We start from the raw sequence: 144,179 nt of genomic DNA, 5'->3' as shown, positions 1-144,179 counted from the left end.
TTTGAACTGCTTTAGTACTTCGAATTTATCATGTTCGAAGGGAGTCCCGGAATGATGGGGATATTCTATATGCATCTTGTTAAGGTCGATTACCAGGTGTTCAATCCATATGAATGATTTTTATCTCTATGTATGGGATGTTTATTTATGAAAAGAATGAAAATCTTGTGGTCTATTAAAATTATGAAATGATTATTTATGATAAACTAATGAACTCACCAACCTTTTGGTTGACACTTTAAAGCATGTTTAATCTCAGGTGTTAAAGAAATCTTCCGCTGTGCATTTGCTCATTTAGAGATATTACTTGGAGTTATTCATGACATATTTCAAAAGACGTTGCATTCGAGTCGTTGAGTTCATCAGGATTATTATTAAGTCAATTATAGTTGGATATATTATGAAATGGTATGCATGTCGTCAACTTTCGATGTAAAGAAAGATTGTCTTTTAAAAACGAATGCAATGTTTGTAAAATGTATCATATAGAGGTCAAATACCTCGCGATGTAACCAAATGTAATGTATTCGTCCAGATGGATTAGGACGGGTCTTTTCAGTTGGTATCAGAGCGGTGGTCTTAGCGAACTAGGTCTTGCATTAGAGTGTCTAACTGATAGTTGTTTAGATGCACCAGTGGGTCTGGATTTCGACCGTGTCTGCATGTCAAAAGTTTTGCTTATCATTTAGTGTCAAAAATTATTTACTCATCATCCTTAAAGTCTAGATACGTCTTACTACCTCTATTGCATAGATAGTGTATAGATAAATTCATATCTTAGTGTATCTGTTATTGTTACCTTTGCCTGACAGCTTTCGTAGATTCCTCCGTAACTTATGGGATTTTAGTATTATATATGCATATGTAAATTATGTATTGCAGGGTACTAATCTATATCCTATAATCTGTTTCTTATCGAAAATCCTTCATCTGATCGTACGAGATGAATCCCTCAACTAGTTCGAGTCCTCAGATTCCGATAGATATTTCGATAGTTATTCCGACAGCTATTTCGACATGGATATTCACCTAAGCTCCAAAAGCAGTGTAAATGAAATGGATCAACCAACTAGTCATCTTCAATTCTGGATGAATTGAGGATGGGTTCGTAGTTGACTTAACCGATGGAGACGAGAAGAAGGCGATCCCTTCCACCCACCAACCTGCACTCTTGGCGAAAAACCCAAAACACTTACCGGCGAACCTGTTCGAAACACCATTTTCTCTCTCATTTCTAGAGTATCTCGCCAATATCATAAATCAGATTCTAAACCTTATTCATTTGCTCGTTTCTACCGAAAATCATCCCGTAGTAATAAGTTAACGAGCTTCGCGCCCGAGTTATAGCCTTGAAAAATATGGTGCAAAACGTACCAGCTTCCGCAATATCACCGGCACCAACATCAATACCAGTACCACCAACAACCATATCCGCATCACACGCCTCAACATCATAATCTATACCTCAAGCATAATCATCGTTATACATGACGTTCTACATCATTTATCTTCGTTCGACATGGCAATTATGTAATCTCTAATGTTTTAGAGATTATATATTCTTGTTCTAACAGTAAATCAAATGAGTTTAATATCATATTGACTCATTAAATCCATGATTACATCTGAAGAAAATATATATGTATATATGTTTTCATAAAGGTTGTAATTAAAAATTATTTTGTACAAACTGTTAATGGTGAAAATATTTTAACGGGTAGGTAATACCCAAGAAATATTTAGATTTCACATTAATAAGTTACATTGTACATTCTTCGAATCTGATTCAACAGTCATTTACTATCCTACTTACATCTACAGATATACGAATCCATTCACCACAGAGTAACCATTTTCACTCAATTTCATATTTGGATTTTGACTTATCAGAATCCAACAAGTGGCATAATGAAGAAAACATTGGACAAGATAAAATTTGTTAGAAACAAACAAATTAACTATGAGAAAATTTTTATTAAGAATCCACGCTAACGAAATCCTAGCTAACTGTTCCTAGTTAACTGTTAAATCATTATTACATTTTATTTATCGCAATTTATTTATCGTAATTTTAATTCTTGCAATTTTATTTATCGTCATTTAAATTTCTGTTATTTATTTTACGCACTTTATTTATCGTCATTTAAATACTGTTATTTACGCATTTTAAATATCGGGACACGTATACAATGTTTTGACATATCATATCGACGCATCTATATATATTATTTGGAATAACCATAGACACTCTATATGCGGTAATGCTGGAGTTAGCTATACAGGGTTGAGGTTGATTCTACAATAATATATATACTTTGAGTTATGATCGAGTCTGAGACATGTATACAATGGGTCACGATACGCATTAATTAATTCGAATATTATATATGAATTATTGAATTACTAACTGTGGACTACTAACTGTGGATTACCAACATTGGACAATTAAAATAAATTAAAATATTGATTATAACATATGAAACTAAACATCTCTTCAAGGTTGCCACTTGATTTCATCTTAAACCTCATTTGTATCTTGAAGATTACAATCTGCATTCAAACCTTTCATGATTCTTGAAAACACCTCAATCTAGAGGATGAACCAACCGCACTTCATCTACGGAAGAAAAGATTTATGCATATAGTTATGCACCTGAAAATACTCGGAACCTGAATAAATGTTAACACGTATCTGTGCTAGCTCCTTTGGCGTTGTTATTATCGAAAATAACTTTGCAATCCCTTTTCAAAATATAAAATTTTGTCACAGCTCCAGCAAGACAACTTTGACTTTTCATTCAAATAAACGTTATTATAACTTGATATATAAGTTGCCTTTCGTCATCGATACCGGGAAACCGTTTATATCCCACCACATTAGCTGTAAACTTATCAGCAATTTCATCGATCTTTGATTTTCTGAAAAAATCATTTTATTCATTGAAACCTTATCATATACTCATCCGCATCTTGTAACAAGAATTTCCATACCAATTACCGAGAATTAGCAATCAGTATCTTGAATCTCGCAGCATTACTACATCAACAGTTATATGTATACCTATACCATTTATCCCTTGAAATTTTGATCTTTCATTCTGAAATTCTAAAAAAATCCCCAGTCTGCGAATCAATACTCGGAATGCTGGAAAAAAAAAACTGAATGAAGCAACAAAAACTGTAAACGATCTTAACAGGCAAAAGTTTGATGATAAAGAATAATGTGTTGGCAAAGCTCAGAAAAGTTAGAACTGGAAAACGGATTGAGCAAACCATGAAGGAGGCTGTGGACAAATCACAAAGACTAAACCTGCCTTCAAAGAATTTAAATGATTCAGTATCTGCTGAAATCATTAACGAATACCTTGGGCCTGACTCTACACTTTTTCGGACAATCGTCATCATCATCTATCGATATTAGAAATTCTAAGATATCATCGTATCTTTTATTATAAATATCCTCGATATTTTTGAAGATATTTTCATAACTATTCTTATCTGAAATCATTTATCTCTTCACGATATCTGTGTTATATCAGAAAGGAAACTGTTTTAGTTTTTAAATTCTGAAAATTCGAATTTAAAATATGAATGTTTTTGAAGTAGTGTTGGGAACTGAAGCATGAGTTAGTATAATATAATGACACTTGATCAACGTGATTATATTACAGTAAGTCATGCTGAGTTTCTAATGGGACGTGATGATTCACATATCATAACATCATCATGTGCCATGTTACATAACTCTTTCATTCTGCTTAACTTCTGAACATATCAAGAAAGTATGTTCTTGATAGTTTTATTCTCAGTGATTCAGGTAATTTGACAAATCAAATCGTGCGATTACGTTCTTTCTTGTTTAGAACATTAAGTTCATTCGAAACTCCATACTTACGAATTCTAGACCGTTACTCGCTTTACTAGAGGTTGAGAAGAGAATAAAAAGGCAAAGAGCTCCAAATTATAAGAGAAAATATAAAGCCCAATAACAACACGGAGGTTACATAAAGACATGATATAATTAAGAATAGTATCACCCCAAGGTAATAGTAGAAGTAAACAGAATTTTCTAGTGGAAGATTGAAAAGAAGGATGACACAAATGATAATTAGGAAAATATCAAGGATTAGAACCGGATTAAACATTTTCATAATCTTTTGGATGTATGAACTAAGAAAGAAAGTATAGGGATGGTGAGAATAATGGAACGGAAGAGTTTAATTTATAAAGGAAAAATCAGACGTAACAATCGAGACAGATGACCGCATTTAATTAAAGAGATCCTAATTCCATTAAATCCCGAAGAATTCGATCTTATAGATTTCGAAGATTTTCTTTAATTCCTTGAATTCCGGAATTCACCATGACTACGTCAAAAGTTAAATCTCTATCTCAATCTTTTGTGACAGCTTTACTTGTACGCTTCACATAATCGAATCATTTTGTCTATATTAATCAATAATGATAAAACTCTATTTATCAACTCATATTCGCCATGAAAACATTTTTTATTGTTAGCCAGGATGACCTCGATCAAATTTCGGGACGAAATTTCTTTAACGGGTAGGTACTGTGATGACCCGGAAATTTCTGAACAAATTTAAAATTTATCTTTATATGATTCTGAAACGATAAACAAACTCTGTAATGTTGAGTTTGAAAATTTTGAACTATTTACATGGAAAACATTTTACCTTTGACTATTTCCGACGATTCACGAACAATCGTGTGTAAATAAAAACATAAATATATTTATATAAATATAAATATAAGAATATATATAATATTTTGAATAAATAAGATACCCTTTAATTAATTAGAGTTAAAAATATAAAAGAATAAAAAGAATAAGTAAGTACAATTAAAATGAATATATATATATATATATATATATATATATATATATATATATATATATATATATATATATATATATATATAAACATGTACATGATATTATTATGAATCTATATGTATATATATGAATCCTGTACACAATTAATATTATATGTATGTTGTAATATATATAATATATATTAAATATTCAAATATGTTATTATATAATAAAAGTATTACATAATTAATAGTATGTAATATTATTATATTAAATTTAATTTACAAGTTAAAATATCATTATTACTTTCATCATTATTATTAGTATTAATATTAATACTAGTAATGCTAATATTATTATTATTATTATCATGATTAGAATTATAATTTTAAGGATTTAATTATCAAAATGAAGATATTAAATATAAATATTTTTATAAGAATGATAAAAATTATAAATTAGTTGTAATCTAAATATTATTAGTTATTCTTATCGTTAAAAGTATCAATATTATTAACAAATATCATCTTTCTTGTTATTTGTATTATTAATTATTATTATTAGTAATATTATTATTTCTATTAATAAAAGTAATATTATAATAATTAGCATTATTATTATCATTAATAATAATATTATTATCATTTTAATTCTATTATTAACATTTTCATTTATTATTACTTTTATTATTAGGATTATTATTATTAAAATAATTATTAATTATAAATAATAATTACACAAAAATTAAGCCGACATGAACCAAAATCTGTTTTGGGTCGTTTTCTACTTTTGAAAATTTCTTGTTCACGAATTGAGACTGTCGAACAGTTGGTGTTATAAAATAGCTAATTAATTATTCCATCACTTAATTGAATTATCAATTTTGTTTTTCAAAAAAAAAAAAAGAAGAAGAAGACCGATACCTCTGCTTTCTTATTTTTTTTTCTTTCCAAAACTTGAAATTAAATGATTTGTCAAAATGTGGAATTGCAGAGTTATTAGGATTCACCTATTAAAACTATCTGCAATTTTTCAAACTCTAATTCACAAAATCAAGGATGAATTTTTGAGTCAAACATTTATTCAAAAAAAAGTCAAGCTAGTGTTCTTGGATCAAATTCGAGATACCTGTTGCAATTATGGCTTAATTGATGATTTTCAAAGATTCTAGGTGTGTTTTGAAACATAACTTGTGTTATAACATTTGTCCATAACATTCGAAAAAGCAAAATCACATTAATTTTTTTTTTCTTATCAGCGACTGCAGTAGCAGTCTTGTTTATCTATTTTTTTTTGTTTTCAATTAATTCAAGAGTTTATAGAGTTCGATTATACTTGGGTTGAAAGTCTTAAAAATGTTTTTATAATTGAATCAAGAATTGAGTTGTTCTTCGTGTTTTTCAATCAGCTGCTGCTTAATTTTGTTTCTTTTATTTTTCTGTTGATGCAAAAACACACACAACAGGTCGTTTCTGTTTTACTTTCACATCGTAAACCAAATTTTTTACCCGCTATTTTGATTAACAATTGGTCTTGGTCGATTTGATTTAGAAGAGGAAGAAGAAGAATAACATGTAAATATAAACGAGTTATATGTTTCTCAATTGGGATTTAATCAAAAATTAGCAATTGGTCTAGTGGTTAAGGGGTATGTTGGGTGGACGAGAGGTTTCGAGTACGAGCCCGGGCGTGGGCTGCAAATTTTTTTAAAGCTTGTGAGGTAGTTTTTCAATTTTTAAAATTATTATTATTATTATTATTAATTATTATTAATTATTATTATTATTATTATTATTATTATTATTATTATTATTATTATTATTATTATTATTATTATTATTATTATTATTATTATTATTATTATTATTATTATTATTATTATTATTGTTATTGTCATTGCTATTATTAGTAATTAAAAATTGAATATATATATATATATATATATATATATATATACTAAGATTAATAATATAATTGTTATTATTACTAACATTATTATCATTATCATTACTACTATTATCACTAAATATTATTATTATTATTATTATTATTATTATTATCATTATTATTAATTTTATTAGACCATTATTAATATAAGTATTACTATTATTATTATTATGTTTAGGATGGCAAATTTATGTTAAAGAAACTTTAGTCATTAGTTTAGGAATTAAACACGAAAATTTTGATTATTATAACTATGAATATAAAAGTTTTAATGATATTGTTAAAGTTATAATCATAGAAATCTTGAACATAAATATTATTATGAAAATGATTAAGTTAAAATTTTAATTACATTATGATTGAAAGAAATTATTAAAATTATTATTATAATACAACATAGTATTAAAATCATTATTAAAGTCATTGTTATTTCTATTAACCTTATTATTATCACTTTTATTATTAAATATATAGTATCATTATTAATTCTAATATTAGTAATATCATAATTATTAGTAATATCATAATTAGTATTAATTTTTTCATTATTATTATTAGTATTATTAATATATCAAATAAATATTTTTCTATATAAAAATATATTTATGACTTAACACTTAACTATAATAACATTTTTGTAATGAATATTAATTATTCATTTAAAACATATAAAAATAAATATCTAATTAAGTTATCAATATATATATATTAATAAAATAACAATTAATAATAAGAGATATATAAATTTGTACGATTACAAATATATGTGTTAATATATATATATATATATATATATATATATATATATATATATATATATAAATGATATAGGTTCGTGAATCTGAGGCCAACCCAGCATTTTTTAGTGTCGTCATATGTATTTTTACTACAAAATACAGTATTGTGAGTTTCATTACTCCATTTTTAAATGCTTTTTCAATATATATTTTTGAGACTGAGAATACATGTACTGCTGTTATAAATTTTTTACGAAATAGACATAAGTAATTGAAACTACATTCTATGGTTGAATTATCGAAATCGAATATGCCCCTTTTTAGTCTGGTAATCTAAGAATTAGGGAACTGGCCCCTAATTGATGCGATTCCTAAAGATAGATCTATGGGCACTAACAAGCCCCAGTCAGAGAATTTGAACTGCTTTAGTACTTCGAATTTATCATGTCCGAAGGGAGTCCCGGAATGATGGGGATATTCTATATGCATCTTGTTAAGGTCGATTACCAGGTGTTCAATCCATATGAATGATTTTTATCTCTATGTATGGGATGTTTATATATGAAAAGAATGAAATCTTGTGGTCTATTAAAATTATGAAATGATTATTTATGATAAACTAATGAACTCACCAACCTTTTGGTTGACACTTTAAAGCATGTTTATTCTCAGGTGTTAAAAAAATCTTCCGCTGTGCATTTGCTCATTTAGAGATATTACTTGGAGTCATTAATGACATATTTCAAAAGACGTTGCATTCGAGTCGTTGAGTTCATCAGGATTATTATTAAGTCAATTATAGTTGGATATATTATGAAATGGTATGCATGTCGTCAACTTTCATTGTAAAGAAAGATTGTCTTTTAAAAACGAATGCAATGTTTGTAAAATGTATCATATAGAGGTCAAATACCTCGCGATGTAACCAAATGTAATGTATTCGTCCAGATGGATTAGGACGGGTCTTTTCACAGTTTTGGTTAATGAACTAAACGACAAAGTTAAGTATGATGATTAACCAAAGAATATGTTTTGATGATGACACATACATATGCATAAGTGATGACTGACATCTTAACATAAAACATGCAAGATCACTAATCCATACTTTATCTTACAAATGACTAAGTCAAACATAGCTTAAAAGAATAGAATTAAAAGTTCAGCAACATACACGGTCAAAGACACGGTCGACCGCATAGCCAGCCGCAGAACCCCAAACTGAATTGCAACGCAGTTTTGTGAAAATAAGTTGCACGTTCGCTACCACGGTCAACCGCAGTACGACTGCAGTTTTCTCTGTTACCAATTTTGACCAAATAAAGTTTGACTAGTTCTCGACATCTATAATTCATGAAACCTTTTTCAACACGCTTATTATAGATGCCTTCTCCATACTCAATTGAGTTTTGATCGTAAAAACACTAATCGTGGTTAATTACGCCTAATGACATCTTAATGACAAATTAACCAAGATTAGGCATAACACATAAGTGTTAATCAACAACTTGTGATCTTAATTCTTATCTAGATATCCTTAGTATGATCATCAAGTACCAACACACTTAGCCAATGTCACTAGAACAATAATTACTATTAAAGATGACTTAGTGATTAATTAAGGGAAATGCTTTCAAGTGTAACTAGTAAAGACTTGTAATCCTAAAATACACTTAGATACATTTAGGATGGTCACCAAGTCCCAACTAGAGATTGCTCTTCCCTTGTGCATGTGTTGGACATTAATGTGTGCTTACACATTAATCATGCAATATGTTATATTGCATGTAAGCTTGCTAAAAGCTTAAATTACAAGTTGTGCAAATATCTATATGATTGATCTTAGAGTAACTATCTCTTACTATGTGTGAGTATTACTTGCTACTTGCCAATATGCTTAATACTCATAAATTTATCAACTTGATTAATATGTTTGCTATGTGCTTACTAGTTAGGATTCAAGTAACTAACCTACTCCAACAAATTAAGTGTAAAATGGTTCACAATGAAATTATAGTCAATTGTCTATTTGGTCTAGTCTAAGTAACTAAGTGTGATTGCTTATTCAAGTATGACTTAACTTTGATGTCTCTACATACTTGATGATTATCTTAGAAAGACATCATTCAATTAATCTTTACCTAAACTTAAATGGAACATGACTTGTGATTATTTGAAACTAGGAAGTTAATGACATAGTGACTAGTCTTTAGAATTGAACCAAAGGCATTAATGTGACTAACTAAGTCTTGACCAAACTGAGATTTCCCAAAATACCCATCAAGACACTTCTTCAAGAATGTTGGGTTTACCACTTTTGGAATGTTAAGTCACTTTCACACAATAAGACCAAATCTCACACACTTAATGCATATAGTACTAGCATAGGATATTTGGTTTCTTTTGCAGGTGCTAGAAGGAGTAAAGGTGCCAAAATGTGGTGTTCAAATTTGAGTCAAACGGCTATATAACGGATACCAAATTTGGACTGGAGCACGCACGGTCGAACCACGGTCGACCGTACTGGCAACCGTGTGTCAACGGCTATTTTTTGAATCCCACTATAAAAGGCAAACATTAAAGGGCATTTGAAGCTGACCCTCTTGCATATTTCAAAGGCTTATTTTCAGAGATCACAAGGGCTCTAATTACTACTCAAATGTGATCAAGCAAGAGAAGATTCTATAATCTTATAGATATAGAATTTGGTTGTTGTAAACTTACTAACCAAAATCATTAATCTTATGAGTTTACTTAGTGTAATGTATGTCCTATTATTGTCTTAGGATCATCATTGCAAAGTGTATAAGTCTTGTAACTTCAATTAGTGGAAGCATAGGCTAGCTTAGTGATCAACTTCCTTAAAGGGACTTAGGGAGTTGATTAATCTTATTTGAAGATTAATACTTGTCCAAGGTGAAGACAAGTTGATCTAGATTGGACTTGATCTTTCAAAGGGATAGAAAGATTAGGTTTGTTGTCTACCAAAGAAGTTGAAGACTTGTAAATCGGATCTCCACCGAGTTTGGAGAAAAGTGCTGAGTGAAGCAACAAATCCCGATTAGTGTAATCGGGGAGTGGATTAAGGTGGATTAGTTAACATCCACCCGAACCACTATAAATCTTTGTGTCTATGTTCTTTACATTACTTTATTCATCATTTTGAACATATACACTACACACATCAAGTTTGAGTTGAATCGGTTGATTATAATTAATCGAATTAGGTGATTAATCGAAAAAGTGGTAAAAACATATTAAGTAACTATTCACCCTCCCCCCTCTAGTTACTTACAGTTTCCATTTTAGATAGTTTCTATAAGTTTCTATATTAGGAAAGTTTCTATTTTTGGAAAATTTCCTTATTTAGAAAGTCAACTCAAAAAGTCAATAACTAAAAGTCAACCTAAAAGGTCAACACTCAACTCAAAACTCATTTTCAAAAAGTCAACGGTCAACTCAAAAGTCAACAATCAACGTTGAAAGTCAACACGACCTAAAAGTGATCTTTAAAACTCATACACACACATTTAATAATGATGTTGCTATAGTATAGGTCCCGGTAGTCGATAAACTTAACTAAAATACAAAACTTCAAATTTTATAAAAATGATAACTGCCCACTGGGCCATTGCTTAGAGTTTCTTTTTACAACAAAGACTCTACAGAAAAATCTACAAAGATTAACACGACTTGAGCAACTCGCAATGATTGAGACGATTTTGACATTTTAAGTTTCTGTTTTTCAGCTTTTAAGAAAAATGTACAAGTGCGCTTAGGTGACCTACCTTGACAATTTTTAAAACGACACTCGGAACTCGGTTTGACAAACAAGAAGAACCAAAATCTTCTTCTTGCTATCAAGATACTACATGATTTATTTGACGATTTTTACAACCTTTAAATGACCATGGTAATCGACACGATTTCGACGTTTCAAAGAAATTTCTATCAGCTTTTCAGAAAATATTAAAATGTGACCAAACAGCCACTCTTGGCGATTTTTAGAAAATTCATAAAAGCTCGGTTTGACAAACGGCATGAGCCGAACTCTTAACATTACAGCAAAGAAGTAACATGATTTGTTTTAAATCCTGAATCGAAGCTAATCAACAGGAAATTCAGTTCCCGTTTCGACATTTTACCAAAAACGCATAAATTTAATTTGATCGTAAGTTGAAAACCGTGTAACGAAATATTAAGTAGTTTATATGAAAATTCATCTACTTGAAACAAGGAATCTAAATATCTGCTTTAATTAATCTAAAAAATTCGTTTACAAATTTTCACTGGTTAATTAAATACGAATTTTAATTAAAGTTAACAACTTTAACGATTTTACCCATACAATAATTATATAATCGAGCACTAGTACATCTATTCTAATAATTATATCAGCCAAACTATGTGTTGCCATTTTGTTTGCTCTATTTCCCTTACATTAGGCAAAACCACTGTCGTTTCCTACTGTTCCTAATCTTTATGTTAGTGGAAAACACGTGTTCTAAGCTTATTTCTCTCTTTTAGCACACTCGTTCACCACCTCCTACCAACCATTCTATTTTCTCCAACCTTCTAACTGCTTCACCTTCTATTTTTCTGATTTGTTGAGCACAACCAGAATTAGTGCCTTAATGGTTTCGCTGGGTCATGTCACAGTCTTAACAACACAATAAAAAAGTTGGGTTCTTACCGTCCTGTTTGTTTATCTTTTTTGTAACCACGTAACTTTTATGTTTTCCTCTATGCGATTGTTGTGTTCGATTATTGTTTAATTTGAGGGTTTCTGATTTTGTTGCAAAGATTGCGAATTAACCCCAGTTTCTTTCGATTTCGTTGGAGCACCTTATTTGATCCTAGGGAAAAAAAAATTCGGTGGTTTCGATTAAACCTTATGGTTTTCGATTTTTGGGCCTTTTTATCTCTGCAATTATCATCTAACCTTTTATGTTCAGGTGATAGATTTCTGTCTGTGGTGGCAATGATTTGGGTTTTGGAAGACAAACTTTCGAATTATCTGAAACCGTCGTCACTACCGTCGTAAGTTTTATCCCGTTGTAATCCTAATGATCGGGTATTTATCGATTTTGGGCTGCCTAATAATGATGGTATGTGAAGAACTTTTTTGTTTAAAATTGCTTTGGTGTACAGATGTTTAATTTTATAGTTTAATTTGTGTTACAAATTGTGTATTATATAAGTATAGTTTACTCTGTATGTTGATAATAGAGGTTTTTTATATATGTTTGTTATGTAAATTAATATATGTAAAAATTATGGCAAATTAATTAGGGTTCACTAACAGCATCAACAAAACAACTATAATAACGTTATACTGATTTACATAAATTAACATTTTGTGTATTTATCGTAAGATGGAACAACTGTTAGCCATAACTGATTTGAAGGTGAATGACAACAACTAAGTGTTGGAGGTGAAGATGTACCGCATATAGATTACTCAACCTTTGTACTAATTCACTTCAGCGCTCTGTTGCATACTGCTCGACCGCTATGTAAGTCTGTAACACTAATTAGAACTATCAAAACTGTGGAGTAAAGATATATATAGTTGGAGGATGGTTAGTTGTAGAGTAGTAGACATAGTATTCAACAACCTTAAAAAAAACAAGAATAGATCAAGTCTGGAAGGCCTTCTGGATTCGAGTTTCCTGTGATGTGGTTTGGACATTTGGGCGCTATGTAACTATGTTTATGGTGATTGTTATATATATGGTTCAGCTTTGTTTATGTTTCATCTTTTGACTTTCATTGATTTTATAATGATTTGTTTATTACATTGTTAGACACTTGACTGTTAATCACATAATTGTGATTCCTTTACTCTTGATTGTGCCAAGAGCTTTGTTGTTGAGTTTCAATAATAAATATTTTGATCCTATATTTCTGCACTTACAACAATATTTATTTCTATATTTTCAGTTAATTTTTGCTTTATAACTATCCCTAACTAGCGATCAGCTCATATTTGAGGACGATAAATCGTTTTGTGACTTTTTTGGAGGTGTTTGCAATAGGGTTTTTTTGGCCTGAGGTGTTCATAATGTGTTTAGTTCTTACGTTTTCATCATATTTTTTTCATTGTTATATGATCTTCTCCGTATTATTTGTCAACATGATGTTGATTGTGCAGGCAACTGCTAATAATGAATATTTAGGAAGTTGTTCCTAATCGTATTCAATCCCATCAATTGCTGGTAAGTTTTTTGCTGCTACAGCTAACTAGAATAGAGTCAACAACCTAACGGATACAAATCAACGGCTAGATTGCAGCAACGCGCAATCCGGACCTCTTCCTAGTTGATAACAATAAGACATAAATTTCATAAATTTAATGAGATAAATTATTAGGTTTAAGTTTCTTACGATTTGAGCAATAGAAAATTACAATCGGAAACAACCGGGTTCGAGTACGCGATATTTAACAATCAACAACCTTAGATCTTGTGTAATACTTGAAAATTTTTGATGATCATGAAAAACGCTGCCCGAGAGGCCGATGGGAGCATTTGGGAGAGTAAGAGGAAGGTTTTAAAATTATGTAGGCAAATTAGGGTTAATTTAGGTTTATTAATATAAATTATATTCAAATAATAAAAACAAAGGAGATGAGGACGTGGGTCAGCCAGCCCACAAAATTTGTCCATGATTTTTTTTTTTTTTTTTTTTTTTTGGTATTAAACCTTAAAAGGACTAGTAATTTAATTAAATATTTTGCTGGTTTTTCCTTAGGGGTTCGGCCAATTTGGCTTAGATGGGGCGAGAAATATTCAAATGAAACCAACTTTTAAGTTGAAATCCAAGGAATCAATCAGAGTGCGACACTTGGCGCGATAATCACATGTGATTGAAAAAAAAATTTCAAAACAATTTTTTCAAAAAAAAAAAATTTTCGAAATTTTTTTTTGCCGAAATTTTTTTTATCGAATTTTTTTTTCCAATCACATGTGATTGATTTGACATGCAGTAAATCACATGTGATTCTGAATGTCAATCACATGTGATTGTAAAACTCAATCACATGTTATTCTGCATGTCAAATCCAATCACATGTGATTGAATTTTTTTTATAAATAAAATGACGAATTTCAGTAACTTTGTGCTAAAACTTTTAAACACCAAGTTTTTGATTAAAATTTGATCAAATCACCGAAATAAAGTCTGAAATTTTGAATATATGATCACGAAACGCTAACAAACTTGATCAAATCACCCAATTAAAGTCTGTTTTCGGTTGAATTTTTTTAAAAAAAAATTTGAATTTTTTTTACTCACATGTGATTGTGTTTTACAATCACATGTGATTGAATTTGAAATGCTAAATTTAAAAAAAATTAAAAATTTTTGTTTTCGAAAAAAATTTAAATTTTTTTTCAAAAAAAAAAATTTAAAATTTTTTTTTAAAAATTATTAAAAAAAATTTTTTGAAATTTTTTTTGAAATTTTTTTCAATCACATTTGATTGTCGCGCCACATGTCGCGCTCTGATTGGTCGGTTGAATTTCAAGCAAATTATTAAATTCAAGAGATTACAACTCTAGATGGGGTCCTCCCATCATTTATATATATATATATATATATATATATATATATATATATATATATATATATATATTTTAACTCTAGGTTGGCCCAAATGATTAGACGTAGCTCGATTCGTGAAAAAACACTACACGATTAAAAACACGGAAAGAACGCGCAATCGCGAAAAATAAAATGTAGAAATATTTTATATCTTCATATGACATTGATATATCATAGATAAATTATTCGGATTTGAAAATCACGAAAATCTAATCGTTGGTTTGAAAACCAAAACAATTCACCGGATAGAAATCCAAGAAACGTAGAAACGTACAAATCCAAATATGAACACATATAAATATATGACACATAAGGAAAATATTATTATTCAAATAATAATATAAGTCATAGAAATGACGCGGCACGAAAGTAAACAGAAGTTAAATATAAACGATAAAGAATAACGAAAAAAGTAGGGTCGTTACAGCACCCACCCGTTAAAGAAATTTTGTCCCAAAATTTGAGGAGTGACCATCAACAGTACCGAATTTGAAGAAAAGGAGCGTATCAATGTCCTAAGGGACTCCTGTCCTCAGAAGTTAATACTTACCTTGGGAGGTGTTCCGGCGTATAATAATAAGAATATGTATACGACTCTATTTAAGCTTCTTGATCTTAAGATCAACAAATTGATTTCGTTTCTCGCTAACATGAATATGTCATCTGAATATATTTCCACAAAAAGGATGATGATGTTTTTAGCCATACAGGCATTTTCAGTAAGCCGGATGCATGAAATGCATCATGAATATTACTAAGCTCATCTAAAACATTTAGCGTTTATGTCGCAATACAAGGCTGACAAATAGAGTGGAATACATGGTGATCACAACCTATGCAGTTTGATGTCCGGATAGTCTTAGCTACGGATGTTACTAACCCTTTAATTCGGAAGGTAACCATACACATAAAGAACCCGATATTTAAGAAGCGTCTGATGTGAATAAATGAATCAGAATTCTAGCTGAAAGTCACTAATCAGGCTTACATGCAGTGCAAGCCATAAATATTTAAAGTGTCTTTAGAACGGTCTGAGCGATCAGTGAAAGATATCATTCAATTTATCATACTACACGTGAACTTATCCATGAAAGAAATGAAAGCACATTTGCAGAATGTACTACATGATTTCAGTTACAGGTTGATATGAAGGTGAAAAATTGACTGGAATAACATATAGTTGCAGCCAATCGAGAGGAGATATATATAGTGTAATCAAATCAGTGTTATAGATGTTTAAGGCCATGTTTGTTTTCCACTTAATTGATCTAATACAATGGAACTTAATATAAAAAGCTACTAAAGGGTGTTTGTTTTTTACTTAATAAATAAGACACGTCTTAATTTAAAAAATCAAAAGAATTGTGAATTTCCATTTAAGTCCTCAGTTTTTAATAAATGCTATTTTAACTATCCACTTATAAGGTTAATTTTGTAAATTTAATTATTCAGGCGTTTTTTCAGCCAAAAAACAAAGAATAATTATTTATTCGTCAATTAATTTTTTCAGACGTCATATATATATTCAGACAAAAGGACTTAATAATAATAAAAAAACAAACGGGGCCTAAAGCAATTCCTTCAAAGAGGAAAACGAGAATCATAGATTTTTAAAGTAATTTACATTACATTTTCGAAAGGAAAAAGCACGAAATGGGATCTCTCAACAAGTGTGAACTCCTCGCAAGACGTGCGAGTCGATCTAGGATTCATCCTTATTCTTAAGTTTATGTGCGGTTGAGAAGAAACATGAATCATTGGTTATAAAGAATAGTTGACTCCGGGTGAGAAGAATCTCCAAAATGATTTCTTGTACCTTAAAATATTGAATCATGGAATTTATGCTTACGAGGGTGTTGCGATTAGCCCTGAAATATCGAGAGTAGAAACTTCTCAAACGGCCTGGTGTAATATCTATCCGTGATACCAAATATAACTTAGTTGAGGACAACAATTGGGTAGAAACCCACCTAGTGCCCTTCCTACAAACAGGGTGACCACTGAGCGTATCTCAGAAAACTGCTTTGTCGGCCCGCGTTTCGACCACGTCTAATCCTAAAAAGGAAAATGTGATGAGCGCAAAGACTTATCAACCACTTTTTTTGGATCGCCATCCAAGGTGGCGTAACAGTTTTTAAGCGTGATCTTAATGGAAAGTTTCATCCTTAAACGGAGGATGAGGAGGACTGTGATCCATACATGGTGTAGATTAATACGAAAATCTTTAATATAATCAACCAAAGAAGTTTTGAAAATCCTTTAAACGTTTTATGTGACAACATAAACGGAATGAAGTTCTTAGTAAATTTAGAAGTATGTACAATGTGTACCATTTTTCATAAAACAATTTGACTTAATTTAAACAACTCAATAAATGAGTGGCATTAAAATAATTTGAAAGTATAATTTAGTATGTACTAACCAAAATAGGTAAAGGTAAATTTGTTTATTTAATTTTATATATACATATATGATTTTATAAATCACATAAGTGATAGAAACTTTTATTACTTCCATTTGTCCATAATTGTTGTGAGGACCGCACAAATAAACGTGTAAATTTTTTGATAAACATAGTATTCATATTCCAGAGGTTACAAGTTAAAGTAAGATCGAGTGAAGGACTTGAATCGTCATGCGACATTTGATCAACAAATGTTACGAGGTAATAAAAACCAACTAATTAAATGTGGTTTTGACTATTATCAGGACATAAGTCCTTGGGCCAAAACTGTTCACATGCAAAGATGTTGCTAACGAGTGAGGTATGAAGGATAGAGCATGAGGATGAGAAGCGAATCACTTATTGACTTTGCAAAATGCCAAACAGGTTATGACTAATATTAAAGTCGAAAGACTGATGGTGTTAATATCACCAAATGAGAATATCCTGGAATAAGTCAAAACTTAGAGTTACGTAAGAAAGAGTATCGTTCCAACAGGCGTGGCAATTAGGATCCTTGGGTAACTTAACATTTTGAATGGTTTTAGTGATAGTGGATGTCCGGGAACTCTTTATGATGTGGCCATAAGTGCCTTTATTATACATACACATGAATCGCTTGATTTTGACGGTTGTAAAGGTTTCGTGATAATCTGGTTATGAATAATACGACCTGCGCATAGACATTTATAAGGACACTCTAAAGCAGTGGATTTTGACCATATGATGATCACTGGAAATCAAATTATTAAATTCTCATTAAATCTGAGATTAATGCCAGGATGATATGAGTTTCTTCGATGAGTAAGGGTTATGTAGAGACATGAAGTCAATTGTCATTGTTATTACCATTAATATATAATTATTTAATGATAAAACCTAATGCGTAAATGGATCTATCGTGACGAATAAAGCCTCGCTGCTCTTATGTACCAAAGAGTATAAGGTTGACTCACTAAAGTGAGTGTCCGAATGGTAGGGTTACGTCATGTAACCGATGATCTCAAATTTTATCCATATGGAAGTTTGTGTGAGAAGATAAATATTCAGCACACAACGTTGTAAATGAAAAGATGCAAGTCCCAACATGAGATTAGGCAACGCGAACTCACGGGACTGTATAACGATTGATCGGTGCTGATAATGCTAAAAACGAACATATATTTCATAGCATTATCCCTCAAGAAAGACAAGCTTTTAGTTGCAATTGTCCTATTTACAAGTGATATTCGTTTAAATAATAAAAAGTGAAGACAAAAGATAGATTCGACGAATTGAAGACGCAAACGACCAAAAAGCACAAAAGTATAAAATACAATCAAAGAGGTTCCAATTATTGATAAGAAACGTCTCAAAATTACAAGAGTACAAGATTCAAAACGCAAAGTACAAGATATTAAATTGTACGCAAGGACATTCGAAAATCCGGAACCAGGACCAGAGTCAACTCTCAACGCTCGACGCAACGGACTAAAAATTACAAGTTAACTATGTATATAAATATAATATAATATATAATTAATTATATAAATTATATATATATATTATATTTATATATTAAAACCGTCGGCAAAGAAGATCCAAAAAGGGATGAGCTGTAAAAGCAAACTCCGCGACTTGTGGAGTTTGAAGGGCAAAAATACCGCGACTCACGGAGCCCCAAATTCTGAAAATGACTATAAAAGCTCGCGCATTCTGAACGTTTTATATATCCTTTAATCTCTCTATCTAAACGTATATATATATATATATATATATATATATATATATATATATATATATATATATATATATATATATTTAATTTTAATTTTAGTTCTAATAATAAGGGTATGTTAGCGAATGTTGTAAGTGTGTAAGTCGAAATTCTGTCCGTGTAACGCTACACTATTTTTAATCATTGTAAGTTATGTTCAACCTTTTTAATTTAATGTCTCGTAGCTAAGTTATTATTATGCTTATTTAAGACGAAGTAATCATGATGTTGGGCTAATTACTAAAATTGGGTAATTGGGCTTTGTACCATAATTGGGGTTTGGACAAAAGAACGACACTTGTAAAAATTAGACTATGGGCTATTAATGGGCTTTATATTTGTTTAACTAAATGATAGTTTGTTAATTTTAATATAAAGATTTACAATTGGACGTACCCATAAATAACCATATACACTCGATCGGACACGATGGGAGGGGTATTTATATGTACAAATAATCGTTCATTTAACCTGACACGGGAATGGATTAATAGTCACTAGAATTATTAAAACAGGAGTGAAATTATGTACAAGGACACTTGGCATAATTGATAATAAAGTATTAAAACCTTGGGTTACACGCAGTCGATAACCTGGTGTAATTATTAAACAAAGTATTAAAACCTTGTTACAGTTTAAGTCCCCAATTAGTTGGAATATTTAACTTCGGGTATAAGGATAATTTGACGAGGATACTCGCACTTTATATTTATGACTGATGGACTGTTATGGACAAAAACCAGACGGACATATTGAATAATCCAGGACAAAGGACAATTAACCCATGGGCATAAAACTAAAATCAACACGTCAAACATCATGATTACGGAAGTTTAAATAAGCATAATTCTTTTATTTCATATTTAATTTCCTTTATTTTATATTTAATTGCACTTTTAATTATCGCACTTTTATTTATTGTTATTGTATTTAATTACACTTTTAATTATCGTACTTTTTAATTATTGCAATTTTATTTTATCGCACTTTTATTTATCATAATTTCATTATCGTTATTTACTTTACGCTTTAAATTAAGTCTTTTATTTATTTAATATTTTACATTAGGTTTTAACTGCGACTAAAGTTTTAAAAATCGACAAACCGGTCATTAAACGGTAAAAACCCCCCTTTTATAATAATAATATTATTTATATATATTTGTATTTTTATAAATTAAACTAATATAGCGTTAAGCTTTGTTTAAAGATTTTCCCTGTGTAACGAACCGGACTTACTAAAAACTACACTACTGTACGATTAGGTACACTGCCTATAAGTGTTGTAGCAAGGTTTAAGTATATCCATTCTATAAATAAATAAATATCTTGTGTAAAATGGTATCGTATTTAATAGTTTTTCCTAGTAAAATATAAGCTATTTCATATACACCTCGCATAACATCAAGTATTTTTGGCGCCGCTGCCGGGGAACGCCGAAGCGAAACGCCACACACATAAAAATTTTTTTATTAAGTTTTAATTAGTTTTTGTAAAATATATACTTTTTAAATAAAAAAAATATAAAAAATTAAAAACCGAATAAAAAAATAAATATATAAATTTATTTTTAAGATTTTTAAGATTATAAAGTATTTTATTTCTATTTTAGTTTTTAAAATATAACTTTTATTTAATTTATATAAATACTTTAATTAAATTAAAAACAGAAAAGAAAAAAATATATAAAAAAAACTGAAACTATCGAATTTATACCTGCACCTCATTTGAATTTTCAAACCCCGCGACTCGCGGAGTTTTTCTGGTACGTGCCACCGCGACTCGCGGAGCCACCCTGACACGAACAGAAACCCTATTCTGCATTAATTACGGTGTAATAATAATTATTATTATTATTTTATTAAAAACCCTAATTCGGTTTTTAGTTTTTAATTAGTTAATTTAAGTTATTATTTTGTTTAATTAGTTTAATTAGTTTAATTAATTTACAAAATTAATAGTTTTATAATATAAATAATATAAAAATAATGTTTTTATAAAAATTGTACTTTTTACAACTTTTAGTATATTTTTATATTTTGTCTTTTTTTTAATTGTTTTAGCGTAATTTGTTGTATTTTTCGCTCGTAATTAGTTTTAAGTCATAGTTTTTGCCTTAGTTTTTTTTTTTTTTTATTTCTAAATTTTTAGGCTTTGCCGTAAAATCTCTTAAGTGCTTTCTCTTTAGACTAAGATCTAGGTGCTTTAGAATTTTGCGACGCCTTTTTAAGTTTTAGTACCTTTTTAAGATATTGCCATTTGGGATATGGTTTTACTTGTAAGCTTTAATATTTTTAGACGCAACTTTTAATTTTTAGTTTTTAGTTCCTTTTTAAGTTTCAACGCGCTACTTTCTTATTTATTTTTTTTTCAACGCCTTTTACCTATGTATCAATTATCACTCCAATTAGTAATCTCAATTTGTAATTTTAATTTTAAGTTAGTGATAATAATAAGGTTGGGTTAGTCGAGTGTTTTAAAGTTTTATAAGTCGTTCTTTTTCTTTCTTATTTCTCCAAATTTAATCCCGACGCGCTCTTTTTCTTTCTTATTTCTCGCCATTCTAGTTTTTAGGACTTAGAATTTTCTCTATTTCTTATCTAAAACTTCTTAAAATTACGAAAATTTATTTTAAGTGGTTAAATTGATAGACATCAAAATTTTATGGTTCGTAGTAATAGTTGGATTTGTACGTAGACCGGGTTATTGGAGCCAAACAGTACTCAATTATATTGAGACCAAACGAATCCTGCCCCTCTGCTGCATCTTTTGGCTATTCGAAACGTGGGCAAAATCAGAAAAGTCTATTAATTGGATAATTTATATAATTTTTCTTTCCTTTTAAAAACTAATAGGATATTCAGTGAATGCACCGAGCAAGACGTTCACCACCTTTTGTACGTTCACCACCTGTAACTCGATCAAGACATCTAGCAAATATTGTCGCCGTTGATTTTTCTTTAGAATCGTCATCCAGTCGACCAAGTACTCCAATTCAAATATCCGATAATCCAATTTTTGAACCCGATCTCACAATTGAGAATTCGGAGAATATTCAGGGACGATTCATAGATTCTGAACCATTAATTTTTCCTCCGGAACCACCAATCATTCAAACAGAGATTGTTGAGGAACGAACCATTAAATCGGAATCCTCTAGTGATTCAGATTCAACAAATTCAATCATGGAGAATCTGGAACCTTTAAGTATGGAAGACCGAATGAGAGCTAAACTCACTGGCCAAGGTCACGCAATTAGTCATCCAGACATTAATGCGCCAGATTATGAAATCAAAGGACAAATTCTACACATGGTGACTAATCAATGCCAATTTAGTGGTGCGCCGGAGGAAGATCCAAATGAACATCTTCGTACCTTTAATAGGATCTGTACACTATTTAAAATAAGAGAAGTTGAGGATGAACAGATATATCTCATGTTATTTCCCTGGACTTTAAAGGGAGAAGCCAAAGATTGGTTGGAATCGTTACCTGAATGGGCGATTGATACATGGGACGTTTTAGTTGAAAAATTTCTTAAACAATTCTTTCCAGCATCTAAAGCCGTAAGACTTCAAGAAGAAATTGTTACGTTCACACAAAAATCGAATGAAACTCTATATGAGGCGTGGACAAGATTTGGAAAGTTATTAAGAGGATGTCCGCAACATGGTTTAGACACTTGTCAAATAGTACAAATATTCTACCAAGGATGCGACATCACTACAAGGAAAGACATCGATATAGCAGCTGGTGGTTCTATTATGAAGAAAACCGAAACTGATGCTTATAAAATTATTGATAACACTGCTTCCCACTCACATGAGTGGCACCAAGAAAAAGATATCGTTAGATCATCTAAAGCAGCTAGAGCCGATTCTAGCCATGACTTAGATTCCATTTCCGCAAAGATAGACGCTTTCGAGAGACGAATGAAAAAGATGACTAAAGATATTCACTCAATACGAATTAGTTGTGAGCAGTGTGGAGGACCACACTTGACAAAAGATTGTCTCAGTATTGAACTAACAATGGAACAAAGAGAGAATATTTCATACATAATCCAAAGGCCTGGAAATAATTATCAGAATAATTATCAACCGCCAAGACCGATTTACAATCAAAACCAGAATTATAATCGAAATGTTCCATACAAAAACCAACAAGGTCCTAGTAATCAACAAGTATCCAATAATACTTACAATCAACAAAGAACTAATTTTCAAAACAAACCACCACAACCCGATGATAAAAAGCAGAATTTAGAAGATATGATGACGAAGCTAGTTGAAACTCAAACGCAGTTTTTCACATCTCAGAAACAAACCAATGAACAAAATGCTCAAGCATTTAGAAATCAACAAGCTTCTATTCAAAATCTGGAACAAGAAGTAAGTAACCTAGCAAGGTTAATAGGAGAAAGAAAACCGGGAAGTCTACCTAGTGATACAAATGCTAACCCCCGGAATGAAACAGCTAAAGCCATTACCACAAGAAGGTGTACAACACTTAACCCACCTGAAATACCTGTAATTTCTGATGAAGCTATTCCTACTCCACAAGAACCACAATCTGAACAAGATAAGGAAAAAGAACCGGTAGTTGAAAAGGTTAATGAAGATAACACAGTTAAGGCTAAACCTTATGTTAAACCATACCAACCACCACTTCCTTACCCGAGTAAAATGAAAAAAGAGAGACTTGAAGCCGAGCAATCCAAATTCTTGGATATATTTAAACAGATAAATGTAAATCTTCCTTTTATTGATGTAATTTCAGGAATGCCTAGATATGCTAAATTTCTGAAAGATCTAATCTCGAATAGAAAGAAAATGGAAGAACTCTCGGCTGTTACTATGAATGCTAATTGTTCTGCAGTGTTGTTGAATAAGATACCAGAAAAATTATCTGATCCAGGAAATTTCACAATTCCATGTTTTCTGGGTAGTCTTAGTTCAATAGAAGCATTGGCAGACTTAGGTGCTAGTTTAAATTTAATGCCGTATTCACTATACACTAAACTAGACCTTGGAGAATTGAAACCAACACGAATAAGCATACAACTAGTCGATAGATCAATAAAATATCCTAGAGGGATAATGGAGAACATGCTAGTTAAAGTTGGTACTTTAGTATTTCCAGTAGATTTTGTTGTTCTGGACATGGAAGAAGATTCTCAAGTTCCTCTCATATTAGGAAGACCATTCTTAAACACGGCTAAAGCAATGATAGACGTGTTTGGTAAGAAACTGACCCTAAGTATAGAGGACGAGAGTGTTACCTTTTCAGTTGATAGAGCAATACAACAACCACAATTTGCAGATGATACATGTTATTATATTCAAACTATAGAATCACATGCAGAATTATTAGAAGAATTTCCAGAATTACAAGGAACAGGAGAATGTTCTTTAGGAGAAGGAACTGAACCAATTGATGAAACTGAAATGTTAGCTACACTAATAGCTAATGGATATGAACCAACAACAGAAGAGATTTAAATGCTAAAAGAAGAAGACATATATCGATACAAATCATCGATAGAAGAACCACCGACATTAGAGTTAAAGCCACTTCCAAACCATTTGGAATACGCTTATTTACATGGTGAATCTGAATTACCTGTAATAATATCGTCTTCTCTTACTAAAAATGAAAAATCTCAACTCATTTCTGTGTTGAAAGCTCATACAGCTATTGCATGGAAAATTCATGATATTAAAGGAATAAGTCCTTCGTATTGCACACATAAAATCCTTATGGAAGAAGGTCATAAAATGTATGTGCAACGCCAACGAAGACTAAATCCTAATATGCAAGATGTTGTTAAGAAAGAAATTATTAAACTGCTTGATGCAGGTTTAATTTATCCAATTTCTGATAGTTCATGGGTAAGCCCAGTTCAATGCGTACCTAAGAAGGGTGGCATGACTGTCATTACAAATGAAAAAAATGAGCTTATTCCTACTAGGACTGTAACAGGATGGCGTGTGTGTATTGATTATAGAAAATTAAATGACGCCACCAGAAAAGATCACTTTCCCTTACCTTTTATTGATCAAATGTTGGAAAGATTAGCCGGAAACAGTTACTATTGTTTTCTTGATGGTTTTTTCGGATAATTTCAAATTTCAATAGCACCCGAAGATCAAGAGAAAATCACATTCACGTGCCCTTATGGTACTTTTGCTTACAAACGCATGCCATTTGGACTTTGCAACGCCCCTGCAACCTTTCAAAGGTGCATGATGGCAATTTTTCACGACATGATAGAAGAATGCATGGAAGTTTTCATGGATGACTTTTCAGTCTTCGGTGATACATTTGAATCATGTCTAGTTAATCTTGAACGAATGCTTATTAGATGCGAACAATCAAATCTAGTACTTAATTGGGAGAAATGCCATTTCATGGTTAAAGAAGGCATCGATCTTGGTCATAAAATTTCAAAGGAAGGAATTGAAGTGGATAGAGCTAAAGTAGATGTAATTACTAAATTTCCACATTCCACCAATGTTAGAGGAGTTAGGAGTTTTCTAGGGCATGCCGGTTTTTACCGACGTTTCATAAAAGATTTTTCTAAAATTGCCACTCCTATGAATAAACTCCTAGAAAAGGATGCTCCATTCATCTTTTCAGATGAATGTATCAAATATTTTAATATTCTTAAAGAGAAATTCACTAATGCGCCGATCATGATAACTCCAAATTGGAATCTACCATTTGAACTTATGTGCGATGCAAGTGATTTTTCAATGGGAGCCGTTTTAGGACAAAGGATTGAAAAAAGATTTCAACCTATATATTATGCTAGTAAGACGTTACAAGGAGCACAAACAAATTACACAACTACTGAAAAAGAACTCCTTGCTATTGTCTTTGCTTTTGACAAATTTTGTTCATATTTCGTTCTAGCTAAAACGGTGGTCTATACCGACTATTCTGCTCTTAGATACCTATTTTTGAAACAAGATACTAAACCAAGATTAATTCGTTGGATCTTACTCTTACAAGAGTTCGATATTGAAATCCGAGATAAAAGAGGAGCAGAAAATCTCGCCGCTGATCATCTTTCTCGTCTTGAAAATCCTGAATTAGAAGTTCTAAATGAATCGGCCATACAAGACAACTTTCCTGATGAATATCTATTGAAGATAGATTATAATGAAAACCATGGTTTGCAGACTATGCAAACTACTTAGTATGTGGATTCCTTGAAAAAGGATTGTCGTACCAAAAATGAAAGAAATTCTTTAGTGATATAAAACACTATTTCTGGGAAGATTCACATTTGTTTAAAAGTTGTCCTGATGGAATAATACGCCGATGTGTATTCGGAGATGAAGCTAGTAAAATCTTAAACCATTGTCACACAGGACCAACAGGAGGGCATTATGGGCCTCAACTAACAGCAAGAAAAGTTTATGATGCTGGATTCTATTGGCCTAAAATTTTCAAAGACGCACACCTTCTTTGCAAATCCTGTGATGCATGTCAAAGGGCCGGAAAAATAAGTCAACGTGATGAAATGCTACAAAATGTCATTCAAGTATGTGAAGTATTTGACATTTGGGGTATTGACTTTATGGGTCCATTTCCAAAATCGCATAATAATCTATATATTCTCGTTGCTATTGATTATGTATCTAAATGGGCGGAAGCACAAGCTCTCCCAAAGAGTTGTAGTCAACTTTTTAAAACGTCTTTTTGCAAGGTTTGGAACACCAAAAGCTTTAATAAGTGATCGGGGAACTCATTTATGTAATAATCAACTTGAGAAAGTTCTTAAAAGATATGGAGTAACTCATAAAATCTCCACCGCATATCATCCACAAACAAGTGGACAAGTTGAAAATACCAACCGAGCTTTAAAACGTATTCTAGAAAAAACCGTAGGATCAAATCCGAAGGAATGGTCCATTAAATTGGAGGATGCACTCTGGGCTTTTAGAACAGCCTACAAAACTCCAATTGGAACCACACCTTTTAAACTCATTTACGGAAAAGCATGTCATCTTCCGGTAGAAATTGAACACAAAGCATTTTGGGCTTTGAAGACATGTAATCTTGATTTACATGAAGCTGGACGTCTACGATTAAGTCAACTAAACGAATTAGAAGAATTAAGACATGAAGCATATGAAAATTCGTTAATCTATAAAGAAAGAACAAAGAAATGGCATGATAAAAGAATCAAAAGTTCAAAAGAATTTAAAGAAGGAGACAGAGTTCTTCTTTTCAATTCACGATTCAAGCTATTTCCTCGAAAATTGAAATCAAGATGGTCTGGACCATTCATAGTCAAAAGAGTTTTCCCATATGGAACAGTAGAATTAATAAATTCAAATGGGATTGAATTTAAGGTTAATGGTCACAGAGTTAAACATTACATAGATAGTCCAATGGAAGTTGACAACGAAGTTAATCACAATTTCGATACCACAGCTAACTAAGTGTGGGGAGAATCAAGTCTTTAAAGGATAATATGTATTTCTGTTAGAGTTAGATTTTCTGTTTTCGTGTAGTTCTCGAAAATGGAACCCGAATGGTCTTTCCCTAGCAGACCCTAAAGAACTAGTCTTCTCCCCCCATTCTGAATTTTTATTTTTTTTAGGTTTTTACGAAATGAAGACTTCCTGTGAACTAAACCATGGTCTAATGCTACATGCTTTGATCACTAAACGTAATAATGACACACTTCCAAGTGAATTGGTATCAGTAATTAGAGAAAAATTGGACGGAGTAAGAAAAGAATCCAGATGCAAAAATAATAAGTTACAATTTGGTAAAGGAAAATCAAAATCCGCAGCGAAAAGAAGAGCACGACACCTTGAAAAATGTCACAAATGCGGAAAATGGTCACACGAAGGTAAATGTTCAAATAATCAAACCTATTCAAACACCAAATTTGTTACTTTATGCAGAGATGGACCGTTCATATGTTTAGAAGAAAAAACATTAAATGCTCGAGGTTACACCTATGTAGCCATGGAAAATCAATTAGTCCGACTATCTTATGAGTGGGCTAGAGCATATCACTAAGAAATCTATTTCACAGGTAAGTTTGTATAGTTTTTATTTTTATTTTTATTTTTAACCTTTTGATAATAAACGCTAATTTGTTCGCTATAAAGTATTAAATTGGTATTCGATAAAATTAGGTCTTGCGACCGAAATTATTGATATCATTCAAAAATTTATTACATCACTGCGAAATTTACCGTTTATTCTTAAGGTATAAATATCTTTAATCAATCAAACCAAAATATTTCAAAAATTCGTCATGAGTTAAATTAGGTCATGGAACCGAAATTACTTTACCGAAAAGAGGGGCGCATATTTTTGATAATATTTGATTGATTAAAGTGGGATAAAAGACTAAAAAGATTTTTAATTTGATTTTTACTTTGTTTTTAAAATTAATATTAAAATAATATTGTAAACTTGTTTAAATCAATATATTTAAAATTGTAAATATCTGAAAAATTAATATTTTTAATATAAGTTTGTATGTATAAAAACAAAAATATAATTTAAGTTTGGTGTAAATTTTTAATATGAATTTTTAAATTTTATGCATTTTAAATTTAAGTTTGGTGTGAATTTAAAAACAAAAATTTACTTTATTTCGTAAGTTAAAAATATGATTTTTAAAATTCGTCGTAAGTTGAAGACTAGGTCTTTGAACCGAAATTGTTTTACCCGAGGGAGGGACGAGAATTTTTATTATCATTATTTTTAATCTTATTGATTTAAAGTATGCCAAAAACATTAAAAAACCCAAAAATCTTTGCTTTTAAAACCGCGCTTTAAATAGACAAATTTTAAAATTTTGTCGAGGGACGGACTAGGACATCGATCCGAAACGACCTCGTTCTAAATAACAAGGAAAACAAATTTTTAAAATTAGTTAATATTTGTTTTATAAGTTAAAGATTTAGAAAAAATAAAAAAATAAAAAAAATAAGCTCCGCGACTCGCGGAGTTTGAAGGGAAACACCACCGCGACTCGCGGAGGTTGCGAAATCCAGAAAAAAATAAAAGGGATCGAACAGACCAGTTTCTTCCCAACCAAACTCAAATACTGCGAAAAACACACACGAAAACACACATAAATTCGCAATTTTTGGCCATTTTTCATCAAATCTTTCACAAAATCATGTTGAGAAGGATGCTATCAAGGAATTACTCAAGGAAAATGACCGAAAGGGGTGAATCTTCATCCCAAGCTCGCACTGCTCCTCCTGAGAATGCGGAACAACAGGATGTTGATAACTATTACAAACAAGATATACCTCATCCAGTTATGACATTTTCAGATATGCACGTGGAAGATTTGCACCCGAACTTGAGATTAGAGAGACATTGGATAAATTATCCAAAATACCAAAGGAGCTTGCACACTCTTCATTCTAAAGCTGTTGAAGTACCTAAGGTAATAGAATGGGAACCGTTAGAAGCCGTAGGATTGGGCGAACAGATTAGAGAATTACTTACACAGAGGTATGGTAATTCTACTTTTAACAATTGGGTACGATTATTCAACATGCGTAGACCTGTTTATAAAGTATGGTGTGAAGAATTATTGTGTAGTATAGAAATAAATGATCGGGTAGCTAGTTTAACCGATCGAACTTTTATTAGATTTTTGTTAGGAGGTTCGATGCGCCGCATGTCTCTACTAGACATGGCTCAGGCCTTACGTATATATACGCCTGAGGAGCTAGCATCTGCCGATTGTCGAGGGTTGATATTAAATGGTAGGAAGACTGATGAAAATTTTGATACGCATGGTGTATGGAGTCAAATGACTAGCCATCACCGATTTAAAGGGGGAAATTACTCTTATTTAGATATAGATAGAGCTGAGTTAAGGGTAATTCACAGGTTTCTAGCAAACTCAATTACACAGCGAAGTAAAAATAAGGAAAAGGTAAATGAGCAAGATTTATTTTACCACATGTGTATTCGAGACCCACAAAGCGCTGTAAGTATACCTTATTGTGTGGGTTATTATTTATCAGCTATGGTTAGGGGGATGAGACCGCACAGTATAATAGGAGGTGGTATATTTATTACATTAATTGCTGAGTATTTCGATGTGGATATAAGTCGGGGGGGATTATTAATCGAAGAACCAGAACCCCACGATACAATTGGTTTAAATGTATATCATGGTGCTAAGGTTTTGAAGAGGCTAAATAATGCCGCAGTACAATATAATGGAAGACATCTACAGGTTGAAAGAGATCAACAGCCAGGTAATGTGGGAGGGGGAAATGAAATGACAGAAATGCAAAGGTTTATAGCTTCACAAGAATATGAAAATGCTAGACATCGAGCATTTGAAGATTGGCAAGTTCATCAAAACCACATCATAGCTCATTGCCAACATATAGGTAGAAACTATATTCCTACTCTAAAGCCCGTATTTCCTCCCTGGTCTATAGAGATCCAACCACCGTATCCTACTTATAACCCAGCTGAAGCATTCTATAACACATATGGTTATGCATGGAACCCCTACTGGTATCAGTATCAACCCTAGTTTATTTAGTTTTATTTATTTTATTTTTGTAATGTTACTACATTTAGCACTTATGTTGATATTGTAATAGTTTTTATAATTTTCTAACTTTTATTATTAGATTTTAATAATTTTTGAATGTGGGGTAATATACCAAACTTCAAAAATATGTATATATGTTTGCAGTTTATCTTATGGACACAACATGGTAAAACAACGCATTTTCAAAGACTGGCATTAAGTTCAGCAAAAGCAACTAATTTTGACGACAAGATGAAAAATAAATGTGATGTAACAACAAGATGGAATGAACAAATGATATGCACCATTTATCATTCAACACAAACAACAATATGTTTGGAAACTTTGGTAAAATTTAATCATTTTTTCTGCGCTAATCACCCTCAATAATTTAAATTGTTACTGATTTCTTGCAAATAAGGGCATTGCAAGATCTTAAGTGTGGGAAGGGGTTAAATTCTTTGGAATTTTAAAATTTTTTAATTTAAACACTTGGTTACCATTAATGCAGTTGTTGTATTAGAATCTAGTGCTCTCTGATAATAAAGAACAGCCCTAGTCTTATATACTGACTGTCCAATTCTAGTAAAATTTTTCAAAATTTTCAACTAAATGAATTTAAAATCATGTTTATACATATTTATGAACGATTTAAACTAGGTGTTAATACCGAAATTATTGTTACCTTGGAAAGGACATAAATTGAGAAACAAACCAAAATGTTAGAATTCATTTAAAATGGAATAGAGGACAATAAAAAGGAAAATGAAAAGCCAAGTGTGGGAAAATTTACCAAGTTATTTAAAACATAAGTCACATATTTCTGTAACAAATAATTGAAGATACTTTTGCTTTGGACTAAACTAAACAGTTTTACCCAATTTACTGTAATATATTTGAAAGAAAAGATGGATCTACACGATGAATTAATTCCATCATTAAAAGGAAGTAAAGTCTTTCGAAAAAGAAACGCGCTTCTTGATTTAGGTCATGAAGTTGTCGTCCAGACCAGCTGTAGGTTGATGAAAAACCTAGAAAAGTCATCTCTAAAATCAGCAGGAAATCCACGGACCTCAGCATAAAATAGGGTCGCCAAGTGGTCAGACCTATCCTAACCATGAGAGGATCTGTCTCGTAAAATGGGGAGGGCGCCATGCAAATTAGCTTGATAAGACTAGTGAATCAGACCTCCAAAAAGGATAATCTCCTTAAAGATTTAAAATCAGCATTTAAGCCTGATATTACTCAATCTTTGAGATTGACTTTAAAGATTGAGAATTACAAATTCATGGAATTCGATGATATCTAAACTCGAGCTTGAACGAGAAAATATTTTGATCAAAAATAAAACCGATTTGTTTTCTGAAAACCCATTTTCAATGCGTTCATTACCATTGAACGTAAAATCCTAGGAATTCACCTGGAATTCATTAGGTCACCTAAACCAAATCGGGTGTCAATCGTAAGAACGGTGGTTGCATAGCATGGTCAAAGACAGGACCTTGTGCCAGACCGAAAAATTATAAGGGTGAGCTTTACTATTGCTCCTACAAAGGATAGTAATTGTGTCCGACACATTATAGACCATAATTAAAAGCATGTCAGGGGACATTGCCTTAACAGTTGCTTGTTCAACGCTTTCCTTTACAACCGGACGGTAGTTTACCGAAAGGTAATATACGGAGCAAGTATACTGGACGTGTTGCTTTCCCAATACAAGGTTAGCAAGTGGGTGACACAAAACCACAAGATCAAATGTTTTCATAAAGATCCAATTTCCTTAATGGATCTGAATTTTTATAGTCATGTGGGACTGTAAACCACATCGTTACTACCATTGTTTATACTGCCGTATAGAAATCACTGATGTACAAAGTGTGAAGAATAAAGAAGTGATTCTAGTATTTCAAGACTATATTGCTTGAAGACAAGCAACGCTCAAGTGTGGGAATATTTGATAATGCTAAAAACGAACATATATTTCATAGCATTATTCCTCAAGAAAGACAAGCTTTTAGTTGCAATTGTCCTATTTACAAGTGATATTCGTTTAAATAATAAAAGGTGAAGACAAAAGATAGATTCGACGAATTGAAGACGCAAACGACCAAAAAGCTCAAAAGTATAAAATACAATCAAAGAGGTTCCAATTATTGATAAGAAACGTCTCGAAATTACAAGAGTACAAGATTCAAAACACAAAGTACAAGATATTAAATTGTACGTAAGGACATTCGAAAATCCGGAATCGGGACCAGAGTCAACTCTCAACGTTCGACGCAACGGACTAAAAATTACAAGTTAACTATGTATATAAATATAATATAATATATAATTAATTATATAAATTATATATATATATATATTATATTTATATATTAAAACCGTCGGCAAAGAAGATCCAAAAAGGGATGAGCTGTAAAAGTAAACTCCGCGACTTGCGGAGTTTGAAGGGCAAAAATACCGCGACTCGTGGAGCCCCAAATTCTGAAAATGCCTATAAAAGCTCGCGCATTCTGAACGTTTTATATATCCTTTAATCTCTCTATCTAAACGTATATATATATATATATATATATATATATATATATATATATATATATATATATATGTATATATATATATATATATATATATATATATATATATATATATATATATATATATATATATATATATATATATTTTAATTTTAATTTTAATTTTAATTATAATAATAAGGGTATGTTAGCGAATGTTGTAAGGGTGTAAGTCGAAATTCTGTCCTTGTAACGCTACGCTATTTTTAATCATTGTAAGTTATGTTCAACCTTTTTAATTTAATGTCTCGTAGCTAAGTTATTATTATGCTTATTTAATACGAAGTAATCATGATGTTGGGCTAATTACTAAAATTGGGTAATTGGGCTTTGTACCATAATTGGGGTTTGGACAAAAGAACGACACTTGTGGAAATTAGACTATGGGCTATTAATGGGCTTTATATTTGTTTAACTAAATGATAGTTTGTTAATTTTAATATAAAGATTTACAATTGAACGTACCCATAAATAACCATATACACTCGATCGGACACGATGGGAGGGGTATTTATATGTACGAATAATCGTTCATTTAACCGGACACGGGAATGGATTAATAGTCACTAGAATTATTAAAACAGGGGTGAAATTATGTACAAGGACACTTGGCATAATTGATAACAAAGTATTAAAACCTTGGGTTACACGCAGTCGATAACCTGGTGTAATTATTAAACAAAGTATTAAAACCTTGTTACAGTTTAAGTCCCCAATTAGTTGGAATATTTAACTTCGGGTATAAGGATAATTTGATGAGGATACTCGCACTTTATATTTATGACTGATGGACTGTTATGGATAAAAACCAGACGGACATATTGAATAATCCAGGACAAAGGACAATTAACCCATGGGCATAAAACTAAAATCAACACGTCAAACATCATGATTACGGAAGTTTAAATAAGCATAATTCTTTTATTTCATATTTAATTTCCTTTATTTTATATTTAATTGCACTTTTAATTATCGCACTTTTATTTATTGTTATTGTATTTAATTGCACTTTTAATTATCGTACTTTTTAATTATTTCAATTTTATTTTATCGCACTTTTATTTATCGCAATTTCATTATCGTTATTTACTTTACGCTTTAAATTAAGTCTTTTATTTATTTAATATTTTACATTAAGTTTTAACTGCGACTAAAGTTTTAAAAATCGACAAACCGGTCATTAAACGGTAAAAACCCCCCTTTTATAATAATAATATTACTTATATATATATATTTGTATTTTTATAAATTAAACTAATATAGCGTTAAGCTTTGTTTAAAGATTTTCCCTGTGGAACGAACCTGACTTACTAAAAACTACACTAATGTACGATTAGGTACACTGCCTATAAGTGTTGTAGCAAGGTTTAAGTATATCTATTCTATAAATAAATAAATATCTTGTGTAAAATTGTATCGTATTTAATAGTTTTTCCTAGTAAAATATAAGCTATTTCATATACACCTCGCATAACATCAGGTGCAGCTAAGGCTTTTAGCACAAAGGTAAAATGAAGTATCATAATATCTTTAAGAAGTGATTCATGACTCAAAGGTCACGACTTATCATATATGCACAACAAATTGTGCGATGCTTAACCTTAGGTAGCATAATGAAAATTATATCAACGCTACCCTTGATCATGTTGAGTGTGTGAAGAATCACATGGTACCAATGTAAAGGTAGAAATATATATATATAAACTTCAGCCATTTCTGACCCAAGAAGGGGATACATCAAAATATTTTTGAACTCCTTTATTTGTTATAGTAGTTTTCTGATGTAATTAGGATGAATTTAGTTCATGCCACAGCCCGCAGGCAAACGGAAAAACTTCAGATGATGTATCTGATGTTATGCGAGGTGTATATAAAATAGCTTTATATTTTAGCAGGAAATACTATTAAATACGATACAATTTTACACAAGATATTTATTTATTTAGAGAATGGATATACTTAAACCTTGCTACAACACTTATAGGCAGTGTACCTAATCGTACAGTAGTGTAGTTTTTAGTAAGTCCGGTTCATTCCATAGGGAAAATCTTTAAACAAAGCTTAATGCTATATTAGTTTACTTTTATAAAAATACAAATATATATAAGTAATATTATTATTATAAAGGGGGGTTTTTACCGTTTAATGACCGGTTTGTCGATTTTAAAACTTTACTCGTAGTTAAAACCAAATGTAAAATAATAAATAAATACAAGACTTAATTTGAAGCGTAAAGTAAATAACGATAATGAAATTGCGAATAATAAAAGTGCGATAAAATAAACTTGCGATAATTAAAAAGTACGATAATTAAAAGTGCAATTAAATACAATAACAATAAAAATGCGATAATTAGAAGTGCAATTAAATATAAAATAAAGGAAATTAAATATGAAATAAAAGAATTATGCTTATTTAAACTTCCGTAACTATGATGTTTGACGTGTTGATTTTAGTTTTATGCCCATGGGTTAATTGTCCTTTGTCCTGGATTATTTAATATGTCCGTCTGGTTTTTGTCCATAACAGTCCATCAGTCATAAATATAAAGTGCGAGTGTCCTCGTCAAATTATCCTTATACCCGAAGTTAAATATTCCAACTAATTGGGGATTTAAACTGTAACAAGGTTTTATTACTTTGTTTAATAATTACACCAGAATGTCGACTGAGTGTAACCCAAGGTTTTAATACTTTGTTATCAATTATGCCAAGTGTCCTTGTACATAATTTCACCCCTGTTTTAATAATTCTAGTGGCTATTAATCCATTCCCGTGTCCGGTTAAATGAACGATTATTTGTACATATAAATACCCCGCCCATCGTGTCCGATCGAGTGTATATGGTAATTTATAGGGACGCCCAATTGTAAATCTTTATATTAACATTAACAAACTATCATTTAGTTAAACAAATATAAAGCCCATTAATAGCCCATAGTCTAATTTCCGCAAGTGTCGTTCTTTTGTCCAAACCCCAATTATGGTACAAAGCCCAATTACCTAATTTTAGTAATTAGCCTAACATCATGATTATTTCGGATTAAATAAGCATAATAATAACTTAGCTACGAGACATTAATATAAAAAGGTTGAACATAACTTACAATGATTAAAAATAGCATAGCGTTACACGGACAGAATTTTGACTTACACCCTTACAACATTCGCTAACATACCCTTATTATTAGAATTAAAATTAAAATTAAAATTAAAATATAAATTATAAATATATATTACGTATAGATAGATGGATGGATATATATTATGTGTTTTTTGCGATCAGAATTCGTTTGCTTTTATAGGGAGTTTCAGTTTTTGGGGCTCCGCGACTTGCGGCAATTTTTGCCTTCAAACTCCGCGACTCGCGGAGTTTGTAATTACAGCTCACTCCATTTTGGCTCTTTGTTTACCGACGGTTTATTTTATAAATATAATATATATATAATTAATATAATTAATTATATATTATATTATATTTATATACATAGTTAACTTGTAATTTTTAGTCCGTTGCGTCGAGCGTTGAGAGTTGACTCTGGTCCCGGTTCCGGATTTTCGAACGTCCTAGCGTACAATTTAATATCGTGTACTTTACGTTTTGAATTTTGTACTCTTGTAATTTCGAGACGTTTCTTATCAATAATTGGAACCTCTTTGATTGTCTTTTGTACTTTTGAGCTTTTTGGTCGTTTGCGTCTTCAATTCGTCGAATCTGTCTTTTGTCTTCACCTTTTATTATTTAAACGAATATCACTTTTAAATAGAACAATTGCAACTAAAAGCTTGTCTTTCTTGAGGAATAATGCTATGAAATATATGTTCGTTTTTAGCATTATCAAATATTCCCACACTTGAGCGTTGCTTGTCCTCAAGCAATATCGTCTTGAAAATACTAGAATCACTTCTTTATTCTTCACACTTTGTACATCAGTGATTTCTTTACGGCGGTATAAACAATGGTAGTAACGTTGTGGTTTACAGTCCCACATGACTATAAAAATTTAGATCCATTAAGGAAATTGGATCTTTATGAAAACATTTGATCTTTTGAAAATTAAATCTAGTTTTTACCCTAGATAAGTTTTCCGGAATAACCCTTCACCGGTATTTGCAAATTCTTTTTGTGGGTTTGGTGGGTTTCATATTTGAAAATTTTAGCTCAAAACTTATGGTTTTGTGTCACCCACTTGCTAACCTTGTATTTGGAAAGCAACACGTCCAGTTTACTTGTCCCGTATATTACCTTTCGGTAAACTACCGTCCGGTTGTAAAGGAAAGCGTTGAACAAGCAACTGTTAAGGCAATGTGTAGTGACCCGAACTTTTCCATGTTTATATATATTAATTGAGATTGATATTTACATGATTAAATGTTTCCAACATGTTAAGTAATCAAACTTGTTAAGACTTGATTAATTGAAATATGTTTCATATAGACAATTGACCACCCAAGTTGACCGGCGATTCACGAACGTTAAAACTTGTAAAAACGACATGACGATATATATATGGATATACATATGGTTAACATGAGATTATGATAAGTAAGTATCTCCATAAGTATATTAACAATGAGTTATATACATATAAACAAGACTACTAACTTAAGGATTTCGAAACGAGACATATATGTAACGATTATCGTTGTAACGACATTTAAATGTATATATATCATATTAAGATATATTAATATATCATAATATCATGATAATATAATAATTTAACATCTCATTAGATATAATAAACAATGGGTTAACAACATTAATTGAGATCGTTAACTTAAAGGTTTCAAAACAACACTTACATGTAACGACTAACGATGACTTAATGACTCAGTTAAAATGTATATACATGTAGTGTATTTAGATGTATTAAAATACTTTTGGAAGACTTCAAGACATATATCAAAACACTCATACTTAACGAAAATGGTTACAGTTACTTTTCCATTCTTTTCTTTCATCAAGAATTCTAGTCGTATTCTTACCCGTATTATACACAACTTCAAAACGTACTTACTATGAGTATATACCAATAGGAACTAGCATGGGATTCCACTCTTGATTATGTCATGTATGACTAATAAATTTTAACTTCTACCATGAGCTAGTCAACTAACTAGAACTCCTTTTAACCCCACTCACCACTCACCAATTACCACTCATCATTCACTCCATTTCACTTCCAATTCTCTTTCTAATTCTCTCTCAACACACACACACACACTATTATGAACGTATTTTTCCAGTAGTTAATCATCATATTCATCAAAAATCACTTCAAGAATCAAGCTATAATCATCATAGGAAGAACACTTCAAGAACACTTCAAAAATCCCTTCAAGTTTACTAATTTACTTCCAAGCTTTCTAATCCATTCCAAGTAATCATCTAAGATCAAGAAACTTTTGTTATATACAGTAGGTTATCTTTATTATTCAAGGTAATATTCATATTCAAACTTTGATACAATTTCTATAACTATAAACTATCTTAATTCGAGTAAAAATCTTACTTGAACTTGTTTTTGTGTCATGATCCTACTTCAAGAACTTTCAAGCCATCCAAGATCCTTTGAAGCTAGATCATTTCTTGTCACTTCCAGTAGGTTTACCTACTAAACTTTAGGTAGTAATGATGTTCATAACATCATTCGATTCATATATATAAAACTATCTTATTCGAAGGTTTAAACTCGTAATCACTAGAACATAGTTTAGTTAATTCTAAACTTGTTCGCAAACAAAAGTTAATCCTTCTAACTTGACTTTTAAAATTAACTACACACATGTTCTATATCTATATGATATGCTAACTTAATGATTTAAAACCTGGAAACACGAAAAACACCGTAAAACCGGATTTACGCCGTCGTAGTAACACCGCGGGCTGTTTTGGGTTAGTTAATTAAAAACTATGATAAACTTTGATTTAAAAGTTGTTATTATGAGAAAATGATTTTTATTATGAACATGAAACTATATCCAAAAATTATGGTTAAACTCAAAGTGGAAGTATGTTTTCTAAAATGGTCATCTAGACGTCGTTCTTTCGACTGAAATGACTACCTTTACAAAAACGACTTGTAACTTATTTTTCCGACTATAAACCTATACTTTTCTGTTTAGATTCATAAAATAGAGTTCAATATGAAACCATAGCAATTTGATTCACTCAAAACGGATTTAAAATGAAGAAGTTATGGGTAAAACAAGATTGGATAATTTTTCTCATTTTAGCTACGTGAAAATTGGTAACAAATCTATTCCAACCATAACTTAATCAACTTGTATTGTATATTATGTAATCTTGAGATACCATAGACACGTATACAATGTTTCGACCTATCATGTCGACACATCTATATATATTTCGGAACAACCATAGACACTCTATATGTGAATGTTGGAGTTAGCTATACAGGGTTGAGGTTGATTCCAAAATATATATAGTTTGAGTTGTGATCAATACTGAGATACGTATACACTGGGTCGTGGATTGATTCAAGATAATATTTATCAATTTATTTCTGTACATCTAACTGTGGACAACTAGTTGTAGGTTACTAACGAGGACAGCTGACTTAATAAACTTAAAACATCAAAATGTATTAAAAGTGTTGTAAATATATTTTAAACATACTTTGATATATATGTATATATTGTTATAGGTTCATGAATCAACCAGTGGCCAAGTCATACTTCCCTACGAAGTAAAAATCTGTGAAAGTGAGCTATAGTCCCACTTTTAAAATCTAATATTTTTGGGATGAGAATACATGCAGGTTTTATAAATGATTTACAAAATAGACACAAGTGCGTGAAACTACATTCTATGGTTGAATTATCGAAATCGAATATGCCCCTTTTTATTAAGTCTGGTAATCTAAGAATTAGGGAACAAACACCCTAATTGACGCGAATCCTAAAGATAGATCTATTGGGCCTAACAAACCCCATCCAAAGTACCGGATGCTTTAGTACTTCGAAATTTATATCATATCCGAAGGGTGTCCCGGAATGATGGGGATATTCTTATATATATGCATCTTGTTAATGTCGGTTATCAGGTGTTCACCATATGAATGATTTTTATCTCTATGTATGGGATGTGTATTGAAATATGAAATCTTGTGGTCTATTGTTACGATTTGATATATATAGGTTAAACCTATAACTCACCAACATTTTTGTTGACGTTTAAAGCATGTTTATTCTCAGGTGAATACTAAGAGCTTCCGCTGTTGCATACTAAAATAAGGACAAGATTTGGAGTCCATGTTTGTATGATATTGTGTAAAAACTGCATTCAAGAAACTGATTTCGATGTAACATATTTGTATTGTAAACCATTATGTAATGGTCGTGTGTAAACAGGATATTTTAGATTATCATTATTTGATAATCTACGTAAAGCTTTTTAAACCTTTATTTATGAAATAAAGGTTATGGTTTGTTTTAAAAATGAATGCAGTCTTTGAAAAACGTCTCATATAGAGGTCAAAACCTCGCAACGAAATCAATTAATATGGAACGTTTTTAATCAATAAGAACGGGACATTTCAGTTGGTATCCGAGCGTTGGTCTTAGACAACCAGAATTTTGCATTAGTGTGTCTTATCGAGTTTGTTAGGATGCATTAGTGAGTCTGGACTTCGACCGTGTTTACTTGAAAAATGATTGCTTAACATTTTTGTTGGAAACTATATATTTTTAACATATGAATATTATGTGATATATTAATCTCTTAACGTGTTTGATATTATGTGATAGATGTCTACCTCTAGAACAAGTCCCATTGACTCACCTAATAATAATGAAGAGTCAAATGTAAATTGGAATGATTCGTGGACTGATTCACAAGTTCCCGAAGAGGAACCGAAAGAAGAGTCGGAACCGGAAGAAGAATCGGAACCGGAAGAAGAATCGGAACAGGAAGAAGAAATAGAACCGGTGGGGGAAATAATAAAACGGTTAAGTAAAAGAGAATCCTCAACCAACCGACCAAGGTTAATTATGGTCAATGGTGTTTCCGCCAAGGAAGCAAAATATTGGGAGGATTACCAATTCTCCGATGAATCGGATTCCGACGAGAATTTCGATGATGTAATAGAAATTACCCCAACTGAATTTAAAAAGGCAAAAGAAAATAATAAGGGAAAGGGCATAAAAATAGAGAAATCTAATTCCAACCCCGATGAACTTTATATGTATCGTCAACCCCCGAAGTCCTTAAGTTGTAACAATGACCCGGGAACCTCTAAACCACCAGGTTTTTCTAAACCAATGTGGACAACGACGGCTCGTATTAGGGAAACATCATATATCCCTAGAAACTTGGCAAAACGAACCAAAACCGAACAAGAAGAAACGAGCGAGTCGGAATAAGATAGTTGTATTCGTGTGGTGTAATATATGTAATATAGTGTGCTTATGCTTTATGATATATGTAAAAATTGCTTGTATTAATAAGTATTTTTTTATGAATCTAACTCTTGTCTATTTTATAGTATAAAAACACAAAATGGATAGACAACCCAATATTTTAAGAGACCTACCCGGAGACATGATTGATGAAATCTTGTCTAGAGTCGGTCAGAATTCCTCGACACAACTATTTAAGGCGAGATCAGTTTGTAAGACATTCGAAGAACGTTCCAAGAATGCCTTGGTTTATAAAAGGCTTTCGTTCGAAAGATGGGGGATATCACATTGGGAAATCCATAAGTTACGATGTGTTTACTTTGACGCATATATTGAGGGGAACTCAAATGCTATTTTACGCAACGGGTTAAGAAATTATTTTGACTCAGTATATCCGAATATAGGACTTCGTGATTTAGAAAAAGCGGCTAACATGCAACATAAAGAAGCATGTTATGCTTACAGGTTAGTAATGTTCGCTTCTCACCAAAGTGAGAACAAGAACATCGGGCTACAACTATTAAACAAAACATTCCCACAAGTGACGGAGTCGGTAATTGGGGTAAGAAATGAGGTTTTTAGGTTATTACGAGACTGTTGGTCATTACGTAACCCTCGTCCCTTTGACGACATTACAACACGCTGTCTTATCAACGGCCATAACGGTTATGTTCCACAAGACCAAGGATGGGAAGTAGTCCTAGTAAAACCAGAATGCATGACTTGTTTCTGGACGTATGAATTATGTGTCTTTATTGCCTTTGCTGAACGACTTGTGTACTAGCTAGAATTATCTTCACAACTATCTTGTATCAAAGTTATTGTGTGCTATATTTCATGCTTTATGTAAAATAAGCAGTATTGTAAGTTTGTAAAATATTGTATAAAAGTTTGAACGCGAAATATTATTACAATCAGTTTTTCATATAGAATTGTAGTAGTTGAATTGTATATTAGCTACTAAGTATGAACTTAACGGGTAGGTTCTACCCGAATTTAAACTTATAAAACGCTAATATGAAGAAAAAGCTTTTATAAATGAGTTCATATTATGCTACGAAATACTATTAACTACTCTTAATATTCTGTATGATTAACTTTTTCCATTTGACTATTTTGAAGGAAATGGCACCGACTACTCGACACACCGTGAATATGAATGAAGAGGAATTCCGTACTTTTCTAGCTTCAAACATAGCCGCAGTACAGGCTGCGCTACATACCAACAATAACCTTGGATCTGGCAGTACAGGAAATCGTGTAGGATGCACCTACAAAGAATTCACCGCCTGCAAACCTTTGGAATTTGATGGAACCGAAGGACCGATCGGATTGAAACGGTGGACCGAGAAGGTCGAATCGGTGTTTGCCATAAGTAAGTGTACTGAAGAGGACAAAGTGAAGTACGCTACGCATACCTTCACAGGTTCTGCGTTAACATGGTGGAATACCTATCTAGAGCAAGTGGGACAAGATGATGCGTACGCACTACCGTGGTCAGCATTCAAGCACTTGATGAACGAGAAGTACCGTCCCAGAACCGAGGTCAATAAGCTCAAGATAGAACTTAGAGGGTTACGAACCCAAGGATTTGATATTACCACGTACGAAAGACGATTCACAGAATTGTGCCTATTGTGTCCGGGAGCATTCGAAGATGAGGAAGAGAAGATCGACGCGTTTGTGAAAGGATTACCGGAAAGAATCCAAGAAGATATAAGTTCACACGAGCCCGCCTCCATACAACAGGCATGTAGAATGGCTCACAAACTAGTGAACCAGATTGAAGAAAGAATTAAAGAACAGACTGCTGAAGAGGCCAATGTGAAGCAAGTCAAAAGAAAGTGGGAGGAAAACGGTGATAAGAATCACCAATACAACAACAACAGCAATTACAACAATAATCGCAACAATTATCCCAACAATCGCAACATCAATCACAACTACAACAAACGGCCCAACAACAACAACAACAACAACAACAACAACAACAACAGCAACTACAACAATCATCCCAACAACAATAATAACCGCAACAACAACAACAATCAGAAGCAGCTATGCCAAAGGTGTGAAAAGTATCACTCGGGGTTCTGCACCAAATTTTGCAACAAGTGTAAAAGAAATGGTCATAGCGCGGAGAAGTGTGAGGTCTACGGACCAGGGGTTAATAGAACGAAAGGAACAAATGGTGTCGGAACGAGTAATGGCGGAGCAAGTAGTGTCGGAGCAAGTTATGCCAATGTAGTTTGTTATAAATGTGGAAAACCGGGCCACATTATTAGAAATTGCCCGAACCAGGAGAACACGAATGGACAAGGCCGCGGAAGAGTTTTCAATATTAATGCGGCAGAGGCACAGGAAGACCCGGAGCTTGTTACGGGTACGTTTCTTATTGACAATAAATCTGCTTACGTTTTATTTGATTCGGGTGCGGATAGAAGCTATATGAGCAGATATTTTTGTGCTAAATTAAGTTGTCCATTGACGCCTTTGGATAGTAAATTTTTACTCAAATTAGCAAATGGTAAATTAATTTCAGCAGATAATATATGTCGGAATCGAGAAATTAAACTGGTTAGCGAAACATTTAAGATTGACTTGATACCAGTAGAGTTAGGGAGTTTTGATGTGATAATCGGTATGGACTGGTTGAAAGAAGTGAAAGCAGAGATCGTTTGTTACAAAAATGCAATTCGCATTATACGAGAAAAAGGAAAACCCTTAATGGTGTACGGAAAAAAGGGCAACACGAAGCTACATCTTATTAGTAATTTGAAGGCACAAAAACTAATAAGAAAAGGTTGCTATGCTGTTCTAGCACACGTCGAGAAAGTACAAACTGAAGAAAAGAGCATCAATGATGTTCCCGTCGCAAAAGAATTTCCCGATGTATTTCCGAAAGAATTACCGGGATTAAGCCTACATCGATCCGTTGAATTTCAAATAGATCATGTACCAGGAGCTGCACCAATAGCTCGTGCTCCTTACAGACTCGCACCCAGCGAGATGAAAGAACTACAAAGCCAATTACAAGAACTTTTAGAGCGTGGTTTCATTCGACCAAGCACATCACCGTGGGGAGCTCCTGTTTTGTTTGTCAAGAAGAAAGATGGTACATTCAGGTTGTGTATCGACTACCGAGAGTTGAACAAACTTACCATCAAGAACTGCTACCCACTACCGAGAATCGACGACTTATTTGATCAACTACAAGGCTCGTCTGTTTATTCAAAGATTGACTTACGTTCCGGGTATCATCAAATGCGGGTGAAAGAAGATGATATTCCAAAGACTGCTTTCAGAACACGTTACGGTCATTACGAGTTTATGGTCATGCCGTTTGGTTTAACTAATGCACCAGCTGTGTTCATGGACCTTATGAACCGAGTGTGTGGACCATACCTTGACAAGTTTGTCATTGTTTTCATTGATGACATACTTATTTACTCAAAGAATGACCAAGAACACGGTGCACATTTGAGAAAGGTGTTAGAAGTATTGAGGAAGGAAGAATTGTACGCTAAGTTTTCAAAGTGTACATTTTGATTGGAAGAAGTTCAATTCCTCGGTCACATAGTGAAAAAAGAAGGTATTAAGGTGGATCCGGCAAAGATAGAAACTGTTGAAAAGTGGGAAACCCCGAAAACTCCGAAACACATACGCCAGTTTTTAGGACTAGCTGGTTACTACAGAAGGTTCATCCAAGACTTTTCCAGAATAGCAAAACCCTTGACTGCATTAACGCATAAAGGAAAGAAATTTGAATGGAATGATGAACACGAGAAAGCGTTTCAGTTATTGAAGAAAAAGCTAACTACGGCACCTATATTGTCATTGCCTGAAGGGAATGATGATTTTGTGATTTATTGTGACGCATCAAAGCAAGGTCTCGGTTGTGTATTAATGCAACGAACGAAGGTGATTGCTTATGCGTCTAGACAATTGAAGATTCATGAACAAAATTATACGACGCATGATTTGGAATTAGGCGCGGTTGTTTTTGCATTAAAGACTTGGAGGCACTACTTATATGGGGTCAAAAGTATTATATATACTGACCATAAAAGTCTTCAACACATATTTAATCAGAAACAACTGAATATGAGGCAGCGTAGGTGGATTGAATTATTGAATGATTACGACTTTGAGATTCGTTACCACCCGGGGAAGGCAAATGTGGTAGCCGATGCCTTGAGCAGGAAGGACAGAGAACCCATTCGAGTAAAATCTATGAATATAATGGTTCATAATAACCTTACTACTCAAAAAAAAGGAGGCGCAACAAGGAGTTTTAAAAGAGGGAAATTTAAAGGATGAAATACCCAAAGGATCGGAGAAGCATCTTAATATTCGGGAAGACGGAACCCGGTATAGGGCTGAAAGGATTTGGGTACCAAAATTTGGAGATATGAGAGAAATGGTACTTAGAGAAGCTCATAAAACCAGATACTCAATACATCCTGGAACGGGGAAGATGTACAAGGATCTCAAGAAACATTTTTGGTGGCCGGGTATGAAAGCCGATGTTGCTAAATTTCCAAGGACTGCAAGTGGTTTTGATACTATTTGGGTAATAGTTGATCGTCTCACCAAATCAGCACATTTCTTGCCAATAAGAGAAGATGATAAGATGGAGAAGTTAGCACGACTGTATTTGAAGGAAGTCGTCTCCAGACATGGAATACCAATCTCTATTATCTCTGATAGGGATGGCAGATTTATTTCAAGATTTTGGCAGACATTACAGCAAGCATTAGGAACTCGTCTAGACATGAGTACTGCCTATCATCCACAAACTGATGGGCAGAGCGAAAGGACGATACAAACGCTTGAAGACATGCTACGAGCATGTGTTATTGATTTCGGAAACAGTTGGGATCGACATCTACCATTAGCAGAATTTTCCTACAACAACAGCTACCATTGAGATGGCGCCGTTTGAAGCACTTTATGGTAGAAAGTGCAGGTCTCCGATTCGTTGGAGTGAAGTGGGGGATAGAAAGATTACGGGTCCGGAGATTATACAAGAAACTACCGAGAAGATCATCCAAATTCAACAACGGTTGAAAACCGCCCAAAGTTGATAAAAGAGCTACGCTGACATTAAAAGAAAAGATATCGAATTTGAAATTGGAGAGATGGTCATGCTTAAAGTTGCACCTTGGAAAGGCGTTGTTCGATTTGGTAAACAAGGGAAATTAAATCCAAGGTATATTGGACCATTCAAGATTATTGATCGTGTCGGACCAGTAGCTTACCGACTTGAGTTACCTCAACAACTCGCGTCTGTACATAACACTTTCCACGTCTCGAATTTGAAGAAATGTTTTGCTAAAGAAGATCTCACTATTCCGTTAGATGAAATCCAAATCAACGAAAAACTCCAATTCATCGAAGAACCCGTCGAAATAATGGATCGTGAGGTTAAAAGACTTAAGCAAAACAAGATACCAATTGTTAAGGTTCGATGGAATGCTCGTAGAGGACCCGAGTTCACCTGGGAGCGTGAAGATCAGATGAAGAAGAAATACCCGCATCTATTTCCAGAAGATTCGTCAACACCTTCAACAGCTTAAAATTTCGGGACGAAATTTATTTAACGGGTAGGTACTGTAGTGACCCGAACTTTTCCATGTTTATATATATTAATTGAGATTGATATTTACATGATTAAATGTTTCCAACATGTTAAGCAATCAAACTTGTTAAGACTTGATTAATTGAAATATGTTTCATATAGACAATTGACCACCCAAGTTGACCGGCGATTCACGAACGTTAAAACTTGTAAAAACGACATGACGATATATATATGGATATACATATGGTTAACATGAGATTATGATAAGTAAGTATCTCCATAAGTATATTAAAAATTAGTTATATACATATAAACAAGACTATAACTTAAGGATTTCGAAACGAGACATATATGTAACGATTATCGTTGTAACGACATTTAAATGTATATATATCATATTAAGATATATTAATATATCATAATATCATGATAATATAATAATTTAACATCTCATTAGATATAATAAACAATGGGTTAACAACATTAATTGAGATCGTTAACTTAAAGGTTTCAAAACAACACTTACATGTAACGACTAACGATGACTTAACGACTCAGTTAAAATGTATATACATGTAGTGTATTTAGATGTATTAAAATACTTTTGGAAGACTTCAAGACATATATCAAAACACTCATACTTAACGAAAATGGTTACAGTTACTTTTCCATTCTTTTCTTTCATCAAGAATTCTAGTCGTATTCTTACCCGTATGACTAATCAATTATAAGTTCTACCATGAGCTAGTCAACTAACTAGAACTCCTTTTAACCCCACTCACCACTCACCAATTACCACTCATCATTCACTCCATTTCACTTCCAATTCTCTTTCTAATTCTCTCTCACGTATTTTTTCAGTAGTTAATCATCATCTTCATCAAAAATTACTTCAAGAATCAAGCTATAATCATCATAGGAAGAACACTTCAAGAACACTTTAAAAATCCCTTCAAGTTTACTAATTTACTTCCAAGCTTTCTAATCCATTCCAAGTAATCATCTAAGATCAAGAAACCTTTGTTATATACAGTAGGTTATCTTTCTTATTCAAGGTAATATTCATATTCAAACTTTGATTCAATTTCTATAACTATAAACTATCTTAATTCGAGTAAAAATCTTACTTGAACTTGTTTTTGTGTCATGATCCTACTTCAAGAACTTTCAAGCCATCCAAGATCCTTTGAAGCTAGATAATTTCTTGTCACTTCCAGTAGGTTTACCTACTAAACTTGAGGTAGTAATGATGTTCATAACATCATTCGATTCATATATATAAAACTATCTTATTCAAAGGTTTAAACTCGTAATCACTAGAACATAGTTTAGTTAATTCTAAACTTGTTCGCAAACAAAAGTTAATCCTTCTAACTTGACTTTTAAAATTAACTACACACATGTTCTATATCTATATGATATGCTAAGTTAATGATTTAAAACCTGGAAACACGAAAAACACCGTAAAACCGGATTTACACAGTCGTAGTAACACCGCGGGCTGTTTTGGGTTAGTTAATTAAAAACTATGATAAACTTTGATTTAAAAGTTGTTATTCTGAGAAAATGATTTTTATTATGAACATGAAACTATTTCCAAAAATTATGGTTAAACTCAAAGTGGAAGTATGTTTTCTAAAATGGTCATCTAGACGTCGTTCTTTCGACTGAAATGACTACCTTTACAAAAACGACTTGTAACTTATTTTTCCGTCTATAAACCTATACTTTTCTGTTTAGATTCATAAAATAGAGTTCAATATGAAACCATAGCAATTTGATTCACTCAAAACGGATTTAAAATGAAGAAGTTATGGGTAAAACAAGATTGGATAATTTTTCTCATTTTAGCTACGTGAAAATTGGTAACAAATCTATTCCAACCATAACTTAATCAACTTATATTGTATATTATGTAATCTTGAGATACCATAGACACGTATACAATGTTTCGACCTATCATGTCGACACATCTATATATATTTCGGAACAACCATAGACCCTCTATATGTGAATGTTGGAGTTAGCTATACAGGGTTGAGGTTGATTCCAAAATATATATAGTTTGAGTTGTGATCAATACTGAGATACGTATACACTGGGTCGTGGATTGATTCAAGATAATATTTATCAATTTATTTCTGTACATCTAACTGTGGACAACTAGTTGTAGGTTACTAACGAGGACAGCTGACTTAATAAACTTAAAACATCAAAATGTATTAAAAGTGTTGTAAATATATTTTAAACATACTTTGATATATATGTATATATTGTTATAGGTTCGTGAATCAACCAGTGGCCAAGTCTTACTTCTCGACGAAGTAAAAATCTGTGAAAGTGAGTTATAGTCCCACTTTTAAAATCTAATATTTTTGGGATGAGAATACATGCAGGTTTTATAAATGATTTACAAAATAGACACAAGTGCGTGAAACTACATTCTATGGTTGAATTATCGAAATCGAATATGCCCCTTTTTATTAAGTCTGGTAATCTAAGAATTAGGGAACAGACACCCTAATTGACGCGAATCCTAAAGATAGATCTATTGGGCCTAACAAACCCCATCCAAAGTACCGGATGCTTTAGTACTTCGAAATTTATATCATATCCGAAGGGTGTCCCGGAATGATGGGGATATTCTTATATATATGCATCTTGTTAATGTCGGTTACCAGGTGTTCACCATATGAATGATTTTTATCTCTATGTATGGGATGTGTATTGAAATATGAAATCTTGTGGTCTATTGTTACGATTTGATATATATAGGTTAAACCTATAACTCACCAACATTTTTGTTGACGTTTAAAGCATGTTTATTCTCAGGTGAATACTAAGAGCTTCCGCTGTTGCATACTAAAATAAGGACAAGATTTGGAGTCCATATTTGTATGATATTGTGTAAAAACTGCATTCAAGAAACTGATTTCGATGTAACATATATGTATTGTAAACCATTATGTAATGGTCGTGTGTAAACAGGATATTTTAGATTATCATTATTTGATAATCTACGTAAAGCTTTTTAAACCTTTATTTATGAAATAAAGGTTATGGTTTGTTTTAAAAATGAATGCAGTCTTTGAAAAACGTCTCATATAGAGGTCAAAACCTCGCAACGAAATCAATTAATATGGAACGTTTTTAATCAATAAGAACGGGACATTTCACAATGTCCCCTGACATGCTTTTAATTATGGTCTATAACGTGTTGGATGCAATTACTATCCTTGGTAGGAGCAATAGTAAAGCTCACCCTTATAATTTTCCGGTCTGGCACAAGGTCCTGTCTTTGACCATGCTATGCAACCACCGTTCTTACGGTTGACACCCGATTTGGTTCAGGTGACCTAATGAATTCCAGGTGAATTCCTAGGATTTTACGTTCAATGGTAATGAACGCATTGAAAATGGTTTTTCAGAAAACAAATCGGTTTGTAATTTTGATCAAAATATTTTCTCGTTCAAGCTCGAGTTTAGATATCATTGAATTCCATGAGTTTGAATTCTCAATCTTTAAGGTCAATCTCAAGGATTGAGTAATATCAGTCTTAAAAGCTGATTTTTGATCTTTTAAGGAGATTATCCTTTCTGGGGATTTGATTCATTAGTCTTATCCAGCTAATTTGCATGGTGCCCCTCATTTTACGAGATAAATCCTTCTCATGGTTAGGATAAATCTGACCACTTGGCGACCCTGTTTAATGCCGAGGTCCGTGGATTTCCTGCTGATTTTAGTGATGACTTTTCTAGGTTTTTCGTCAACCTACAGCTAGTCTAGACGACAACTTCCTGACCTAAATCAAGAAGCGCGTTTCTTTTTCGGAAGACTTTACTTCCTTTTAATGATGGAATTGATTCATCGTGTAGATCCATCTTTCTTACAGTAAATCAGGTAAAACTTTTTAGTTTAGTCCAAAGCAAAAGTATTTTCAGTTATTTGTACAGAAATATGTGACATATGTTTAAAATATCTTGGTAAATTTTCCCACACTTGGCTTTTATTTTCCTTTTTATTGTCCTCTATTCCATTTTAAATGAATTTTAACATTTTTGTTTGTTTCTCAATTTATGTCCTTTCCGAGGTAACAATAATTTCGGTGTTAAAACCTAGTTTTATCGTTCATAAATATGTATAAACATGATTTTGAGTTCATTTAGTTGAAAATTTTGAAAAATTTTACTAGAATTGGGTAGTCAGTATATAAGACTAGGGCTGTTCTTTTTTATCAGAGAGCACTAGATTCTAATACAACTACTACTTTACTAGTATTTCTAATGGTAACCAAGTGTATAAAGTAAAAATTTTAAAATCCGAAAGAATTTAACCCCTTCCCACACTTAAGATCTTGCAATGCCCTTATTTGCAAGAAATCAGTAACAATTAAAATTATTGAGGGTGATTTGTGTGAAAATGATTAAATTTTACCAAAGTTTCCAAACATATTTGTGTTTGCTTGCTGAATGATAAATGGTGCATATCATTTGTTCATTCCGTCTTGTTGTTATTTCACATATATTTTGCATCTTTTCGTCAAAAATTAGTTGCTTTTGCTGAACTAAATGCCAGTCTTTGAAAATGCGTTGTTTTACCCTGTTGTTTACATAAGATAAACTACAAACATATATACATATTTTTGAAGTTTGGTATATTACCCCACATTCAACAATTATTAAAATCTAATAATAAAAGTTAGAAAATTATAAAAACTATTACAATATTAACATAAGTATTAAATGTATCAACATTACAAATTATAAAATAAATAAAAACTAAGTAGACTAGGGATGATACTGATACCAGTAGGGGTTCCATGCATAACCATAGGTGCTATAAAATGCTTCGGCTGGGTTATACGTAGGATACGGTGGTTGAATCTCTATAGACCAGGGAGGGAATATGGGCGATGGAGTAGGAATATAGTTTCTACCTATATGTTGGCAATAAGCTATGATTTGGTTTTGATGAACTTTCCAATCTTCAAATGCTCTATGTCTAGCATTTTCATACTCTTGTGAAGCTATAAACCTTTGCATTTCTGCCATTTCATTTCCCCTCCTACATTACCTTGCTGTTGGTTTCTCTCAACCTGTGGATGTCTACCATGGTATTGTACTGCGGCGTTATTTCGCCTCTTCAAAACTTTCGCACCATGGTATACATTTAAACCTATTGTATCGCGGGGTTCTGGTTCTTCGACTAATAATCCCTCCGACTTATATCCACACCGAGATATTCAGCAATCAAAGTAATAAATATAGCACCTCCTATTATGCTATGCGGTCTCATCCCCCTAACCATAGCTGATAAATAATAACCCACACAATAAGGTATACTTACAGCGCTTTGTGGGTCTCGAATACACATATGGTAAAACAAATCCTGTTCATTTACCTTTTCCTTGTTCTTACCTCTTTGTGTAATCGAATTAGCTAAAAACCTATGAATTACTCTTAACTCTGCTCTATCTATATCCAAATAAGAGTAATTCCCCCCTTCAAATCGGTGATGGCTAGTCATCTGACTCCATACACCATGCGTATCAAAATTTTCGTCTATCTTTCTACCATTTAGTATCAACCCTCTACAATCGGCAGATGCTAACTCCTCAAGCGTATATATACGTAAAGCCTGAGCCATGTCTAGTAAAGACATGTGGCGCATCGAACCTCCTAACAAAAATCTAATAAAAGATCGATCGGTTAAACTAGCTACCCGATCATTTAATTCTATACTATACAACAATTCTTCACACCATACTTTATATACAGGTCTACGCATGGTGAATAAACGTACCCAGTCGTTAAAAGTAGAATTACCATACCTCTGTGCAAGTAATTCCCTAATTGGCCCGGCTAATTCTACAGCTTCTAATGGTCCCCATTCTATGACCCTAGGTACCTCAACAACTTTAGAATGAAGAGTATGCAAACCCCTTTGGTATTTTGGATAATCTATCCAAAGTCTGTCAAATCTCAGGTTCGGGTGCAAATCTTCCAAGTGCATATCAGAAAATGTCATGACTGGATGAGGTATATCTTGTTTGTAGTAGTTATCCACCTCCTGTTGTTCCGCATTCTCAGCAGGAGCATTGCGAGTTTGGGATGAAGATTCACCCCTTTCAGTCTGCAAAACACATCAAACACAATTTTTGTGCATCCAAATATGCATTAGTGTCAGCAAAATCATCAATCAAAATAATTACAATGACATGATCAATTTATATCAAACTTAAGCTCATTTTCATATTTTCATCAAATCTACACTTTTTCAAATAAGCATATATGAAAATGTTCGCCAAGTTCATAAGCATTCAACTCAAATAACATGTCAAAATAATCATTACTAGCAATTAAACAAGTTTCAAATGACATTATCTCTCAAAAATCAAGTTCATGAATTTTAGACTTGAAAAAGTCCACTTTAATTCTCAAAATCATGTTTAGGCTCAAAGTTTGGATCATTTAACTACCTAAACATGTTACACTACTTAATTTAGCAACAATTCATGACAAAAATTGGCCATAACCTGTTTATATCAAAAAGCCCCAAATTTGCTCAAGAACACAAACCCTAGATTACTCAAAATTTGAAGTTTAAGGTTTCTAATCATGTTAAATAGCATCAATCTAGGTTATACAAGCATAATACATAAACAATTGAAGCATAATTACACTAAAAAGCATCAAAATCGAATTGGGTATAAAATTGCTCAAGAACACTAATTTTCGGATTAAATGGTGTTTAGGTGTAGAAATTTACCGTTTTTCTTGAGTAATTCCTTGATAGCATCCTTCTTAACATGATTTTAGTAAAAGATTTGATGATTAACGGTTAAAAATTGTGATTTTGGGGGTGTTTTCTCGGGTTTTTCGGGTTTATTTTCGCTGTATGTGTGGTGTGGGTTGGGGACTAATCAGTTCTGCCCCTTTTATTTTTTTCGGTATTTTTGGAACTCCGCGAGTCGTGGTGTTTTATGCTTACAAACTCCTCGAGTCGCGGTGTTTTTTTTTAATAAGCCTTAATTTATAAAACATATATAAAATAAATTTAAAATTTTGTTTTCCTTTGTTTTAGGACGAGGTCGTTTCGGATCGATGTCCTAGTCCGTCCTTCGACAAAATTTTAAAATTTGTCTTTTTGTAGCGATTGTTTTAAAAGCTAAGATTTTTTGGTTTTTTTAATGTTTTTGGAATACTTTAATTCAATAAGATTAAAAATAATGATAATAAAAGTTCTCGTCCCTCCCTTGGGTAAAGCAATTTCGGTTCAACGACCTAGTCTTCAACTTACGACGAATTTTAAAAATCATATTTTTAACTTAATGAGATAAAGTAAATTTTTGTTTTTAAATTCACACCAACTTAAATTAAAAATACATAAAATTCAAAATTAATATTAAAAATTCATACCAAACTTAAATTTAAAAATTCATAAAAATAAAATTCACACCAAACTTAATTTAAATTTTTATATTATAAATTCACACCAAACTTATATTAATTTTTCGAATATTTACAATTTTAAATATATTGATTTTACAAAGTGTACAATATTAATTTAAAATTTATATATTAATTTTAAAAACATGGTAAAAATAAAATTAAAAATCTTTTTGGCTTTTTATCCCACTTTAATCAATCAAATATTATCAAAAATATACGTCCCTCTTTTCGATAAAGTAATTTCGGTTCCAAGACCTAATTTAACTCATGACGAATTTTTGAAATATTTTGGGTTGATTGATTAAAGATATTTATACCTTAAGAATAAACGTTAAATTTCGCAGTGATGTAATAAATTTTTGAATGATATCAATAATTTCGGTCGCAAAATCTAATTTTATTCAATACCAATTTAATACTTTATAGCGAACAAATTAGCGTTTATTATCAAAAGGTTAAAAAAAAAATAAAAAAAAAATAAAAACTGTACAAACATACCTGTGAAATAGATTTCTTAGTTATATGATCTATCCCATTCATAAGATAGTCGGTTTAATTGGTTTTCCATGGCTACATAGGCGTAACCTCGAGCATTCAGTGTTTTTTCTTCTAAACATATGAACGGTCCGTCTCTGCATAAAGTAACAAATTCGGTGTTTGAATAGGTTTGATTATTTGAACATTTACCTTCATGTGAACATTGACAAATTCGGTGCTCTTCTTTTCGCTGCAGATTTTGATTTTCCTTTACCAAATTGTGACTTATTATCTTCGCATCTGGATTCTTTTCTTACTCCGTCCAATCTTTCTCTGATTACTGATACTATTTCACTTGGTAGTGTGTCATTATTACGTTTAGTGATCAAAGCGTGTAGCATTAGACCATGGTTTAGTTCACAGGCAGTCTTCATTTCCTAAAAAAATAAAAATTCAGAATGGGGGGTGAAGACTAGTTCTTTAGGGTCTGCTAGGGAAAGACCATTCGGGTTCTATTTTCGAGAACTACACGAAAACAGACAAACTAACTCTAACAGAAATACATATTATCCTTTAAAGACTTGATTCTCCCCACACTTAGTTAGCTGTGGTGTCAAAATTGTGATTAACTTCGTTGTCGACTTCCATCGGACTATCTATGTAGTGTTTAACTCTGTGACCATTAACTTTAAATTCAATCCCATTTGAATTTATCAATTCTACTGTTCCGTATGGAAAAACTCTTTTAACTATGAATGGTCCAGATCATCTTGATTTCAATTTTCCAGGAAATAGCTTGAATCGTGAATTGAAAAGAAGAACTATGTCTCCTTCTTTAAATTCTTTTAAACTTCTGATTCTTTTATCATGCCATTTCTTCGTTCTTTCTTATAGATTAACGAATTTTCGTATGCTTCATGTCTCAATTCTTCTAATTCATTTAGTTGACTTAACCGTAGACGTCCAGCTTCATGTAAATCAAGATTACATGTCTTCAAAGCCCAAAATACTTTGTGTTTAATTTCTACTGGAAGATGACATGCTTTTTCATAAACAAGTCTAAAAGGTGTGGTTCCAATTGGAGTTTTGTAGGCTGTTCTAAAAGCCCAGAGTGCATCCTCCAATTTAATGGACCATTCCTTCGGATTTGATCCTACGGTTTTCTCTAGAATACGTTTTAAAGCTCGGTTGGTATTTTTAACTTGTCCACTTGTTTGTGGATGATATGCGGTGGAGATTTTATGAGTTACTCCATATATTTTGAGAACTTTCTCAAGTTGATTATTACAGAAATGAGTTCTTCGATCACTTATTAAAGCTTTCGGTGTTCCAAACCTTGCTGATAATGCTAAAAACGAACATATATTTCATAGCATTATTCCTCAAGAAAGACAAGCTTTTAGTTGCAATTGTTCTATTTACAAGTGATATTCGTTTAAATAATAAAAGGTGAAGACAAAAGACAGATTCGACGATTTGAAGACGCAAACGACCAAAAAGCTCAAAAGAACAAAAGACAATCAAAAAGGTTCCAATTATTGATAAGAAACGTCTCGAAATCACAAGAGTACAAGATTCAAAACGCAAAGTACAAGATATTAAATTGTACGCGAGGACGTTCGAAAATCCGGAACCGGGACTAGAGTCAACTCTTAACGCTCGACGCAACGGACTAAAAATTACAAGTTAACTATGTATATAAATATAATATAATATATAATTAATTATATTAATTATATATATATTATATATATATATTAAAAACTGTCGGCAGCCAGAAACTCCAAGGGTGTGAATTGAAAATACCTCTCCGCGACTCGCGGAGTTTGAAGGGCTTTTTGCCGCGAGTCGCGGAGCCCCAAATTTCACTTCTGGCTATAAAGCCAACCGAATTCTGATCTTATTTTCTCAATCCTTTTTCTCTTCCTCTTCAACGTAAATATATTTATATTTATAATTTATATTTTAATTTTAATTATAATTCTAATAATAAGGGTATGTTAGCGAATGTTGTAAGGGTGTAAGTCGAAATTCTGTCCGTGTAACGCTACGCTATTTTTAATCATTGTAAGTTATGTTCAACCTTTTTATATTAATGTCTCGTAGCTAAGTTATTATTATGCTTATTTAAAACGAAGTAATCATGATGTTGGGCTAATTACTAAAATTGGGTAATTGGGCTTTGTACCATAATTGGGGTTTGGATAAAAGAACGACACTTGTGGAAACTAGGCTATGGGCTATTAATGGGCTTTATATTTGTTTAACTAAATGAAAGTTTGTTAATGTTAATATAAAGATTTACAATTGGGCGTCCCTATAAATTACCATATACACTCGATCGGACACGATGGGCGGGGTATTTATATGTACGAATAATCGTTCATTTAACCGGACACGGGAATGGATTAATAGCCACTAGAATAATTAAAACAGGGGTGAAATTACATTCAAGGGTAATTGGTGTAATTGTTAACAAAGTAGTAAAACCTTGGTTTACACGCAGTCGATAACCTGGTGTATTCATTAAACAAAGTATTAAAACCTTGTTACAATTCGAATCCCCAATTAGTTGGAATATTTATCTTCGGGTATAATAATAATTTGACAAGGACACTTGCAATTTATATTTATGACTGATGGACTGTTATGGACAAAAACCAGACGGACATATTGAATAATCCAGGACAAAGGACAATTAACCCATGGGCATAAAACTAAAATCAACACGTCAAACATCATGATTACGGAAGTTTAAATAAGCATAATTCTTTTATTTTATATTTAATTTCCTTTATTTTATATTTAATTGCACTTCTAATTATCGCACTTTTATTTATTGTTATTTTATTTTATCGCACTTTTAATTATCGTACTTTTTAATTATCGCAATTTTATTTTCTCGCATTTTTATTATTCGCAATTTCATTATCGTTATTTACTTTACGCTTTAATTTAAAGTCTTGTATTTATTTTATATTTTATATCGCATTTTTATTATTCGCAATTTCATTATCGTTATTTACTTTACGCTTTAATTTAAAGTCTTGTATTTATTTTATATTTTACATTAGGTTTTAACTGCGACTAAAGTTTTAAAATCGACAAACCGGTCATTAAACGGTAAAAACCCCCTTTATAATAATAATATTACTTATATATATATATTTGTATTTTTATAAAAGTAAACTAATATAGCGTTGAGCTTTGTTTAAAGATTTCCCTGTGGAACGAACCGGACTTACTAAAAACTACACTACTGTACGATTAGGTACACTGCCTATAAGTGTTGTAGCAAGGTTTAAGTATATCCATTCTATAAATAAATAAATATCTTGTGTAAAATTGTATCGTATTTAATAGTATTTCCTGCTAAAATTATAAACTATTTTATATACACCTCGTTCGACATCAAGTATTTTTGGCGCCGCTGCCGGGGAATACATCTTAAAAACCGGAAGCGCAACGCTAATAAAAAAAAAAAAGATTTTTATCTACTTTTATTAAAAGTCGTTTTTGTAAAATTACGTTTTAAAAATTCGAAAAATATAAAAAGAAAAAAAACAAAAATATTAGTATTTTTAGGATTTTGTTAAATATTTAAGTTTTATAAGTTTCTTTATTTTTATTTTAGTTTATAAAAATATAAGTTTTAATTTTAATATCTTTTATTTAATTAAAAAACAGAAAACAAAAAAAATAATAAAAAAAAAAAAAAACAAAGAAAAACGCGTAAAAGTGAAACCTGTCAGCTCAAATTCTGAACCCCGCGACTTGCGGGGTTTTCTTCTCTTTTTGCCGCGACTCGCGGAGGTCTTCTGACACACGGACAAAAACCCTAATCACGGGTTATTTTTAATTATTATTATTATTAAAACCTAATTATTATTATTATTATTATTAATTTTAATTTTACTTTTACTTTTTATTTAATTTGTTGTATTTTAGTTTAATTAATTTTATTAAATTGTAAAATTAATAGTTTTATAAAATAAATAATATAAAAATAATATTTTTATAAAAATTGTACTTTTTACAACTTTTTGTATATTTTTATATTTTGTACCTTTTTAATCGTTGTAGCGTAATATTTGTATTTTTTTAGCTCATATTTAATTTTAAACTTAGTTTTTGCTATAGTTATTTTTACTCCTATATTTTTAGGCTTTGCCGTAGAATTCCTTAAGTGCTTTTTCTTTAGACTAAGATTTAGGTGCTTTAGAATTTTGCGACGCCTTTTTAAGTTTTAGTTTCTTTTTAAGATATTTCCAATTGAGATTTAGTTTTTCCTTGTAAGCTTTAATATTTTTAGACCTTTTACTATGTATCAATTATCATTCCAATTAGTAATATCAATTTGCGATTATAATTTTAAGTTAGTTGTAGTAATAAGGTTAAATTAGTTAAGTATTTTTAAGTTTTTATAAGTTTCTTTTATTTTTCCGTCACCTTTTATTTTTCAACCATTTTTCTTTTTCGACCTTTTTCGACGAACTCTTTTTCTCTCTTATTTCTCGCTATTCTAGTTTTAGGACTTAGAATTTTTTTTCTACTTCTTATCTAAATTTCTAAAAATTACGAAAATTTATTTTAAGTGGTTAAATTGATAGACATCAAAATTTTCTGGTTCGTAGTAATAGTTGGATTTGTATGTGGACCGGGTTATTGGAGCCAAACAGTCCTCAATTATATTGAGACCAAACGAATCCTGCCCCTCTGCTGCATCTTTTGGCTATTCGAAACGTGGGCAAAATCAGAAAAGTCTATTGATTGGATAACTTATTATAATTTTTCTTTCCTTTTTAAAACTAATAGAATATTCAGTGAATGCACCGAGCAAGACGTTCATCACCTTTTGTACGTTCACCACCTGTAACTCGATCAAGACATCGTTTAACAAATATAACCGCCGTTGATTTTTCTTTAGAATCGTCATCCAGTCGACCAAGTACTTCAGTTCAAATTTCCAATAATCCATTTTTTGAACCAAACCTCACAATTGAGAATCCAGAAAATATTCAGGAACGGTTCATAGATCCTGAACCATTAAACTTTCCTCCGGAACCACCAATCATTCAAACAGAGATTGTTGAGGAACGAACTATTAAATCAGAATCATCTATTGATACCAAGTCAACAAATTCAATTATGGAGAATCTGGAACCTTTAAGTATGGAAGACCGAATGAGAGCTAAACGCACTGGCCAAGGTCACGCAATTACTCATCCAGAAGTTAATGCTCCAGATTATGAAATTAAAGGACAAATCCTACACATGGTAACTAACCAATGCCAATTCAGTGGTGCACCGAATGAAGATCCTAACGAACACCTTCGTACGTTTAAAAGAATTTGTACACTATTCAAAATCCGAGAAGTGGAAGATGAGCAGATCTATCTCATGTTGTTTCCCTGGACTTTAAAGGGAGAAGCCAAAGATTGGTTAGAATCGTTACCTGAAGGGGCGATTGACACATGGGATGTTTTAGTTGAAAAATTTCTTAAACAATTCTTTCCGGCATCTAAAGCCGTGAGACTTCAAGGAGAAATTGTTACGTTCGCGCAAAAGCCAAATGAAACATTATATGAGGCGTGGACAAGATTCGGAAGGATGTTGAGAGGATGTCCTCAACACGGTTTAGACACTTACCAAATAGTACAAATATTCTACCAAGGTGTCAACGTTGCTACACGAAAAGACATCGACATAACAGCTGGTGGTTCCATTATGAAGAAAACCGCAACTGAAGCTTACAAAATTATTGATAACACAGCCTCCCACTCGCATGAGTGGCACCAAGAAAAAGATATTTTTCGTTCATCTAAAGTGGCTAGAGCCGATTCTAGCCATGACTTTGATTCCGTTTCCGCAAAAATAGATGCTTTCGAAAGACGAATGGAAAAGATGAATAAAGATATTCACGCAATACGAATCAGTTGTGAGCTATGCGGTGGACCACACTTATTGAAAGATTGTCACATTGAACCAACATTGGAACAACGAGAGAATGTTTCCTATATGAACCAAAGGCCTGGAAATAATTATCAAAATAATTATCAACCGCCAAAGCTAAACTTCAATCGAAATCAAAACATTCTTTACAATCCAAAAGGACCCGAAAATAACTGGTATAACCAACAAGGTCCGAATAACCAACCAACTCAAAACAACACTTTCAATCAACAAAGACCTGGCTTATATAAACCACAACAACAAACCGAAGAGAAAAAGTCAAATATGGAAGACGTGGTATTCAAGCTAGTTGAATCTCAAACACAATTTATTGAAACTCAAACCCAAACGAACGAGAGGTTTGATCAGTCATTAAGAACTCAACAAGCTTCCATTTTGAATCTAGAAAAACACGTAGGTACTCTTGCTAGCATGATGAGTGAGAGGGAACAAGGAAAGCTACCGAGTAATACTGAAGTAAATACTCGGAATGAGAATGTTAATATGGTTTCAACGAATTCTGAAAAACCAGCACCAGAAGATGGGAAGGTTTTAGATGAGAGTAACAATGAAGAAGTTACACCACCACCACCCGAGTATGTAAAGCCAGTGGTGGCACCATACAAACCACCCATCCCGTTTCCAAGAAAAGGAGTTGAGTATGAGCAAGTGATAGGTAATAAAGATTGTGATACCTCTGGAAAGAAGAAGAAGAAAAAGAATAAGAAAGTGCAAGAAACAAAAGCCGTAAATATAAACCCGGTGAAGACAGTTCCACCAAAACCTCCACCTAGGGTAGGTGATCCGGGTGAATTTATTGTTCCTTGTCTACTTAGTGATTGTGTCATGTATGATGCACTAGCAGATTTAGGTGCAAGTGTAAGTGTTATGCCTCTTTCCTTATATAAAAGATTAGGTGTAGGTAAGTTAAGTCCAACGGATATGAGTGTTCGACTCTTTGATCAAACCATTAAGCACCCAGTTGGAATTGCTGACAACCTACCCGTTCAAGTAGGCAATTTAACCTTTCTAGTCGAATTCATTGTCATTGACATAGAAGAGGACCCAAACATTCCTCTAATTTTAGGTCGACCATTCTTTGCGTCCACCGGGGCGTTATTTGATGTAGGAAATGGAAGAATGACACTTAGTAGTGGTGACAAATCGATCACCTCTATGATTCGAAAGACTAAATCTCCACCAACCAAAACCGTTGAACCAGCAAAAACGATTGGTAAGAACCATGTTGTTTTACCAACTCCAACGGTAATACTTAGCAATAATGAAACGCCTAAGTGTGGGGAAAATGAAGTAACACCTAATGATGACATGATAACAAAGAACCCCGTTGTTGATACGAAATTAAATGATCCCGTAATTAATAGTTCAATGAAGAAACTTATTAAACGGATTCGCGATGCTAAAACCAAGGGGAACTTTAAGTTATGTAACCGTTTAGTATCCAATCTATCACCTAAAGAAAAGGAGAAACTAGTTGAAATTGTGGATATTACACAGGAATCCGACCAATGGCTTAAAGAAAAAGTCACGGATATGCAAGTTGATTATGGACCAAGAGAAATTGACGATGAAGTTAATCACAATTTCAACACCACAGCTACCTAAGTGTGGGGAGATTCAAATGTTCTAAAAAGAAGACGATGTTATCTAGAATTAGTTATTCTGTTCTCGTGTAGTTCCGAGAATGGAATCCGATTGGTCTTTTCCGCTAGCAGACACTAAAGAACTAGTTTTCTCCCTCCATTCTGAATTTTTGTTTTGTAGGTTTTATATAAAATTAATATTTTTTTTTTAATTTAAGTTTTGTGTGAATTTTAAAAACAAAATTTACTTTAATTCATTAAGTTGAAAAAAATGATTTCTAAAATTCGTCGTGAGTTGAAGACTAGGTCATTAAGCCGAAATTACTTTACCCGAGGGCGGGGCGACAAATTTTGTTATCATTATTTTTAATTTTATTGATTTAAAGTATGCCAAAAATATTATACTTTATAAATTTTTGAATGTGGGGTAATAAACCAAACTTCAAAAATATGTATATATGTTTGCAGTTTATCTTATGTATACAACAGGGTAAAACAACGCATTTTCAAAGACTGGCATTAAGTTCAGCAAAAGCAAGTAATTTTGACGACAAGATGCAAAATATATGTGAAATAACAACAAGACGGAATGAACAAATGATGTGCACCATTTATCATTCAGCAAACAAACGCCAATATATTTGGAAACTTTGGTAAAAATTTAATCATTTTCACACAAATCACCCTCAATAATTTAAATTGTTACTGATTTCTTGCAAATGAGGGCATTGCAAGAGCTTAAGTGTGGGAAGGGGTTAAATTCTTTCGGATTTTAAAAATTTTTATTAAACACTTGGTTACCATTAAAATACTAGTAAAGCAGTAGTTGTATTAGAATCTAGTGCTCTCTGATAAAAAAGAACAGCACTAGTCTTATATACTGACTACCCAATTCTAGTAAAATTTTTCAATTAAATGAATTCAAATCATGTTTATACATATTTATGAATGATAAAACTAGGTTTTAACACCGAAATTATTGTTACCTCGGAAAGGACATAAATTGAGAAACAAACTAAAATGTTAAAATTCATTTAAAATGGAATAGAGGACGATAAAAAGAAAAATAAAAAGCCAAGTGTGGGAAAATTTACCAAGTTATTTTAAACATATGTCACATATATTTGTAACAAATAACTGAAAATACTTTTGCTTTGAACTAAACTAAACTGTTTTACCCGATGAAAGAAAAGAAGAGATGGATCTACACGATGAATCAATTCCATCATTAAAAGGAAGTAAAGTCTTCCGAAAAAGACACGCGCTTCTTGATTTAGGTCATGAAGTTGTCGTTCAGACCAGCTGTAGGTTGACGAAAAATCTAGAAAAGTCATCACTAAAATCAGCAGGAAATCCACGGACCTCAGCATTAAACAGGGTCGCCAAGTGGTCAGATTTATCCTAACCATGAGAAGGATTTATCTCGTACAATGGGGGGGGCACTATGCAAATTAGCTGGATAAGACTAATGAATCAGATCCCCAGAAAGGATAATCTCCTTAAAAATTAAAAATCAGCTTTTAAGCCTGATATTACTCAATCCTTGAGATTGACCTTAAAGATTGAGAATTACAAACTCATGGAATTCAATGATATCTAAACTCGAGCTTAAACGAGAAAATATTTTGATCAAAAATACAAACCGATTTGTTTTCTGAAAACCCTATTTTCAATGCGTTCATTACCATTGAACGTAAAATCCTAGGAATTCACCTAGAATTCATTAGGTCACCTGAACCAAATCGGGTGTCAACCGTAAGAACGGTGGTTGCATAACATGGTCAAAGACAGGACCTTGTGCCAGACCGACAAATTATAAGGGTGAGCTTTACTATTGCTCCTACCAAGGATAGTAATTGCGTCCGACACGTTATAGACCATAATCAAAAGCATGTCACGGGACATTGCCTTAAACAGTTGCTTGTTCAACGCTTTCCTTTACAACCGGACGGTAGTTTGCCGAAAGGTAATATACGGAACAAGTAAACTGGACGTGTTGCTTTCCAAATACAAGGTTAGCAAGTGGGTGACACAAAACCGCAAGTTTTGAGCTAAAATTTTCAAATCTGAAACCCACCAAACCCACAAAAATATTTTGCAAACACCGGTAAAGGGTTATTCCGGAAAATTTATCTAGGGTAAAAACTAGATTTAATTTTCAAAAGATCAAATGTTTTCATAAAGATCCAATTTCCTTAATGGATCTAAATTTTTATAGTCATGTGGGACTGTAAACCATATCGTTACTACCATTGTTTATACCGCCGTATAGAAATCACTGATGTACAAAGTGTGAAGAATAAAAAAGTGATTCTAGTATTTCAAGACAATATTGCTTGAGGACAAGCAACGCTCAAGTGTGGGAATATTTGATAATGCTAAAAACGAACATATATTTCATAGCATTATTCCTCAAGAAAGACAAGCTTTTAGTTGCAATTGTTCTATTTACAAGTGATATTCGTTTAAATAATAAAAGGTGAAGACAAAAGACAGATTCGACGATTTGAAGACGCAAACGACCAAAAAGCTCAAAAGAACAAAAGACAATCAAAAAGGTTCCAATTATTGATAAGAAACGTCTCGAAATCACAAGAGTACAAGATTCAAAACGCAAAGTACAAGATATTAAATTGTACGCGAGGACGTTCGAAAATCCGGAACCGGGACTAGAGTCAACTCTTAACGCTCGACGCAACGGACTAAAAATTACAAGTTAACTATGTATATAAATATAATATAATATATAATTAATTATATTAATTATATATATATTATATATATATATTAAAAACTGTCGGCAGCCAGAAACTCCAAGGGTGTGAATTGAAAATACCTCTCCGCGACTCGCGGAGTTTGAAGGGCTTTTTGCCGCGAGTCGCGGAGCCCCAAATTTCACTTCTGGCTATAAAGCCAACCGAATTCTGATCTTATTTTCTCAATCCTTTTTCTCTTCCTCTTCAACGTAAATATATTTATATTTATAATTTATATTTTAATTTTAATTATAATTCTAATAATAAGGGTATGTTAGCGAATGTTGTAAGGGTGTAAGTCGAAATTCTGTCCGTGTAACGCTACGCTATTTTTAATCATTGTAAGTTATGTTCAACCTTTTTATATTAATGTCTCGTAGCTAAGTTATTATTATGCTTATTTAAAATGAAGTAATCATGATGTTGGGCTAATTACTAAAATTGGGTAATTGGGCTTTGTACCATAATTGGGGTTTGGATAAAAGAACGACACTTGTGGAAACTAGGCTATGGGCTATTAATGGGCTTTATATTTGTTTAACTAAATGAAAGTTTGTTAATGTTAATATAAAGATTTACAATTGGGCGTCCCTATAAATTACCATATACACTCGATCGGACACGATGGGCGGGGTATTTATATGTACGAATAATCGTTCATTTAACCGGACACGGGAATGGATTAATAGCCACTAGAATAATTAAAACAGGGGTGAAATTACATTCAAGGGTAATTGGTGTAATTGTTAACAAAGTAGTAAAACCTTGGTTTACACGCAGTCGATAACCTGGTGTATTCATTAAACAAAGTATTAAAACCTTGTTACAATTCGAATCCCCAATTAGTTGGAATATTTATCTTCGGGTATAATAATAATTTGACAAGGACACTTGCAATTTATATTTATGACTGATGGACTGTTATGGACAAAAACCAGACGGACATATTGAATAATCCAGGACAAAGGACAATTAACCCATGGGCATAAAACTAAAATCAACACGTCAAACATCATGATTACGGAAGTTTAAATAAGCATAATTCTTTTATTTTATATTTAATTTCCTTTATTTTATATTTAATTGCACTTCTAATTATCGCACTTTTATTTATTGTTATTTTATTTTATCGCACTTTTAATTATCGTACTTTTTAATTATCGCAATTTTATTTTCTCGCATTTTTATTATTCGCAATTTCATTATCGTTATTTACTTTACGCTTTAATTTAAAGTCTTGTATTTATTTTATATTTTACATTAGGTTTTAACTGCGACTAAAGTTTTAAAATCGACAAACCGGTCATTAAACGGTAAAAACCCCCTTTATAATAATAATATTACTTATATATATATATATTTGTATTTTTATAAAAGTAAACTAATATAGCGTTGAGCTTTGTTTAAAGATTTCCCTGTGGAACGAACCGGACTTACTAAAAACTACACTACTGTACGATTAGGTACACTGCCTATAAGTGTTGTAGCAAGGTTTAAGTATATCCATTCTATAAATAAATAAATATCTTGTGTAAAATTGTATCGTATTTAATAGTATTTCCTGCTAAAATTATAAACTATTTTATATACACCTCGTTCGACATCACTTGCAAAAAGATGTTTTAAAAAATTGACTACAACACGTGCATCGTTAGTTGGGAGAGCTTGTGCTTCCGCCCATTTAGATACATAATCAATGGCTACGAGAATATAGAGATTATTATGAGATTTTGGAAATGGACCCATAAAGTCAATACCCCAAATGTCAAATACTTCACATACTTGGATGACATTTTGTGGCATTTCATCACGTTGACTTATTTTTTCGGCCCTTTGACAAGCATCACAGGATTTGCAAAGAAGGTGTGCATCTTTGTAAATTGTAGGCCAATAGAATACAGCTTCATACACTTTTCTTGCTATTAGTTGAGGTCCATAATGCCCTCCTGTTGGTCCTGTGTGACAATGGTTTAAAATTTTACTAGCTTCATCTCCGAATACACATCGGCGTATTATTCCATCTGGACAACTTTTAAACAAATGTGGATCTTCCCAGAAATAGTGTTTTATATCACTGAAGAATTTCTTTCGTTTTTGGTAGGATAATCCTTTTTCAAGGAATCCATAAACTAAGTAGTTTGCATAGTCTGCAAACCATGGAATTTTATTATAATCTATCTTCAATAGATATTCATCAGGAAAGTTGTCTTGTATGGCCGATTCATTTAGAACTTCTAATTCAGGATTTTCAAGACGAGAAAGATGATCAGCGGCGAGATTTTCTGCTCGTCTTTTATCTCGGATTTCAATATCAAACTCTTGTAAGAGTAAGATCCAACGGATTAATCTTGGTTTAGCATCTTGTTTTGAAAATAGGTATCTAAGAGCAGAATGGTCGGTATAGACCACCGTTTTTGCTAGAACGAGATATGATCGAAATTTGTCAAAAGCAAAGACAATAGCAAGGAGTTCTTTTTCAGTAGTTGTATAGTTCATTTGTGCTCCTTGTAACGTCTTACTAGCATAATATATAGGTTGAAATCGTTTTTCAATCCTTTGTCCTAAAACGGCTCCCATTGCAAAATCACTTGCATCGCACATTAGTTCAAATGGTAGATTCCAATTTGGTGTTATCATGATCGGCGCATTAGTGAGTTTCTCTTTAAGAATATTAAAAGATTTGATACATTCATCTGAAAAGATGAATGGAGCATCCTTTTCTAGGAGTTTATTCATAGGAGTGGCAATTTTAGAAAAATCTTTTATGAAACGTCGGTAAAAACCGGCATGCCCTAGAAAACTCCTAACTCCTCTAACATTGGTGGGATGTGGAAGTTTAGCAATTACATCTACTTTAGCTCTATCCACTTCAATTCCTTCTTTTGAAATTTTATGTCCAAGAACGATGCCTTCTTTAATCATGAAATGGCATTTCTCCCAATTAAGTACTAGATTTGATTGTTCGCATCTAATAAGCATTCGTTCCAGATTAGCTAGACATGATTCAAATGTATCACCGAAGACTGAAAAGTCATCCATGAAAACTTCCATGCATTCTTCTATCATGTCATGAAAAATCGCCATCATACACCTTTGAAAGGTTGCAGGGGCGTTGCAAAGTCCAAATGGCATGCGTTTGTAAGCAAAAGTACCATAAGGGCACGTGAATGTGGTTTTCTCTTGATCTTCGGGTGCCATTGGAATTTGAAAATATCCGGAAAATCCATCTAGAAAACAATAGTAACTATTTCCGGCTAATCTTTCCAACATTTGATCAATGAAAGGTAAGGGAAAGTGATCTTTTCTGGTGGCGTCATTTAATTTTCTATAATCAATACACACACGCCATCCTGTTACAGTCCTAGTAGGAATAAGCTCATTTTTCTCATTTGTAATGATAGTCATGCCACCCTTCTTAGGCACGCATTGAACTGGGCTTACCCATGGACTATCAGAGATTGGATATATCAAACCTGCATCTAGCAGTTTAATAATCTCTTTCTTAACTACATCTTGCATATTAGGATTTAGTCTTCATTGGTGTTGCACATACGTTTTATGACCTTCTTCCATAAGGATTTTATTTGTGCAATACGAAGGACTTATTCCTTTAATATCATGAATCTTCCATGCAATGGCTGGTTTATGAGCTTTTAACACAGAAATGAGTTGTGATTTCTCATTTTCAGTAAGAGAAGACGATATTATTACAGGTAATTCAGATTCACCATGTAAATAAGCGTATTCCAAATGGTTTGGAAGTGGTTTTAACTCTAATTTCGGAGGTTCTTCTATTGATGATTTATATCGATATCTGTCTTCTTCTTTTAGCATTTGAATTTCTTCTGTTGTTGGTTTATATCCATTAGCTATAAGTGTAGCTAACATTTCAACTTCATCAATTGGTTCATTACCTTCTCCTAAAGAACATTCTCCTGTTCCTTGTAATTCTGGAAATTCTTCTAATAATTCTGCATGTGCATCTATAGTTTGAATATAATAACATGTATCATCTGCAGATTGCGGTTGTTGCATTGCTTTATCAACTGAAAAGGTAACACTCTCGTCCTCTATACTTAGGGTCAGTTTCTTACCGAATACGTCTATCATTGCTTTAGCCGTGTTTAAGAATGGTCTTCCTAATATGAGAGGAACTTGAGAATCTTCTTCCATGTCCAGAACAACAAAATCTACTGGAAATACTAAAGTACCAACTTTAACTAGCATGTTCTCCATTATCCCTCTAGGATATTTTATTGATCGATCAGCTAGTTGTATACTTATTCTTGTTGGTTTCAATTCTCCAAGGTCTAGTTTAGCGTATAGTGAATACGGCATTAAATTTATACTAGCATCTAAGTCTGCCAATGCTTCTATTGAACTAAGACTACCCAGAAAACTTGGAATTGTGAAACTTCCTGGATCAGATAGTTTTTCTGGTATCTTATTCAACAGTACTGCTGAACAATTAGCATTCATAGTAACGGTCGAGAGTTCTTCCATTTTCTTTCTATTCGTGATCAGATCTTTCAAGAATTTAGCATATCTAGGCATTCCTGAAATCACATCAATGAAAGGAAGATTTACATTTATCTGTTTAAACATATCCAAGAATTTAGATTGCTCGGCTTCAAGTTTCTCTTTCTTCATTTTACTCGGGTAAGGAAGTGGTGGTTGGTATGGTTTAACATAAGGTTTATCCTTAATTGTGTTATCTTCATTAACCTTTTCAACTACCGGTTCTTTTTCCTTATCTTGATCAGGTTATGGTTCTTGTGGAGTAGGAATAGCTTCATCAGAAGTTACAGGTATTTCAGGTGGTTTAAGTGTTTTACCACTTCTTGTGGTAATGGCTTTAGCTGTTTCATTCCGGGGGTTAGCATTTGTATCACTAGGTAAACTTCCCGATTTTCTTTCACCTATTAACCTTGCTAGGTTACTTACTTCTTGTTCCAGATTTTGAATAGAAGCTTGTTGATTTCTAAATGCTTGAGCATTTTGTTCATTAGTTTGTTTTTGAGATGTGAAAAACTGCGTTTGAGTTTCAACTAGCTTCGTCATCATATCTTCTAAATTCGGCTTTTTATCATCGGTTTGTTGTGGTGGTTTGTTTTGAAAATTAGGTCTTTGCTGATTGTAATTATTGTTGGACACTTGTTGATTGCTAGGACCTTGTTGGTTGTTGTATGGAATATTTCTGTTATAATTCTGGTTTTGATTGTAAATCGGTCTTGGCGGTTGATAATTATTCTGATAATTATTTCCAGGCCTTTGGTTTATGTATGAAATATTCTCTCTTTGTTCCATTGTTAATTCAATACTGAGACAATCTTTTGTCAAATGTGGTCCTCCACACTGCTCACAACTAATTCGTATTGAGTGAATATCTTTAGTCATCTTTTCCATTCGTCTCTCGACATCATCTATCTTTGCGGAAATGGAATCTAAGTCATGGCTAGAATCGGCTCTAGCTGCTTTAGATGATCTAACGATATCTTTTTCTTGGTGCCACTCATGTGAGTGGGAAGCAGTGTTATCAATAATTTTGTAAGCATCAGTTTCGGTTTTCTTCATAATAGAACCACCAGCTGCTATATCTATGTCTTTTCTTGTAGTGATGTCGCATCCTTGGTAGAATATTTGTACTATTTGACAGGTATCTAAACCATGTTGAGGACATCCTCTCAATAACTTTCCAAATCTTGTCCAAGCCTCATATAGAGTTTCATTTGGCTTCTGTGTGAACGTAACAATTTCTCCTTGAAGTCTTATGGCTTTAGATGCAGGAAAGAATTGTTTAAGAAAATTTTCAACTAAAACGTCCCATGTATCGATCGCCCCTTCAGGTAACGATTCTAACCAATCTTTGGCTTCTCCCTTTAAAGTCCAGGGAAATAACATGAGATATATCTGTTCTCCTCCACTTCTCGGATTTTAAATAGTGTGCAGATCCTATTAAAGGTACGTAGATGTTCATTTGGATATTCCTTCGGCGCACCACTAAATTGGCATTGATTAGTCACCATGTGTAGAATTTGTCCTTTGATTTCATAATCTGGAGCATTAATGTCTGGATGAGTAATTGAGTGACCTTGGCCAGTGCGTTTAGCTCTCATTCGGTCTTCCATACTTAAAGGTTCCAGATTCTCCATAATTGAATTTGTTGAATCGGAATCACTAGAGGATTCTGATTTAATGGTTCGTTCCTCAACAATCTCTGTTTGAATGATTGGTGGTTCCGGATGAAAATTTAGTGGTTCAGGATCTATGAATCGTCCCTGAATATTCTCCGGATTCTCAATTGTGAGGTCGGGTTCAAAAAATGGATTATCAATGGTGACAATATTAGTTAGATGTCTTGATCTAGTTACAGGTGGTGAACGTACAAAAGGTGATGAACGTCTTGCTCGGTGCATTCACTGAATATCCTATTAGTTTTTAAAAGGAAAGAAAAATTATAATAAGTTATCCAATCAATAGACTTTTCTGATTTTGCCCACGTTTCGAATAGCCAAAAGATGCAGCAGAGGGGCAGGATTCGTTTGGTCTCAATATAATTGAGGACTGTTTGGCTCCAATAACCCGGTGCACATACAAATCCAACTATTACTACGAACCAAAAAATTTTGATGTCTATCAATTTAACCACTTAAAATAAATTTTCGTAATTTTAAGAAATTTAGATAAGAAGTAGAATAAAAATCTATGTCCTAAAAACTAGAATAGCGAGAAATAAGAAAGAAAAAGAGTATGTTGAAAAAGGTCGAAAAAGAAAAATGGTTGAAAAATAAAAGGTGACGGAAAAATAAAAGAAACTTATAAAACTTAAAAACACTTGACTAACCTAACCTTATTACCACAACTAACTTAAAATTATAATCGCAAATTGAGATTACTAATTGGAATGATAATTGATACATAGGTAAAAGGTTTCTAAAAATATTAAAGCTTACAGGAAAAACTAAATCCCAAATGGAAATAACTTAAAAAGAAATTAAAACTTAAAAAGGCGTCGCAAAATTCTAAAGCACCTAAATCTTAGTCTAAAGAAAAAGCACTTAAGGAATTCTACGGCAAAGCCTAAAAATCTAGAAGTAAAAATAAATATGGCAAAAACTATGAATTAAAACTAAATACGAGCGAAAAATACAAAAGTTATGCTAAAACAATTAAAAAGGGACAAAATATAAAAATATACAAAAAGTTGTAAAAATTACAATTTTTATAAAAATATTATTTTTATATTATTTATTTTATAAGACTATTAATTTTACAATTTAATTAACTAAATAAACTAAATATACAAAATAATAATAAAAACTAAAACTAATTAAAAACTATAAACCTAATTAGGGTTTTAATTAAAAATTAATAATAATAATTACTCCGTAATAAATGCTGATTAGGGTTCTGTCAGGCGCGTCAGAGAGAACTCCGCGAGTTGCGGTATTCCAAGCAGCAAACTCCGCGAGTCGCGGTGTTCCAAATTTCAACTCAGGTACAGTTTAAAATTCGACGCGTTTTTTTTTATTTTATATTTTTTTCTGTTTTCTGTTTTAAAATCTAAAATATTTATATAATAAAAACTTATATTTTTATAAAATAAAAATAAAGAAACTTTATAAAACATAAATATTTAACAAAATCTTAAAAATATATAAATTTTTGTTTTTCTTTTTATATTTTTGAATATTTAAAACGTATTTTTACAAAAGTGAATTTTAATAAAAGTAAACTAAAAATAAAAATCTTTTTTTTTTATGTAGCGTTGCGCTTCCGGCTTTTAAGCTATCTTTTCCCCGGCAGCGGCGCCAAAAATAACTTGATGTTATGCGAGGTGTATATAAAATAGCTTTATATTTTAGCAGGAAATACTATTAAATACGATACAATTTTACACAAGATATTTATTTATTTAGAGAATGGATATACTTAAACCTTGCTACAACACTTATAGGCAGTGTACCTAATCGTATAGTAGTGTAGTTTTTAGTAAGTCCGGTTCGTTCCACAGGGAAAATCTTTAAACAAAGCTTAACGCTATATTAGTTTACTTTTATAAAAATACAAATATATATAAGTAATATTATTATTATAAAGGGGGGTTTTTACCGTTTAATGACCGGTTTGTCGATTTTAAAACTTTAGTCGCAATTAAAACCAAATGTAAAATAATAAATAAATACAAGACTTAATTTAAAGCGTAAAGTAAATAACGATAATGAAATTGCGAATAATAAAAGTGCGATAAAATAAACTTGCGATAATTAAAAAGTACGATAATTAAAAGTGCAATTAAATACAATAACAATAAAAATGCGATAATTAGAAGTGCAATTAAATATAAAAGAAAGGAAATTAAATATGAAATAAAAGAATTATGCTTATTTAAACTTCCGTAACCATGATGTTTGACGTGCTGATTTTAGTTTTATGCCCATGGGTTAATTTTCCTTTGTCCTGGATTATTTAATATGTCCGTCTGGTTTTTGTCCATAACAGTCCATCAGTCATAAATATAAAGTGCGAGTGTCCTCGTCAAATTATCCTTATACCCGAAGTTAAATATTCCAACTAATTGGGGACTTAAACTGTAACAAGGTTTTATTACTTTATTTAATAATTACACCAGAATGTCGACTGAGTGTAACCCAAGGTTTTAATACTTTGTTATCAATTATGCCAAGTGTCCTTGTACATAATTTCACCCCTGTTTTAATAATTCTAGTGGCTATTAATCCATTTCCGTGTCCGGTTAAATGAACGATTATTTGTACATATAAATACCCCGCCCATCGTGTCCGATCAAGTGTATATGGTAATTTATAGGGACGACCAATTGTAAATCTTTATATTAACATTAACAAACTATCATTTAGTTAAAAAAATATAAAGCCCATTAATAGCCCATAGTCTAATTTCCACAAGTGTCGTTCTTTTGTCCAAACCCCAATTATGGTACAAAGCCCAATTACCCAATTTTAGTAATTAGCCCAACATCATGATTACTTCGGATTAAATAAGCATAATAATAACTTAGCTACGAGACATTAATGTAAAAAGGTTGAACATAACTTACAATGATTAAAAATAGCGTAGCGTTACACGGACAGAATTTTGACTTACACCCTTACAACATTCGCTAACATAGCCTTATTATTAGAATTAAAATTAAAATTAAAATTAAAATATAAATTATAAATATATATTACGTATAGATAGATGGTTGGATATATATTATGTGTTTTTTGCGATCAGAATTCGTTTGCTTTTATAGGGAGTTTCAGTTTTTGGGGCTACGCGACTTGCGGCAATTTTTACCTTCAAACTCCGCGACTCGCGGAGTTTGTAATTACAGCTCACTCCATTTTGGCTCTTTGTTTACCGACGGTTTATTTTATAAATATAATATATATAATTAATATAATTAATTATATATTATATTATATTTATATACATAGTTAATTTGTAATTTTTAGTCCGTTGCGTCGAGCGTTGAGAGTTGACTCTGGTCCCGGTTCCGGATTTTCGAACGTCCTTGCGTACAATTTAATATCTTGTACTTTGCGTTTTGAATTTTGTACTCTTGTAATTTTGAGACGTTTCTTATCAATAATTGGAACCTCTTTGATTGTCTTTTGTACTTTTGAGCTTTTTGGTCGTTTGCGTCTTCAATTCGTCGAATCTGTCTTTTGTCTTCACCTTTTATTATTTAAACGAATATCACTTTTAAATAGAACAATTGCAACTAAAAGCTTGTCTTTCTTGAGGAATAATGCTATGAAATATATGTTCGTTTTTAGCATTATCAGTATCTCACCTTAGGTTCTAAATTCATAGTGAACGATTTTTAGTTGGGTATAACATCATTGCTCGCATGGTGCCGAGCAATCTGCTATTTAATGAACGCACGAACGTGAAAATTTTCTTGATCATATTAATCAAAAGATACCGTAGATAGGTTCGATTCTTCAAAAGATTATGCTCGTGAGGTATTTACCATCTCAGCATAAGGAACAAAATAGTAATGTGTTCATAAGTTCGACGCTTGAGGATTCAAATAAAACCCCTACAAGTGATTATCAATTATCTACGTTGAATTTCCAAATGTGGTCATGGAAATCATATGAAAATCTACGCCAAAAAGGTAATAATAGATAACAAGATGCATGCTTTAGGAAATTTCGGGGCTGTCACTACCAGTTACATAAGAATATGTACCATGCTTTCCAGCAAGGATATGGTGTTGAGTATCGAACTAACATTTGATTAAACAAAGTGTAATAGTGTGAACCCAGATTCAACAAGTGATGATAAGTTATCAATGAATAAGAGGTATGCCATTAACAAAAAATGAATGCAAACTTCCACGTCTCCTCAAATCACAACCCTTATGGCATATGAGATGTTATAAATCTACTCATGAGCATGAGATAGATAGTTTGGTTCAAATGAGTTCTTCGTATATCCACAAATAAGATAATGAGTATTTTCATTCCTCATGTAATAACATTGGGATTTCTGAATGAGTACTGTAAAAATTTTCTTTGACTCACTTTCTATTCCTCATGTCATAATATTGGAATTTCTATATGAATTACCGTAATATAATCCCGTTGGCCTGACGCCATTATATTTCACTAATTTATAGTTCCATTCCAATAGCACTACATAAGGTCAGGACAAATGATTAACCTCGAATTTCCACAAAATTTTCTCTAAAACGATTTCTTAAACAGTGTGCTAAAGATAGCACAAAAAGACCATAGTATTAAGAGTAATGAATATGAATAAAGATGACAATAAAAATGTCTTTGAACTATCAAGTATCTTTATAAGTCAAGAATGACATTTTTCTGTTCGCAAACCAAAGCACAAAAGCATGAAATATAACAAGAATGTTATATACATAAATATAACAGCTGACATTGAAATGTCGAGCATTTTAGAAGTCAAGAATGACATCTCGCGTAATATAACTCAGATGTTATATCTATAAACACAGTAGATGATATAGAATTGTCAAGAATTTCAGAAGTCAAGGATGACGCCCCTCGGTTTCACTAACTGAGGTGTTCTTATAAAAGATAAACTCGCATGAGTTGGAGAATACGTTTAAATCGAATTAGGAGTTCCTCCCGATTTCAGAACATAAGAAGGAGATGTATGTATATGAAAACAATATGCATACCAATACGATACAAATAATCACATATAATAATACGCTATAGGTCGGGCTGTAGACTAGACTCACTAATGCACCCTATTGACTCGGGTAACGACATCAATGCAGCCTAATTCCCTACAACCAAGGCTCTGATACCAATTTTAAGGACCCGTCAATTACCCTTAACGGCTCCATCACTTGGTCCCACAGCTTGATCATAACTCTATATGAATTTTCATAAATAACATTGCATTCATTTAATAAAATTGATTACCTCAAAAGGAAAAATCTAAATCATTTGTAAATTTAGAAAAACCAACCCAAATGTATAAAAAGGGTTGACCAAAACAAGTCAACAACTACCCACATTGTAACAGTATTAAAAGTAGAATGCAATGTTTAATATTTAAATCAAAATCTGCGACAGACAATGCAGACTCTCTAAGCACAGCAGAAGCAATCAATCATGAACCTGAGAATAAAACATGCGAGTAAACTGTCAACAAAAATGTTGAGTGAATTATAGGTTTAATATTGTAAACAATAATTAATTTAAACCATAAAAATTTATGTTTGAAAACATAAAGACTCATTTTGGACCACAAAATTATATGCTCGAAAACATATAAAAACATTATTCTATTAACCCGTGAGCCACCTGGTAATCACTTAACAACTCCTTACCCTTAAAAAAACCAATATAACAATATACACTGAATAGGTGTATCTTCCAAAATACGAAGTACTAATACATTTCGTCTGTAACTGCTATCGCAACTAGCACGAAATGGGGCTGTCAGGCCCGATAGATCTATCCATAGAAACTAGTGTTTAAAATTACCAGATTATGGAATATTTTCGTTCAACTCACAATGAATAATTTAAACCAATTTGCACTTGTGTCCAATATGCAAAATAAATTGCATGTATTCTCATCCCAACAGATTTAAAATAGAAAAATGGGACTATAACTCACCTTAAGTGCACCTGAACAAAGTAATGCGTACACAAATAATAAAGATCAAGAATGATCAAGACTCCAACCTAATATAACAAAGTAGGTCAGAATATATCTAACTTAGGTCAGGTCATAAAATGTTAGTCATAGTACTCGATGTGGATTTAGAATTCGGCTTTTCAAAAGGTTTGATTAAGCTAAAGTATTTTGCGTACTTTCTATGTTTAGTAAGTTTCCATTTTAGATAGTTTCTATAAGTTTCTATATTAGGAAAGTTTCTATTTTTGAAAAATTTCCTTATTTAGAAAGTCAACTCAAAAATTGTCATACCCCCCAAATAGGACTGGGGAACTATGACTTCACAATATCACAACACAAGTATGTATAAACGGGAACGACTCTAAATGAGACATTTTTTACAAAATTTGATTTCGCAGCGGAAACATAATAATGTTTTACATAATGAAATCTATATGTAAATAACGAATGAATAGTCTAATATGTGTACTCTAATGCAACAGCTACTAAGCATCATAGGGCAGCACACAAGCTAATCTTCACCTGAGACAAAACATGCTTAAAGTGTCAACCAAAAATGGTTGAGTGAACAACATAGGTTTAACAATTATAATAAGTTTTAGACCACAAGATTTAGTTTAAAATATCAAAATATTCAATATGCCATGAGTTATAATACCGACTAAACATTAACCCCTGACACTGTACGGGTGTCGGCAATCATTATTATGTACCCCCTTAACGATCACGCCAATGGGTAGAGACGTCACTCTCAATAGGCCTATTCACAATAATTAATCTTACAAAATTTCAATTCCAGCAATTAACGATATTATGGTGGGGATTTGCATGTAACAATAAAGACATGTTTAACAAAAGTCTCACGAATTTGCATATCAAATAGTTTAGGCACTTGTGTGTAAATTGTAAATCATTTAAAAGCAAGCATGTGTCTCACCCCAAAAGTTCAAAATAAGTATATAAAGAAGTTAAAAAGTGGGTCTATGAAGTGCACCTTAGTAGCAAGTAAGTAATTCCACACAAGTAGTATGAACGGAGTATGTAAACGGAGATCTCAACCTAGAGATATAACCTTTGATTAGTTAATGTCAAATAGATATAAAGTTTGTTTATTAATATAGCAAACTATATTAATAGTGACGGTTTTCGAGAAAAGTTCCTATTTCTCAAAAGTTTCTATTTTTGGAAACCTACTATTTATGGAAAGCTTCCACTTATAGTAAGCTTCTAGTTTAAAGAAGTTCGGGTTACAATTCTTAACAAAGATGTTGTACAATCTCGCCCAAACTTCGTTGCTAACATGCAAGTCACTCGAATGATCTATTGTTATCGGGCGTCCAGAATTCTTGACCAGAATCTAAGTCATGGCATTCGAAATCCACAAGCGGTTCCCATAAGGAAACAAGGATCACCCTAGGCCACAAGTAGCGGTGATGTTTGTAGTCTTTGTACGCTATCTTTAATTATAACCTTCACGTTATAAGTGTATACAGATAACAATTTATTAATGTACTTGTTAATTATATATATATATACATATATATATATATATATATATATATATATATATATATATATATATATATATATATATATATATATATATATATATATATATATATATATGTGATAATATACTTAGTGTAATTTATGGTATTACTATATATTTAAGTGTATAAGTTATAATATTAATAATAGTATTATTCTTTAATTAATCAACTATTATTTAATCTTATTGTTATATGTTACATTTATAAATATACACCTATGTGATACATACATATATATTCTTTATTATTATACATATATGTGTTTATAACTATATGATATATGTATACATTATATGTAAGCGTTATATATATACATTAATATAAAGGTGGTACCTATATATATACATATAACTACTTTACTTTTGTAGTTTACTAACCTTATATATATACATACACACTCATACATACATACACACGTACATATACATACATACACATACATACACACACATGGATATATATATATACATATATACATGCGTGTATATCTACAACATATACAAGTACATACGTACGCATGCATGCATGCACGCATATTATTATAATTATTATTTACTAATCCTCTTTCATATATTACTAACGTATCCCTTCAATCATAATCATAACCTATTCATTATCTAGTTTAACTCATAATCTATTCATAATCACGACTCATAATAATTATTCACATTCAATATCTTTAACTTTTAATCATCGTTATCTTAATAACTAGCTTCAATAACATGATCATAACTATAATACATCTTATTCATAATACTTGTTCTTATAATCATACTCTTTTATCATACTTTTAGCCTTATTCCTAACCATTATCATTATGCATTCAAAAATTTATGATCATACTTAATTCATACTTGATCATGTTAATTAGTTTCATTTTTTATTCATAATCATAATCATAATTACAATTCAACAACCTTCAACTTATTAATTAACCATTAATATCCATGATGCTTTTAAGTCTTTATTTAGCTAGTTCATGATCAACATTCATACTTAATCATAATACTTATAGTTCAACAACTTAATCTCGAATAATCATAATCATATTCTTTTATCCTTTAACTTATTCATTCATAATTAAAACATAATAACTAGAACCAAAATATAAGTATGATTATCATTAAGGTTTAGGTATACCTTAAGAGACTAAGATCAAGAACAAGGTGGCGATTATGGACTGAAACAGGACCAAGTTTCCAGCAGCTAGTCACGACCCAACTCAAGTACTTCCTGGGTCGGTTTTGGCTCGTAAACCAGTAGGAACACAACAGCAATTCAAGATCAATAGGTGGCGTTTTTGGTTGATTTTTGGGTCTCCTGGCCACGACATAAACAGCAACAAGTGCAGCAACAATGGGTCTGTTTGGGTCACGATAACAGCAGGAAAAACTGAAGGCTAAACAGCAGCAACTATGGTTTGATCCTTGGGCTGTTTTGGTTCGACAGAAGGCTGAACAGGAGGGTTGTACAGCAGCAGGAAAGTGGCGAGTTTGCAGGGGGGTTTTGAGGGTTTTAGTCGACAAACAGAAGGCTAGATGGTGATGATGATTTACGATTTGCAGGCTGGGCTGTGGAAGGTGTTTTTGGTCGACAAATAAAAGAGGGAAAACTGCAGGTTATAGTCGACTAATGCAATTTTTTTTTGTGTGGGTTATTTGGTGGTGCAAAATTATAGAATAACATGAGGGTTTTTATAGGGAAACAAATCAAGTGTTGGATCAAGATTAGGATTCATGAAAACTTGGTGTTCAAGGATTAGAGTTAGGATTAAATTAGGTTTAGTTTTGCTTAGTGATCAAGCTTTTCTCTTTTTTTTATTAGCCGATTATATTTATTTATATATATTAATTATATATTTTTTTCGGCAAGTTATGTATATATATACATTTTATATATATATAATTTTTTACTAATGTACAAATGTTATTTTTTTTTATTACTTTGGCTCCATAAGTTTAAATTTATTTTTATTTGTCCCCCATTTGTTTTATAATTTATATAATTAACACATTTATTATATTTTCTTACTGTAAATATAGTATTTGCACATTTTATTTTTATCAATAATAATATTATTAGTTATTAGGGTTAGGGTTTAATATTTAATATTAAATGGTATTAGGGTTTAGTATTTAATGTATAGGGTTAGGTTTGGGGTTTACAAGATTAGAGTTTTAAATTAATATTTGTGATTAGGGTTTCAAGTTATTAATGACATGCTTTAATTATAGAGCATTTAATTATCTGGATAACAACCCCAATGACAATACACAGGATCAGGAAATGAAACCCTAAGGGCAATCTGGTAAATTCAAAATGGAAAAGTGAGGGTTGTTATAGTACTTCCCCGTTAATTTAAACTTCGTCCCAAAGTTTCAGTAAGACTTCTCGGATGCTTCAACATTTGAGAAAATATGAGGATATTTCCGCTTCATCTGGTCTTCACGTTCTCAGGTATACTCGGGGCCTCTTCGTGAATTCCAACAGATCTTAACAACAGGAATAGAGCTTTGTTTCAAGCCTTTAAGCTCACGCTCCATAACCTCTATCGGTTCTTCAACGGAATGCATTTTATCATCTATGCGGATATTATCCAATGGAATAACGAGTGTGTCATCAGCAAGACACTTTTTCAAATTCGAGCTGTGAAGTGTATAAACTTTTATTAACAGGGAGTGTTGACTAAGAATTACGATTCGGTCAACGTTTTGTTAAAGCAAAGTTTAAACTTAATTAAGTGGGGATCTACTTGAGTGATAGCTGATATTGTATGAAATTTCAGCCAAAAGAGCCTGGGTGGTTAGAACATCTAGTCTTATGTACTTCATCCAAGACTAGTTCTTAAAAAATTTCTGAATAGCGGTGATTTTTATAGGATCGACATGTATTCCTTCACTATCAACTACATGTCCGAGAAATTGTACGGTTCGCAGCCAAAATTCACATTTAGAGAACTTAGCATGAAGTTGTTCCTTCTTTAAGAGATCTAGAATCAATCGCAGATATTGCCCATGCTCTTTCTCGCTCTTGAAATAGATTAAGATATCATCGATCACAATTTGGTCAAGATAAGGTTTGCACACATGGTTCATAAGATCCATGAATATAGTAGGAGCATTGGTTAAACCAAAAGGCATGATAAGAACTCATAATGTTCGTAACGAGTTCGGGAAGTAGTCTTAGAAACATCAGCTTCCTTGACTCTCAATTAATGATAACCTGACCTAAGATCAATCTTTGAATAGATACTTGATCCTTGCAATTGGTCAAACAGGTCATCGATACGCGGGAGTGGGTAACGATTCTTGATGGTTAGCTTGTTGAGTTCTCAGTATTCAATACACATTCTCAATGTGCCACCTTTCTTCTTAATGAAAAGAACGGGTGTTCCCCAAGGAGGCGAGCTATGATAAATGAAACCTTTCTCCATAAGTTCTTGGAGTTGGATGGATAATTCCTTCATTTCGGATGGAGCTAATCAGTATGATACCTATGCAATAGGTACAACACCGGACGTGGATAATTTACAAGCGAAGGATAATATAATATCTAGGGTTGATATTTTTAGTTGACAATATAGAGATAAGGAGTGGGTAACGGTACACAATGGTCCTAAGGTTGATCAGACCTTATTTCCATCATGATCCATTAGGATTTCTGCATGACTCATCATAATATAACTACGTTGATCAAGCTTCATTATATTATACTAAATCATACTTTTATCACTCCATATGGTTACTACTATGTCATCTAGTCAATATTCATCTTCTTCGAGGTGAATGATTCAATGGAATATGAAAGAAAAGAAAATAAAATCATTCATTTATTTAAAAGAAAATAACCAAAGTATTACAAGAACTTAACGAAATCTTCCAAAAATATAGAAGTACTAAATGATAACATAAAGAACACTATGAGAAATTTAAATGACTCTTGTAGTTGTCAAAAACTCTTCATTGTGCCTCTTCCCCTTCTTCCTCATTATCCCGAGCTTCCTCGGCAGTCATCACAAATGCTCGGCCTTCAGCATTTCCCTTGTTATCCTTTTTCTTTAGACACTGATTGCGAAAATTCCCTTTTTCTCCACAGTCATAGCATGTAGGAATGGTTGCGTTAACTTTTGTTGCAGGTGTATTGTTTGAAGGAACTGTAACCCTATAAGTCTTGGCTATATGACCAATCTTCTTGCACTTGGTGCACTCAGCCTTGCACCACCCAGAATGGTGTCTCTCACAACACTTACAATAAGGTTGTTTCCCAGAATAACATCCTCTTCAATTTTCGGCAACTTTCTTATTTGAACCTTGATTTGAATACTGAGTAGGCTCAAATTTCCTTTTGCCTTCACTAGTCTTAGCCTCGGCTTGTTTATTAGCCGCGGCCTTTCTCCTCTTAGCCATCATCAAGTTTTGAGCCATAAGTATCACTGCATCTAAGGTCTCTTTATTAGCAACAATAACATTTCCTTGAATCTCGTCAGGAAGATCTTCTATGTATCGCTCAATCTTCTTTTGTTCAGTGGCCACCATATCCGGGCACAATGATACCAACTCTATAAACCTGTTGGTATAACCTTCAATATTGGTACCATTGACCTTCAATTCCCAAAACTCTACTCCTAGCTTATGGATTTAGTTCCTTGGGTAAAACTTATCAGTCATCATTCTTTTCACAACGGCCCATGGAATATCACTAGCAGCATCTAGCCCTACAGTTTGGGCATAAGAGTTCCACCAAGTCAAAGCAAGACCACTTAGTGTATGAGTGGCATACTTCACTCGGTCGACCTCCGCGCAGTTACAGATGCGAAAAATTGATTCGAGTTTTTTGAACCAACGAGTCAATTCGACTGCTTCCTCATTTCTATTGAAGGATAGAGGCTTACAGTTCATAAACTCCTTATAGGTGCATGATGTAGGTGGGTTTCCTTGGTTGTTCCCTTGATTATTGTTGCCTTGAGCGGTAGCAAGCAGTTGTTGAAATTGTGCGGGAGTCAAAGTAACATTTGGAAGAGCGTTAGCACCACGAGTTGCCATTGATCTTCAATACACAAAACAGTATTAGTTGAAGAGTTTATGGTGTACTAGGTAGCAACACCAATGGATAAGAAAAGGTAGTATGGGTTAATTAGGATAATGATGGTGAAGCAAGTGAGTAATTGGGTGTGCGGATAAATCCTTCATTGTCGGATCCTTCGGTGTCCGAAACGATAACTGGGTGATGACTAGACATCCTAGAGAAGGAGTATGAAGTAGATTCTAAGGCACGGTATGACGACAAAGATATAAGGAGAGCATAGTAAGGCAAGCATAGAAATGAGGATCGCACTTTAAACTAAGGCAAGAATATAGACAAATAAGTAAGGTGCTTAAACTAAGGCAGGAAAGGTTATAGTCCTATAGATTGCTAAGGTACCCTAACTAACACATAAGGCACACATAAAATGCAATCCTGGTTCTCTATAACAACCTGGCTCTGATACCACTCTGTCATACCTCCCAAATAGGACCGGGGAACTATGACTTCATAATATCACAACACAAGTATGTATAAACGAGAATGACTCTAAATGAGACATTTTTTACAAAATTTGATTTCGTAGCGGAAACATGATAATGTTTTACATAATGAAATCTATATGTAAATAACAAATGAATAGTCTAATATGTGGACTCCAATGCAACAGCTATCTAAGCATCATAGGGCAGCACACAAGCTAATCTTCACCTGAGACAAACATGCTTAAAGTGTCAACCAAAAATGGTTGAGTGAACAACATAGGTTTAACAATCATAATAAGTTTTAGACTACAAGATTTAGTCCAAAATATCAAAATATTCAATATGCCATGAGTTATAATACCGAACTAAACATTAACCCCTGACACTGTACGGGTGTCGGAAATCTTTATTATGTACCCCCTTGACGATCACGCCAATGGGTAGAGACGTCACTCTCAATAGGCCTATTCACAATAATTAAGCTTGTAAAATTTCAATTCCAGCAATTAACGATATTATGGCGGGGATTTGCATGTAACAATAAATACATGTTTAACAAAAGTCTCACGAATTTGCATATCAAACAGTTTAGGAACTTGTGTCTAAATTGTAAATCATTTAAAAGCAAGCATGTGTCTCACCCCAAAAGTTCAAAATAAGTATATAAAGAAGTTAAAAAGTGGGGCTATGAAGTTTACCTTAGTAGCAAGTAAGTAATTCCACGCAAGTAGTATGAACGGAGTATGTAAACGGAGACCTCAACCTAGAGATATAACTTTTGATTAGTTAATGTCAAATAGACATAAAGTTTGTTTATTAATATAGCAAACTATATTAACAGTGATGGTTTTCGAGAAAAGTTCCTATTTCTCAAAAGTTTCTATTTTTGGAAGCCTACTATTTATGGAAAGCTTCCACTTATAGTAAACTTCTAGTTTAAAGAAGTTCGGGTTACAATTCTTAACAAAGATGTTGTACAATCTCGCCCAAACTTCGCTGCTAACATGCAAGTCACTCGAATGATCTATTGTTACCGGGCGCCCAGAATTCTTGACCAGAATCTAAGTCATGGCATTCGAAATCCATAAGCGGTTCCCATAAGGAAACAAGGATCACCCTAGGCCACAAGTAGCGGTGATGTTTGTAGTCTTTGTACACTATCTTTAATTATAACCTTCACGTTATAAGTGTATACACATAACAATTTATTAATGTACTTGTTAATTATATATATATATATATAGGTGATAGTATACTTAGTGTAATTTATGGTATTACAATATAGTTAAGTGTATAAGTTATAATATTAATAATAGTATTATTCTTTAATTAATCAACTATTATTTAATCTTATTGTTATATGTTACATTTATAAATATACACCTATGTGATACATACATATATATTCTTTATTATTATACATATATGTGTTTATACCTATATGATATATGTATACATTATATGTAAGCGTTATATATATACATTAATATAAAGGTGGTACCTATATATATACATATAACTCCTTTACTTTTGTAGTTTACTAACCTTATATATATACACACACACACTCATACATACATTCACACGTACATATACATACATACATACACATACACACACACACATGGATATATATACATATACACACACGTGTATATCTACAACATATACATGTACATCCGTACGCATGCATGCATGCATGCACGTATATTATTATCATTATTATTTACTAATCCGCTTTCATATATTACTAACCTATCCCTTCAATCATAATCATAACCTATTCATTATCTAGTTTAACTCATAATCTATTCATAATCACGACTCATAATAATTATTCACAATCAATATCTTTAACTTTTAATCATCATTATCTTAATAACTAGCTTCAATAACATGATCATAACTATAATACATCTTATTCATAGTACTTATTCTTATAATCATACTCTTTTATCATACTTTTAGCCTTATTCCTAACCATTATCATTACGCATTCAAAAATTTATGATCATACTTAATTCATACTTGATCATGTTAATTAGTTTCATATTTTATTCATAATCATAAGCATAATCACAATTCAACAACCTTCAACTTATTAATTAACCATTAATATCCATGATGCTTTTAAGTCTTTATTTAGCTTGTTCATGATCAACATTCATACTTAATCATAATACTTATAGTTTAACAACTTAATCTCGAATAATCATAATCATATTCTTTTATCTTTTAACTTATTCATTCATAATTAAAACATAATAACTAGAACCAAAATATAAGTACGATTATCATTAAGGTTTAGGTATACCATAAGAGACTAACATCAAGAACAAGGTGGCGATTATGGACTGAAACAGGAGCAAGTTTCCAGCAGCTAGTCACGACCCAACTCAAGTGCTTCTTGGGTCTATTTTGGCTCGTAAACCAGTAGGAACACAGCAGCAATTCAAGATCAATAGGTGGCATTTTTGGTTGATTTTTGGGTCTCCTGGCCACGACATAAACAGCAACAAGTGCAGCAACAATGGGTCTATTTGGGTCACGATAACAGCAGGAAAAACAGAAGGCTAAACAGCAGCAACTATGGTTTGATTATTGGGCTGTTTTGGTTCGACAGAAGGCTGAACAGGAGGGCTGTACAGCAGCAGGAAAGTGGCGAGTTTGCAGGAGGGTTTTAAGGGTTTTAGTCGACAAACAGAAGGCTAGATGGTGATGATGATTACGATTTGCAGGCTGGGTTGTGGAAGGTGTTTTTGGTCAACAAATAGAAGAGGGAAAACTGCAGGTTATAGTCGACTAATACAGTTTTTTTTTGTGGGTTATTTGGTGGTGCAAAATTATACAATAACATAAGGGTTTTTATAGGGAAACAAATCAAGTGTTGGATCAAGATTAGGATTCATAAAAACTTGGTGTTCAAGGATTAGAGTTAGGATTAAATTATGTTTGGTTTTGCTTAGTGATCAAGCTTTTCTCTTTTTTTATTTTTATTTATTAGCCGATTATATTTATTTATACATATTAATTATATATATATATATATATTTTCGGCAAGTTATGTATATATATATACATTTTATATATATTTTTTACTAATGTACAAATGTTATTTTATTTATTACTTTGGCTCCATAAGTTTAGATTTATTTTTATTTGTCCCCCATTTGTTTTATAGTTTATATAATTAACACATTTATTATATTATTTTTTACTGTAAATATTGTTTTAACACATTTTATTTTTATCAATAATAATATTATTAGTTATTAGGGTTAGGGTTTAATATTTAATATTAAATGGTATTAGGGTTTAGTATTTAATGTATAGGGTTAGGTTTAAGGTTTACAAGATTAGGGTTTTAAATTAATATTTGAGGTTAGGGTTTCAGGTTATTAATGACATGCTTTAATTATAGAGCATTTAATTATATGGATAACAACCCTAATGACAATACACGGGATCAGGAAATGAAACCCTAAGGGCAATCTGGTAAATTCAGAATGGAAAAGTGAGGGTTGTTATAGTACCTCCCCGTTAATTTAAACTTCGTCCCGAAGTTTCAGTAAGACTTCTCGGATGCATCAAAGTTTGAGAAAATATGAGGATATTTCCGCTTCATCTGGTCTTCACGTTCCCAGGTATTCTCGGGGCCTCTTCGTGAATTCCAACGGATCTTAACAACAGGAATAGAGCTTTGTTTCAAGCCTTTAAGCTCACGCTCCATAACCTCTATCAGTTCTTCAACGGAATGCATTTTATCATCTATGCGGATATTATCCAATGGAATAACGAGTGTGTCATCAGCAAGACACTTTTTCAGATTCGAGATGTGAAGTGTATAAAATTTTATTAACAGGGAGTGTTGACTAAGAATTACCATTCGGTCAAAGTTTTGTTAAAGCAAAGTTTACACTTAATTAAGTGGGGATCTACTTGATTGATAGCTGATATTGTATGAATTTTCAGCCAAAAGAGCCTGGGTGATTAGAACATCTAGTCTTATGTACTTCATCCAAGACTAGTTCTTGAAAAATTTCTGAATAGCGGTGATTTTTATAGGATCGACATGTATTCCTTCACTATCAACTACATGTCTGAGAAATTGTACGGTTCGCAGCCAAAATTCACATTTAGAGAACTTGGCATGAAGTTGTTCCCTCTTTAAGAGCTCTAGAATCAATCACAGATTTTGCTCATGCTCTTCTCGCTCTTGGAATAGATTAAGATTATATAATTGAGCACTAGTACATCTATTGATAACAATAAGACATAAATTACATAAAATTAATGAGATAAATTATTAGGTTTAAGTTTCTTACGATTTGAGCAATAGAACATTATAATCGGAAACAACCGGGTTCGAGTACGCGATATTTAACAATCAACAACCTTAGATCTTGTGTAATACTTGAAAAAATTTTATGATCATGAAAAACGCTGCATGGGAGGCCGCTGGGAGCATTTGGGAGAGTAAGAGGAAGGTTTTAAAATTATGTAGGCTAAGTAGGGTTAATTTAGGTTTATTAATATAAATAGAGTTGTAATCCTTTGAATCCAATAATTTGCTTGAAATCTAACGGAGCGATCAGAGTGCGACATGTGACGCAACAATCACATGTGATTGAAAAAAAAATTAAATTTTTTTTAATTTTCTTTTATGAAAAAGAATTTTAATTTTTTTTTTGAAAATATTTTTTAATTTTTTTTTTAAATTTAGCATTTTAAATCCAATCATATGTGATTGTAAAGCCCAATCACATGTGATTGTAAAACACAATCACATGTGATTCTGCGTCAAATTCAATCACATGTGATTGAAAAAAAATTCAAATTTTTTTTTCAAACAAAAATTCAAATTTTTTTTTCAAAAAAAAAATTCCAATCGGAAAAGCGACTTTAATTCGGTGATTTGATCAATTTTGTTAGCGTTTAGTGATCATATCTTCAAAATTTCAGACTTTAATTGGGTTATTTTGATCAAAAGCTTGGTGTTTAAAGGTTTTAGCACAAATTAATTGAAAATCGTCATTTTACTAAAAAAAAAAAATTTCAATCACACGTGATTGTATTTGACATGCAGAATCACATGTGATTGGGTTTTACAATCACATGTGATTGGCATGCAGAATCACATGTGATTTATTGCATGTCAAATCCAATCACATGTGATTGAAAAAAAATATTTATAAATAAAATTCGAAAAAAAAATTTTCGGAAAAAAAAAGTTTTCAAAAAAAATTAATGTTTTTTTGAAATTTTTTTTATCACATGTGATTATCGCTCCACGTGTTGCACTCTGATTGGTACCTTGGATCTCAACTTAAAAGTTGGTTTCATTTGAATATTCCTCAATGTAAATAATATTGAAATAATAAAAACAAAGGAGATGAGGACGTGGTTCGGCCAGCCCACAAAATTTGTCCATGATTCATTTTTTTTTTTTTTTTTTTTGCAACTAAATGGTATTAAACCTTAAAAGGACTAGTAATTTAACTAAATATATTGTTGGTTTTTCCTTAGGGGATTCGGCAGTGGCGAATCTAGGATCAAAACTCAATGGGGTCCTGAATTTTTTTCCAGGGTTAAGTATATTTGAAGGGTAATTTAGTGGTTGTTTAACTCTAAAAAACCATGCATCTAAAAAAAATATGGGGTCCTATTGTTAAATTTAGTGGTGTCCTACACAATTTGAAGTATACATTCTAAAAAAAAAATTCCGAACTAGTGGTGTCACGGGACCCCGTTGTGTCCCATGTAGGTTCGCCACTAGGGTTCGACCAATTTGGCTTAGATGGGCCCTCCCATCTTTTATATATATATATATATATATATATATATATATATATATATATATATATATATATATATATATATTAACTCTAAGTTGGCCCAAATGATTAAACGTAGCTCGATTCGTGAAAAAACGCCACACAATTAAAAACACGGAAAGAACGCGCAATCGCGAAAAATAAAATGTAGAAATATTTTATATCTTCATATGACATAGAGATATCATAGATAAATAATTTGGATTTGAAAATCACGAAAATCTAATTGCTGGTTTGAAAACCAAAACAATTCACCGGATAGAAATCCAAGAAACGTAGAAACGTACAAATCCAAATATTAACACATATAATTATATGACACATAATAAGGAAAATATTATTATTCAAATAATAATATAAGTCATAGAAATGACGTGGCACGAATACCAGTAAACATAAGTTAGATATAAACGGTAAAGAATTACGGAAAAAGTAGGGTCGTTACATAGGAGGGATTAATAGATTTAGGCCCAGCATATATAAATTAAACAATCAACTTCTTCTGTTGATATCCTGAATTGACTTTTTGCGACCTAACGACACCGCATAAATAAACCGTCTGATTCGGGCATATCATAGGAGTAGTTAATTTTTGACACCGCTGCCGGAGAACGGTAGTACGATTTGGAGCCTGTTTAGATTAGTTAGTTTTCAAGAGACCCTCTTGACTAAGACTAGCTTTGTCTGAAGTTATTAGTTTACCGTAGTTCGGTTAGATAATATTAGCTTAATGTAGATTAATTAAAGATTAAAATGGACTTCCTTATTAGTGAACCTTTAGGATGGTTTAACCGACTTAGACCGCTAAGAATTCTTCCGACACATTATTTCTTCTATCCGATATCATACATTGTACCCATTCGACGAGATCCACACTTACATGCCGATAGTTCGAAGATGGCCGCACGCATCACTCTCGCTGACATCACCAAACCTTCGTTAGAAGGACGAGGAGGACCGATACTCTATCCCGAGGTTAATGGAGCTTCTTTTGTGCTTAAGCATAGCTTCATACAACTCATTCAGAACCATTGCTAGTTCCAAGGCTTACCAAATGACGATCCCAACTCTCACTTAGATAGATTCCTCTCCTTATCCAACTCATATAAGCAAAACGGGGTTGAACAAGATGTAGTTCGTCTATATCTGTTCCCCTATTCCTTAACTCTTCATGGAAAAACCTGGTTCGAGGGGTTAGAATCCAACTCTATTACCTCATGGGAGGAAATGAAAACAACTTTTTTAATTAAATACTTTCCCCCATCAAAACAAATCAGACTTAGGAATGATATCGTAAACTTTCAACAAGCATACGATGAATCACTCTACACTGCATGGGAAAGATTCAAACATTTGCTTCGAAGATGCCCGAACCACCGTCTTGAGAGCTCTGTTCAAGTTTTGACCTTTTACAACGGTCTGAATCAGAACAATAAGTCTACTTTTGATGCTGTTTCTCAAGAAAAATTCATAAACTTCACTGTTGACGAGGCCTGGAGATTGATCGAGGGGATGACTATGCACCATCACGATTGGAACACGGAAGAGCACATTCCATCAGCAACATCGCTTTCCGCCTCCGATCCTATTGAAAATAAAACCATAAAATTTCTCTCGGACCAAATAGAAAACCTCACAAAAGAAGTCGGAGAGCTAAAGAAACTCCTGCAACATGTGTCTCAAGTGCAATTATGCGAGAATTATACTGACCCACATCTGGCCAAGGTATACAAGGCTGAATGTGAGGACTCTGTTGTCTATTCTAAAAAGATCCTAGCTCATCCGCACAATCAACTTACCAACCCCACTACCCCACCAGAGACAAGTCCAGACGATGTCCTACTGTGAATCATCCACATGATCACAGCAAGACAAGACGCAGCTGACTTAGTCATGACTAATCACTTGAGTAGTCTTGAAAATCAAATAAGCCAGCTAAATCAACGTCTCAATTCTCTAGGTTGTCCTAAAAATGACTCAAAGGTGGCACATAGCCAACCTTCAGTTTCTTCTAAGGAGAAGAAACTGACTAATACTCGTTCGGTAGTAGTCATTGAGTCATCACCTAAAGCACTCATTCCATTCCCAGGCCGTCTCAAGCAAAGACATAACCAGATGAAATCTTTCAAGCTTGACGGTAAATTTTTGGACAATGTGTCTAAAATTCCTCATAGTAAGAAGTATTTTAGGGAACTCCTATCAACCAAGAATAAGGTACCCAAAGTACCCAATTCCCACTGAACGCGGATTGTTCAGCCATTCTCTTATATACTCTTCCTGAAAAACTAGGAGATACCGGACGATTTACCCTTCCTTATTCTATCTACCAATCTGATACTATCTATTCTCTCACTGACCTTGGTGCCAGCATCAATCTCATGCCCTACTCACTATTCCAGAGACTCGAAATGGGAAACCTTAACCCTACCAAAATGAGCATCCAGCTAGCTGACCAATCCACTAGATATCCTAAGGGAATAGCTGTGACGACCCGGAAATTTCTGACCAAATTTAAACTTTATTCTTTATATTATTCCGACACGATAAGAAAAGTTTGTTAAGTTAAATCTCAAGAATTTTAAACTGTGTTCATACATTCATTATAACCTCGGCCAAATTTCGACGATTCATGAACCGTTATATATAAATAGATATGTATATGTATATATATATATATATATATATATATATATATATATATATATATATATATATATATATATATATATATATATATATATATTATAACTTGAGAATATTAATAAAGTATTAAACGTATAATACTTTACATGAACGTATTTGTTTCAATATGATTTTTGACGAAATTAAAAAAAATATATTAAATGATTGAATTATCAGAAACATTGAATTATGATTACAAGTCTCTGTTGAGAGGTCCACTATGATTTGAGAAAATCTATTCCTCTTAACGATATTCAGAATAATTTGTAAAGCTATTTATAAATAAAAACAAAAAGTGTCATTTACGAAAGTTAGACAAAAGTTAGTGGAGAATTGGTTTCCATAATATTCTATTAATCTATTTTCAAACGTACAAAGACGTTTTCAGTTTAAAAAAAGAACTTTATTATTAAAACGTATATAACTTTTATAAATATCTAGAATCACTTTTGACAACTCATTACTTAACCAGTATAATAAATATAACGATATTTATATTTTATTTCATTAAATATATATAACGATTTAAATTAATATTATATATATTTATACGCGTATTATACATACATAGTTTTTATACTTTTACTATACTTTAACTTTACCTTTACTTTACTTTTACTTTACTTTAACTTTAATAATTCACTTTAATAATTCATACTTTAATAATTCACTTTAATAATTCATACTTTAATAATTCATACTTTAATGATTCATACTTTAATAATTCACTTTAATAATTCATACTTCAATAATTCACTTTAATAATTCATACTTTAATAATTCACTTTAATAATTCATACTTTAATAATTCACTTTAATAATTCAAAAATCAATTATAAATAGAATTCAATAGGTTTCATTATTTCATAGAAACTTGAAAATATATTTCTCTAAACTCTCTCAATCGATTCATATATATATATATATATATATATATATATATATATATATATATATATATATATATATATATATATATATATATATATATATATATATATATATATATATATATATATATATATATATATATATATATATTTGCTCTGTATTATTTCAAGATATTATTAGTATATATAAAATATTACGACGGAGTGCTGTCCGAGTGATTTCAAAATAGTTTTTTTTTGAATGAGTCGAAGCTAAGAAAATTATGGGTTATAGCTATGGAGGTGATGGGTATGGTTCATGGGTATGCTCGTGAGGTCAATCTAGTGTTTATCATCTCCGTTGCGTCTACGTACTTTCCTGCAATATTGAATCTCAATATTGATACGTTCGTGAATCCGAGGCCAACCTTGCACTTGTTAAATGACGTTATATGTATTTTTACTACGAAATACAGTATTGTGAGTTTCATTTGCTCCCTTTTATATATATTTTTGGGACTGAGAATACATGCGCTATTTTTATAAATGTTTTACAAAATAGGCACAAGTACTAAAACTAATTCTACGTGGGTTTAAACCAGAAATATACCCTTAGCTTGGTAACATTAAACTACTTGTCTATGTACGGTAGGCGCAAATCCTAAAGATAGATCTATTGGGCCTGACAAACCCCATCCTGACTATGGGATGCTTTAGTACTTCGAGGTTATTTTAAACACACCTGATCTGGTGTACTTCAGAGGGTAAAACATGAACGTTAAGGCTTGTTACCGGGTGCCTACAACTTATAGAATACTTTTATACACTTGCGAGTGTACATATATTTATAAACCGAAATCTTGTGGTCTATTAATATATTAAAATGATTGTTATGATAAACCTATGAACTCACCAACCTTTTGGTTGACACTTTAAAGCATGTTTATTCTCAGGTATTAAAGAAATCTTTCGCTGTGCATTAGCTCATTTTAAGGATATTACTTGGAGTCATTCATGGCATATTTTGAAAGACGTTGCATTCGAGTCATTGAGTTCATCAAGATTATTATTAAGCCAATTATAGTTGAATGTATTATGAAATGGTGTGCATGCCGTCAACTTTTGATGTAAAGAAAGTTTGTCTTTTAAAAACGAATGCAATGTTTGTAAAATGTATCATATAGAGGTCAAATACCTCGCGATGTAATCAACTATTGTGAATCGTTTATAATGTATATGAACGGGTCCTTTCAGTTGGTATCAGAGCGGTGGTCTTAGCGAACCAGGTCTGCATTAGTGTGTCTAACTGATAGTCGTTAGGATGCATTAGTGAGTCTGGACTTCGACCGTGTCTGCATGTCAAAAGTTTTGCTCATCATTTTTGTCGAAAATTACCTACTTATCATTCTTAGTCTAGACACATCTTATTACAATGATTGCATGAATAGTGTATAGACAAAATTCATATCTTAGCGTATCTGTTACTGTAAACTTTGCCTGACATATTCCGTAAATTCCTCTGTAATCTACGAAACCTTTTGCTCTATATAATTAGAATACCACCCGATAGCTGAAAAATCATTTCATATCGAAAAATTCTTTATTCAATCGTACGAAATGGAATTTGTCCTTAGTTCAAGTCCCTCGGATTCCGAAATGGAATCCCACTCAAGTTCCGAAAGCAGTGTGACCGGAATGGATCAACCAATTAGTCATCATCTATTCTGGATGAATTGGGGATGGGTTCGTAGCCTCCTTAATCATTGGAGACAAGAAGAAGGTGATCCCTTCCATCCACTACATTGTCCTCTTGGCGAAGAACCTGAAGCACTTACCGGCGAACCTATCCGAAAACCATTTTCTCTCTTATTTCTAGAGTATCTCGTCACGATTACATACTACACCAAATTCTAGATTTTATTTATCCGCTCGTCCGAACCGACAATCACCCCGGTGTAATAGAAGAAGTCAACGAGCTTCGCGCTCGGGTAGTGGCTTTGGAGAATATGGTGCAAAGGTTACAAACACCAGCAGCAGCACCAGCAGCATAAACAGTACCACCATCAGCAACACCAACAGTACCATTACCACCACCAACAACAACATCCACATCCCATACCGCAACATCACAATCTGTATCTCAAACATCAACGTCATACGCCCTGTAAATATCCAGGAATATCAACAACAACAAACGATGAAGTATTAATTCATAAACTTCGTTGAAGAGATATCTCTGCGGCAGTTATGTAATCTCCAAAATCTTAGAGATTATTTAATTTTGACCGTAAATCGGATGAGTGAACGGAGATGGTAGAGTAGAAACTTTGATCGAAAATGGTGTACGATTTACAAGCTAGAATTGTTTTACCAACAGCATCAACAGAACCGTAGCATCATCAACACAGTCAGTGCCGTCAGTATCGTCAGAATCAACAGCACCTTAACATCACAAACTCTGTCAGTTCAAGAATCATTGTGGACATCATTACGAATCAACAACAAATATATTGTATCAACGAGTTATGAAGTATTAACTCATTTCCAATCGAAAGATTTATATGTATATTTTATATGTATAAATTTTTAAACCATAATAAATCTTCCCGTACTAAGCTATTATGTGTGAATCTTAACTTCTTAGTTAATTCATATTACAAATATGCAATGATGTACGTCCTTCGTCCGCAACTTAACCATCGTTAATTACAATCTCTGTCTCAATTCAATAAAAATCCAATTCATAATTAATCAAGTGTATTATTCGAATATATGTTTGATTTTACACTTTCATCATCGATGTACTCGAAACTTTTCAAATAACATCATTCGTACCTTGCGAAGTTCACAAGAATTTCACGAAAACCAACAAATAACAAAGTAATGATTCATAATTTCAATATTATTGAAGAAATACTTATGCAATTTATAAAGTTTTAGGGATTACTCAATTCTAGTTCCAACCATAAAACAAATGAGTTTAATTTAATATTAACTCATTAAATCTATATTACATCTAAAGAAAATATACACATATATTTTCATAAAGACTGTAATAAACTTCTTTTGTACAAAATATTAATTGTGAAATTTTTTTTAACGGGTAGGTAATACCCGAGAGATATATAAATTCACAATTAATATATTACATTTTTCGAAACTGATTCAGCAATCATCAACTATACTCCCTACTTTCACAACAATATCCATTCTTTCATATAAATCAAAACAATCATACTCATTCAAATTCAATTACATATTCTGATTTTGAAATCGCATAATTCAATTCGAAATATAACCAGTATCATCACTCTTAGATTCCTATATCTTTTAAAGCTATACTTTGACTTCAAAACTGTGTTAGAACATCATATGTATTAACGATTACAATATGTGCTCAAACCCTTCGAAATTCCTGAAGACACTTCAACTAAGGAACAATCGAGATGATGATCCAACCACATGTTACCCACAGTTATACACTTGAAAAACTCTCAAAACCCAAGTCATAGTTCGACACGTATCCGTGTTAGACCCTTTGGCATTTACTAGCTAAAATAACTTTTCAATTCCGTTTCAAAATAGACAGTATTGTCACAGCTCCAGCAAGTCAACTTCGACTTCTCAATCAAAACAGTCTTATTATAACCTCGATAGATACGTTGCCCTTTCGCTAACATTACCGGGGAATCGTTTATATTCACCACATTAGCAATAAACTTACCAACAACTTCACCGATCTTTGACTTTCCAAAAAAAAAAAATCATTATAATTATCGAAACCCTATCATATACTCATTCGTACCTTATAACCAGAATTGCCATACCAATTATTGAGAATCAGCAATCAGTATTTTGAAACCTCGCAGCATGTCTACATCAACAATTACATATACACACAACGTCTACCTCCAAGACTTACATTCTTTGAATGAGAAATTTCTGAAAAACACCCTAAACTGCGAACCAGTTGTCGAAATTTTGAAAAATGCTGATGAAGCAGCAAAAACTGTAAACGACCTTAACAGTAAAAAGTTGGATGATAAAGGATAGTATATTGGCAAAGCTCAGAAAAAGAGAAGCTTTGGAACTGGAAAACGGATTGAGCAAAGTATAAAGGAGGCTGTGGACAAATCACAAAGGCTGAACCTGCCTTCAAAGAATCCAAATGATTCAGTACTTGCTGAAGTCATTAACCAATACCTTGCTCCTGACTCTAAACCCCTGCGGACAATATCCTTCATCATCCTCTGATATTAGACATTCTAAGATATTTTTATAATTATTCTTATCTGAAATCATTTACCTCTTCGCGCTATCTGTATTATATCATAAAAGAAACTATTTTAGTTTCTAAATTCTGAAACATTCGAGTTTAAAATAGGAATATTCTTGAAAAAGTGTTGGGAGCTGAAGCATGAGTTAGTATAATATAATGACACTTGATCAACGTGATTATATTACAGTAATTCATGCTGAGTTTCTAAATGGAACATGATTATTCACAGATCATAACGTCATCATGTGCTATGTTACACGACTCTTATATTCTCTTTGATCTCTAAATATCAAGAAAATATTTCTTGATGATTCGGCCTTTTCCGAGGTATTTTGGTAATTTGACAAGTCAAGATCGTGCCATTACAATTTCCTTCCTAGAACATTAACAATGTTCATTCCGAAATTTATATCTGCGAATTCTGGACCATTACAAGCGGTGCTTAATCGCAAGAATTAGAAACGAAAGGACAAAGCTCCGAACTAGAAATGGGAGTATAAATCATAGCAAATAGAAGAGAGCATTAACTGTGGATGACAATGATTATAGAAGAAGTAAGGACTTTGAAATATAAGGGAAGATATAAAACCCAACAACAACCCAGAAATCACAAACTGCATATATCAATGCATATAGCAATATAAAGACACGGGAGAACTAAAAACACTATAAAACCAAGAGTATAGTAGAAGTAAATAGATTCTTCCTGAGGCAGATGAAAAAGAAGAGCGACAGATATGAAAGTGAGGAGTATATCATGAATCAGCACTGGATGAAGCATATTGACAAATACTTTAAAATATGAGTTGAGAAGGTGTGAGTTGTAAGAAAAAAAATGAGGTGGATTTATAGTGAAATATCCGACAGAGAAATCAAAATGGATTATCGCATTAATTCGAAGAGGATCATAATTTCCTTAATCGCCAAATAATCAAATCCAATATAGATTACAAAGATTTTCTTTTCGAAGATCAATCGTGATGACGTCAAAAGATACGACGAATCACTATTATCCTATTTCATTCATTTACGATAACTTCACTCACATCGAGTAATCGAATTAGTTTATCCATTCTTCTTGAACATGATAAAACTCTATAATCGTTATAATAACATTCTCATTGTTAGTCATGACGACCTCTATCAAATTTCGGGGACGAAATTTCTTTAACGGGTAGGTACTGTGACGACCCGGAAATTTCTGATCAAATTTAAACTTTAATCTTTATATTATTCCGACACGATAAGAAAAGTTTGTTAAGTTAAATCTCAAGAATTTTAAACTGTGTTCATACATTCATTATAACCTCGGCCAAATTCCGACGATTCATGAACCGTTATATATAAATAGATATGTATATGTATATATATATATATATATATATATATATATATATATATATATATATATATATATATTATAACTTGAGAATATTAATAAAGTATTAAACGTATAATACTTTACACGAACGTATTTGTTTCAATATGATTTTTGACGAAATTAAAAAATATATATTAAATGATTGAATTATCAGAAACATTGAATTATGATTACAAGTCTCTGTTGAGAGGTCCACTATGATTTGAGAAAATCTATTCCTCTTAACGATATTCAGAATAATTTATAAAGCTATTTATAAATAAAAACAAAAAGTGTCATTTACGAAAGTTAGACAAAAGTTAGTGGAGAATTGGTTTCCATAATATTCTATTAATCTATTTTCAAACGTACAAAGACGTTTTCAGTTTAAAAAAAGAACTTTATAATTAAAACGTATATAACTTTTATAAATATCTAGAATCACTTTTGACAACTCATTACTTAACCAGTATAATAAATATAACGATATTTATATTTTATTTCATTAAATATATATAACGATTTAAATTAATATTATATATATTTATACGCGTATTATTCATACATAGTGTTTATACTTTTACTATACTTTAACTTTACCTTTACTTTACTTTTACTTTACTTTAACTTTAATAATTCACTTTAATAATTCATACTTTAATAATTCACTTTAATAATTCATACTTTAATAATTCATACTTTAATAATTCATACTTTAATAATTCACTTTAATAATTCATACTTTAATAATTCACTTTAATAATTCATACTTTAATAATTCAAAAATCTATTATAAATAGAATTCAATAGGTTTCATTATTTCATAGAAACTTGAAAATATATTTCTCTAAACTCTCTCAATCGATTCATATATATATATATATATATATATATATATATATATATATATATATATATATATATATATATATATATATATATATATATATTTGCTCTGTATTATTTCAAGATATTATTAGTATATATAAAATATTACGACGGAGTGCTGTCCGAGTGATTTCAAAATAGTTTTTTTTGAATGAGTCGAAGCTAAGAAAATTATGGGTTATAGCTATGGAGGTGATGGGTATGGTTCATGGGTATGCTCGTGAGGTCAATCTAGTGTTTATCATCTCCGTTGCGTCTACGTACTTTCCTGCAATATTGAATCTCAATATTGATACGTTCGTGAATCCGAGGCCAACCTTGCACTTGTTAAATGACGTTATATGTATTTTTACTACGAAATACAGTATTGTGAGTTTCATTTGCTCCCTTTTATATATATTTTTGGGACTGAGAATACATGCGCTGTTTTTATAAATGTTTTACGAAATAGGCACAAGTACTAAAACTAATTCTACGTGGGTTTAAACCAGAAATATACCCTTAGCTTGGTAACATTAAACTACTTGTCTATGTACGGTAGGCGCGAATCCTAAAGATAGATCTATTGAGCCTGACAAACCCCATCCTGACTATGGGATGCTTTAGTACTTCGAGGTTATTTTAAACACACCTGATCTGGTGTACTTCAGAGGGTAAAACATGAACGTTAAGGCTTGTTACCGGGTGCCTACAACTTATAGAATACTTTTATACACTTGCGAGTGTACATATATTTATAAACGGAAATCTTGTGGTCTATTAATATATTAAAATGATTGTTATGATAAACCTATGAACTCACCAACCTTTTGGTTGACACTTTAAAGCATGTTTATTCTCTGGTATTAAATAAATCTTTCGCTGTGCATTAGCTCATTTTAAGGATATTACTTGGAGTCATTCATGGCATATTTTGAAAGACGTTGCATTCGAGTCATTGAGTTCATCAAGATTATTATTAAGCCAATTATAGTTGAATGTATTTTGAAATGGTGTGCATGCCGTCAACTTTCGTTGTAAAGAAAGTTTGTCTTTTAAAAATGAATGCAATGTTTGTAAAATGTATCATATAGAGGTCAAATACCTCGCGATGTAATCAACTATTGTGAATCGTTTATAATGTATATGAACGGGTCCTTTCAATAGCTGAGAACGTCATAGTTAAGGTCGACAAATTCCTTTTTCTGACCGACTTTGTGGTTATGTACTATAAAGAAGACGTGAAACCCCATATCATCTTAGGAAGACCTTTCATGAATACAGCCAAAGAGATCGTTGACGTTTATTCACGGACTATCACCTTGAGAGCCCGTAGAGAAGAAGTCACTTTCACGATCGACGAGTCTGTATGTCCTTTTGATGGGAACGCCGAAGTAAATACCATCTCCACTAGGAAAGTCACATTCTATTCCGAGAATGAAGAGAAGAAGATAGAAGTAGAAGACAAGAAAAATAACCACTCCACACCAACCCAATATTCACTCCCACCTTTTGATCTTTTAATGACTGGAGAGGATTTCATTCTAGAAGAACTCTCTGAACCAATTATACTTGAATCTCTCGACCAGAGTGACGAGGAGGTGGATGAAGAAATAGAAATGGAAAGCCTGGATGAGAAGAAAGAGATGGAGGATTCTAGCATCGAAGTAGTTGCTAATGTTATTACCGTATTGGAGACGTTAATAGACATCGTCCCACCTCCATCCTTAGAGTACAACATTACCACTAACCTGAAGTCACAAAGAAGAAAGACGGGTTTTGCGTCAGGGCTACCCTATAAACCATCACTTAAATACATAATGACATACACATCATGGAGTGATGAGGACCCGTTTGACCAACCCACACAAATCAAGGAGGTAAAAGAAGATGATAGCTCTGCTATACCTCAAGTTAAACAAAGCATTCACTTCAAACCAACTTCTCCTCTCATTGGACATACCTTATTCTATGTTCGCTTCAATCTCATCGGTATGATCCAATATTAACTCTTGTGTCTACTGATGGATGCAAGAGATCCGCCTAGATTTCCTGAGAAATAAGGCTAGATTCAGGCTTGTGACTCGAACAAAAACAAGCACTTCTTGGGAGGCAACCCGTGTGTTTATTTTTCTATAGCTTTAGTAGTAGTTCGATTAGCATATTTAGGTTAACTGAATAAGTGAGAAATGAAACTTAAAATAAAATTTTCAACGTTTCTTAGGACTTGTCTTGAGCTTAAATGCACTATTTGCTACATTATTTCAAAAGTCTTAAAATTAAAGGCAGTCAACACTTTAAGTATGGGATTACGCCTTTAAGTCATACACTAATTTGTTGAACTTTCAAAAACTTAATTTTGAAACCCTCAAGTTTTCAAATAACTTTTTCATCAAAACGCAAATCAGTGAGTCTATGGCCTAAAGCTTAATCACCTGTCTAGGTTTGATCTTTTCCATTTTTACAAGTAACGGACAGTTATTGATGCCTGTGGTGGAGACTTTTTGAATAATGATGAAACGACAAAGAAACCCGTTGATTATTTCATTGCAAGTTGTTGGTGGATGTTGTATGGGGGACGAGAACGCCCTAATGAGCTCGAGTACACTTCAAGAAGACCGATTCGAATCTAGCAGAAGATGGTTCCGACTCCGCCTACCTTCAGATCCGCAGTTCACAACCACACCCAAGGGGAGTAATTCGTTTCTTTCTCTTCGTTTGTTTATTTTGCTTCGTTATATCCTTGAACTATACCCTATCCTAAGCTTATCACTAAGTATGGAATTTCAACCCAATATTGAGCTTAGATACATTTTCCTACATGTTCAAACTCTAAGTGTGGGATTTTAGGTCCCTAAAATCTAAGAATGAACATTAGGGACAATGTTCCTCTAAGTGTGGGATAGCGGTGTAGTACGCCGTAATTAGCTATGGGATGCTCGGAAAATGTTCTTAACTCAAAAAATTACTAAGATTTTCGAGTATACCTACTATTTAGATTTTTTGTCCTCAACGTAAATTTTTAAATTTTTTTGACTAAATGATACTTTCTGAAAAAGTACTTTCAAAAATCAAGCTTGTTTGTTCTACAATTAAGACAAATGAGGACATAAATCTTCTTAAGGATGAACCAATTCTCTAAAAGAGCATTGCATGACTAGGCATTATCGACCCAATATAATTGTTGTGAGGCACCCCAAAAATGGCCTAATAAGCATTCATTTTTAATGCTTCACTATCTTTTCCGTTGAGAGTGCTGATGTTAGCATTTAGAGTTAGAACTTGACATTGACATACATTTCGAGGCCAATGGTTAGTACGCCCCATACGTGATGTAGGTGCGATATTGAAATGTCCCGTTCATATTGATTATAAACGTTCCATATTAATTGATTTCGTCGCGAGGTTTCGACCTCTATATGAGACGTTTTTCAAAGACTGCATTAATTTTTAAAACAACCATAACCTTTATTTTATCGATAAAGGTTTAAAAAGCATTACGTAGATTATCAAATAATGATAATCTAAAATATACCGTTTACACACGACCATTACATAATGGTTAACAATAAGAATATATTACATCAAAAATAAGTTTCTTGAATGCAGTTTTTACATAATATCATACAAGCATGGAATTCAAATCTTGTCCTTATTTTAGTATGCAACAGCGGAAGCTCTTAATAATCACCTAAGAATAAACATGCTTAAAACATCAACAAAAATGTTGGTGAGTTATAGGTTTAACCTATATATTATCAAATCATAATAATAGACTACAAGATTTAATATTTCAATATACATCACATACATAGAGATAAAATTCATTCATATGGTGAACACCTGGTAACCGACATTAACAAGATGCATATAAGAATATCTCCTATCATTCCGGGAAATCCTTCGAACATGATATAAACGAATTCGAAGTACTAAATCATCCGGTACATTGGATGGGGTTCGTTAGGCCCAATAGATCTATCTTTAGGATTCGCGTCAATTAGTAGATCGGTTTACTAATTCTTAGGTTACTAAGGAAAAGCGGCATATTCGGCTTCGATCATTCACCCATATAATGAAGTTTCATTTACTTGTGTCTATTTCGTAAAACATTTATAAAACTGCATGTATTCTCATCCTAAAATATTAGATTTTAAAAGTGGGACTATAACTCACTTTCACAGATTTTTACATCGTCGGGAAGTAAGACTTGGCCACTGGTCGATTAACGAACCTATAACAAATATGTATATATATATATATATATATATATATATATATATATATATCAAAGTATGTTCAAAATATATTTACAACATTTTTAATGCGTTTTACTGTTTTAAATTTATTAAGTCAGCTGTCCTCGTTAGTAACCCACAACTAGTTGTCCACAGTTAGATGTACAGAAATAAATAGATATATATTATCTTGAATCAATACACGACCCAGTGTATACATGTCTCAGACTAGATCACAACTCAAAGTATATATATATTTTTGGAATCAACCTCAACCCTGTATATCTAACTCCAACATTACTGCATATAGAGTGTCTATGGTTGTTCCAAATAATATATATACATGGGTCGATATGATATGTCAAAACATTTGCATACGTGTCTATGGTATCCCAAGATTACATAATATATTAGAATACATGTATAATACAATATAAGTTAGCTAGGATATGATTTATATAGAATTATTACAATATTTCCCGTAGCTACAACAATCAAAAAATATCCAATCTTGTTTTACCCATAACTTCTTCGTTTTAAATCCGATTTGAGTGAATCAAATTGCTATGGTTTCATATTGAACTCTATTTTATGAATCTACACATAAAAGGTATAGGTTTATAGTCTAAAATATAAGTTACAAGTCATTTTTGTAAAGGTAGTCATTTTAGTCGAAAGAACGACGTCTAGATGACCATTTTGGAAAACATATTTCCACTTTGAGTTTAACCATGATTTTTGGATATAGTTTCATGTTCATAAGAAAAATCATTTTCCCATAAGAACAACTTTTAAATCAAAGTTTATCATAGTTTTTAATTAACTAACCCAAAACAGCCCGCGGTGTTACTACGACGGCGTATATCTAGTTTTACGGTGTTTTTCGTGTTTTAAATCATTAAGTTAGCATATCATATAGATATAGAACATGTGTTTAGTTGATTTTAAAAGTCAATTTAGAAAGATTAAATTTTGTTTGCGAACAAGTTTAGAATTAACTAAACTATGTTCTAGTGATTACATGTTCAAATCTTCTAATAAGATAGTTTTATATGTATTAATCGAATGATGTTATGATCATCATTACTACCTCAAGTTTAGTAGGTAAACCTACTGGAAGTGATAATTAATGATCTAGCTTCAAAGGATCTTTGATGGCTTGAAAGTTCTTGAAGTAGAATCATGACACGAAAACAAGTTCAAGTAAGATTATCACTCGAATTAAGATATATATAGTTATAGGAATTGAATCAAAGTTTGTATATGAGTATTACCTTGATTTAGAATGATATATTACTGTAAACAACAAGGATTTCTTGAGGTTGGATGATCACTTTACAAGATTGGAAGTGAGCTAGTAAACTTGGAAGTATTCTTGATTTTATGAAACTAGAACTTGTAAAATTTATGAAGAACACTTAGAACTTGAAGATGGAACTTGAGAGAGATCAATTAGATGAAAAAAAAATTGAAGAATGAAAGTGTTTGTAGGTGTTTTTGGTCGTTGGTATATGGATTAGATATAAAGGATATGTAATTTTGTTTTCATGTAAATAAGTCATGAATGATTACTAATATTTTTGTAATTTTATGAGATATTTCATGCTAGTTGCCAAATGATGGTTCTCACATGTGTTAGGTGACTCAAATGGGCTACTAAGAGCTAATCATTGGAGTGTATATACTAATAGTACATATATTTAGAAGCTGTGTATTGTACGAGTACGAATACGGGTGCATACGAGTAGAATTATTGATGAAACTGAACGAGGATGTAATTGTAAGCATTTTTGTTAAGTAGAAGTATTTTGATAAGTGTCTTGAAGTCTTTCAAAAGTGTATAAATACATATTAAAACACTACATGTATATACATTTTAACTGAGTCGTTAAGTCATCGTTAGTCGTTACATGTAAATGTTGTTTTGAAACCTTTAGGTTAACGATCTTGTTAAATGTTGGTAACCCATTGTTTATTATATCTAAATAGATGTTAAATTATTACATTATCATGATATTATGATATATTAATATATCTTAGTATGATATATATATAGTTAAATGTTGTTACAACGATAATCGTTACATATATGTCTCGTTTCGAAATTCTTAAGTTAGTAGTCTTGTTTTACATATGTAGTTCATTGTTAATATACATAATGACATGTTTACTTATCATTTATCATGATTAAACATAGTGTAACAATATCTTAATATGATTCATATGTAATTAGTAAGACGTTGTTATAACGATAATCGTTATATATATCGTTTCGAGTTTCTTAATTCAATAAACACAATTTTATGTATATAACTCATTGTTAAAATACCTAATGAGATACTTACTTATCATAATATCATGTTAACTATATATATAATCATATATATGTCATCATATATTTTTTATATGTTTTAACGTTCGTGAATCACCGGTCAACTTGGGTGGTCAATTGTCTATATGAAACCTATTTCAATTAATCAAGTCTTAACAAGTTTGATTGCTTAACATGTTGGAAACACTTAATCATGTAAATATCAATTTCATTTAACATATATAAACATGGAAAAGTTCGGGTCACTACAGTACCTACCCGTTAAATAAATTTCATCCCAAAATTTTAAGCAGTTGGAGGTTTTGACGTATCTTCTGGAAATAAGTGTGGGTATTTCTTCTTCATCTGATCTTCTCGTTCCCAGGTGAACTCGGGTCCTCTACGAGCATTCCATCGAACCTTAATAATTGGTATCTTGTTTTGTTTAAGTCTTTTAACCTCACGATCCATTATTTCGACGGATTCTTCGATGAATTGAAGTTTTTCGTTGATTTGGATTTCGTCTAACGGAATAGTGAGATCTTCTTTAGCAAAACATTTCTTCAAATTCAAGACGTGGAAAGTGTTATGTACAGCCGCGAGTTGATGAGGTAACTCAAGTCGGTAAGCTACTGGTCCGACACGATCAATAATCTTGAATGGTCCAATATACCTTGGATTTAATTTCCCTCATTTACCAAATCGAACAACGCCTTTCCAAGGTGCAACCTTAAGCATGACCATCTCTCCAATTTTAAATTCTATATCTTTTCTTTTAATGTCGGCGTAGCTCTTTTGTCGACTTTGGGCAGTTTTCAACCGTTGTTGAATTTGGATGATCTTCTCGGTAGTTTCTTGTATTATCTCCGGACCCGTAATCTGTCTATCCCCCACTTCACTCCAACAAATTGGAGACCTGCACTTTCTACCATAAAGTGCTTCAAACGGCGCCATCTCAATGCTTGAATGGTAGCTGTTGTTGTAGGAAAATTCTGCTAATGGTAGATGTCGATCCCAACTGTTTCCGAAATCAATAACACATGCTCGTAGCATGTCTTCAAGTGTTTGTATCGTCCTTTCGCTCTGCCCATCAGTTTGTGGATGATAGGCAGTACTCATGTCTAGACGAGTTCCTAATGCTTACTGTAATGTCTGCCAGAATCTTGAAATAAATCTGCCATCCATATCAGAGATAATAGAGATTGGTATTCCATGTCTGGAGATGACTTCGTTCAAATACAGTCGTGCTAACTTCTCCATCTTGTCATCTTCTCTTATTGGCAGGAAGTGTACTGATTTGGTGAGACGATCAACTATTACCCAAATAGTATCAAAACCACTTGCAGTCCTTGGAAATTTAGTGATGAAATCCATGGTAATGTTTTCCCATTTCCATTCAGGGATTTTGGGTTGTTAAAGTAGACCTGATGGTTTCTGATGCTCTGCTTTGACCTTAGAACACGTCAAACATTTCCCTACGTATTTAGCCACATTGGCTTTCATACCTGGCCACCAAAAATGTTTCTTGAGATCCTTGTACATCTTCCCCGTTCCAGGATGTATTGAGTATCTGGTTTTATGAGCTTCTCTAAGTACCATTTCTCTCATATCTCCAAATTTTAGTACCCAAATTCTTTCAGCCCTATACCGGGTTCCGTCTTCCCGAATATTAAGATGCTTATCCGATCCTTTGGGTATTTCATCCTTTAAATTTTCCTCTTTTAAAACTCCTTGTTACGCCTCCTTTATTTGAGTGGTAAGGTTAGTTACCACATCTGTCCTTTCTGCTCAAGGCGTCAGCTACCACATTTGCCTTTCCCGAGTGATAACGAATCTCAAAGTCATAATCATTCTACAATTCAATCCACCTACGCTGCCTCATATTCAGTTGTTTTTGATTAAATATGTGTTGAAGACTTTTGTGGTCGGTATATATAATACTTTTGACCCCATATAAGTAGTGCCTCCTAGTATTTAATGCAAAAACAACCACGCCTAATTCCAAATCATGCGTCGTATAATTCTGTTCGTGAATCTTCAATTGTCTAGACGCATAAGCAATTACTTTCATTCGTTGCATTAATACACAACCGAGACCTTGCTTTGAGGCATCACAATATATCACAAAATTATCATTCCCTTCAGGTAATGATAATATAGGTGCCGTAGTTAACTTTTTCTTTAACAATTGAAATGCTTTCTCTTGTTCATCTTTCCATTCAAATTTCTTCCCTTTATGCGTTAATGCAGTCAAGGGTTTTGCTATTCTGGAAAAGTCTTGGATGAACCTTCTGTAGTAACCAGGTAGTCCTAAAAACTGGCGTATGTGTTTCGGAGTTTTCGGGGTTTCCCACTTTTCAACGGTTTCAATCTTTGCTGGATCCACCTGAATACCTTCTTTGTTCACTATGTGACCGAGGAATTGAACTTCTTCCAACCAAAATGCACACTTTGAAAACTTAGCGTACAGTTTTTCTTTTCTCCGCAACTCTAGCACTTTTCTCAAATGTTCTTCGTGCTCTTGATCATTCTTCGAGTAAATAAGTATGTCATCGATAAAAACAATGACAAACTTGTCAAGATATGGCCCACACACACGGTTCATGAGGTCCATGAACACAGCTGGTGCGTTAGTCAATCCAAACGGCATAACCATAAACTTGTAATGACCGTAACGCGTCTTAAAAGCAGTCTTTGGAATATCATCCTCCTTCACCCGCATTTGATGATATCCAGAACGTAAATCGATCTTCGAATAAACAGACGAGCCTTGTAGTTGATCAGATAAGTCGTCGATTCTCGGTAGTGGGTAGCGATTCTTGATGGTAAGTTTGTTCAACTCTCGGTAGTCGATACACAACCTAAATGTACCATCTTTCTTCTTGACAAACAAAACAGGAGCTCCCCATGGTGATGTGCTTGGTCGAATGAAACCACGCTCTAAAAGTTCCTGTAACTGACTTTGTAATTCTTTCATTTCACTGGGTGCGAGTCTGTATGGAGCACGAGCTATTGGTGCAGCACCTGGTACAAGGTCTATTTGAAATTCAATGGATCGATGTGGGGGTAATCCCGGTAATTCTTTCAAAAATACATCGGGAAATTCTTTTGCGACGGGAACATCACTGATGTTCTTTTCTTCAGGTTTAACTTCCTCGATGTGTGCTAGAATGACATAACAACCTTTTCTTATTAGTTTTTGCGCCTTCAAACTACTAATAAGATTTAATTTCGCGTTGTTATTTTCTCCGTACACCATTAAAGGTTTTCCTTTTTCACGCATAATGCGAATCACATTTTTGTAACAAACGACCTCTGCTCTCACCTTTTTCAACCAGTCCATGCCAATTATTACATCAAAACTCCCTAACTCGACTGGTATTAAATCAATTTTAAACGTTTCATCCCCCAGTTTAATTTCTCTCTCCCGACATATATTATCTGCTGAAATTAATTTACCGTTTACTAATTCGAGTAAAAATTTACTATCCAAAGGCGTCAATGGGCAACTTAATTTAGCACAAAATTCTCTACTCATATAACTTCTATTCGCACCCGAATCAAATAAAACATAAGCAAATTTATCATCAATAAGAAATGTACCCGTAACAAGCTCTGGGTCTTCCTGTGCTTCTGCCGCATTAATATTGAAAACTCTTCCACGGTCCTGCCCATTAGTATTCCCCTGATTCGGGCAATTTCTAATAATGTGGCCCGTTTTTCCACATTTATAACAAACAGCGTTGGTATTACTTGCTCCGACATTATTCGTTTCGGCATTACTTGTTCCAACATTATTTGTTCCTTTAGTTCTAATAAACTTTGGTCTGTAGACCTCACACTTTGTCGCGCTATGACCATTTATTTTACACCTGTTGCAAAATGTCGTGCAAAACCCCTGATGATTTTCTTCACACCTATGACATGGCTGTTTTTGGTTTTTGTTGCCGTTGTTGTTATTGAGGTTGTTGTTGGGATTGTTATTGTTGTTGAAACGGTTGTTGTAGTTGTTGTTGTTGTTGTTGTTGTTGTTGGGATGTTTGTTGTAGTTATTGTTAGGTTTGCGGTTATTGTTGCGATTGTTGTTGCGGTTGTTGGGATAGTTGTTGCGATTGTGGTTGTAATTGTTGTTGTTGTTGTACTGGTGACTCTTGTCACCGTTTTCCTCCCACTTCCTCTTGAGTTGTTTCGTGTTGGCATCTTCGGCAGCCTGCTCTTTAATTCTTCCCTCAATCTGATTTATGAGTTTATGAGCCATTCGACTTGCCTTCTGTATAGAAGCGGGCTCGTGTGAACTCACATCTTCTTGAATCCTTACTGGTAACACTTTTACAAACGTGTCGATCTTCTCTTCTTCATCTTCGAATGCTCCCGGACACAATAGGCACAACTCTGTGAATTGTCATTCATATGTGGTAACGTCGAACCCTTATGTTCGTAACTCTCTAAGTTCTGCCTTGAGTTTATTGACCTCTTTTCTAGGACGGTACTACTCGTTCATCAATTGCTTGAATGCTGACCACGGTAGTGCGTAAGCAGCATTTTGTCCTACCTGTTCAAGATAGGTGTTCCACCACGTTAACGCAGTACCTGTGAAGGTATGCGTAGCGTACTTAACTTTGTCCTCTTAAGTACACTTACTTATGGCAAACACCGATTCGACTTTCTCGGTCCACCGTTTCAATCCAATTGGTCCTTCGGTTCCATCAAATTCCAAAGGTTTGCAGGCAGTGAATTCTTTGTAGGAGCATCCTACATGATTTCTTGCACCGTTAGCTGCATTGCTAGATTCAGAGTTATTGTTGGTATGTAGCGCAGCCTGTACTGAGGCTATGATTGCAGCAAGAAAGGTACGAAATTCCTCTTCGCTCATATTCATGGTGTGTCGAGTAGTCGGTGCCATTTCCTTTAAAATAGCCAACTGAATCGAGTTAATCATACAGAATATTAAGAGTAGTCAATAGTATTTTGTAGCATAATATGAACTCATTTATAAAAGCTTTTTCTTCATATTAGCGTTTTATAAGTTTAAATTCGGATACTACCTACCCGTTAAATTCATACTTAGTAGCTAATATACAATTCAACTACTACAATTCCATATGAAAAACTGATTATAATAATATATCACATACTTATATTCTTCAAACTTACAACTTCGCTAAATTACATATAACATGAAATATAGTACACTATGATACATGACAGTTTTGAAGATAAATCTAGTTAATACGCAAGTTATTCAGCAAAGGAAATAAAGACACGTAATTCATAAGTCCATAAACAAGTCATGCATTCTGGTTTTACTAAGACGACTTCCCATCCTTGGTCTTGTGGAAAATAACTGTTATGACCATTGGCTAGGCAGCATGTTGTAATGTCGTCAAAAGGACGAGGGTTTCGTAATGTCCAACAGCCCCGTAATAATTTAAAAAGCTTGTTTCTCACCCTAACTACTGAATCCGTCACTTGTGGGAAGGTTTTATTTAAAAGTTGCAATCCGATGTTTTTTTTCTTACTTTGGTAAGAAGCTAACATCACTAACCCGTAAGCATAACATGCTTCTTTATGTTGTATGTTAGAAGCACTTTCTAATTCACGAAATCCTATGTTGGGATATGTTGAGTCAAAATAGGTTCTTAACTGTAACAACCCGTCCTAATCCACCTGGACGAAGTCATCAACATTTGGTCCCAATGCGATGATCGGCTCTAAGTAATGTCCTTATATTGAGCAAATGCACATCGGAAGACTTAATTCGTACCTGAGAATAAATATGCTTTAAAGTGTCAACCAAAAGGTTGGTGAGTTCATAGGTTTATCATAACAATCATTTCAATATGTTAATAGACCACAAGATTTCATAATCATAAACATAATACACTCGCAAGTGTATGTAAAGCATTCTAAGTGGTTGAGCACTTGGTAACCATACTTAACTATTAATCAACGTCGCATATTCCCTTTATTATGAAATCTCACTACACCGTACCAAGTGTAGCCTACAAAACGAAGTACTGTGCAACCGTTGAATACTGGTCGTCCAGTCCGGTTGGGGTTGTCAGGCCTGATAGATCTATCAACAGGATTCGCGTTTACAATACCCATGTAAATAGTAGTTACCAAGCTACAGGGAAGTATGCCAGTGGTACAACTCAACGTAGAATATATTTTAAGTACTTGTGTCTATTTCGTAAACATTTATAAAAGTAGCGCATGTATTCTCAGCCCAAAAATATATATTGCAAAAGCAATTAAAAAGGGAGCAAAATGAAACTCACAATACGATATTTTGTAGTAAAAATATGCATACGACGAAACTGAACAATGCAGGGTTGGCCTCGGATTCACGAACCTATATCAGTAATATATATTAAACATATAATCACATAATTCCATCTATTAATTATATAATATTTATTTATTTATTTATGTGATAAGATAATATTACTAATAATAAAAATCGTGTTAATGATAATAACAATGATAATAATAATAATATTGATAATATTAATAATAATAATAGATAAATAACTACCTCATGAGAGTAGCCCTAAAAATAATGCCCAAGTCCGGGTTTAAACCCGCGACATCCAGCTAACCCGATAACATCCTTAACCAACCATTTATCTATGCTTTTCTATTTTTAAATTCGCTCCCTTATTACTTTAACCCATATCACCGTGGTCATTACTCCACCACAATCATCATCATTTCATTTTCATAACATCATCAATATCATATTATCATTTAACAATCGTATCATCATCTTAATTATCTATCATCATATTATTATCGTTATCTTATCTAACATCTTATTTCATCACCATTATAACCAACGAGCATCATCATAATCGTGTATCATCATGAACCCTTATCATCTTCCCTTCATAACCCATCACCATTATCATAACAATATTCCTAACGAGCCATTATCCTAATCATCTTCATCATCTTAATCTATTGTTACCGTATTATCATTCATGATCATAATACCATCATCATCAATATCATGATCGTTCTCAACTTTGTTACTATACGTGAATATCATAATACCATCACTGAATCAACATTTTAACCATTGTTCATCGTCCTCGTCATGTTTAGTGGGTTTGACGTCCGATAGTAAAAATAAATACGAATATTGCTGTAGCCGAGAACAGACATAGCAGATGGGGTTCGGTTTTCCATTTGGTTCAAATATAAATATCAAAACCCATCTTGATAGTTTAATAAAAAAAATGTCATCACAACAGACCCTACATTTGGTCGGCCATTTGACTTAAGTTTCCATTACTCCATGTTAGTGTTGGTCCTACACTAAACATTAGTTGAATACAGACCATAAATTTGTTTACCATAATGTCCATACCTAATATTTTAGTAGCGAAAATATAGGATTTGTAGCTTCAATGTTAACATAGGTCAATGTAGCTCGTTCCATTTATCTGTCATCATCCCACTTTAAAATTAATAATGTACGTAATAGTATTCGTAATACAGATTTTGCACGTGTTTGGGTGAGAGAAACACAACGGTTTTTAAAATCAAACAAAGACAACCGCTAGATCATAGTGGTGGTGGCGATGGTTCATGTAAAAGAAGAAACAGAAGTGGAATAGGTGATGATGGGTCGGTGATTCAGTGGTGTTGCAATAAAGCAAAAAAAAAAATATCATAAGAGTTCAATGGTGGTTTAACATGGGGAAAGTGGTGGCGTTCGTGGTTTAAAATAGAAAATAATGGTGGTGAATGGTGATCACGATGGTGGTGATGATATAAGGTGATGGTCTCGGTGGTAAGGTGACGGTGATAGAGGGAAAAATATATATTGAATAGTAGAAAAAAATATTGCAGCAGTAGTGGCTTCTCATGGTTTTGATAATGGTGATTTAGGGTGTTGATGGAACCGGTTGTTGTGGTGTACCGAATCAAAGCAGAAAACTAGAAGGCAGACTCAAGGTAGCAGCAACGTACAGTAAACAAAAGTATATCAATGGTATAGGTATTTAAACATGATCATAAAGAAATACAGAAAAGTGACGTTATGGTGGGGATTTTCAAGGGTGGTGATTTGTGAAAGGTGTTGGTTTTGAGGTTCAAGAAGAAAGATTTGTAGAGAGAGGAAAAGAGTGGTGCAATGGTGGACTAGGGTGGCGATTGTTGTGATGTTTGCGGGTGTCAATGATGGTGTCGTTTATTACAAAGTAGAAGAGATGGTTGGCGATGGTGGTTTTATGGAGGTGACATGGGTGGTTGTAGGTGGTTACCGTGGCTCTAAGGTGACGTTTGATGATGGCTAGTGTGGAGGTTACCGGAGATCTGGTGAGGACAGTGATACTCGATGGTATGGGTGTCGTGAAGAGGTGAATGGTTTAGTGTTTTTTGCAAGTATGTATCCTAAGTATATACATTTATATAAGACTAATGTAATGCTTGTGAATATGAATTATAGTGAAAATGATGACAAACACAGTGCACACTCAAACCTTTCACCTTTTTAAATATAGTTGATTACTTGATTCACGAATGTACAGTTGGTAACAGAAAATATATAATATAATAATATTAATAATATGATATTAATAATAAACGTGGGAAGCAAAATAGTAAGCAGATTTATTCTACCGACAGTTTATCCCGAATGGCTATATCGTGTTTTTTGCTAAACAGTTAACGGATTAAAAATGTTCCTAAAAATCCCAAATTTTTAGATTAAATATATTTAATTATTCCACTCATTACCTGTTTTAAACCTGATCAAAAAGGTTCACTAATTATTTATTTTCTGTTTCAATTAACGTGTACGAAGTACTAAAACTTAACTAAAAGGGGTAAAAATATTTTTATCGAGCCCATAATCTCTTTAGTCAATATGCGGATCAACTTATATTTAAGTCCTCATAGATATATATTAGGTTTATATTAAAATCAACGAAACGTCAACCGGGTGTTCCAAACGTTTACAGTTTAGACTCGAAATCAATTTTTTTTTTCATATACTATATGTATATATAAATACATTTAATATCAGGTTTTATTATATAACTAAATATATATATATATTTTCAAATATATATAGTTACAATTAACATTCATGTATATATACATATATATGTATCTATTTACAAATAGTTGTTCGTGAATCGTCGAGAACAGTCGAAGGTCAATTGAATATATGAAACAGTTCAAAATTTTTGAGACTCAACCTAACAGACTTTGCTTATCGTGTTGAAATTACACTATCGTATCGAGAGTTTGGTTTAAAATTAGTCGAAATTTTCCGGGTCGTTACAGTACCCACCCGTTAAAGAAATTTCGTCCCCGAAATTTGATCGAAGTCGTCATGGCTAACAATAAAAATGTTTTTATGATGAATATGAATTGATAACTAGAGTTTTATCACCATTTAGTAATAGTAGTAAAACAATTCGATTATGTGAAGCGTACGAGTGAAGCTATCACAAAAGAGTGGAAAGTTTCGTCTTAATTTTTGACGTAGTCATGGTGGATTTCTGGAATTCAGAGAATTTAAGGAAACCTTCTAATCAGAAAGAAAATGTAATCGCACGATTTATTAGCAGATTGTCGGAGTTACGGAAGAACAGAAATATCAAGGAAATATTTCCGTGATATGCTTAGAAATTAAGTAGAATGAAAGAGTCGTGTAACAAGGCACATAATGAGGGTAAGATCTGTGAACCATCATCACATTCCATTAGAAATTTAGCATGACTTACTGTAATATAATCACGTTGGCCTGACATCATTATATTATACTAATTCATGCTTCAATTCCCAACACTTTTCTAGGAAATCATTCATAATTTAACTTAAATTTTAAAGAATATAGAAACTAAAATAGTTTCTTTTAGGATGTAGCACAAATAGCACTAAGAGATAGATAATTTCGAACAAGAATATTTATGAATATATCTTCAAAAATATCGAAGATATTTTTGACGATATTTTGGAATTTCTAAGATCGAAGGTTGATAAAGAAAAATTTTCCGCAAAATTTTAACATGACTTTGGGGCAAGATATTCTCTAAAGATTTCATCGGATCCAGAATTATCTGGATTCTCTGAATATAGGGTTTAGTCCTCGTATTTATCCTTGGTCTCCTTCATGGTGTGCTCAATTCGATTTTCAGTACCAAATTTTCTATCGAGCGTTCCTAACACTTCCTTCTTTATCATCAACTTTTGGCCCTTAAGACCATCTACAACATGTTGCTTCGTCAGCATTTTCCAAGTTAACGGATCTAGGTCATCGGTTATCAAACCGAGGTGGTTTCAGGAGAATTGTATTTTTAGAATGATTAATCGTTGATGGTAATATTGTGGAATAAAAGGTTCCCCAGTAACAATAAAGAGTACGAATATATATCGCGGTTATAATAAAGTTGTTTTGGATGAAAAGTCGGAGTTGACTTGCTGGAGCTGTGACAAAATTAGCTACTTTGGAAAGGGATTGCAAAACGATCTTCGGTAATAACAATGTCGAAGGAACTAGAACAGATACGTGTCAAACGTTTACTCAGTATCCGAGGGTTTTCAGGTGCATAACTATATGCATCAATCTTTTCTTCCGTAGATGAAGTGCGGTTGGTTTATCCTCTCGATTGAGGTGTTTTCAAGAATCATGAAAGATTTGAACATGGATTGAAATCGTAAAGATACAAATGAGGTTTAAGATGAAATCAAGTGGCAAACTTGAAGAATTATTTAGTTTCGTAGGTTATAATAAATATTTTAATTCATTTTAAATGTCCAATGTTTTTAGTCCTCAGTTGTTAGTCCACAGTTAGCAGTTTAATAATTCATATATAGTTCAATATGTAATATTCGAATTAATTAATACATATCGTGACCCGTGTACATGTCTCAGACTCGATCACAACTCAAAGTATATATATTATTGTAGAATCAACCTCAACCCTGTATAGCTAACTCCCGCATTACTACATATAGAGTATCTATGGTTATTCCAAATAATATATATAGATGCGTCGATATGATATGTCAAAACCTTGTATACGTGTCCCGATATTTAAAGTGCGTAAAAAATAAATAACAGAAATTAAATGACGATAAATAAAGTGCGTAAAGTAAATAACAGAAATTAAATGACGATAAATAAAATTGCGAGAATGTAAATTGCGATAGTTAAATTGCGATAAATAAAATGTAACTAGTTAGCTAGGAACAGTTAGCTAGGAACAGTTAGCGTGGATTCTTAACAAAATTTCTCATAGTTAATTTGTTTGTTTCTAATAAATTTTATTTTGTCAAATGTTTTCTTCATTATGCCACTTGTTGGATCCTGATAAGTCAAAATCCAAATATGAAATTGAATGAAAATGGTTGTATTGTGGTGAACGGATTCGTATATCTTGTGGATGTAAGTAGGATAGTAAATGACTGTTGAGTTAGATTTGAAAGAATGTATAGTGTATTTATTAATGTGAAGTTTAAATATTCCTCGGGTATTACCTACCCGTTAAAATATTTTTACCATTAACAGTTTGTACAAAAGAATTTTTAATTACAATCATTATGAAAACATATATACATATATATTTTCTTCAGATGTAATCATGGATTTAATGAGCCAATATGATGTTAAACTCATTTGATTTACCATTAGAACAAGAATATATAATCTCTAAAACATTAGAGATTACATAATTGCTATGCCGAACGAAGATAAATGATGTAGAACGTCATGTAGAACGATGATTATACTCTAGGTGCAGAATAAGATGTAGAGTCATGGATTGTTGATGGTACGGTTGCTGTTACTGATGGTACTGTTGGTGCCGGTGATGTTGCCGAAGCTGGTATGTTTTGCACCATATTTTTCAAGGCTACAACTCGGGAGCGAAGCTCGTTGACTTCTTCCATTATTCCGAGATGATTGTCGGTTGGAACGAGTGGATGAATAAGGTTTAGAATTTTAGATAGAATGTAATTGTGATGAGCTACCCTGAAGATAAGCGAGAAAATGGTGTCTCGAACAGGTTCGCCGGTAAGTGCATCAGGTTCTTCGCCAAGAGGAGAATGTGGTGAATGAAAAGGATCTCCTTCTTCTTGTCTCCAATGATTAAGTAGATTACGAACCCATCAGATGAATTGGGAATGGATGATTGGTTGAATCATTCTGGTGACGCTATTTCTGGAGTTTAGGTGAACATCATGTCGGAATAGCTGTCGGAATCCGAGGAATTCGAACTAGTGGTGAGTTTCATTTGATACGGTTAGATAGAGGGTTTTCAATATGAAATGATTTTCGGATAGCGGATGATATTCTAATTACATAGAATACCTATATATAGTACAGAAGATCCCGTAGATTACGAAAGGATTTAAGAAAACGTGCCAAATAAAGTCTACAGTAACAAATACACTAAGATATGAATTAGCAGATACGCTAGGATATGAATTTTATCTGTACACTATCTATCAAATAAGTGCAGGAAGTCGTGTCTAGACTTAGGAATGATAAGTAAGTAATTTTCCACTAGAAATGATAAACAATACTTATAATATGCAGCTAAGGTCGAAGTCCAGACTCACTAATGCATCCTAACAGTATCTGGTAAGACACACTAATGCAAGACCTGGTTCGCTAGGACCAACGCTCTGATACCACATGTAACAACCCGTCCTAATCCACCTGGACGAAGTCATCAACATTTGGTCCCAATGCGATGATCGGCTCTAAGTAATGTCCTTATATTGAGCAAATGCACAGCGGAAGACTTAATTCGTACCTGAGAATAAACATGCTTTAAAGTGTCAACCAAAAGGTTGGTGAGTTCATAGGTTTATCATAACAATCATTTCAATATGTTAATAGACCACAAGATTTCATAATCATAAACATAATACACTCGCAAGTGTATGTAAAGCATTCTAAGTGGTTGAGCACTTGGTAACCATACTTAACTATTAATCAACGTCGCATATTCCCTTTATTATGAAATCTCACTACACCGTACCAAGTGTAGCCTACAAAACGAAGTACTGTGCAACCGTTAAATACTGGTCGTCCAGTCCGGTTGGGGTTGTCAGGCCCGATAGATCTATCAACAGGATTCGCGTTTAAAATACCCATGTAAATAGTAGTTACCAAGCTACAGGGAAGTATGCCAGTGGTACAACTCAACGTAGAATATATTTTAAGTACTTGTATCTATTTCGTAAACATTTATAAAAGCAGCGCATGTATTCTCAGCCCAAAAATATATATTGCAAAAGCAATTAAAAAGGGAGCAAAATGAAACTCACAATACGATATTTTGTAGTAAAAATATGCATACGACGGAACTGAACAATGCAGAGTTGGCCTCGGATTCACGAACCTATATCAGTAATATATATTAAACATATAATCACATAATTCCATCTATTAATTATATAATATTTATTTATTTATTTATGTGATAAGATAATATTACTAATAATAAAAATCGTGTTAATGATAATAACAATGATAATAATAATAATATTGATAATATTAATAATAATAATAGATAAATAAATACCTCATGAGAGTAGCCCTAAAAATAATTCCCAAGTCTGGGTTTAAACCCGCGACATCCCGCTAACCCGATAACATCCTTAACCAACCATTTATCTATGCTTTTCTAATTTTAAATTCGCTCCCTTATTACTTTAACCCATATCACCGTGGTCATTACTCCACCACAATCATCATCATTTCATTTTCATAACATCATCAATATCATATTATCATTTAACAATCGTATCATCATCTTAATTATCTATCATCATATTATTATCGTTATCTTATCTAACATCTTATTTCATCACCATTATAACCAACGAGCATCATCATAATCGTGTATCATCATGAACCCTTATCATCTTCCCTTCATAACCCGTCACCATTATCATAACAATATTACCAAAGAGCCATTATCCTAATCATCTTCATCATCTTAATCTATTGTTACCGTATTATCATTCATGATCATAATACCATCATCATCATCAATATCATGATCGTTCTCAACTTTGTTACTATACGTGAATATCATAATACCATCACTGAATCAACATTTTAACCATTGTTCATCGTCCTCGTCATGTTTAGTGGGTTTGACGTCTGATAGTAAAAATAAATACGAATATAGCTGTAGCCGAGAACAGACATAGCAGATGGGGTTCGGTTTTCCATTTGGTTTAAATATAAATATCAAAACCCATCTTGATAGTTTAATAAAAAAATGTCATCACAACAGACCCTACATTTGGTCGGCCATTTGACTTAAGTTTCCATTACTCCATGTTAGTGTTGGTCCTACACTAAACATTAGTTGAAAACAGACCATAAATTTATTTACCATAATGTCCATACCTAATATTTTAGTAGCGAAAATATAGGATTTGTAGCTTCAATGTAAACGTGGGTCAATGTAGCTCGTTCCATTTATCTGTCATCATCCCACTTTAAAATTAATAATGTACGTAATAGTATTCGTAATACAGATTTTGCACGTGTTTGGGTGAGAGAAACATAACGGTTTTTAAAATTAAACAAAGACAACCGCTAGATCATAGTGGTGGTGGCGATGGTTCATGTAAAAGAAGAAACAGAAGTGGAATAGGTGATGATGGGTCGGTGATTCAGTGGTGTTGCAATAAAGCAAAAAAAAAAATATCATAAGAGTTCAATGGTGGTTTAACATGGGGAAAGTGGTGGCGTTCGTGGTTTAAAACAGAAAATAATGGTGGTGAATGGTGATCACGATGGTGGTGATGATATAAGGTGGTGGTCTCGGTGGTAAGGTGACGGTGATAGAGGGAAAAATATATATTGAATAGTAGAAAAAAATATTGCAGCAGTAGTGGCTTCTCATGGTTTTGATAGTGGTGATTTAGGGTGGTGATGGAACCGGTTATTGTGGTGTACCGAATCAAAGCAGAAAACCGGAAGGCAGACTCAAGGTAGCAGCAACATACAGTAAACAAAAGTATATCAATGGTATAGGTATTTAAACATGATCATAAAGAAATACAGAAAAGTGACGTTATGGTTGGGATTTTCAAGGGTGGTGATTTGTGAAAGGTGTTGGTTTTGAGGTTCAAGAAGAAAGATTTGTAGAGAGAGGAAAAGAGTGGTGCAATGGTGGACTAGGGTGGCGATTGTTGTGATGTTTGCGGGTGTCAATGATGGTGCCGTTTATTACAAAGTAGAAGAGATGGTTGGCGATGGTGGTTTTATGGAGGTGACATGGGTGGTTGTAGGTGGTCACCGTGGTTCTAAGGTGACGTTTGATGATGGCTAGTGTGGAGGTTGCCGGAGATCTAGTGAGGACAGTGATAGTCGATGGTATGGATGTCGTGAAGAGGTGAATGGTTTAGTGTTTTTTGCAAGTATGTATCCTAAGTATATACATATATATATAAGACTAATGTAATGCTTGTGAATATGAATTATAGTGAAAATGATGACAAACACGGTGCACACTCAAACCTTTCACCCTTTTAAATATAGTTGATTACTTGATTCACGGATGTACAGTTGGTAACAGAAAATATATAATATAATAATATTAATAATATGATATTAATAATAAACGTGGGAAGCAAAATAGTAAGCAGATTTATTCTATCGACAGTTTATCCCGAATGGCTATATCGTGTTCATTGCTAAACAGTTAACGGTTAAAAAATGTTCCTAAAAATCCCAAATTTTTAGATTAAATATATTTAATTATTCCACTCATTACCTGTTTTAAACCTGATAAAAAAGGTTCACTAATTATTTATTTTCTGTTTCAATTAACGTGTACGAAGTACTAAAACTTAACTAAAAGGGGTAAAAATATTTTTATCGAGCCCATAATCTCTTTAATCAATATGCGGATCAACTTATATTTAAGTCCTCATAGATATATATTAGGTTTATATTAAAATCAACGAAACGTCAACCGGGTGTTCCAAACGTTTACAGTTTAGACTCGAAATCAATTTTTTTTTTCATATACTATATGTATATATAAATACATTTAATATCAGGTTTTATTATATAACTAAATATATATATATATATATATATATATATATATATATATATATATATATATATATATATATATATATATATATATATATATTTTCAAATATATATAGTTACAATTAACATTCATGTATATATACATATATATATATGTATCTATTTACAAATAGTTGTTCGTGAATCGTCGAGAACAGTCGAAGGTCAATTGAATATATGAAACAGTTCAAAATTTTTGAGACTCAACCTAACAGACTTTGCTTATCGTGTTGAAATTACACTATCGTATCGAGAGTTTGGTTTAAAATTAGTCGAAATTTTTCGGGTCGTTACATTAACCCGTAGCGTAAAATTGCATTTGGGTTCCCCGCATTTAATGCTTTAAAGAAAACACGGCATAACTTACGGTCTCCCCAATGTGATATACCCCACCTATCAAAGGAAAGCCTTTTATAAACTAAGGCATTTCTGGAAAGTCTTTCAAATGTTTGACAAGTTAATTTCACCATAACTAAATGTGCTGATGAATTCTGACCGACTCTAGACAAGATTTCCTCAATCATATCCTCTGGTAGGTCTTCTAAAATATTCGGTTGTCTACCCTTAACGTCCATTTTGTTTTTATACTGTAAAATAGACAAGGATTAGATTCGTAATAACAAACAATACAAGCAATTTTTACATAGAACATAAAAGTACAAGCACACTACAATACATATAATACACAACATGATTACAACCCTCTAATCTGAATCACTGGTTTCTTCTTCTTCGGACTTGGTTCGTTTTCCTAATTTTCTAGGAATATATGGTGTTCCTCTAATACGAGCCGTCGTTTTCCATAATGGTTTAGAAAAACCTAGTGGTTTAGAGGTTCCCGAGTCATTGTTACATTTTAGGAAATACGGATGTTGCCGATACATATAAAGTTCATCGGGGTTGGAATCGGGTTTCTCTATTTTTATAACTTTTCCCTTATTATTTTCTTTAGCTTTATTAAATTGGGTCGAGGTAATTTCTATAACATCATCGGCATCCTCATCGGGATCCGATTCATCTAAAAATTGGTAATCTTCTCAATATTTTGCTTCCTCGTCGGAAACACCATTGACCATTATTAACTTTGGTCCGTTGGTTGAGGATTTTCTTTTATTTAATCGATTTACTATAGGTATCAATATTTCTTCCTCTGGAACCTCTTCTTCTTCTGGTTCCTCCTCTTCCGATTCCTCCTCTTCTGGTTCCTCTTCTTCCGGTTCCTCCTCTTCCGGTTCCTCCTCTTCCGGTTCCTCTTCGGGAATTTGTGAATCTTCCCAAAATATATTCGACTCTTCATTATTATTAGGTGAATCAATGGGATTTGTACTAGAGGTAGACATCTATCACACAATATCAAACACATTAAGAGAATAATATATCACATAATATTTACATGTTAATAATATATAGTTTCCAACAAAAAAATGTTAATCAATCGTTTTTAAAGAAAAACACGGTCGAAGTCCAGATTCACTAATGCATCCTAACAAACTCGGTAAGACATACTAATGCAATTTTCTGGTTCTCTAAGACCAACGCTCGGATACCAACTGAAATGTCCCGTTCATATTGATTATAAACGTTCCATATTAATTGATTTCGTCGCGAGGTTTTGACCTCTATATGAGACGTTTTTCAAAGACTGCATTCATTTTTAAAATAACCATAACCTTTATTTTATCGATAAAGGTTTAAAAAGCATTACGTAGATTATCAAATAATGATAATCTAAAATATACCGTTTACACACGACCATTACATAATGGTTAACAATAAAAATATATTACATCAAAAATAAGTTTCTTGAATGCAGTTTTTACATAATATCATACAAGCATGGAATCCAAATCTTGTCCTTATTTTAGTGTGCAATAGCGGAAGCTCTTAATAATCACCTGAGAATAAACATGCTTAAAACGTCAACAAAAATGTTGGTGAGTTATAGGTTTAACCTATATATTATCAAATCATAATAATAGACCACAAGATTTAATATTTCAATATACATCACATACATAGAGATAAAATTCATTCATATGGTGAACACCTGGTAACCGACATTAACAAGATGCATATAAGAATATCTCCTATCATTCCAGGAAATCCTTCGAACATGATATAAACAAATTTGAAGTACTAAAGCATCCGGTACTTTGGATGGGGTTCGTTAGGCCCAATAGATCTATCTTTAGGATTCGCGTCAATTAGTAGATCGATTTACTAATTCTTAGGTTACCAAGCAAAAGGGGCATATTCGGCTTCGATCATTCACCCATATAATGTAGTTTCATTTACTTGTGCTATTTCGTAAAACATTTATAAAACTGCATGTATTCTCATCCCAAAATATTAGATTTTAAAAGTGGGACTATAACTCACTTTCACAGATTTTTACTTCGTCGGAAAGTAAGACTTGGCCACTGGTCGATTCAAGAACCTATAACAAAGTATGTTCAAAATATATTTACAACATTTTTAATACGTTTTACTGTTTTAAATTTATTAAGTCAGCTGTCCTCGTTAGTAACCTACAACTAGTTGTCCACAGTTAGATGTACAGAAATAAATAGATATATATTATCTTGAATCAATCCACGACCCAGTGTATACACGTCTTAGACTAGATCACAACTCAAAGTATATATATTTTTGAAATCAACCTCAACCCTGTATAGCTAGCTCCAACATTACTGTATATATAGAGTGTCTATGGTTGTTCCAAATAATATATATACATGGGTCGATATGATATGTCAAAACATTTACATACGTGTCTATGGTATCCCAAGATTACATAATATATTAGAATACATGTATAATACAATATAAGTTAGCTAGGATATGATTTGTATAGAATTGTTACAATATTTCCCGTTGCTACAACAATCAAAAAATATCCAATCTTGTTTTACCCATAAATTCTTCGTTTTAAATCTGATTTGAGTGAATCAAATTTCTATGGTTTCATATTGAACTATATTTTATGAATCTAAACATAAAAAGTATAGTTTTATAGTCAGAAATATAAGATACAAGTCGTTTTTATAAAGGTAGTCATTTCAGTCGAAAGAACGACTTCTAGATGACCATTTTGGAAAACATATTTCCACTTTGAGTTTAACCATGATTTTTTGATATAGTTTCATGTTCATAAGAAAAATCATTTTCCCAAAATAACAAATTTTAAATCAAAGTTTATCATAGTTTTTAATTAACTAACCCAAAACAGCCCGCGGTGTTACTACGACGGCGTATATCCAATTTTACGGTGTTTTTTGTGTTTTTCGGTTTTAAATCATTAAGTTAGCATATCATATAGATATAGAACATGTGTTTAGTTGATTTTAAAAGTCAAGTTAGAAGGATTAAATTTTGTTTCCGAACAATTTTAGAATTAACTAAACTATGTTCTAGTGATTACATGTTCAAATCTTCGAATAAGATAGTTTTATATGTATTAATCGAATGATGTTATGAACATCATTACTACCTCAAGTTTAGTAGGTAAACCTACTGGAAGTGACAAGAAATGATCTAGCTTTAAAGGATCTTGGATGGCTTGAAAGTTCTTGAAGTAGAATCATGACACGAAAACAAGTTCAAGTAAGATTATCACTCGAATTAAGATATTTATATTTATAGGAATTGAATCAAAGTTTGTATATGAGTATTAACTTGATTTGGAATGATATCTTACTGTAAACAACAAGGATTTCTTGAGGTTGGATGATCACTTTACAAGATTGGAAGTGAGCTAGTAAACTTGGAAGTATTCTTGATTTTATGAAACTAGAACTTGTAGAATTTATGAAGAAAACTTAGAAGTTGAAGATGGAACTTAAGAGAGATCAATTAGATGAAGAAAATTGAAGAATGAAAGTGTTTGTAGGTGTTTTTGTTCGTTGGTATATGGATTAGATATAAAGGATATGTAATTTTGTTTGCATGTAAATAAGTCATGAATGATTAATAATATTTTTGTAATTTTATGAGATATTTCATGCTAGTTGCCAAATGATGGTTCCCACACGTGTTAGGTGACTCACATGGGCTGCTAAGAGCTGATCATTGGAGTGTATATTCTAATAGTACATACATTTAGAAGCTGTGTATTGTACGAGTACGAATACGGGTGCATACGAGTAGAATTGTTGATGAAACTGAACGAGGATGTAATTGTAAGCATTTTTGTTAAGTAGAAGTATTTTGATATGTTTCTTGAAGTCTTTCAAAAGTGTATGAATACATATTAAAACACTACATGTATATACATTTTAACTGAGTCGTTAAGTCATCGTTAGTCGTTACATGTAAATGTTGTTTTGAAACCTGTAGGTTAACGATCTTGTTAAATGTTGTTAACCCATTGTTTATTATATCTAAAGAGATGTTAAATTATTACATTATCATGATATTATGATATATTAATATATCTTAGTATGATATATATACAGTTAAATGTTGTTACAATGATAATCGTTACATATATGTCTCGTTTCGAAATTCTTAAGTTAGTAGTCTTGTTTTACATATGTAGTTCATTTTTAATATACATAATGACATGTTTACTTATCATTTATCATGATTAAACATAGTGTAACAATATCTTAATATGATTCATATGTAATTAGTAAGACGTTGTTATAACGATAATCGTTATATATATCGTTTCGAGTTTCTTAATTCAATAAACACAATTTTATGTATATAACTCATTGTTAAAATACCTAATGAGATACTTACTTATCATAATATCATGTTAACTATATATATTATCATATATATGTCATCATATAGTTTTTACAAGTTTTAACGTTCGTGAATCACCATTCAACTTGGGTGGTCAATTATCTATATGAAACCTATTTCAATTAATCAAGTCTTAACAAGTTTGATTGTATAACATGTTGGAAACACTTAATTATGTAAATATCAATTTCATTTAATATATATAAACATGGAAAAGTTCGGGTCACTATAGATACCCTTCCGAAATCATTCTGAATAGAGAAGACAAAAACCATCTGTTACCGTTTCCACTCCACACATTTAAACCGACCAACTCACGCCAAAGAGTTGATAAATCAAAAAATACTCACCCCCAAATTCACTATCAAATACGTTACCCTTTCCACCTTCTTTTCTTTCTCATTTCCAAAATCTAGAAATTCAAAGAGATAGATCGACCAAGTTTACTTCAAACACTTTTCGAAAAATTCCAAAATTCCAGAATGTTTTTGATAGGTCAAAAAGACCTATTTCTGGTGAAATACCTTTCTCTCTGGGTACAAGAAGAAATAAACAAAGTTATGAGCAAAGTCTCTAAAATAAAGAAGAGAAAAGTCTTCAAATAAAAGCATATACCCCCCCAGGAAAATGAAGATTGTGACCCAGGAGGATTGCAGAAAAGAAGCAAAGTCTTCGCTGAAAATCAGCACCATCTAAAGGAACTCTTCAAACAAAAATAGAGTACCATCTTTCCTAGAAAAAGTATATCCTCATGAAACCGGAATCTATCGAATTTCTATAAATTTCAATGATTCGAAATAACCCTCTTCGCCATATCAAAACCTTCACTTTTATGCGCAAACTAACCTTTAAACCCACTCTTCCCTTTGAAAGAATGATTAGGGAGAAGATCAGTGCCGTCCGTATCTAACCGATGGAGATTTGATTCTTGGTAAAGCCTATGACAATACTTGCAACATGACTGGCTATGAGCGAATTCACTTCATAAATTGATAGGGAACCCCAAACACTTGAATGATTTGAGTGACCCATGTAAGGAAGCCAATGTCATTTAACCTCTCCTCATGCTTGCAGAGATAGTTTCTACCCCTTTTAGAAGACGGTTTGTCAGATTTTACTCTTATAATAAATTATAAGCCACTTGAATAATAGAACGGAAACCTCAGAAGCATCCTTGAACTCAAAATAAAAGAGAGATTTTCTTGAGGACAAGCAAAGTCTAAGTGTGGGATATTTGATATCGGCTAAAAGTCACGTTTTTACCCCGATATTAGCCCCATTTATGATAAAGTAATTTACTTTATCATCTAAATAATCATTTATTTGCTTCATCTGGTAGATTATTTCATTACAAAGGCTATGTTTCAAAAATCACTAAAAACGGATGAAAAATGAGGAAAAACGAGCAAAACCGGCTAAGACGATTAACTCGCGTTTAAATAATTTATTTTACAATTTTTGGAAGAGTTTATTTACTTAATCTCATGTTGTAGGATATTCAATTACGAACGTGTGGGCGCAAGAATCGTCAAAAACGGAGCTAAAACGAAGATTCTAGAGCGAAAATGGTGAAAGACAAGTTACGATCCAGCAAACAGCTTGCCATAAGAAAAAACGGCCTGCCAGCAAACAGGCACCAAAAATGGCTTGCCCTAGCAAACAGCCTGCCAAACGGCCTGCCAGCCATTTGCCAGGAAAATTTTGCCTATTTAAAGAGCTTTTTGCATTCATTTCAACACACACCAATTCTTCACTTCTTTCTCAAATATCTCTGTATAGTCGCTCTCTAGTGATCTATAGGAGATTAGTTCTCTCTCTACTTTCTCTCTTTAGATTCTAGATAGAGAAAAGTACAGAGATTAGAAAATGTAATTATCTCTCTATTGTCGCTCTCTAGTGATCAATAGGAGATTAGTATGTAGTTAGTAGTAGAAGCTATCGAGCATTGTAACGCTATGGATATTATGAAGAAATACAAGTGTTATTCTACCGACATTAGTTGGTAACATCTATCCTTTCTTTTATTAAGTTATTATAATATTCTTGTTCGATGTTTGTGATTTATTAATATTAGAAATGCTTGTTGCCATGATGTGTGAGTAATTGCTTGATTGTTTGCCAGGATTTAATAATGTTAGTTAGGGGATGATTATCATTTCGTACTCGCTTTCGGTCTATGATATTAAACCTCGGTATTATCGTCTTTCCACCAATAAACGTGATAAAAACCTTTTATAAAGTCGACAATTAAGGTAATTAATTATATGTGTTTATACATTGGTCAAGGTATAAACCTATCGGAAATAAAGTATAAAGTACATGGGGAATTACCATAGGACCAGATCAAGACATTGGTCAAGAGTATAAGACTCGAGGAAATACTGTTGCAACAGTAGAGTACAGTGTTGATGTACTATAGGACCACTTGAGCATGGTCAAGGTTAGAAGCTATGGAACCACTATAAGTCTAGTACATGGTGGATAACTAAGGAATTTATTGGGTAGATTTAAGTAAGGGCTGGTTTAAATCATAAATGGGAATTTAACGCACTACAATACAAACTAAGCTTATAAATCTTTAAGGATGACTGAGAACTATCAGAGGTTCTAATTTGTCTACAAACCCTTAGATTTTACCAAACCATTGACAGAAAGGAATTCGAAACACAATCATAATCACTCACTTGGGTGATACACTAAGGTGTTAAGAAAAGTTGGATATTCTATATATATGGCTATGATACTTTATTCGTGCACTCAAGGTATGCACTGCATCCAAGATGGGCCGCTTATATCCTTAAACCGGATAAAGCGTCTGGAGTTGAGCATAGTCCATCCGATTGGAATCTTCAAAGCCTAGTTCCTCATGACATGCTAATTAGGAAACCGCTTAGTAGGGAATCTAGTGTTCACACCAAGGTATATCTATCCAAAGAGTGTCTCATAATCATCCCGACACTACGTTATCTTAAATCTTGGTGAACCACGTGTTCTCTGTCCTTAGCTGTTGCATGCTAGCTAGCTTATTTTAATTATATTGCTTTAATATCTTAACTACAAATATATAAACTAATCAATCCAACTATTGCCTTTACACAATTTGATATTCCGGATAAAAGTGGTGTCTAGAATAAACTGGTTGAACTTGGTTGTTGGATTTTCCGAGCAGTCGCCAATTTATTGGGACCAAAAGGATCCTGCCTCTCCACACAAGGTATACCTGGCCACTAGTCTTGGATACTAAATTATGTACAAACCCAATCTTAATTACTAAATTATCTGAATAAGCTCCGCTTCAAATTCGACCGTTCAATGAACGACCCTAGGTCATATTTTCCATTGCTAACCCATAGGAGGGATTAATAGATTTAGGCCCAGCATATATAAATTAAATAATTAACTTCTTCTGTTGATATCCTGAATTGACGTTTTGCAACCTAACGACACCGCATAAATAAATCGTCCGATTCGGGCATATCAATACCGCATCTTAATGAAGATCGGAAATCTCAAGATTTGTGCACGCGGTAAACCCGCAAAAGCATCCAACATTAGTGCGCAGATTACGCAAAGATGTTCCTGACACCTTCCTAAAAGTTAGTAAGAGGTGTATGCTTATATACGTTGTGGCGAAGATAGTATTATTCCGCTAAGTTGTAATTGGGGAAAAGACAAGGTTTGAAAAGATGAATACTCTTCTCTCAACTAATATTTGTGTATGTGTTACTCTATCTCTCGTGTATTCAACAAAATGATATGACTCTATTTATATTTATACGGTCTCACACGAGAAACCTTCAAGAATACCATAGGTCACCATTAATCACCATATTAATGGTTAGTTACTACTAATTAACTAATAATATAAATGGATACTTAATCCAAATAAATACCAACATAATGATATTTGGTACTTAAGAAGTTAGTGAGCAGATTGGATTCAGATCGAACTGGATCCAAGTTCCAACATCTCCCACTCGCACACAAACTGACTCATTATATCTCAAGAGAACAATCGTGCATTCTGCAAACAGTTCATACTAGAAAAATAGGTCGTGTGACAGGCATACTTTGAGAGCACACGTTCTATACATCTGTTAGGAATACCGAATATATAGCGCTTCAAAAAAATGACAAGAGTAGATTTAGTATGCAATGTCTTACATCATTTATCACACTAATAACTCACATGATCTCAGTTTTGCTATCACAACCATATTGTATTCCCATTTATCATTTATCGCTAAGACTTGTCCCTAAAACATGATAATTGGTCAACCGGTGAATACAAATTAATGTGAACTTTAAATGATCTTTCTTTCTCTTAGAATCCTCTGGTCTTAGACCAACTTGCTTTTCTAAAAACGTTTTGTCTATTTGAATCGCTCATAACCCTTAAGCAATGTCTTAAGATAGAAAACATCAAACTAAGCCTCAAGAGAAAACAATTACTAATACCTCAAGGGACTCACATGACATAGAAGTAGAGATCATCTCTTCTATTTCCCTTATTGGTCTTCTTGACTACATGTGGTATGAATCACATGTTGCAACATTTCTCCTTTTCCAATGGAGGTATGTCTTTAAATCAATGTTGCACAAATGATAGTTTAAACATACTCATTGGTCAAACTCGAGGTCACTTATTTACTCATAAAAGAGCTCATTTTTCTCACAAGAACTAACATCTGGATATTAAAGACAGATAATGCGAAACTTATGTAATTCACATGTTGTTGTAAATATTACAACCGTAACATTAGATATTTTAAGTTTATGCTCAATTATCACTCAGACATTATTCTTAAAATGCACTACTTCACCATTCACTACTAAAGTAATGGAGCTGATCACCCATGTGAGTGGGCTAATCTCTAATCTGTCTAGCATACTTTTCTCGCCATAATAGTTTGTATACAAAATTTGATAAACACATTGTCATGGATAATAAAACGGTAAAGATGTTGGGGAAAAATCAAAATTTATTATAATCTCAATATCTACTCAACCTCTGAGACGTGATATGTTACATAAACATATCTCTAGAAATGAATTTCTCAAATGATTTGCTACCATTTCATTTGTATGTATGTACTACATATTTATTATATCTCTTGCAACCATGTCTCTATGTAATGTTCCATGTGACAACTATGTGCTTGATTTTACAATGGAACTTGGAATCCTTATGTATATCTTACAAAGTCCGTACTGTTTGAGTAAACTATTACTCAATCCATAACTTTGTACTAAATTCCAAGTTTCTCAAAAAGATTGGTTAAACTATACAGCTTTTTCAACCATAAATGAAATACAAAATATCAGCCTCCATTGTATACAAGGCTTCATATAACTAATTCTTGTCACTCTATGAGATAACAACCTAGTCAATATGTGTACGTCTTTTGTATGCAAATCATTTTTGTTAAAACACAATAAGCCAACATTACTACTTAGATACCTTAGTATCATTTTCATGGCTTTCCACATGCTTACCATTCTAAAATGGAAAGAAAGTGACCAACTTTTTACAATTCATAACTTACAAAGAATATCCAACTTTATTTACATAAAGAACAATCTTCATGTTATCATTTCACGTTGGAGTCTAAGGAAAAAATTGCTCAAGCTTCACCATAAGAATGTCAATGAGATTACAATTTTGTTTAGCGTAATCTAGGATCTTGTTAATATAAGCTCGTGTGAAAGAGACATTAACTTCCTTAAACAATTTCTTGATTTTCTTATTTAAAGAATACATGAAAATTATCTTACACAAACATTCTTCTTAATCATCAACATATAACGATTAAATAAAAGGATTTAATACCTTCTGGTATGTACCAATGATCCTTATTGATCATAATGAAATAATTCTATATGATTACATTGTAAACGTACATATACAAGTTTCTCAAAGACTGTTTGGGCCATAGATTTATTCTAACAATCTACAAATTTTATGTTTGTGGATATTGTTGAAGAAATGTACACATAGAGTTCTCGAGACAGTATTTCATTGAGAGAAAAAAAAAACAATCTACATTCATATAATGTAACTCAAGGTCCATCCCTTTCATTATGGCTAGAGATAAACTAATTTGGTGAATTTATAACAAGATACGAAGTTTCCACATAGTAAACTCTTCTTGTTAGTTGTAGTATTTTGCCATATTTTGACCTTTGTATCTATAAGATATTGATTTCATTTGTTATTCCATTACTTTGATCCATTTGTCTCATGTGAGAGCTTCTCTTATGTGTTCATATAACTGAACCATAAAAGTGAACCCTTATTCAATCTAATATCGAATAGGGTTATAACGACTACTACTTTATTGTAGTTGAGATTTTCATGAAACTAATTCATAGTATCTCATAAGCTCACACTCAAATCATAATTATTCTCATTCGCAATAGTTTAAGGACTCATTGATAGATAAAAAATTCACTAATATTATTCCTCAAATTTCTCTCACTCGATTGAGATAATTATTTGGCAACTAACAAAGATGAATCTTCATTTCCATCTTGGTATTTTGGAAACTCATTTCCAAGAACATTACATTTCAAGATTCAAATTTAGTTAAACTCTCACTAACGTGTTCACCTAAGAACACATGACCTTTTGATTGTAAACGTATTTGGTGAAAACAAATTTCACACTCTTGGAACAATGTTCCAAAAATTATATTATAAAATCTAATATATACGTTTCACAACCTTAATGTCCTAAGACATTGTGTTGTGCTCACAATCTTTCCATAACTTATATGGTGTGGAAATTACAAATTTTCAAGTACATTCAATTATATGCGGATGTGGGATTTTACATTGCCGCATCATTGCACTAACCAATGCAAGGAGCATTTATTTCAACTTTCCAAAATATCATTTTGTTGTGGTGTAAAGAAATAACGTTTGAATACCTTTAGCATCACATAGTGCTATGAACTAGTTAATCACAAGATATTCACATCCTCAATTTGTACTTTATTAATAATTTTCCATTTAAGTTGATTCTCAACAAAATTCAAATAAATTTGAACAAATCCAAAACATTGGATTTTCGATAAATCAGCTAACACGAGAAAAGATTATCAATAAATATGTTTAGTGTCTTTTTCTAATGTTCATAAACCCACATAATTCAAATGAGTCAATCGCAATGGATCAAATAATTTGGTTTTACTTTCTAGATGATTTTTCATAGCCCTTTCCCTGACAATGCTTACAAGTGAACAATTTCACTTTATCATTATCTTACCAGAAAAAATGGTAGACTAAGCTAGAAGTATTGTTAGCCAATATGACTACTAACGTGTCATACTTGCTTCATTCAAACATAGTGAAGTTGTAAGTGGCGAAATTTTCTTTATTGATCACTTAGATAACAATAAAATCATTTAGAATAAAATCAATATTAACTGAGCTTGTTCTTAAAGAAAATTTAACGCATTTCGTGAAATTACTAATGAAAATCAATAGGAACATAGATATTAAGTTTTGATGAACAATAATATAAGGATTCAAACTTGATCATCATCCAAGACTAACTTTTATGAACCAATATTTTCAACTCCATCCAAAGGGTTCTTTCGCACATAGATCCACTTCACTTAAGAAGTCTCATCAAAATTCTACAAAGATTTAGTTGTTCGTTAATAAAGGATTTACCATATACAAATCTACAAACCACAAAGGAAAAGATTTGGTATAAAATATAAACACAATACACGGAGTTTGTCTACCATGTGTAACAGACTGAAGCCCGAGCTAGTTGTAAGTTGTCTATTTTGCCCTTAGGGTTTGTGCTTAGTCTTAAGTGCTTTTATTTTAATTATTTTATTAGTGTTTTATTATATATGTGTTGAAACCAGTTTGTGACAAGGGTCCCAGAACAAGTTTGTTTATTTTAATTGGACCTCGTTTGGGTTACCTAATCCTGTGCGAAAGATATCAGATAACTAGTAAATACCCGTGTGTCGAGGGGTATTGTGATATAACACAATTAAGTTTTATACCAGCTACCACTTTCTCATTTTCTCTAGAAAATTTATTTTAATCACTCACTCTCACCTAACCTCATCTTCATCTCAAACAACCCTAAATCATTTGATCTCGAATTGAAGCTTGATTTTGGTGTCAAATCGTTCCTTGTGTTATTGTGATTCTAACAAGGTAAAGTTTGTTTGATTTCGTGATCAAATCAGTGTCAAAATGGGTGTTTTAGTTAAGTTTTATGAAAGTGGATTTTGCTGTAAAAATTGGTTCATTTTGTTGTTGTTTGTGCATAAAGGTTGTGGGTTTATGTTTCTAAATGTTTTGTGTACAAGATGTGTTCAGTTTTGAGGTTAAAAACGTGACCAAAGTCAAAATTTGGTGATTTTGGGTTGAAACCCGTCACTTTGCTATTGCGACAGCTGATGAACTACCTACGGCCGATGGTCTTTGACCATTAACTGATGGTGACTAACAATCGGCCGATGGTGACTGACAACCGTCCGATGGTCGTTGACCATCGACCGATGGTGGGAGTCTTTCAGTTGGTGAAATTTCTTTAGTTGTTCGGTCGGTAGAAGAGACCCTCGGTCGATGGTGTGAAGACAGTCGGCCGATTGTCTTGGTCCATCGGCCGATGGTCTTAGGCAGTGAAACTTTTACTAAGTGTTGATTTATAGACGTTATGCTGCCCGCGTGTTTTTATGATTTCTAGGATGTAAATTTTAAAAATGCATAAGTGTTAAGCATGAATTTTTAGCGAACACTTTTTTTTACTAATTTGCTGAAATATGCTGTCAGTGTGTCTAATTTTGATTGGAACACTATTCTAACTTGGTTTTTGTTATTTTCAGGAGATAAGGACAAGGAAGAAGCTCAGAATTAATAGCTAAGCAGTTGCTGGTAATTGGTGAGTGGGTCTATCTCCGGATAGAGTTTAAGTAGCATAGTATGCTACTGTGGTCGACTCTTTTATCATGCATAGTGTAGGGATTTCCATGTTAGAATAATATAGTATGTCTGATGTTGTGTGTAAATTATGTGTACACTGTGTGAATGGCACCAGTTGGGCCTAGGGAGACCGAGGACTCGAGAACGTGCCTAGGAGAGGTTAGAGTCCGTATGAGGTCAACCGTGCCTAGGGGAGGTTAGGTCCATAGGCTACTGATTGTGGAGTATAGTGTGAATGATGCATCCCCTGCATCTGGATAACTATACTATGAATTGAGTAGCAGGAACTATCGGTAGACTCAAGCCCGATCAGCTGAGAGTCGTGTGCTCGTACAAGCCACCGATCCTTGTATTGTCTTATTGTATGCTAGTTGGTAGTTAGCATGTGTTGTTGTTAGTATATAGCTTGTGTGTGGCTTAAGCTATATCTGTTTTATTGATTCCATTCACTTAGCGATGCGCTAATCCCCCACATTTTTCCCCTTGCAGGTTTAGATACTGCTAGTTGGGATGGGTACTGATGCAGAAGACATGTTTGACAACCCTACTCTGATGTGGACTTTGTTTAAATAATGTTTTGTAATAACGTAATACCATTGTGTAAACTTAAACTTAATTACATGAATTAATGTAATGATGTGGCTTATATTGTGTTTATTAGTAAAGTCTTCCGCTGTGTTATAAAAAAAATGGCCAGTGTTACAAGTTGGTATCAGAGCATGGTTTGGCAGCAAATACGTGCGCGTATTTTGTTCCCAAACCCTGAGGCAAGTCAAAAATATATGTGGGAGTGGCGGCTAAGTGAAAATAGGATATATGTGTGTGTTAGTGTGATTGAACTAACTGATATCTACTAAGCTTTTGTGTGAGCTATTTTGTAGCACATGTATGGCTGATTGAAACGCAACTGGCCCATTCAACCCCGAAACATTCAGAGCACCAGAAGAGGGTGTTGAGTCTGATGATGATCAGAATAATTACATCCTTCAGTTAGAAAGAAAGCTAAAAGAGGCTGAAGAAAAAATTAATAAGCTTGAATTGGCGAGGCATTCTGGAAATGATGATATACCACCTGGATTCCCAACTGCGCAATCCCAAACAATACCTAATGTGCACCAGAACCAGTTTCAGAATCAAATACCTAACCAATACTATATGCCACCGCAAAACACTTTTACTTACCAAAATTCCATGATGATGAACCAATACCAAATGCAAATGTTTTAACCACCCTACATGCAACCACCTAAAAGGTGTACTTATAAGAACTTCCGTGATTACAAACCCTCCAAGTTTTCTGGAAGTACTGATCCGACTGTAACTCTCAATTGGTTGCGAGAATTTGAAAGGGTATTTGAAGCGTGTTAGTGTGAACCTGAGTTGAAAGTAACATATGCTAGTCGACTGTTGAAAGGTAGGGCTATGATTTGGTGAGATTCTTTGATTTTCAGTATACCGAAAGAGCAAGTGAGTATGATGACGTGGGAGCAGTTTCATGGGAAGGTGTGTGAACAGTATTGTAATCTATTTGATATGAACCGAATCAAGACTGAGTTTCTTAAAATGAAGATGACACCTCAAATGATGATCGATGAGGTAGTAGAGAAGTTTATGGATAAACTGAGTGAAATGTCCCGTTCTTATTGATTAAAAACGTTCCATATTAATTGATTTCGTTGCGAGGTTTTGACCTCTATATGAGACGTTTTTCAAAGACTGCATTCATTTTAAAACAAACCATAACCTTTATTTCATCAATAAAGGTTTAAAAAGCTTTACGTAGATTATCAAATAATGATAATCTAAAATATCCTGTTTACACACGACCATTACATAATGGTTTACAATACAAATATGTTACAACAAAATAAGTTTCTTGAATACAGTTTTTACACAATATCATACAAGCATGGACTCCAAATCTCGTCCTTATTTAAGTATGCGACAGCGGAAGCTCTTAATAATCACCTGAGAATAAACATGCTTAAAACGTCAACAAAAATGTTGGTGAGTTATAGGTTTAACCTATATATATCAAATCATAATAATAGACCACAAGATTTCATATTTCAATACACATCCCATACATAGAGATAAAAATCATTCATATGGTGAACACCTGGTAATCGACATTAACAAGATGCATATATAAGAATATCCCCATCATTCCGGGACACCCTTCGGATATGATATAAATTTCGAAGTACTAAAGCATCCGGTACTTTGGATGGGGTTTGTTAGGCCCAATAGATCTATCTTTAGGATTCGCGTCAATTAGGGTGTCTGTTCCCTAATTCTTAGATTACCAGACTTAATAAAAAGGGGCATATTCAATTTAGATAATTCAACCATAGAATGTATTTTCACGTACTTGTGTCTATTTTGTAAATCATTTATAAAACCTGCATGTATTCTCATCCCAAAAATATTAGATTTTAAAAATGGGACTATAACTCACTTTCACAGATTTTTACTTCGTCGGGAAGTAAGACTTGGCCACTGGTTGATTCACGAACCTATAACAATATATACATATATATCAAAGTATGTTCAAAATATATTTACAACACTTTTAATATATTTTGATGTTTTAAGTTTATTAAGTCAGCTGTCCTCGTTAGTAACCTACAACTAGTTGTCCACAGTTAGATGTACAGAAATAAATCGATAAATATTATCTTGAATCAATCCACGACCCAGTGTATACGTATCTCAGTATTGATCACAACTCAAACTATATATATTTTGGAATCAACCTCAACCCTGTATAGCTAACTCCAACATTCACATATAGAGTGTCTATGGTTGTTCTGAAATATATATAGATGTGTCGACATGATAGGTCTAAACATTGTATACGTGTCTATGGTATCTCAAGATTACATAATATACAATACAAGTTGATTAAGTTATGGTTGGAATAGATTTGTTACCAATTTTCACGTAGCTAAAATGAGAAAAATTATCCAATCTTGTTTTACCCATAACTTCTTCATTTTAAATCCGTTTTGAGTGAATCAAATTGATATGGTTTCATATTGAACTCTATTTTATGAATCTAAACAGAAAAATTATAGGTTTATAGTCAGAAAAATAAGTTACAAGTCATTTTTGTAAAGGTAGTCATTTCAGTTGAAAGAACGACGTCTAGATGACCATTTTAGAAAACATACTTCCACTTTGAGTTTAACCATAATTTTTTTATATAGTTTCATGTTCATAATAAAAATCATTTTCTCAGAATAACATCTTTTAAATCAAATTTTATCATAGTTTTTAATTAACTAACCCAAAACAGCCCGTGGTGTTACTACGACGGCGTAAATCCGGTTTTACGGTGTTTTTCTTGTTTTCAGGTTTTAAAACATTAAGTTAGCATATCATATAGATATAGAACATGTGTTTAGTTGATTTTAGAAGTCAAGTTAGAAGGATTAACTTTTGTTTGCGAACAAGTTTAGAATTAACTAAACTATGTTCTAGTGATTACAAGTTTAAACCTTCGAATAAGATAGCTTTATATGTATGAATCGAATGATGTTATGAACATCATTACTACCTTAAGTTCCTTGGATAAATCTACTAGAAAAGAGAAAAATGGATCTAGCTTCAATGGATCCTTGGATGGCTCGAAGTTCTTGAAGCAAAATCATTACACGAAAACAAGTTCAAGTAAGATCATCACTTGAAATAAGATTGTTATAGTTATAGAAATTGAACCAAAGTTTGAATATGATTATTACCTTGTATTAGAATGATAACCTACTGTAAGAAACAAAGATTTCTTGAGGTTGGATGATCACCTTACAAGATTGGAAGTGAGGTAGCAAACTTGAAAGTATTCTTGATTTTATGAAACTAGAACTTTTGGAATTTATGAAGAACACTTAGAACTTGAAGATAGAACTTGAGAGAGATCAATTAGATGAAGAAAATTGAAGAATGAAAGTGTTTGTAGGTGTTTTTGGTCGTTGGTGTATGGATTAGATATAAAGGATATGTAATTTTGTTTTCATGTAAATAAGTCATGAATGATTACTCATATTTTTGTAATTTTATGAGATATTTCATGCTAGTTGCCAAATGATGGTTCCCACATGTGTTAGGGGACTCACATGGGCTGCTAAGAGCTGATCATTGGAGTGTATATACCAATAGTACATACATCTAAAAGCTGTGTATTGTACGAGTACGAATACGGGTGCATACAAGTAGAATTGTTGATGAAACTGAACGAGGATGTAATTGTAAGCATTTTTGTTAAGTAGAAGTATTTTGATAAGTGTCTTGAAGTCTTTCAAAATTGTATGAATACATATTAAAACACTACATGTATATACATTTTAACTGAGTCGTTAAGTCATCGTTAGTCGTTACATGTAAATGTTGTTTTGAAACCTTTAGGTTAACGATCTTGTTAAATGTTGTTAACCCAATGTTTATAATATCAAAAGAGATTTTAAATTATTATATTATCATGATATTATGATGTACAAATATCTCTTAATATGATATATATACATTAAATGTCGTTACAACGATAATCGTTACATATATGTCTCGTTTCAAAATCATTAAGTTAGTAGTCTTGTTTTTACATATGTAGTTCATTGTTAATATACTTAATGATATGTTTACTTATCATAATATCATGTTAACTATATATATAACCATATATATGTCATCATATAGTTTTTACAAGTTTTAACGTTCGTGAATCACCGGTCAACTTGGGTGGTCAATTATCTATATGAAACCTATTTCAATTAATCAAGTCTTAACAAGTTTGATTGCTTAACATGTTGGAAACATTTAATCATGTAAATATCAATCTCAATTAATATATATAAACATGGAAAACTTCGGGTCACTACAGTACCTACCCGTTAAATAAATTTCGTCCCGAAATTTTAAGCTGTTGAAGGTGTTGACGAATCTTCTAGAAATAGATGCGGGTATTTCTTCTTCATCTGATCTTCACGCTCCCAGGTGAACTCGGGTCCTCTACGAGCATTCCATTGAACCTTAACAATTGGTATCTTGTTTTGCTTAAGTCTTTTAACCTCACGATCCATTATTTCGACGGGTTCTTCGATGAATTGAAGTTTTTCGTTGATTTGGATTTCATCTAATGGAATAGTGAGATCTTCTTTAGCAAAACATTTATTCAAATTCGAGACGTGGAAAGTGTTATGTACAGCCGCGAGTTGTTGAGGTAACTCAAGTCGGTAAGCTACTGGTCCGACACGATCAATAATCTTGAATGGTCCAATATACCTTGGATTTAATTTCCCTCGTTTACCAAATCGAACAACGCCTTTCCAAGGTGCAACCTTAAGCATGACCATCTCTCCAATTTCGAATTCTATATCTTTTCTTTTAATGTCAGCGTAGCTCTTTTGTCGACTTTGGGCGGTTTTCAACCGTTGTTGAATTTGGATGATCTTCTCGGTAGTTTCTTGTATAATCTCCGGACCCGTAATCTGTCTATCTCCCACTTCACTCCAACAAATTGGAGACCTGCACTTTCTACCATAAAGTGCTTCAAACGGCGCCATCTCAATGCTTGAATGGTAGCTGTTGTTGTAGGAAAATTCTGCTAACGGTAGATGTCGATCCCAACTGTTTCCGAAATCAATAACACATGCTCGTAGCATGTCTTCAAGCGTTTGTATCGTCCTTTCGCTCTGCCCATCAGTTTGTGGATGATAGGCAGTACTCATGTCTAGACGAGTTCCTAATGCTTGCTGTAATGTCTGCCAGAATCTTGAAATAAATCTGCCATCCCTATCAGAGATAATAGAGATTGGTATTCCATGTCTGGAGATGACTTCCTTCAAATACAGTCGTGCTAACTTCTCCATCTTGTCATCTTCTCTTATTGGCAAGAAGTGTGCTGATTTGGTGAGATGATCAACTATTACCCAAATAGTATCAAAACCACTTGCAGTCCTTGGCAATTTAGTGATGAAATCCATGGTAATGTTTTCCCATTTCCATTCCGGGATTTCGGGTTGTTGAAGTAGACCTGATGGTTTCTGATGCTCAGCTTTGACCTTAGAACACGTCAAACATTCTCCTACGTATTTAGCAACATCGGCTTTCATACCCGGCCACCAAAAATGTTTCTTGAGATCCTTGTACATTTTCCCCGTTCCAGGATGTATTGAGTATCTGGTTTTATGAGCTTCTCTAAGTACCATTTCTCTCATATCTCCAAATTTTGGTACCCAAATTCTTTCAGCCCTATACCGGGTTCCGTCTTCCCGAATATTAAGATGTTTCTCCGATCCTTTGGGTATTTCATCCTTTAAATTTCCCTCTTTTAAAACTCCTTGTTGCGCCTCCTTTATTTGAGTAGTAAGGTTATTATGAATCATTATATTCATAGATTTTACTCGAATGGGTTCTCTGTCCTTCCTGCTCAAGGCATCGGCTACCACATTTGCCTTCCCCGGGTGGTAACGAATCTCAAAGTCGTAATCATTCAATAATTCAATCCACCTACGCTGCCTCATATTCAGTTGTTTCTGATTAAATATGTGTTGAAGACTTTTGTGGTCGGTATATATAATACTTTTGACCCCATATAAGTAGTGCCTCCAAGTCTTTAATGCAAAAACAACTGCGCCTAATTCCAAATCATGCGTCGTATAATTTTGTTCGTGAATCTTCAATTGTCTAGACGCATAAGCAATCACCTTCGTTCGTTGCATTAATACACAACCGAGACCTTGCTTTGATGCGTCACAATAAATCACAAAATCATCATTCCCTTCAGGCAATGACAATATAGGTGCCGTAGTTAGCTTTTTCTTCAATAACTGAAACGCTTTCTCTTGTTCATCATTCCATTCAAATTTCTTCCCTTTATGCGTTAATGCAGTCAAGGGTTTTGCTATTCTGGAAAAGTCTTGGATGAACCTTCTGTAGTAACCAGCTAGTCCTAAAAACTGGCGTATGTGTTTCGGAGTTTTCGGGGTTTCCCACTTTTCAACAGTTTCTATCTTTACCGGATCCACCTTAATACCTTC

The 144,179-nt window shown here is 32.7% G+C and overlaps 1 non-coding gene across 1 annotated transcript; it reads right to left on the bottom strand.

The window, feature by feature from the left end:
* Nucleotides 1–92,026: 92,026 nt before the first annotated feature.
* Nucleotides 92,027–92,133, bottom strand: LOC139856437 (small nucleolar RNA R71). The gene has a single exon (XR_011761920.1). It is a non-coding gene; the product is annotated as a small nucleolar RNA R71 (small nucleolar RNA).
* Nucleotides 92,134–144,179: the final 52,046 nt, after the last annotated feature.

Source organism: Rutidosis leptorrhynchoides, chromosome 6, assembly GCF_046630445.1.
Source record: "Rutidosis leptorrhynchoides isolate AG116_Rl617_1_P2 chromosome 6, CSIRO_AGI_Rlap_v1, whole genome shotgun sequence".
NCBI classification, from domain to species: domain Eukaryota; kingdom Viridiplantae; phylum Streptophyta; class Magnoliopsida; order Asterales; family Asteraceae; genus Rutidosis; species Rutidosis leptorrhynchoides.
This window is presented reverse-complemented; position numbering and strand designations above follow the sequence as displayed.